This window comes from Schistocerca serialis, chromosome 7 (assembly GCF_023864345.2).
Source record: "Schistocerca serialis cubense isolate TAMUIC-IGC-003099 chromosome 7, iqSchSeri2.2, whole genome shotgun sequence".
Taxonomy (NCBI): Eukaryota; Metazoa; Arthropoda; class Insecta; order Orthoptera; family Acrididae; genus Schistocerca; species Schistocerca serialis.
In genome coordinates, this window is record NC_064644.1 from 73,492,112 (window position 1) to 73,636,290 (window position 144,179).

Here is a 144,179-nt window from a genome sequence, read left to right on the forward strand (position 1 = left end):
CGGCCATGCTGCCAGATATGCCGACCATTACTTTCCCGTCGTACTTAGATCCACACACTAGCCGTTAGATGTAACACAGCTAGGAATAGCAGCACTGTACTGTACGTCTTACTTCGTGCACGGCGTCACTGCTACTACTGCCCGTTGGCGCGCTTCCGCGCCCACCGGCACGACAAAACAATCTCTCTGACTTCAACGTTAACTAAATATGCCCTGACTTGCCAGTGTTAAATATTAAATAATTTAAACATAGTATTTTCAATACATATTTACACTAGCCAATACATCGTATACAAACAGTTTCATATGTTAAGTAAGCGAAAAAATTCGTAGCAAGGACTTGCGTTGTAGCGTCACACTTAGTGAATTCATCTCTTGGTCTCCCTCTACGATTTTTACCCTCCAATACTAAATTGGTGATCCATTGATGCCTCAGAACATGTCCTATCAACCGATCCCTTCTTCTGGTCAAGCTGTGCCACAAATTTCTCTTCTCCCCAATTCTATTCAGTACTTCCTCATTAGTTATGTGATCTACCTTCTACTCTTCAGCAGTCTTCTGTAGCACCACATATCGAAATCTTCTATTCTCTTCTAGTCTAAACTATTTATCGTCCACGTTTCACTTCCATACATGGCTACACTCCATACAAATGCTTTCAGAAACGACTTCCTGACACTTAAACCTATGCTCGATGTTAACAAATTTCTCTTCTTGAGAAACGCTTTCCTTGCCATTGCCAGTCTACATTTTATATCCTCTCTACTTCGACCATCATTAGTTATTTTGCTCCCCAAATAGCAAAACTCATTTACTACTTTAAGTGTCTCATTTCCTAATCTAATTCCATCAGCATCACCCGAGTTAACTCGCCTACATCCCATTACCCTAGTTTTGCTTTTGTTGATGTTCATCTTATATCCTCCATTCAAGGCACTGTCCATTCCATTTAGCTGCTCTTCCAAGTCCTTTGCTGTCTCTGTCAGGATTACAGTGTCATCGGCGAACCTCAAAGTTTTTATTTCTTCTCCATTGATTTTAATTCCTACTCCGAATTTGTCTTTTGTTTCCTTTACTGCTTGCTCAGTATACACATTGAATGACATCGAGGATAGGCTATAACCCTATCTCTCTCCCTTCCCAATCACTGCTTCCTTTTGATGCCCCTCGACTCTCATAACTGCCATCTGGTTTCTGTACAAATTGTAAAAAGCCTTTCGCTCCATGTATTTGATCCTGCCACCTTCAGAATTTGAAAGAGAGTATTCCCGTCAGTATTATCAAAAGCTTTCTCTAAGTCTACAAATGCTAGAAATGTAGGTTTGCCTTTCCTTAGTCTATCTTCTAAGATAAGTCGTAGGGTCAGTATTGCCTCAGGTGTTCCCAACATTTCTACGGAATCCAAAATGATCTTCCTGGAATACTTACAGTCTGGAACCGCGCGACCGCTACGGTCGTAGGTTCGAATCCTGCCTCGGGCATGGATGTGTGTGATGTCCTTAGATTAGTTAGGTTTAAGTAGTTTTAAGTTCTAGGGGGCTGATGATCTCAGAAGTTAAGTCCCATAGTGCTCAGAGCCATTTTGAATACCTACAGAAAATAAATGAGGACGTAGCGTGCAATTGCTACTCGGAAATGAGGAAGTTGTCGCAGGAGAAGAATTCGTGGCGGTCTGCAGTAAACCAGCCAGAGGACAAATAACTCAAAAATAAGTGGTTGGAGTGTAGCAAGTTTTACTTTGGAACGACTCAGTTTCACCTGCTACAACAACGTGTAATGCAGAGTGGGAGAGATTGAGGCTGAAGAGAGTCAGATGGTAGTGGTTGCAGCCCATCCTACTGACTGAGGCAGAGAGTTTTTTGTGTGACGTTTGAGATCCCAGCATAATAGGGACGAGGAGTGACAGCTGTCTATGTAGAACTCACACTTACGTCAATAATTTTTGCTTCGACCATGAAGATGTTACAATTTTGAATCTGACTCAGCAACATAATTAAAATGTTTTGCTTCGGCCATGGAGACGTTAAGGTTTTCAATCTGACTCAGCAACATAATTAAAATGAGGTCCGATAGCCAAAATATTGTTGCAGCCTGAAGGAAAAGGCAATTTTTTTGGCCACTAACTCTTGGTGCATTTTAGGGTTACAGACATTCCAAGCTTAGCAACCGTTATAGGTCGAGTGATCGCAACTAATCTCGGATTCAATAGAGTTATACCACAACATCTAAGACGATTGTGTATTGTTTTCTAGAGTAGCGCGCAAGAGACAATGTGTCAGACAGTTGTCTTTTTATGAAACACAAGAAGTATACAGAATTGAATCTCACACGCAGAGATCAGTCAAGACCTTGTACAGCTTGAAATACAAATTTTTTATCATCGATTCTGTATTTCGAAACACTCAACCGACTTTTTCAATTTGGATCTACAGGTTTGAAACATCGTTTATAGAAGAGACTATACTTTCGGAAACAAAGTAAAAATGTTAGCAAAGCGAAACAGAAAATGGCAGTTGAACGTCACAGGCTCCGAATTCCGCTGCCTCGGTACATTGAGGATATGTCTTTGCCGCAGACGAAGTTACAACCCACAACATACAGGTGACATACGGGACAGATTAAAACTGTGTGGCGGACTGAAAATCTAATGATACAGAAAATTACAGGTATATTATTGTTGATGTAGTCCTCATTATGCGTAATTCACGCGATGTTCACTTCCGCATCGATTCTGACATTCTCGCCTCCCAGTAGTCTGAGCACATAAATGCCACTCTGGAAGAGGCATGATGAGTTAGACGGGCGTCTGATATATTCAAAATTCATATACTATGAGGACGAGCATTGTCGTGTTGTAACGAAGTACCTGCGGTACGAAGATCTCGTTCTTTACCCCTGATCGCAGTGGGAAGGTGATTTCGCAGCAAATTTGAGTACGAATTACTAGTCACTTTTAATTACCTTTCCAGGTAATGCTTCAAAATTAAGCTCTTTACGTCCCATAAGAGAGAACGTGTTTCATACTAACGATAGATGAGTGCAAATTTTTTTCCGTTTTGGCGAAGACCTATGGCACTATTCTCTCCACCATCTGTTCGTTTCGGGTAGGTGACAGAGCACTCATTTTTGATCTCTTGTAAAAATTCTGCCGAAAAACCACTTGCCTTTGACCTGGTAACAACACAAAAGTTCTTCACAGGCTTTGATACAACGATTTCTCAAATCAGCAGTCACCTTTCGTGACACCCATCTTCCGCACACTTCATTGATGTAGCACATCGTGGACACTACTGTGTGATGATCTAACACCAACATCCGAAATAGTGGCTATATCGATTACAGAATCTGCTCGTTTTCCTTCTCAAGCTTTGCCACTGCGGCGATGTTATCATTCGTCTACACGCAGTGTGCGTGACCCGGTGTGAAGCGTCTTCCGTAGAGCACTCGACTCTTTTAAACTTTATTTCTCATCCACCCACACACCACACACTTGATCCAGGAACCCACATGATAACGTACTTTCATTCTGCGATGTATTTCCAAAAGTTAACACCTTTACTACTCAAAAAACGTATTACAGATCGCTGCTCCAACTTCGCACAAGTCGATAATTTCCTTTCCGTGTTGCAAACAAAAGGCTTAGAACCCTTGGTCCTTTATCTTCACACAAGTAGAACTCTTGTCAGGTGCCAAATCGATAGGACGAATTTCAGAATTTTTATTACAATTTAAGGTTTTCATTCGAAGCACGCTTGTAGTTATTCTCAGGCGAGGATCTTCAAAGTGAAGCTGTAAGACCTTCGGTACACACACCATCAGATTATTTGACTTGTCGCTCTAACGAAATAGGCGAGTGTCAGCAATATGTCTCGTGGTCTTATCGTGGCGTGTTTATCTTCTGCCGTGAGGTCAGACGATAGAAATGCCACTTGCACGATTAGAGTAGCAGGTTGACGGTGACCAACTTTAAACAGAACTTGATTAATTTTCACACACATTTATTAAAACAATAACAAGCATAAAAATAACTTAACTTGGTTCTGGATGCTATTTACAATGAACAATCTGAAGTTCCTTTGGTCTTGGTACGTTAATCTTATTCTCACATATCTCTGATACTTGACAAAGTGTCTATACATTTCTCTTCATGGCTATGTACAGGAATATGGTAATCTTATTAGGCGCAGACTGAAACTTGACTGTAGACTGGTACAGACTAATGTAGACTGATACAGACAGGTGCAGACAAATGCAGACTAATGCAGACTGACTAACCGGAGGTCTGTACACTCGTTATAACACCTCGCGCGTTCAGGTATCACCGCGCGAGTGTCATCCGCGAGGAGAAAAGGTTCTACGTTAGCAGCAATCTCATTGGCTGCGTGACATATTAATACGCGGATCGGCGGAAGCAGAATTTGGTCCGTCTCTAAGACAGCGCCGTCTCGTAGTGCGGAGACGGACGAGCGCTGCGCCTGCGCTGTTGTGCTTAGCCGGGCGCTCTCTATTGGGAAAGTTGTGTACGCGCTGACTACGCGGAACTATGTACACAACAGAAGCATTCGTGTCCGAATCTCGAATCAGATCAGAGCCTCGTTTGTGACATGAGTCTCAAACAGATGATCACTGCAGGCGAAAGGTGAGAGTGCATGTTTAGCAGCATTGTCACACAAAGTTCAAATTTGTCGTCACAGTCCGTACTGGAATTTATCAAAACCCGCTAGAATGACTGAATCATCTGATAAGAGTTTGACCTGGTGGTAAACCGCATGCTTGGAAATCGATCGGTCGCTGGAACGAATCCCGGTCAAATCACGTATTTTAACTCTGCTTTTAACTTTGTCTTCACCTCTAAATGAGGTGAAGACTTACCAATAATGACAGATGGCTCAGATTCCACGTTAAACGGGAGATCCACTTTCACCGTTGGAATTACTAGGGATCATTAGAGACACACTATCCGCCGAAACGGCCTTTTATGAAAGACGCATCAAGCGGTTAAAAACACAGTATTATTATCGGCATTTCATGTGATGAGAGGCGTAGTCTTAAAGCTATTTTCGTATTACGGTATTTCTGCTGCTACTGCTGCTGTTACGGCTACGTTGCTACTTGCCGTCATTCGATGACAACTAATCAGATGGGACTGTCAGTTAACGTGCGATACGGGGCTTTGGTTCGATAACTGGCTAAACACAGGCAATTTGTCGACAGAATGAATTTTCGCTCTGCAATGGAGCATGCGTTGATATGAAAGTTTCTAGTCGATTAAAACTGTGTGCCGGACAGGGACTCGAAACGAACCTGGCATCTTAGCCCTTCATCGGCAAGTGCTCCACCGACAGAGTTCTCTCACATTTTTGCTTTCTCCAGTATCTCATCTCCCGCCTTCCATACTTCACAAAAGGTCTCCTGCATACCTTAAGGGACCCGAAAAGCGAAGGTCCCAGGTACGTATCGCGATCCGACACACAGTTTCAAACTGCCAAGAAGTTTCAATTTAAGAAGAGTGTAACATCTTGAAACGCTCAATGGATTAGGTAGTGCCCATTAGAAGCAGACACATATGTTGTTGTGGTCTTCAGTCCAGAGACTGGTTTGATGCAGCTCTCCATGCTGCTCTATCCTGTGCAAGCTTCTTCATCTCCCAGTACCTGCTGCAACCTACATCCTTCTGAATCTGTTTAGTGTACTCATCCCTTGGTCTCCCTCTACGATTTTTACCCTCCACGCTGTCATCCAATACTACATTGGTGATCCCTTGATGCCTCAGAATATTCCCTACCAACCAATCCCTTCTTCTACTCAAGTTGTGCCACAAATTTCTCTTCTCTCCAATTCTATTCAATACCTCCTCATTAGTTATGTGATCTACGCATCTAATCTTCAGCATTCTTCTGTAGCACCAGATTTCGAAATCTTATATCCTCTTCTTGTCTAAACTATTTATCGTCCATGTTTCACTTCCATGCATGGCTACACTCAACACAAATACACTCCTGGAAATGGAAAAAAGAACACATTGACACCGTTGTGTCAGACCCACCATACTTGCTCCGGACACTGCGAGAGGGCTGTACAAGCAATAATCACACGCACGGCACAGCGGACACACCAGGAACCGCGGTGTTGGCCGTCGAATGGCGCTAGCTGCGCAGCATTTGTGCACCGCCGCCGTCAGTCTCAGCCAGTTTGCCGTGGCATACGGAGCTCCATCGCAGTCTTTAACACTGGTAGCATGCCGCGACAGCGTGGACGTGAACCGTATGTGCAGTTGACGGACTTTGAGCGAGGGCGTATAGTGGGCATGCGGGAGGCCGGGTGGACGTACCGCCGAATTGCTCAACACGTGGGGCGTGAGGTCTCCACAGTACATCGATGTTGTCGCCAGTGGTCGGCGGAAGGTGCACGTGCCCGTCGACCTGGGACCGGACTGCAGCGACGCACGGATGCACGCCAAGACCGTAGGATCCTACGCAGTGCCGTAGGGGACCGCACCGCCACTTCCCAGCAAATTAGGGACACTGTTGCTCCTGGGGTATCGGCGAGGACCATTCGCAACCGTCTCCATGAAGCTGGGCTACGGTCCCGCACACCGTTAGGCCGTCTTCCGCTCACGCCCCAACATCGTGCAGCCCGCCTCCAGTGGTGTCGCGACAGGCGTGAATGGAGGGACGAATGGAGACGTGTCGTCTTCAGCGATGAGAGTCGCTTCTGCCTTGGTGCCAATGATGGTCGTATGCGTGTTTGGCGCCGTGCAGGTGAGCGCCACAATCAGGACTGCATACGACCGAGGCACACAGGGCCAACACCCGGCATCATGATGTGGGGAGCGATCTCCTACACTGGCCGTACACCACTGGTGATCGTCGAGGAGACACTGAATAGTGCACGGTACATCCAAGCCGTCATCGAACCCATCGTTCTACCATTCCTAGACCGGCAAGGGAACTTGCTGTTCCAACAGGACAATGCACGTCCGCATGTATCCCGTGCCACCCAACGTGCTCTAGAAGGTGTAAGTCAACTACCCTGGCCAGCAAGATCTCCGGATCTGTCCCCCATTGAGCATGTTTGGGACTGGATGAAGCGTCTTCTCACGCGGTCTGCACGTCCAGCACGAACGCTGGTCCAACTGAGGCGCCAGGTGGAAATGGCATGGCAAGCCGTTCCACAGGACTACATCCAGCATCTCTACGATCGTCTCCATGGGAGAATAGCAGCCTGCATTGCTGCGAAAGGTGAATATACACTGTACTAGTGCCGACATTGTGCATGCTCTGTTGCCTGTGTCTATGTGCCTGTGGTTCTGTCAGTGTGATCATGCGATGTATCTGACCCCAGGAATGTGTCAATAAAGTTTCCCCTTCTTGGGACAATGAATTCACGGTGTTCTTATTTCAATTTCCAGGAGTGTACTTTCAGAAACGACTTCCTGACACTTAAATCTAAACTCGATGTTAAGAAATTTGTCTTCTTCAGAAACGCTTTCCTTGCCATTGCCAGTCTACATTTCATATCCTGTCTACTTCGACCATCATCAGTTATTTTGCTTCCCAAATAGCAAAACTCCATTACTACTTTAAGTGTCTCATTTCCTAATCTAATCCCGGCAGCATCACCCGATTTAATTTGACTACATTCCATTATCCTCGTTTCCCTTTTGTTGATGTTCATCTTATGTCCTTCTTTCAAGACATTGTTCATTCCGTTCAACTGCTCTTCCAGGTCCTTTGCTGTCTCTGACAGAATTACAATGTCATCGGTGAACCTCAAAGTTTTTATTTCTTCTCCATGGATTTTAATACCTACTCCGTATTTTTCTTTTGTTTCCTTTACTGCTTGCTCAATATACAGATTGAATAACATTGGGGATAGGCTACAACCCTGTCTCACACCCTTCCCAACCACTCCTTCCCTTTCATGCCCTTCGATTCTTACAACTGCCATCTGGTTTATCTACAAATTGTAAAAAGCCTTTCGCTCCCTGTATTTTACCCCTGCCACCTTCAGAATTTGAAAGAAAGTATTCCACTCAACATTGTCAAAAGCTTTCTCCAAGTCTACAAATGCTAGAAAGGTAAGTTTGCCTTTCCTTAATCTATTTTGTAAGATAAATCGTAGGGTGTGTATTGCTTTACGTGTTCCAACATTTCTGCGGTATCCAAACTGATCTTCCCCGAGGTCGGCTTCTACCAGTTTTTCCATTCGTCTATGAAGAATTCGTGTTAGTATTTTGCAGCCGTGGCTTATTAAACTGATAATTAGGTAATTTTCACATCTGCTTTCTTTGGGATTGGAATTATTATATTCTTCTTGAAGTCTGAGGGTATTTCGCCTGTTTCACTATATGGTAAAGTTTTGATAGGCCTGGCTCTCCCAAGGCTGTCATTAGTTCTAATGGGATGTTGTCTACTCCCGGGGCCTTGTTTCGACTTAGATCTTTCAGTGCCAGACACATATAACATATAACAGTTGCAACGGTAACGGCCCCTTCCTATAGCCCCACAGTTACGTTATTACACGTTATGAAAGCTGTCTGCGTTGCTTGTATGTACGGCAGTAGCTACTTATCCATCCCCTTAACCTTCATCAGACTCTTAGTAGATCGCACGCTTTCAGTAGGTTAAGTATATGTTCAGCCAATCCCAGATACGATCGATATTCGTGAAGCAGGAAATTCTTTTGGCGTCAGACGCGTGCGATTCTTGGGTCGTCTTGGGCTTGGTTTGGGATGTGACAAAAACTGTATGTTGCGCGTAAACGCAGATGTAACTCACTGTTCGAGCGCACACTTTCCTGGTGACCGCGGGAGAGAGGGAGCTACTCCAGACGGACGGCGTTGATTTGTGTTAGCAGTCAAAATTAAAAGCGCGTTCATCGTGCGTTATGATGGCAGAATTTCTATTAGCCGGTTTTCATGAGCGTGAAGCTACATAACGACCAATCGGTAATAGGAATTTTGTGTTCTGGGGTACATGAACGTTCTTGTTTCGCAAATTCTTTTACTTTTATTCTTATGCCTTTCCCCAGCGTGTTTTCCAACTTTCCTTTACATTTATAGCCAGGAATACCCCCCTCTTTCTCTCTCTCACTCTCTCTCTAATACACACACACACACACACACACACACACAGAAAGAGAGAGAGAGAGTTCATTACAGAATCGAACATCCATGTACAAAACACCTTCAGATTTCTGATTAAGTGTTAAATTCTTTACATTAAACACTTAAATCCTTTAAGGTTCAAGACGCAAAACCCTAATTTTGTTGCATTAATTAGTTTCGGATTATTCGCCCACCTACTTATGAAAATTTAGCTGCTTAGAAAGGTTTAAGAGAAGCTGGGTTTTCACGCCTCTGAATTTTCATGACACCATATTTTCTGAACATTGTCGTACAACGGTATGATTCCACAGGAACCTTCAGTAGTATACACAAATACCGTCTGCGAAGAATGTCGCGAATAGAGTTAGTAGTGAAGGAATAATAAATTGAAAAGGTATGCCTGATGCTGAAGGTTTACTACATGAGCAATGAAAATGTAAAGGCGATGATTTTTTTTCGTTTCGAAATAGTTTGAAATAATGTATAAAGTTTGTTGGAAGTCGATAAGTGATATCATTCGCGAATACTAGACGAATATAATGTGCGTCATTTTCACGCCTTGAGTTAAAACAAACTATACTGAGGGAACCAACGTTTTGGCCACTGTTATAGTGGCCTTTTTTTAACTATTATGACGCTGTACGACACTAGGAAAAGTTTTATGTCAACTGACTCTGGCCACGCAAGCCTACGCAATTATGCTGAAGATAAAAATTTTGTGGCTCCTGGGAATCACTGGATGGCAACTGCATATACTATTGAGTGATCGTTTTAGCCATGAAATAATATAGATTATTGGTTCAAATGGCTCTGAGCACTATGGGACTTAACATCTATGGTCATCAGTTCCCTAGAACTTAGAACTACTTGAACCTAACTAACCTAAAGACATCACACAACACCCAGCCATCACGAAGCAGAGAAAATCCCTGACCCCGCCGGGAATCGAACCCGGGAACCCGGGCGTAGGAAGCGAGAACGCTACCGCACGACCACGAGCTGCGGGCGTAGATTATTGAAACAGTTTCCCAGGCTTGCATCTTTGGTAACACGTGGTCGTGCTTTGTGTGCCTTTAATATTTGGCCTCGAGTATGCTTAACTTTGTGATTGGAATTCTCGTAGCTGTCGCTGATTTCGACTCAGTATATACCGGGTGATGAAAAAGTCAGTACAAATTTGAAAACTTAATAAACCACGGAATAATGTAGATAGAGAGGTACAAATTGACACACATGCTTGGAATGACATTGGGTTTTATTAGAACAAAAAAAAAAGTAAAGTTCACAAAATGTCCGACAGATGGCGCTGGACAGCTAAACTGCTACCGTGACAGGCGAGAGGTACGCCGATATGTTACAGAATCGCATCATCCCCAGCCTGGCTGATAAACACCTGCTGGAACGTACGATGTTTACGCACGATGGTGCTCCACCCCATATTGCTAGACGCGTGAAAGATCTCTTGCGCGCGTTGTTTGGTGATGATCGTGTGCTCAGCCGCCACTTTCGTCCTGCTTGGCCTCCCACGTCCCCAGACATCAGTCCGTGCGATTATTGGCTTTGGGGTTACCTGAGGTCGCAAGTGTATCGCGATCGACCGACATCTCTAGGGATGCTGAAAGACAACATCCGACGCCAATGCCTCACCATAACTCCGGACATGCTTTACAGTGCTGTTGACAATATTATTTTTCGACTACACCTGTTGTTGAGGAATGATGGTGCACATATTGAGCATTTCCTGTAAAGAACCTCATCTTTGCTTTGTCTTACTTTGCTATGCTAATTATTGCTATTCCGATCAGATGAAGTGCCATCTGTCGGACATTTTTTGAACTTTTGTATTTTTTTGGTTCTAATAAAACCCCATGTCATTCCAAGCATGTGTGTCAATTTGTACCTCTCTATCTACATTATTCCGTGATTTATTCAGTTTTCAAATTTATACTGACTTTTTGGTCACCCGGTATATAATCGAAATCATTGGTTACATTTTACGCACCCTCTGCATAATCTGCCGTAATCCCCAGCCTCTTTTTCCGAAGGACACAGTTCCGCCTTAGTCTAACGGTTAAGGTGTGTACATTGCAAACGAGTACTTACATGTTTTCTTTCAGCGCATCAGATAAGTCTGTCGCTGCATGAGAGAAGGAGATGTGGGACAGGTTCATAGAGATTCTGTTGCGAAAATTGTTACAGACTGATGGTGTTGTTCATTTGAGGTGTACGATCAGTAACAAGGAATCTTCAAGCACATTAATTATGGGTCTCACTTACTAATAACAGGTATTGTATGTTTTCAATAAGACGAGCTGCAGATTGTCAGTTACAAAATAAGCTCAAAACACCAACCATCCACACCGTATCGCCAAAGGTGAGCGGCGGTGTCTGCCCTAGGTGAGCTCCCTCGGCTGGACAGGAGGCGGATTTGTCGTTTGCCCGGGTGCCGCGCCAGCTGCGGTCCGGGAGAAACAATTACGGTGTGCGGTGCCGCAGCAGCCCGCGCGATGTCATTAGGCGGCGGCGGGCACCTGCCCCGTGGCCTGCTCTCGCTCTCTGCTCCTTAACAAATGACGGCGGCAGCGGCAAAAAGCGGCAGGTCGCGTAGTGTGTGCTTAGGCGATGGCAGCCATTCAGCCGGCCTGCACGCTTCTGCCACACCTGTCGCCCGCCCACCACTTTACGCCGGCGTCCCCGCTCTGGTTTCCTGTGCCCGACATCCTGCTGGAAAGTAACGTACTGCCTTGAAAGCTTGGTCGAAATGGAAAAGAAAACATACTCTGTTAGACGAAGATAAGTTTTTCTTTCAGACAGGTATGGGGACCAGAGACGCAGTGCTGACGTTGCGAATGATAATGGCAGCAAGGCTTTAATAAAATCAGTACACCGTCGCAGGATGTGTCGACCTATAAAGAGCATTCGACAATGTAAAATAGTGCAAGATGTTCAAAATCCTGAGGAAAATAGTAAGCCTTAGGGAGAGAAAAGTAATCTCGAATGCATACAGGAACGAAGAGGGAACAACAGTGGGATACAGCGGGGCTACTCCGCTCACGAGGCTAATCCGCCTGGAATAAGAAATATTGCGACAGTGCACTAGTTTCTCACAAAGTCAAGATCGTTTTGCGCTCAGTGTGTGCCAGTATCTCTGTGTCGAGGCACGCGATTGTAGTAAGGGTGTTTGCTACTACATTACTGACAGGACAGAAGAAAACAACCAACTCTATAGGCAAGCCTACTGTGATTATTGCCGTAGTTATAGAATACAAACTAACAAAGTAATGTGTTACACATACAATAACGTGAAATTTTAAACTCTCACTGTTACTTGTATAAGAACGCAGGTTATAGAGTGTGTGGATCAACAAATATTGCTTTCTTTTTCCACAATGGTCTGTTTTGCTACGTCTTTCCGAATGTCTGCACATGAGTCTATCTCGCCCCGAACACTTCGAGCTATTTCCGCTGACTCAGATTATTAGTTTAATTGGTGTTATAATGCGAAATTCTAGAGAATACATTTTCTGGTTCCTTTCGCAAGCTCCGTAGATACAAAATTTTAAAAAAACGAAATGCTTCATTGTCCAAGGAAGATTTGAAACAAGCAGGAACAAGTGTTATAGGCAGCTTCTCTGGATAAGAGTGTAGTACTTGGTTTCAGGAAGTGTGCGTGGATGCAAAAGGACGAAAATGTTTACTTGTGGTAAATGCTTCTAATTTTGACAGTGAAACACACTGGGCAGAATAGCCTTGTTACTGCTTGGAATAGTCCCACCATTTTTATGTATTGTGATTTCCGCCTTATCTCAGATGTTTGTTTAACACTTTGATCGTCTAAAGGAATTTCGAGCTTTTATATGCTGGAAAGTATTCTCGATTAACATATCATAATTTCATCACATTGACAGATTTTTAAAGTTTTTCATATAGAGGCGGAGCCCCTCCACGCCCACACTGGCATGATGGCCAACACGAAAGGTTTACTGCCATCTCTGCATAAGGGTTAGTATTCACTAAAGTGAGGTGTCTCAGGATGTGGGTACTGCGATGTTTGCGTACGTCTGGATAAGGTTAATCATTAATACGCGCTCATCTGGAGATAGATTGGGTCGAAATCGAACGAAGGGTAGCGGTTTGAAGGGCAGAGGAAAAAACGTGCCAAGGCAAGAGCCAAGGGAAAAAAACCTCTGCGATAGTTAGGTCGGGTGGTAAAAGCAGTAGCGAATGTCTTGCTGCCTGCGATAGGTCATGCAAGGATAGGCTTTGTTAGTAGTAGGTATCACGCATGTCGATACCCTGACGTTGTGCGGTTGTGTTGCTCGGAGGCTGACGCTGGATGCTGGTGTAGAGTCCTCGTTCAGCCTCAGCAGCCTGCAACATTTAGGTTTATTATCGTTTTTGTGTCCGATAGGTTATATATCGGAAGCATAGTGTAAGGTAATGTTGGCGGTTTGTTTGTGCGTCAGTGAGCGAGCTCGTCGGTGTCCCTGCTGTGGCCTGTTGGTCGGCTCTAATAGCAGCTGGTAATTACCAGTCAGTGTTGCTGATATGCAGAGGCTTGCCGACGTTTGTCGCTTGTTTGCGTATGTTAGTTTACCATAGGTGGCTATGCCCTAGCCAGCTTTTAAAAAAATTTCTTCTCCTATTATATTACGCTTACAGCTGAAATAGGCGGAATATCCCTGTTGTACCCTCTTGGGAGGCCAACCTATACATCGGAGAAGCAATGACGGAAATAAAGGAAAGCTTGAGAGTCTTAGTCTTGGGTTTTGCTTTCGAATACGTAAGTAGGCAACGAGAACAGTTAATTAAATGATGAGTGCAATAACAGAATACCTTATCTAAAGAAATAAACACACTTATTTCTCGCTCTCCACGGTTGCAGCGAACACAGGTGGAATTACGTGTGTGTTTCGTTGTCTTGTGGTCCAAATACAAGAAGCAGCCAATGATTCTGAGCTGTGTGAAATCATAAATCTGTAGAAAACCAACTTCGAACGTTTACTTTAGTTGCTATAAACGCATGTCCATTGAGGCCGCTAACATTCGGTGCATTAGAGGCTGCCAGTTGCATGGCGGCGTGATGGTACGACGACTGTCAACTGGAGGCGGAGTAGGTCTTCAACCCGTGACGGTGGTCAAAACACAACTTCCGCTGGCGTCCCACGCAGCCGTAATCAAGACCGCGGCGCCTCGCTACCCTCGTAAAATGAAATGTCGTGTGGCTAAGGCCCCCGTCGGGTAGACCGTTCGCCTGGTGCAGGTCTTTCGAGTTGGCGCCACTTCGGCGACCTGCGCGTCGATGGGGATGAAATGATGATGATTAGGACAACACAACACCCGGTCCCTGAGCGGAGAAAATCTCCGACCCAGGCGGGAATCGAACCCGGGCCCTTAGGATTGACAGTCTGTCACGCTGACCACTCAGGTACCGGGGGCGGACTACCCTCGTGTGGCGTCCCGATTTCCTCTTCGTGACTGAGCGCTGCGATGCTGCGTGGACATGGTCGACAGCTGATGTCTCGTTATCGATTGTCGACGACACGGCACTTATTAAAATACAGGATGAAAGCATGTTTCTAACCTCAGTGAAGGGTTAAATGGAATGAACAGCCTAATTACCGCGAAGAGAGTTATGAGAAGTAGCAGTAATGAGAGTAACTGCAAACTGAACAAGAAAATGAGGAAGCGCTAAGTAGGCAAAACTAAGTAATTCCGCTCACTTGGAAGCAAAATAACACATGACTGACAAAGTAAGTAGAACTTAAGAAATAGAGTAGCGCAGACAAGGACGGCATTCCCAGCCAAGGAAAGTCGCCTCGTGTCAAACTTCGGCTGTAGTTTGAGGAAGTAATTTCTGAGAATGTACTTCTGGAGCACATCATCATATGGTAGCGAATTGTGGACTGCGGGAAAACCGGAACAAAACAGAGATATGGTGCTACAAAAATACGCTGAAAATTAGGTGGACTGATAAGATAAGAAATAAGGAAGTAGTAGAACATAGTATGCTATACCCCACTCTCCATTGATGCCAGATTTATTCAAGATGGAGGATCCAAGATGGTGGCAACAGATACAGCAAAGTCGCAATGAAATCATGTCGGGAAGTTAAAATTCCGGCGGTAAGATAGGTTAATTTGGCTACCTCCACTAACCTAACCCCCTCCCCTCCCCCCTCCCCTGCCCTTAATATGGTGGGAAGTTCAAATTCCAGCAGGACCATGCAATACACCACGGTTACCTCCACTAACCTAAGAAAATGGCGGGAAAGAGGTCACTTCGGATACCTCCACTAACCTAAGTCATCCAACTGCCACCTCTTTCTAGAAATTGGCGGGAAAAGGATGCAACCTGTGCTGGATAGGATGGATGTAAGTCTTTATTTTGCAGGCAGTCTTTATTTAAACAAATTAGAGGGTGTACCTCCATCCAGTGTGTTCACCACGAGGTCTGGGGTCCAACTGACCTAGTACACATTACCACCACCAGAGAGCTCTGTCGCCCCTCCCCTGACATAATCCCAGATGGCGGTCTGGAGTAGAGAGAAACGGTGGCAAAAGGACTCAGCCTGTTCTGGGCTTCTGGAAAGAGGAAGGAATGTATTTGTTTTGGAACAATTTATTTAGGGACGGATTTGACGTAGTATGTTTATTAAAATTATACAAAACATTCACCATGACATGTTTGAGGTCACAGTAAATAGTCTACAGATCTGCAAACTACTCGTAAATAATGCAGTACACTGATGTACAAACTCATGAACAACTCGGAAATTACCGAAATAATACAGTACACAGCATACAGAAGTGCAAACTACATGTAGATCACCGAAATGCATGTGTATTGGTATGCAAACACATGCACAACACATAAACACGCGAAAATAATGGATGTACACAAACAATCGGTGCACGTAAAAAATGCGACTTCTATGCGAACTCTTCCAATGTGCGCAAGTGCATGGCAGGGCCAGCAGGATGCAAGCCAGCGCTGGAACGCGAGCCATCACTGTCATGCCGCTGCCGAGGGCACGTGAAAGCCGCATCTACCGTTAAAGTTCTTTAAGTGGTATACTGACGTCACATGTCTATGAAAATAAGCGACAAGTCACCCTCTGGGTCACGCAAGCATGTTTACCACTGCTGGCGCGAAATCTCTCTACCTATGGATATTGACATCATAGGTCACGCTATAGAAATCTGTTCCAGAATAACATCGACTGCTTTCTCCCTCACAATACTAGCAGGACACATGAGATGCCTCCAGCCACATACGTGCTTACCCAGCCACCATGTGTACCTGCCAGTCCAGCACAGGCCTAATTAAGAAGCGAGACATGTCTCCATAGCGACTCACCAGCACAAGCGCAGTTAAATGTTCTCAGTGTTATACTGATGTCTCATGTCTATCTAAATAACAGCCAAACCCCCCTCTGGATGCACTATAGAAATCTTCAGCAATTCTTTCAGAAACTGTTAACGAAAATAGTCGAGAATAACACCGAATTCATTCTTCCTGATGGTCCTAATGGCAGAGCCCATCCATCATATATCAGCGACTCACAGAAATCGTAACATGTCCCACATACAGTTAACAGTCGCTTTTGTAGGAGCTTTCGAAATGTCTCAACTTACCTTCATGCAAATTCTTGCCCTAACACGAGCTGTTTACGAAAATAGCCCAGAATAACGCCGAATGCATTCCTCCTGATGGTTCTAACGTGCCCCCCCCCCCCCCCCCCTCATAAATCACGTTTTACCCTTCCTAGAAATCGTTAAGTCCTGCTTTCAACATACTTCTCCAAAATGCAAACGTTTTCACCGCTATGTAGATGCTCCTATGTCGAGGCACAAAGATTTTCTTGTGAATGAATGGAGCATTTTCATTGGCTCTTAATGAATTTAGCCGCCAAATTACGGATTTATGATTATGGAAGCAATCTCCGCCTTTTTCTTTCTGCAGACGAGACTTTCAGCAGAAAAACCTATTTTGTACAGATCGCAATATTGCACTGACAGTTAAACCCTGCAAGGTGGCCTACAGATCGTCATATGTATCCCACGTACTCACTGTGCCACAGTGCAGTGCCGACAGAGGAAATTACCACCACAAATGCGGCCCATGACGACACTACAGAAGCGCGTGTCAGCCAGAGAGAGGCCAGCTGGCCGTGGATGATCCCTTACCCAGGAAGATCTGAGTAGTAGGTGTTCGAACTCTGTCAATACTCCCAGAGCAAACACTCATCGTATTGAATCTTCTCAAATTTCCGCAGAGTATACTAGCGACACATGCTGTCCCGAAGGCAACTCACAAGGGGAGGCCGCCAATTGTGAAATTCAGATTCGATTCATACTGCGCATAATAAAAGCTCATGGCCAGAGGTGTAATGTGGCAAAGAACCAAGATGCACTTCTCAGCCGTTGTCGAGAAAATCGACAGTTATAAAAGAAACCGTTGCGGTGAAATACTCTCTATGATTGATAATTTTCTACAACGTCGTGGCGCAGCGGTAAGCGCTCGGGTTCGTAATCCGAAAGTCGCCGGATCGAATCTCGCGCCATGCAAAATTTTTTTGTTTTTTTTTTTTGTTTTTTTGTAATTCATATATATATATATATATATATATATATATATATATATATATATATATATATATATATATATAATTCCCGGCTATCAGTTTCAACAATTAGGCATATAATAAGTTGTTGAAAGTCGTTTGTCGTGGAAAAACTGGCGACTTCGAACATCATTATGTTTTCCGCAAACAAAGTTGTATTTCACAAATGTTGTTAATTGTCTTCATAATGTTAACCACGTATAGTTAACGGAAGACGTAGAAACGATATTCCGAAACGAATACATATAGCGTAAGTCAAACGTTCGAATTAGAATAGAGACCCCACGAACACATATTTGCTGCGGCAGGTATGAAATACGAACTCCGTTACTCGCTCGTTACACTTGAAGGACAGATGTTGAATGGGCCGAAACGAGCCACCGCATAACAGCGTAGTTGCCTGCTAACTTCGGAAGAAGGTAGATGCGGTCCCTAGCGCAACTTATAACATCGTCGAAAATCAGTGCGGACGGGAGAGCTTTGGTACACCCTGTTAAAAAAACGGAAAAATGGAGGCGGTACAATTGGAGAGCGATCAGCCTTCCCCAACATGCATAAGCAATTCGTTAATAGTTTATATATATATATATATATATATATATATATATATATATATATATGAATTACAAAAACTAATAACAAAAAAGAATTGCATGGCGCGAGATTCGATCCGGCGACCTTCGGATTACGAACCCGAGTGCTTACCGCTGCGCCACGACGCTGTAGAAAATTATCAGTCGTAGAGAGTATTTCACCGCAACGGTTTCTTTTAACTGTCGATTTTCTCGACAACGGCTGAGAAGTGCATCTTGGTTCTTTGCCACATTACACCTCTGGCCATGAGCTTTTATTATGCGCAGTATGAATCGAATCTGAATTTCACAGTTGGCGGCCTCCCCTTGTCAGTGCAAACTGGGTTTTAGTTCACTATTTACCTGTCCAGGGGGAGCCACGAGCCAAATCATCATAAGTCAAAAGCTTTCTTGGACTCTCTGAATTGGTGTACAAGAATGGCATGCTTGCTTGCTGCTACACTTTCTACGGCCATCTCCAGACTCACAAGAATATTGGGAACCAGACATGTATTTATCAGTGTAACTATAATTAAATGTTAGGATTGCTGCCACAGTCTGACACCGAGCAATGTCCTGGATATGTTTCCTCTTTACGACCGTGGTTCTGGAACCAAGCTCAGTGTCTATAGAGCACATAATCTTCCATGTAATTTTTTTCAGTCTTCTTATGCCTATCAATGTGCTGAATCTATACCTTCCTCACGATAGGACACATAGTAGCCCGCATCTCGTGGTCGTGCGGTAGCGTTCTCGCTTCCCACGCCCGGGTTCCCGGGTGCGATTCCCGGCGGGGTCAGGGATTTTCTCTGCCTCGTGATGGCTGGGTGTTGTGTGCTGTCCTTAGGTTAGTTAGGTTTAGGTAGTTCTAAGTTCTAGGGGACTTATGACCACAGCAGTTGAGTCCCATAGTGCTCAGAGCCATTTGAACCATTTTTTTTGACACATAGTAGCAACCACCAGACACTCACACATATACCACGAAGACTGTTGTACAAGGGCTGGGTCGGTTCCCCTCACTGTTTCTGACCCCAGCCTATTTTCTTGCTTGCTTTCTACACACATCTCCAGACTCTGGGAGTATAAGGACACATGCATTTTTACATGGTTTGTCAGAATATGATACCATTTAATAAAATTGTTCACAACAATCAGCTGTGATGCTTATTATTGGAGTACATCAATGGTGTCTTTTCCACCCCATCTACCCACAGGTACATTGATGGTTACCACATAATGATTGACTGACGTCTCATGTTTCAGATGGAGAAAGATTTTTGGTGGAGGGGCAACACCTTCTGGGGATGACTAGCACTGAACACAGTAATCGCATACGTGACAGCAGTAAGAGGAATCACTCAAAATGGAATTCAGAGCCATCAGCTATTCAGTCACTGTGACAGACTATTTTAAATGTAGAGATCATCAACTACCTTTGGGCTACAGTTTCGAAATCCTCCACAACACTACCAAACTCTTCCAGTTTCTGTATGTTGTAAGTGACTTTTATTTAAAATCATCCAGCGTGTGTGTGGTGTGTTATGGTAGCAGCAGTAACAACATGATTTACACTGTGTAGCATCTAGTTTTCTGCGAGAGGCAATCGATCAGAACATGTTAATGTCATTTTAGAACCTGACACAGGCATCAAACTCATGGTGGAGAAACAAAATGTATGGCAGTGTACAAAGCATGTTATAGCAGAAAAAACAATGTTTTAAACAATGACACAGGGTCACAGGGAGCGTCTCTTGCGACTTACAGTATAGTCTGTGGGGTACGGTCATCGTCATACAGTGCAGGTGATGCAACTTTAAACTGGTCTGTGCCGTGGATCAGTACCTGTATATCTAATAGGATCGTCACATGTGCTCAATGCTTGCACACATGCGGTATTTTTTTTTATATATGGGAGGAGAGAGATGTGGAAAAAATCTTATTGAGTTCTCTACTGGATGAAGTTAGTGGAGCTTTTATAGTTCGTAATTTTTCTCACTTGGATGGTACAGAATAACGATGATAGAATGTTGGGGTGATAGGCGTGAATGGGCCCTGAGGGACTTGGATCTGTAGTACCTTTTTGTAGTTTGGAGAAACACCACAATGCAGTTGCAGAATCCAATTCCCGTTCCTGTACTCTCTTTTGTACTACCTCACGTTGCAGGAGCATGCTTCGCTTGGCGCTGACCTTACATATCATGCATAGTTGACAGTGCTGCGACAACATGTTCCCATTTCGATCGAAATGTCAAAACACAGTCCTGTCGCAGTAACTCAGCTTAACCTGTTTCTACACTGGTTGCAGAAGGTGGAAGGTATAGCTATCTCCTACTTCTACTCAGTTCTGACTTACACTGGAACAATCACACGTGCAAAGCTGCAGGGATGATAGTGCTGAATCTGAGAGGTGGTGCCGGAGGCGGTGGCCGTGCGGTTCTAGGCGCTGCAGTCCGGAACTGCGGGACTGCTACGGTCGCAGGGCATGGTTGTGTGTGATGTCCTTAGGCTAGTTAGGTTTAAGTAGTTCTAAGTTCTAGGGGAATGATGACCTAAGGTGTTAAGTCCGATAGTGCTCAGAGCCATTTGAACCATTTGAGAGGCGGTTGCAAGATGCATAGGGACTACCTAAAACGACGTTGGAATTTTATTGTAGCAGATAGGTTCGAGGAAGGTGACGTTTCGAGATATGAGAGTGCCAGAAATATGATTCACCAGTGGCTGTAATAATTAAAGCACTTCTCCCTCTGATACAACACAGGTACGTGGTTGAATGGAAAGACTTGATTCCAAATCACAGACATCATTTCTGTGGATAGTGTAACACTAGAGATCTCAAAAGCCAATGTACATTTCTTACAGCCTCAATCAGCATACCATCTACTACAGTTTGTGATCCTTATAAACCGTCACCAGTGACCCAGTCGATATATCAGCGAACCTCTGACATGGCATTGAGACAGAATGCGTTACAAATACTGGAGAAACATCTAGTGGTGGCATGAAGGAGTTGCAAATACCGGTTTCATACCACGTTTCTTAGCCAGATCACTTTCTAAATTCGATTAGTTTACTATGAGGTTGCATCACGGCCTACGTGTAACCACACTGTTGGTCTGATAATATACACTCCGGGGATCACTGTCTATACTCAGTATCGCAGTATTTGTCTGGAAAAACTAATTCATTTTTAGGTAATGCCATAAGTCGATTTATAAAGCGGGCATAGCTTTTAAAATGGATACTTGTATGCATCTGTAGAATCAAGACCGATTGTGATAGTAATGTGGTCGGGTTTTTTAACATCTGGCGGTTTGTAAGACGATTACGCCTCTCTTTCTAGGACACAGTGGTAGCACTTCCAAGAAAAACTGAAGATACATCTCCACCCATTGCTTATTTTCTCTCAGTATTATTTCGTTATTGGCGAAGTATTGTATTAAGCAGCTGGGGATGCATCGTACGTTTGCCTTGAGCATCAGGCTAATAAAGTATGTGTCTGTGTTCTGACATGTGCAAATGGAAGGACTATGTCCAGTCGTGAGGATGGTATGGATTTGACGTGGAATACTGTGACAGAAAAGGGAAAAGTATGTCAAGTCATAAGAATGGTACAGGTATTTCTATTTCCAGGGCTGCAACTGACAACAGGGTGTATTTCCGATACTTCGCTCATTGTTGAATGTCGTTCAGCTGATACTGCAGTCGTAACATTTGATAGTAAGTATAGTGATCAAATATGTTTGTGGCCGATTTCCTAGGACGATTCTGTCTAGGTGTGCGTGGCGCGCCGGCGGTGGCCTGTGGCGGGAATGATTCACGTTTCCAGACAATGGTAGGAGCTTTCTGAATGGAGAGGCCTTTTGTGATGCAGGAATGTAGCTGACTTAACCGTGTCGTCCTCCAGATGGCCGAATAGCGAAGTAAAACTTTGTATTTGTTGGACAGCTTTCGAGATCGGGCGGTAATTTGAGAAGATTCAATATGGACATGTGTTTGCGCTGGACCATTATTCCCTCGCATGTAAATTGTATGGTTGACTGCGTCTGCACATTTCGCACCGTTATTTAGTTGAGGGAACGTCAAGTGTGGTGTGTGCATCTAGCAGGTGAGAGACGGGTTGACGACACGTTTGCTGGTTCGCTAGACATGAGAAACAACTTAGTTGACTGTAAATAATAGGGATGATTTCGAGTCTGTTATATCACTGACATCGGTTTTCGCGAGTGGAAATACCAGTTTCCTCTTTTTTTTTTTTTTTCACATAAAGGTCTTCGCAGACAGAATAAGTTTCTAGTTACTCAACAGTTCACAGCCCACTCCACCACGCTAAGTTTCGGGTTTCTAGAGAAATAATTTCTAGTCAATATCTTCAAAATGTGTTCAAATGTGTGTGAAATCTTATGGGACTTAACTGCTAAGGTCATCAGTCCCTAAGCTTACACACCATTTAACATAAATTATGCTAAGGACAAACACACACACCCATGCCCGAGGGAGGACTCGAACCTCCGCCGGGACCAGCAGCACAGTCCATGACTTCAGCGCCTTAGACCGCTCGGCTAATCCCGCACGGCAGTCAATATCTTCGGAATTATATTGCGCGAGCGATACTGCTAAGCAAGCGGTATTGCTATGTGCTTGATATCGAGAAGAATCGCGCAAATGGTATAATATTCTGACAAACCATGTCCAAATACAGGTTTTCTTATACTGCCAGAGTCTGGAGATGTGTGTAGAAAGCAAGCAAGCAAATAGGTCGGGGTCAGAAACAGTGACGGGAACACACCCAGCCTTTGTACTACAGTCTTCGTGAAATATGTGCGAGTGTCTGGTGGTCGCTATTGCGTGTCCTATCGTGAGGGAGGTATAGATTCAGCACATCTGCGGCAATTTGAGAAGATTCAATATGATGTGTGTTTGCATTGGGAATATTGACAGCATTCGAACTCCTACTACTCAGATCCTCTTGGGGTAAGGTATCGTCCACGGCCGGCTGCCCTCTCACTGGCTGGCACATGCTTCAGCAGCTTTGGTCATGGGCTGCGTTTAGAGTGCCAATGTGGTACGTGGGATGTATTTGACGACCTGTAGGCCACTTTGGGGGTTCAACTGTCAGTGCAATATGGCGATCAGCACAAAACAGTTTGGCCACTGAAAGCCTCATCTGCAGAAAGAAAAAGGTGGGCAGTGTCTCCGCACAGGCAGCATCACTAATTTGGTGGGTAAATTCACTGAGAGCCAATCAAAATGCTCCATTCGTTCACAAGACAATCTTTGTGCCTGGATGTAGGAGCCTCTACATTATAGTGAGAACGTTTGCATTTTGGAGATGTATGTTGAAAGCAGGACTTAACGATTTCTATGAAGGGTAACACGTGATGGAGACGGGGGGGGGGGGGGGGGGACTCATTAGGACCATCAGGAGGAAGGCATTCGGCGTTATTGTGGGCTAATTTCGTAAACAGCTCGTGTTACGGCAAGAATTTTCTTGAAGGTAAGTTGAGTCATCTCGGAAGCTCCTACAAAAGCGACTGTTAAGTATTTGTGGGACACTTTACGATTTCTGTGCGGTTCTGATATGTGTGATGGATGGAGTCCGTCGTGAACAGCATCAGGAAGAATGCATTTGGTTTTAGTCTCTTAGTTTCTGAAAGCTTTGCAGAAGATTTCTGTAGTGCATCCTGAGGGGAGCCTGCCTGTTATTTAGATAGACATGAGACAGAAGTATAACACTGAAACATTGACAACATTTAATTGCACCTGTGTGGGTGAATCACTATGCTGATATCCCTTGCTTGGCAATTAGGCCTGTGCTGAACTGGCAGGTACGTTTTGTGGCTGGGTAATAACTTACGTGGCCATAGGCATTTCACATGTCATGTTAAGATCACAAGGGAGAAAGTAGTCGACGTTATTCTGGAACAGATTTCTATAGTGCGACCTGTGACGTGCGACACGCTCGCAGCAGCATCGACGCGTGCGTTTGTTGGAACAGTTCACTGATACTTTGCGACTGATGATAGTTTGAAAGCATTTTTACGTGCACCGAGTGTTTGTGCACTGCATTAATTTTGGCTGTTTAAGCATTGTGAGCGTGTTTGTGTAGCATTACACATGCATTATTTTGGTGATCTATGAGTAGTTTTCACTTCCGTATGCTGTGTACTGTACTATTTTGGTAATTTACGAGTTGTTTGGGTGTCTTTACATCAGTGTACTGCATTATTTACAAGTAGTTTGCAGGTCTGTAGACTATTTACTGTGGCCTCAAGCACATCAGGGTGTTTTGTATCAGTGTAATAAATATACTATTTCAAATCCATCCCTAAATAAATTGTTCCACAGTAAATAAAGTATACTCCCTCCTCTCTCCAGCAGCCCAGAACAGGCTAGGTCCTTTTCTCGTCATTGTCACCCACCCTAGACCACCATCTGGGCTACATCTGGGGAGGAGCGACAATGTCCTCTGGTGGCACTACTGTGTACTATGTCAGTTGGTCTCCGGACTTCGTGGTGAACACATTGGATGGACATACTCCCTCTAATTTGTTTAAATAAAGACTGCCTGCAAAATAAAAACTTACATCCATCCTATCCAGCACAATCTGAGTCCTTTTCCCGCCAATTCCTAGGAAGAGGTGGCAATCGGATGACTCAAGTAAGTGGAGGTAGCCAAAGTGACCTTTTTCCCGCCCTTTTCTTAGGTTAGTGGAGGAAACTGTTGTGTTGAATTCTCCTCCTGGAATTTGAACTTCCCACCATTTCCTGGGGGAGTGGAGGGAGGACGGGAGATGGTTTGGTTAGTGAAGGTAGCCCAATTGACTTATCTTCCGGCCAAAAGTTGAACTTCCTGCCAAGATTTCATTGCTTCGTTGACATATCTATCGCTACCATTTGGGATCCGCCACCTTGAATAAATTTGGCAGAAGTGGAGAGTGGTGTAGAACATACTTTGCACTACTTCTTAAGGAGACTCTCTGGAGAGTTGGTGAAGAAGTGGATGTGTGTGTGCGTGTGTGTGTGTGTGTGTGTGTGTGTGTGTGTGTGTGTGTGTGTGTGTGTGCGTGTGTATGTACACATTCCTCATACTAAGTACTAACTTTCAACACTCTCCTAGTACATCATCAGCCTTCATCAGACGATATATCTGCTGTAGCAAAGATAGCATATGAGTATCACTATCATTAAGAAGGAAACTATTTGAGCATGACACAGAAGCGTTACTTTGTTTCCTTAAGTGGGTCTAGGAAAATGAAGATAACTCGCAATTGGGCGGAAAGGAAGGTATAAATTTTCGTGTGAACCGTCATTTCCTGGTGAACGAGAGGCAGAGATGGACTATTCCGAATGTACTGCTGTACTGCGCTGCGAGATATGGATAATGAAACCTCCATTTTTCTTATAGTCTACATGTTTCGGCTTTCATCTTAGCTATTATTTATGTCATCAATCAAAATTAAATCCAAATTCTGGGCTTCAGAATTTCGATTAGTTGGTTTTCCGACAATATTAACATGCATAAAAACCAATCGGCAGTTCGGTACTTATTGACAGAACGCATTTCAGCACATTTGTGTAACAAAATGGCTCTGAGCACTATGGGACTCAACATCTTAGGTCATAAGTCTTTGTGTAACAGTAATTAATGTAAGAGTTCGCGAGGCTTCATCTTCCGGTAACACGTGGGCACATAATGTTTGCCTTTAGTATTTGGCCACGTGTATGCTAACACTTTGACTTGAGCTCCCACTATTTATGCTATTTCCGACTTAATATACTCTCATCATCGGCCTCTCTTTCTCATGTTCACAATTTCTTCTTTTTTGCAAGAACTGAGCTATGACCATAAGGTTTTCTTTCAGTGAATGAAATAAGTTGTTTCTACACGAACCTATGAAATGCGGGATACGGCACCGCGTAAAAGAATTTTTGCTTTGAGAGACAGTTTGTATGTGTTTCCAAATATCTGTCTCCTCTGTGTTACCACAGATAACATTTCACCGTACCCATTTGTACCGAGAAGGCAGTACATGCGTGCTACCTAATTGCCTTTACTAACATCAGGGAAATTCACGGGGTTTCTGATAACATTCACAAATAGGTAGTCTTTTACAGATGTCTCCTGCGAAGAAAACAGAACACACATTGTAGATCCATTGTCTTGAGACTGTAATGAACTGTTAGCGAGAAACAGATACTACTTATATGATTAATTCTTTCACTTTTTAGGGATGCTACTAGTATTTATTCTAGCAGAACACGAGAAACTACGAATTACAGCCTTTATCCACCGTCTTTTTAACAATTCACACGTCATTAGTAATCTCAGAAGTTCTATCTCTAAACAACGATGATGGACAGATTTCCTTATTCTTTTGACTACTCTAGACTTAACATTTCTTTATTGAATTAAAATATAAACGACTGTACCAGACAACGCGTCTGTACCTCAAGACTTCGTTCAGGAGTGATTCGGCAGCGTAAATCACTTTTTTGGGTGCCCAGTTTAAATGCAACGGGAAGATTCCAGAAGTGCTTCGTCTTCCTTTTCGTTTAACATTTGTTCTTGACTGATGCTTATTATTATGTCTTGTGAAATAAGTGAACGATAGCCTGTAATTTAGAGATCCCTATACTTGAATGTCAAGAAATTTGATGCATTGTTTCTATAATATTAACGACAGAAAATTAGCGTCTTGAGGCGATGCGTCCGAACAGATCAGCCAGTCACAGAAATGTATTTGTAGTTGCCAATATGGAAAACCATCAGCTGTGTAATGAATGACGACAGTGTGCTGGACCGTGACTCGAACCCAGATCTCCCGTTTTACAAGAGTGGGCGCCTTACCACTTGGCTATCTGAGAAAGCTTCACGGCCAGACCCAAGTTTCCATACGTCGTCAACCATGTGTCAACTATGTATCCCAAGTATGGGAATATACATAATAGACGTGCGAGTGCAGGTTGTGGACACATGGTTGATGACATATGCAAGTTTGGGTCTGGCCGTGTAGTGTGCTCATGCTAAGCCTAAGACGCCTGCACGCGACAAGGAGGGAAATCCGAATCCGAGTCCCAACCCAGCACTGTTGTCATTCCATTATACAACTGATAGTTGTCAATATTCGCAACTGCTGTAGATAGCCTGTTTATGTGTTTGTATGTTGGCAGCGCTATAGACTGCATTAATACCACTGACAGCGCTGTGCGTTCTATGTAAGACACCCTGTGACTGGAAGGAGTTGCAGTTAGAAGTTAATAGTTAGCAGTGTCGGTGGCCAGCAGTGTTAGCACGAGCGGACGCTTTGGACGTGTGTCCTTCGTGGAGATTTAGTATTGGTTGGAAATGGATTCTAAAATGATGGTTGATGTATTTGCTAATGTTTGGGAAATGGAATTATTGATGTTTATACACTCCTGGAAATGGAAAAAAGAACACATTGACACCGGTGTGTCAGACCCACCATACTTGCTACGGACACTGCGAGAGGGCTGTACAAGCAATGATCACACGCACGGCACAGCGGACACACCAGGAACCGCGGTGTTGGCCGTCGAATGGCGCTAGCTGCGCAGCATTTGTGCACCGCCGCCGTCAGTGTCAGCCAGTTTGCCGTGGCATACGGAGCTCCATCGCAGTCTTTAACACTGGTAGCATGCCGCGACAGCGTGGACGTGAACCGTATGTGCAGTTGACGGACTTTGAGCGAGGGCGTATAGTGGGCATGCGGGAGGCCGGGTGGACGTACCGCCGAATTGCTCAACACGTGGGGCGTGAGGTCTCCACAGTACATCGATGTTGTCGCCAGTGGTCGGCGGAAGGTGCACGTGCCCGTCGACCTGGGACCGGACCGCAGCGACGCACGGATGCACGCCAAGACCGTAGGATCCTACGCAGTGCCGTAGGGGACCGCACCGCCACTTCCCAGCAAACTAGGGACACTGTTGCTCCTGGGGTATCGGCGAGGACCATTCGCAACCGTATCCATGAAGGTGGGCTACGGTCCCGCACACCGTTAGGCCGTCTTCCGCTCACGCCCCAACATCGTGCAGCCCGCCTCCAGTGGTGTCGCGACAGGCGTGAATGGAGGGACGAATGGAGACGTGTCGTCTTCAGCGATGAGAGTCGCTTCTGCCTTGGTGCCAATGATGGTCGTATGCGTGTTTGGCGCCGTGCAGGTGAGCGCCACGACCGAGGCACACAGGGCCAATACCCGGCATCATGGTGTGGGGAGCGATCTCCTACACTGGCCGTACACCACTGGTGATCGTCGAGGGGACACTGAATAGTGCACGGTACATCCAAACCGTCATCGAACCCATCGTTCTACCATTCCTAGACCGGCAAGGGAACTTGCTGTTCCAACAGGACAATGCACGTCCGCATGTATCCCGTGCCACCCAACGTGCTCTAGAAGGTGTAAGTCAACTACCCTGGCCAGCAAGATCTCCGGATCTGTGCCCCATTGAGCATGTTTGGGACTGGATGAAGCGTCGTCTCACGCGGTCTGCACGTCCAGCACCAACGCTGGTCCAACTGAGGCGCCAGGTGGAAATGGCATGGCAAGCCGTTCCACAGGACTACATCCAGCATCTCTACGATCGTCTCCATGGGAGAATAGCAGCCTGCATTGCTGCGACAGGTGGATATACACTGTACTAGTGCCGACATTGTGCATGCTCTGTTGCCTGTGTCTATGTGCCTGTGGTTCTGTCAGTGTGATCATGTGATGTATCTGACCCCAGGAATGTGTCAATAAAGTTTCCCCTTCCTGGGACAATGATTTCACGGTGTTCTTATTTCAATTTCCAGGAGTGTATCTGGGCGTAACGTTGTGAGGTATACAGAATGGAACGAGCACGTGAGCATTTTGGTACGGAAGGCTAATGGTCACGTTTGGTCGGCTTATTGGGAGAATTCTAGGAAAGCGTGGTGCACCTGCAAAGGAGACAGCACAAAGGACGCTAGCGCGACATATTCTGTCTACTTACTGCTCGAGTGTTTAGGATCCCCACTAGGTCGGTTTAAAGGAAGACATCGAAGCAGTTCAGAGGCGTGCTGCTAGCTTTTTTGCGGTAGGTTCGATCAACACGCGAGTATTGCCGAGATACTTTGGGAGTTCAAATGGGAATCCATCGAGGGAAAATTACGTTCTTTTCGGGCAACTACTGAGAAAGATTAGAGAACCGACATTTAAAGCTAACTGCAGAACGCTTCTGCTGTCTCTAACACACATTTCGCGTAAAGGCCGTCATGATAAGATACGGGAAATTAGGTCTCACAGGGAGACGTACAGACAGTCGTTCTTTCTTCGCTATATTTGCGAGTGGAATAGGAAGTGTACGGTGGTTTGCGGAGTATTATGCTCTCGTAAATGTAGATTAGATGTAGATTATGGAAGGATAGTAATTTTTACTGAATGCTGCACTTCATTCCAAAGTGACGCAGATATACGACACTATTTTTCAGCATAGTCACCAAGTCTCCTTGAACAAAGGTCGGAAAGTTCTGCGAATTATTCAAAACCTCGACGACGAAAATCTACTCATTTGTCACGAATGAATTAGAGATCCATTGTGTGAATGTTCTCATTGATGGAAAATCTATTTCCCCCTAGATGTTCTTGCAGCCTGCCGAAAAGATCACATGATACAACATCTTTACCCCTTCCTCATCGCCTGCCGCTGTGGCCGAGCTGTTCTAGGCGATTCAGTCCCGAACCGCACTGCTGCTACGGTCGTAGGTTCGAATCCTACCTCCGGCATTGGTGTGTGTGATGTCCTTAGGTTAGTTAGGTTCAAATGGTTTAAGGGCTCTGAGCAGTTGGGATTTAACAACCGAGGTCATCAGTACCCTAGAACTTAGAAGTACTTAAACATAATTAACCTAAGGTCATCACACACATCCATGCCCGAGGCAGGATTCGAACCTGCGACTGTAGCCATCGCGCGGTTCCAGACTGAAGCGCCTAGAACCGCTCGGCCACAGCGGCCGGCGGTTAGTTAGGTTTAAGTAGTTCTGAGTCTAGGGGACTGATGACCTGAGATGTTAAGTCCCATAGTGCTTAGAGCCATTTAAGCCCTCCTCATCAGCATCAGAAAGTCTGTGAGGCTTTGGTCAAATGCCTGGCACCATTTCACTACGGCTGCACGTGTCGTTGTATGTAGCCCATATACGCCGGAATTTCACGGTATATCTATGTGCAGTTAACAGGTTTTGTTCAGAAAAATCGTACTGTCCTCCGTGGTTCAACGTTGGAGTACGTTTGCATTTGCAGAAGCATTCCAGTTGCACTCTGTGAGAAACCTGGTACCTTTACCGTGGCAGAACTGTGTGTGCTTGAAACCCAGAACACGCAACAATCTTGTCGCGCAATGGTCTTAGCGTGCAATAATATGTGCACCTTGCTTTCTGAAGCCCCTGCGTAAGGAAAGTGCTGTCGTTATCACTCAACTGATTAAAAACAGATAAACTCCAAAGAAAATAGCGCTTGCTGAAGAAGTAAATTCTGCTCTTATATCTACTACAGACGTAAGGAACTACTCCCTAACTATACAGCGTGGTCGCAAACAGTCTGAAAAGCTTGTAAGGGTATTGCAGGGTAGTTTGTGCCCAAAAATAACAGCTACGAGAAAAATTCGATGCACGGCGCCGTTTCAGAGTTAATTAGGATTGATTAGGATTGAAGGCAGCCAGTCCGGCGGTTCCACGCGCAAATTCAAGCGGCCCGCCCGCCAGATGCAGTGTCAGTTGTTCACGTAGAAGCGTATATGATAGAAAACTAGACTGTTCAACCTTTGGCTTGGCTTCCAAACTTACTGCCGTCCCATGTCCACTTTTCGTGTCGGTCTCTTGTTCGGTTTTAGGAATCCAAACGAAGTATACATTTGACGACACTATCTCTGGTGGGCCGCTTGAATTTACGCGCGTAACACCTTGATTGTCTAAATTAAATGGTAATTAGTTCGGATACGGCGCAACGTACCGAATTTTTTTTCGTAACGCTTATTTCTCTGTACAACCTACCCCGCAACATCCTTACAGGCTTTCCAGACTTCTTCTAACCACTCTGAAAAAGTCTGTCCACTTCATTTCTATGGCACAAAATACACAATTTCAGTTTTCACACATTTATCAAGGAAACAAGTAGAGATGGTTATCAAAATTAAGAAAACAAGTGTGATCTGAAACAACATGTATCTGTTATACACTGAAGCGGCAATGAAACTGGTCTAGGCAAGCGTACTCAAATACAGAGATATGTAAACAGGCAGAATACGGACTACGGTCTGCAACTCCTACATAAGACAGAAAGTGTCTGGCTCAGTTGTTAGATTGGTTACTGCTGCTACAATGGCAGGTTATCAAGTATTAAGTGGGTTTGAACGTGGTGTTATGGTCTGTGCACGAGCGGTGGAACACAGCATCTCCGAGATAGCGATGATGTGGAGATTTTCCCGTACGACCATATTACGAGTATACCGTGAATATCAGGAATCTGGTAAAACATTGAATCTCCGACATCACTGCGGCCGGAAAAACATCTTGAAAGAACGGGACCAACGACGGCTAAAGGGAATCATTCAACGTGACAGAAGTGCAACCCTTAAGCAAATTGCTGCAGATTTCACTGCTGGACCATCAACAAGTGTCAGCGTGCGAACCATTCAACGAAACATAATCGATGTGGGCTTTCGGAGCCGAAGGCCCTCTCCTGTACCCTTGATGACTGCATGACACAAAGCTTTACGCCTCACCTGAGCCCACGAATGCCGACATTGGGCTGTTGATGACTGACATTGGGGTGTTGATGACTGAAAACATGTTGTGTAATCGGACGAGTCTCGTTTCAAATTATATCGAGCGGATGGACGTGTATGGGTACGGAATCAAGTTCACGAATCCAAGGATCCTGCGTAACAGCCGCAGATTTTTCAAGCTGGTGGAGGCTCTGTAATGGTGGGTGGCGTATACAGTGGGAGTGATATGGGACTCCTGATACGTCTCCATTCGTGTCCATTGTGCATTCCGTCGGAGTTCGGCAATTGCGTGCTCGAGGGGGGGCCTACACTATGTTAAGCAGATGTACCAGTTTCTTTTTCTCTTCAATGGTTGATGGCACCGATAATTAATGCACAGCGTTTGTTATTTATTATTACGGTAAACAAAAGTTACAGCACCCTAAATAATGTATTATGTAGTCAACCGCACGTTCGATTATAACCGCTGATCTTACTTACTGGGCAGGATAGCAAAATGTGGTTAAATCGGGCAACTTCATCAAAGTCGTCAGTATTTTAAGAGTACAGAGGGAAAGTGTCTAAATTAACTCGTGTTGAGAAGGGAGTGAGACATTGTTGTCGTTATTCAATTTGAACATTAAGCAACCAGTAAAGGAAAGCAAAGAAAAGATTGTAATAGGTATTAAAGTTCAGGGAGAAGTAATAGAAACTTTGAGGTTATCCGATGACATCGTAATCCTGTCAGAGGCAGAAAAGGACTTGGAGGAGCAGCTGAACGGAATGGACACTTTCTTGAAAGTAGTATATAAGATGAACATCAATAAACGCATGACACGGATTAGGGAATGTAGTTGAATTAAATCAGGTGGTGCTGAGGGAATTAGATTAGGAAATAAGACACATAAAGTAGTGGATGAGTTTTGCTATTCGATCAGTAAAATAAGTGATGATGGCCGAAACAGAGAGGATATAAAATGTAGAATGGCAAAGCAATAAAGGCGTTTCTGAGGAAGACAAATTTGTTAACATCGAATATAAACTTAAGTTTTATGAAGTCTTTTCTGAAGTTATGTGTGTAGAGTGTAGCCATGTATGGAAGTGAAACATGGATGATAAACAGGTTAGACAATAAGAGAATAGACCTTTCTGAAATCTGGTGCTACAGAAGAATGCTGAAAATTAGATGGATAGATCACGTAACTAACGATGATGTAATGAAAAGAATCGGGGTCAAAAGAAATTTAAGGCACAACTTGACCAAAATAAAGGATTGGTTGCTAGGTCACTTTCTCAGACATCAGGGTATCACCAGTTTAGTACTGGAGGGAAGTGTGTGTGTGTGTGTGTGTGTGGGAGGGGGGGGGGCGGAGTAAAAATCGTAGGGGGGACCAAGAGATTACTATAGTGAGGATATTCAGAAGGATATAGATGAAGAGGCTTTCACAGGACAGAATAGCATGGACAGCTGCAGCAAAGCAGTCTTTGGACTGATGACCACAACAACAAACTCAAGACAGGACATGAGTAATGAAGAGTGGTACCGTACAGGGTGAACCCAAAACCTATCTAAAATAATTCAAATATTTTTCGGACCTATTTTCTGAGGTTTTGGTATATAGGACCCGTGGTCTATGGTGACTTGCTGCAGGTCTATTGCATTCTGATTGATTTCTGACACTCATTTGTGTTTGCATCTGTATTACTCTGAAAATGTCTACACACAAATGGGCAAATGTGCACGTAATACTCTGTGTGACTTGTTTGAAAACAAACTTGTTCCATTCGCTCGCGTTACTACTCGATCACTATATTACTCCACTTGGTCTGTCATGGCCGTTATCGGAAACATTCGGTGACGTTATAGTAAACAAGTTCAGTGGTGATTCAGGGAAATGCATCACACTGTGAATGCATTCAGGACACTTGTGCATATACTATTAAGTGGTTCAGCGTTTACTAGCGAAATATCACGCTAAAAACTCACCATAAGCCCCCCGAAAGCCCTCACTTCCAGGTGTAATAAAATTGTGGTCGACTAACACATGTTGCTGTCAACAGTAATGTCCAGTTTACTTGTGGCCCCTAAGCTGGCATTCACTACTGCTCTGCTCTGTGTCGGGTTGGTTTTTCTGAAGTATCAGTTGCACGTTAACAGTGATACACGGTGGTATGGATAGGTCTTTTGGTTTTTGGTTTTGTTATGTTTTAGGGCGCAAAAACAACTGGGGTCATACACGCCCAAGTCAGAATTATAGAACACGAAGACAGAGAAGATAAAAAACGACTATATGTCAGTCCCAATAGACGTAATAGAAGACAGCTAAAACAGGTGAAGAGTTGGTCGATATTCACCTCGTATGTGGGTTCACTGAATGCAATGGAAGAGCGGCTCAGCAGCGCTACGCTGAGCTGTTCCCGTAACGAAGGCAACCGCAGCACGCTATTTCTGCACCTTTATTTTACGTTGTACGTTTTGGTGATTGCGTATTACAGGGATTTTCACTGTTGTGTAGGTATTTTCACAGAATCAAAAGTAATTACAGTAACAAACGGAGTAAATCGTAACTATGTTATTCTTCCGTAAAAGCCACGGCTCCCTGTATCCTGAACATACTCCGAAATTTTATCGGTGGCGTTCTGGTTCAGCTTGCATAGAATCAGTATCCCGGATCATTAGAACTTCCACCCTGAGGCTGTTAAATTTGATGATTTGGTTTTGTAAGCTGCAGTGTCCAGTGTAGCCCTGGACATATTACAAAAACTATGTTCAAATTTTTAAGTGCATGTTTTGCTACAGGTTTCACAAGAACACTGATGGTGATTCACCCGGTAACCTGAATAATACAGAGAATTCATGTCAGGTTCTTCTTCCTGCAATTGCAGAGGCCCTCCAACTCTACTGTAATAGTACCTCAGCATAGGATGAAATGGGGCAGCCAGCCTGAAACCCAGGCATACGTGCTTTGATGAAACGAAACTATATGTTCCCTGACACCTTTTCTACTTTCAATCATCTGTGATGTATCTACTCATGTATATACGCATTTTACTCGATGCTAAGGTGCTATTCCAACACAGACGGAGAGCCTCTGCATTGTTAACTGAGTTTAGGGGAATACCAAGTGGGCTGAGGCGTGAATGGGAAATTGGATTGAGAGGGGGCAAGCTAGGGTAATCCATACAGTTGTGCAAAGCAATTGTGTCTGGGTGGCGTCGTGGTTAGCTTGTTTGCTTGGTGGGCAGGAGACCCAAGTTTGAATCCCGGTCTTGGTAAAAATTTTTATTTGTCGCTTCAGTCTGTATACATAAATTACACGCGTTTGAGACTTTAAAATCTCTCAGGAACCATTTAGTTTCATTTTATTAAAATTATGGATCTATATAAACGTGACCATGAATATCTCTACATGGCGTATTCCTGATGTACACTGATATTCATTCTTTATGGTTGACCAGTATTTTACAAAAGATTGTCGAATTTATGATACTGAAGTTAAAAAACTGATCATCGTGGTTATACGTCATGGGAGAGCTAACGAGTCGTTCGTAGTACGTCGCAAGTATGTGGTGCACATCTAGTAACGTCAATGTCCTCTTCTGATTTTTACAAATGTGTTTACAATGAAACAGAAGTCCAGTCTCTCAGTCTCCATTTTTAAACTGATAACATTTTTGACTGACAAAACTGCACGTCAAAATATCTTAACTATAACATGAGGAGTGGACGGGACAACGGTCATGTTTTGGACACAAATCATAGGCGCCATTTGGTACCATGAACAGTAGAGAAGGGTAGTCCTTCCTCATCCTTCAGTTACACAGCCGACAAGACGTACAGAGATTTCACTGGCTGCTGTCACCAGTATTCTACCAGACCAGATGGTAACGTTTTCAGCGCACTCTTTGCGAAGGAGCTCAAAAACTGAATTTCCAGTCGTCGTTATTGATAAGACTAAGCGAGGATACAAATGCGCTCACCTAAGAAAAACATAGTTCGTCAAAGATATTAAAGCTTATATAGTTAAATTCCAGTGCACCACAGTACTGTGAACGCTGATAATCTTGCGAGACCAACAGATTTAGTCCATGCAGTGCCGCAGAAACAATTTCATCACACTCGACAGTCACCTGCGCGAGCTATTGGAAAAGGAGTGTGTGCCAGCCGAATATGTATACAGAGTGCATCGTAAATAATGGTGTAAACACATACAGTTGACAGTAAACAATACTAGAAGAAAGAAGTCTGTGAACATGGGCTCCAAAATACATACCTTAAGAGCTATTAGCACTTCATCATCTTCGACATTGAGAAACAAATATTTTTTACAGTAATCTCTTTGCTTTTGCTGTGGACCATAACAGGGAAAAAACGTTCAATAAACACGGTCTTTAAAGTGTATGCCTTACGATCTGTGAGCCCTTCTTCATCTTCAGTACTGTGAAACACATCTCATGCACTTTAGAACACACATTTACTGGGAATTTTTCCTTGTTTTAGTCCGTACTCCCTCCTCGCAAAATATGGAAAGAGGTGGCAGTAGAAGAAATTTGTGTCACAGTATCGAAGATGAAGAGGTGCTCATAACTCTTAAAGTATGCACTTTAGAGCCCATGTTTACTCAGAGATTTTGCTTCTACTGTCGTGTACTCTCAACTGTAATCGTTTACGCCACTAATTATGATAAACGCTGTATGCAGTGTGTGTGTGTGTGTATGTGTGTATGTGTGGGTGTGTGTGTGTGTGTGTGTGTGTGTGTGTGTGTGTGTGTGTGTCAAAAGAGAGCGAGCATATAAGTTAATGAATTTCGGCTCGTTTTAGAACTGCCGTCAAACCCTAAACCAGTTCTGTAGGAGCATCCGTGGGATAAACAGACTTTAACTGCCTGTATAAAAATGTTCAGTAGCAGGGTGAATGCAGCTTGTATGTAAGCGTTAGTTGTTTCATTAAAATATCGTGAAGCTTGACATCAGTCGCGAGAAGCATGTGGACACAACTACGTTTTCAATAGCAATATTGTGGAGCATATCTAGAATGTTACAATAAAGTCCACGAAAGAAACGATCCATACCTTAGCAATAACACCAACTCCGATTGATCTGGAATATGTGGATAGTTGTTGGTGTAGGGTTGTCGGGAAATGCTGGACACTGCTACCTCTATAACCTTAGGAAAACTGTTTGACCGTATCTAGGCAACGAACTAGCTGTCGTTACGTCATTTGATTCATTGTTGACATGTAATACGTTACAAAACTAATCGGTATACGGAATAAAGAGAACGTCCACATCCTAAACATGTCTGACTTATTAAGTGTACAGCTGTATTCGGGATACGGCCGTATTCTTTTAAATCGAGCCATCCTGGCATTAGCGTTTAACGATTTAGCGAAACCGCATAAGACCTACAGTACCTCTGGGTGATTAGGGAAATCGTAGAAGACCTACCGCTGGATAACTGAGCGAAGATTTAAACGTTGCTTCTTGCAAATGAAATTTAAGGATATTGAGAGAGTTAAACAGTGTGTTGCGTCTCTGGACAATCGCTCATTAGTCTTACAACGCTCGTAAAAGGCAGCACGTCCTGTAATGTTCACTTCAGACAGCTCAACATCTCATAGGCCACAGATGTGTATTTACTGGCGGTTCAGAAGGTTAAACATAAAAACACACCATAAAGCATATGCCACCTCCATGCCACTAACACAACCAGCTAAAACCGCCACCAAATATGTATCTATTCACTTGCTAGTTACTCTGTCCTATAGGACAAAAGTGCAAACATGAAAATAAGTTTCCTTACAAACAATAACCTGCAACATCAAGCTGTTCGTAATATACTGACGTGCACTCAGTCTAGTATATACAGGGTGGTCCATTGATAATGACCGGGCCAAATATCTCACGAAATAAGCATCAAACGAAAAAACTACAAAGAACGAAACTCGTCTAGCTTGAAGAGGGAAACCAGATGGCGCTATGGTTGGCCCGCTAGATGGCACTGCCATAGATCAAACGAATATCAACTGGGTTTCTTAAAATAGAAACCCCCATTTCTATTACATATTCGTGTAAAGAAATATGAATGTTTTAGTTGGACCACTTTTTTCGCTTTGTGATAGATGGCGCTGTAATAGTCACAGACGTATAAGTACATGGTGTCACGTAACATTCCGCCAGTGCGGAGAGTATTTGCTTCGTGATACATTACCCTTGTTAAAATGGACCGTTTACCAACTGCGGAAAAAGTCGATATCGTGTTGATGTATGGCTATTGTGATCAAAATGCCCAACGGGTGTGTACTATGTATGGTGCTCGGTATCCTGGACGATATAATCCAAGTTTCCGGACCGTTCGCCGGATAGTTACGTTACTTAAAGAAACAGGAAGTGTTCAGCCACGTGTGCAACGTCAACCACGACCTGCAACAAATGATGATGCCCAAGTAGGCATTTAAGCTGCTGTCGCGACTAATCCGCATATCAGTATCATACAAATTGCGTGAGAATCGGGAATCTCAAAAACGTCGGTGTTGAGAATGCTACATCAACATCGATTGAACCCGTACCATATTTCTATGCACCAGGAATTGCATGGCGGCGACTTTGAACGTCGTGTAAAGTTCTGCCACTGGGCACAAGAGAAATTACGGGACGATGAAAAATTTTTTGCACGCGTTCTATTTAGAGACGAAGCGTCATTCACCAACAACGGTAACGTAAACCGGCATAATATGCACTATTCGGCAATGGAAAATCCACGATGGCTGCGACAAGTGGAACATCAGCGACCTTGGCGGGTTAATGTATGGTGCGGCATTATGGGAGGAAGGATAATTGGCCCCCATTTTATCGATGGAAATCTAAATGGTGCAATGTATGCTAATTTCCTACGTAATGTTCTACCGATGTTTCTACAAGATGTTTCACTGCGTGACAGAATCTCGATGTATTTCCAACCTGATGTATGTCCGGCACATAGCTCGCTTGCGGTTGAAGCGGTATTGAACAGCATATTTCATGACAGGTGGATTGGTCGTCGAAGCACCGTACCATGGCCCGCACGTTCACCGGATCTGACGTCCCTGGATTTCTTTCTGTGAGGAATGTTGAAGGATATTAGCTATCGTGATCCACCGACAACGACTGACAACAGGCGTCAGCGCATTGTCAATGCATGTGGGAACATTACGGAAGGCGAACTACTCGCTGTTGAGAGGAATGTCGTTACACGTATTGTCATTTGCATTGAGATTCACGGACATCATGTTGTACATTGATTGAATTAATGTGGTATTTACAGGTAATCACGCTGTAACAGCATGAATTCTCAGAAATGACAAGTTCACAAAGGTACATGTATCACATTGGAACAACCGAAATAAAATGCTCAAACGTACCTACGGTCTGTATTATAATTTAAAAAACCTACCTGTTACCAACTGTTCGTCTAAAATTGTGAGCCATATGTTTGCGACTATGACAGCGCCATCTGTCACAAAGCCAAAAACGTGGTCCAACTAAAACATTCATATATCTTACCGTACTACACGACTGTATAAAAAAATGGGAATTCCTGTTTTAAAAACGCAGTTAATATCCTTTTGACCTATGGCAGCCCCATCTAGCTGGCCAACCATAGCGCCATCTGGTTTCCCCCTTCCACCTACGTGAGTTCGTTCTTTGTAGTTTTTTCGTTTGATACTTATTTCGTGAGATATTTGGCCGGGTCACTATCAATAGACCACCCTGAACAAACTAGAATGTGAATCTTCTCCAAATTACTACACTGACCATACAGGTGGAACATTCGAGATAGGATTTAAGAATCAACTAAGTGCAATTCGGTTAAACAATTTAAGCAAATCCATCTCCGCTGATCACATCGCTGATGAGAAACTTTCTGCGCAAAACACTGAAAGCCTTTATTATGTGGATAGGGTAAAATTATGAATATCGCAGAAGAAATGGGAATATTTACAAATAAAATCACATTAGCACACATTCTAGATGAACAGCCCGAATTAGCTAACAATGATTTTCTAAAAAGGTTCCAAAGTGAAGCACTCAACAAAAATATAAATATCAGAGCTTTCTAGCACAAATATATGTCGGTTGATTCTAGTATAATTTATGTGAACGTCGCTACGGAGAGACTTATTAATCAAAGTAAAAATATAATTCACAATTACTTTTAAACATGGTTCAAATGGCTCTGAGCACTATGGGACTTAACTTCTAAGGTCATCAGTCAGGTTGAACTTAGAACTACTAAAACCTAACTAACCTGAGGAAATCACACACATCCATGCCCGAGGCGGGATTCGAACCTGCGACCGTAGCGGTCGCGCGGTTCCAGAATGTAGCCCCTAGAACCGCCCGGACACCGCGGCCGGCTTTTAAATATTCACTACTTTTAATAATTTGTAATACCTAAAACAAATCAAAAGCAACAAGAAGAATTAAGGACACACATTTCGGAATTGGACATATGGAGTAGAAACTTCAAAGCAATTCTGGTTGGAAAGATGGAAGATTAACGTGTTAGTTATAGCTTATCTCAGAAATTACAGTTAATATCGTACTGGCACCTCTCAATTAAGTTTAATTAATTTTTTGCTGTGCATCCATAATTAGAATAACGCGCATCATGTTGATAGGTTTATCAAAACAATATTTCGTGCTACACGAAAAAAAACCTTGAAACTTTCAAATCAAGTAGGACCGCAATTATCATTATACGATTACCAACTTGTTCTCTCATCGCTTTTCATTGCTTTTTCGAATACTTGTCAGCCTGAGATGTTTTTACTGTACGACACCATGGTATTCAAAGCATTCAACAGCTAATTAATAGATCTTCCTGTAAGTACAATGCTGTCATAAGGTGCTGAAAGAATTTTCGAAAGCGGAAATGGCAAGAAACAACACAATGTTTTAGAGAATAAAGTCATCAAGTTACCAGTTGGTAGCATTTTTAATACATTATAATACGGCCAACGGAACCCTCCTAATCTCATATGCTAATAACATAGCTGGGAACAAATTTCATTTACTTTTTATCATTGAGGTTTAAGACTTTACTGCCGCGTAGATTGTGCCATGAAGTTTCTCGCGAACTGCCAGATATCGCTAATTCCGTACCATGCAATTTGGGTTTCGATGCAGGATTTTCTGGCCATCTTCAGATGTATACATCTTTAGATGGCCGGGAAGCTCTGTGCCGAAATTTCGTAGCAGGAAGTTACCGACATCTGGCACTTCTTCCGAAATTTCATGGAATAATGTCCACCAATACCCCAGTGAAAATTTAGTTTTGTGCAATCGTGTGTGGGTACGGAAGCTTGACATATTTGACACACTAGCTCGGAGGTAGCAGCAGCAGTCGGTGTAGTCGTACTCGTCTATGAATGCCTATTGCAAGGATATTGCAAAAGTCATGATACTACACCTCCAGAAATAAAAAATGTTTCGCACGTGTCACTTGTCAAGGGAAACTGCCGTGGACTACAACGTGTTGCTGATAGGAATCGCTCGTCAGTTATAGCGTGTTGTAACAGCAGGCAGACAGGCCAACCTACAGCAGTTTATTCGTCAATTCAGTACTGCAGAACAACAACCACCGCGCGGGATTAGCCGAGCGGTCTAAGACGCTCGGCTACAGTCATGGACTGTGCGGCTGGTCCCGGCGGAGGTTCGAGTCCTCCCTCGGGCATGGGTGTGTGTGCGTTTATCCTTATGATAATTTGGGTTAAGTAGTGTGTAAGCTTAGGGACTGATGACCTTAGCAGTTAAGTCCCATAAGATTTCACACACACAGAACAACAACCAGTGGGCAGTCATACCAATAAGAACCATCCCCCTCACTATGCGGTATGTAAGCCACCGCCACATACGCTCCCTGCACGTCGCGATATATTTCTATTGAAGTAACTACGCTATTAATCTATGATAGGAGTGCAAGGACTTGACGTACATCTGATGGAATGCTTCAGACGGAACGCTCTTTGTTCACAATAATCAAAATTTTCACATAATTTAAGTTGTTTCCGATGTAACATAAGGCACAATTATTTGAAATCGTCAGTTTCTTTCCACACCAACATTTTTACTTATAAGTTATTTAGTCTGTCAGATCTCATTGTGCGGTTCAAGTTTTCGCTTTTTTTATCCTTTTGAGAAATTATGCCCAACATTTCTAACATTTATTGGAAATCAGAACAAACTCTCACTCACCGTGACATAATAAGTTATGCTAATTGCACCAGAGCACTGCTCAACCAATTTCCTGACACTTTCTTTAAAAAGCCTTTTGAAGGAACTGAGGAGCCTGAGTGAAAGCAAGAGATGGATAGCATCGCATCCTAAGTAACGTCACCGAAATTGCAGTGCCTTAAATAGTATTTATTAATTAAAACGTCAATAAAAGTCCATCGACAAGTTTCAAAATACATCTGTGTTGATAAAATCAGATTACGTTTGTTGCTACATTATGTGATCAAAAAAATGTTCAAATGTGTGTGAAATCTTATGAGACTTAACTGCTAAGGTCACCAGTCCCTAAGCTTACACACTACTTAACCTAAATTATCCTAAGGACAAACACGCACACCCATGCCCGAGGAAGGACTCGAACCTCTGCCGGGACCAGCCGCACAGTCCATGACTGCAGCGCCCCTAGACCGTTCGGCTAATCCCGCGCGGCATATGTGATCAAAAGTACCCGGACAATTGGCTGAAAATGACTTACAAGTTCGCAGTGGCCTCCATCGGTAGTGCTGGAATTCAATATGGGTTGGCTCACCCTACTGAGGTCGCTGACATGGAGTACCTGGCAGTAGGTGGCAGCGCAGTGCACCGAATATGAAAAACGTATGGTTTGGGGGTGTCCGGATACTTTTAATCACATAGAGAATGTTCGTTGAAATACATCTTACTTGATTATAAAATGTTGATCACGCCATGTGATTTCCCACTAAAGTGTTTTAATGTGTTACGTATGCTGCCACTGTGACAGAATCCAGATATGGGTTGTGATTTTATGTACAGACTGCACACCTGTGATAATTGTGCCCGAATCTAATGCAGTTGTGTGAAGCTCTTACGGTGAACGCCATCGCATGTTGCTTCGTCCCCATACTAATCTGAGAGACATAACATGAATGAAACGTAACAGTATTTATTGACACGTTCAGCCATTGGACAAAACTATGGAAACACCCAAAATAACAATTTCCTATGCCTCATATGATATAAGAAACCTGTTGGCATTCAGAAAAGCTTCCATACGTCTCGGAATGTATAAATACGGATCCCGTATGGCTTCCACTGGTATCTTATACCATTCTTCCTGTAAAACAGTGGAAAGTTCAGGCAACGACGGCGGAGGTGGATAGGGATCACGCTCCCTTCCCTCGAAAGTAGACTACAAAGGCTCAGCAATATTGAGATCCGGTGACAGCTGGCCAATGGAGGTGCAACAATTCGTCCTAATGATCGCAAGACCAGTCCTTGACGATGTGAGCTCCATGTACTGGAGCGCTGTCCTCTTGGAACACAGCATCACCACTGGGGAGAAAACACTTTGCCATGGGATGGACCTGATCAGCCAGAATAGTCACATAATCCTTGGCAGTGATGCTGCCTTGCAAAGTAACCATGGGGCACATGGAACACCACGATATAGCTGTCCTAATCAACACCGAACTCCCGCCATGTTTAATTGTTGGGATCTAAGCCCTGCCAGAAGTTTCAAATGTTTTAAATAATGCGAAGCAAGACTCATCCTACCAGATGACTTTCTTTCATTGATCCATAGTCCAGGCTTCATACCTTGGCGAGGACGTTTTCCTGTTACGGGCATTTGCATGAGTGGCTCTGGAATTCCAAATGGTTCAAATAGCTCTGAACACTATGGGACTTAACATCTGAGGTCATCAGTCCCCTATAACTTAGAACTACTTAAACGTAACTAACGTAAAGAAATCACACACATCCATGCCCAAATCAGGATTCGAACCTCCAACCGTAGCGGTCGCGCGGTTCCAGACTGTAGTGCCTAGAACCGCCCGGCCACCCCGGCCGGCTCTGGAATTCCGGCCCACTTTGGAATTCCCAGCTTACGGAGCTCCCTTGGTGCCGTTCTGGCGCTGACAGGATTCGCGTTTGCGACATTCATTTCTCCAGTGCCTTCTGTAGCTGTCGTCCTCTTATTTTTCGTCACAGTCCTTTTGGATAACCGTCTGTCACGATCTCCTAACACACTCTTTCGTCCGCGTTTTCACTTAGCGGATCATGTTTTTCCGCTTTCTCTGTATATGGTAAATCTCTTCGATGCGTTACTTCTTGAAACACCCAACACCTCGGTTACCTTCTTTACGGTGGCAACTCCCATACGTGCGTCAACAATATTCCCACGTTCTAATTCATTTCGCTCTGGCATAATGCACTCACACTATGCTGAACAGTGTTCTGACCACGGATAACAGTTGTAACGTATTGAGAACATTCCACAGGTACAGTTCGTGGACACACACAACAGAGGAACCTGTATTTCTGATCATGCATGCTTTTGTTGCAATGTTTCCACATTTTGCTCCAAAATCAGTGTTTTGACAATGCTCAACATGGCAAAAATCGCTAATTACCTAAACAGCTAATGTACAGCTCTCAAGTTTCTATCCGAGTAAATTCGATGTCATTTTCTGACAAAGTGTCGAGACAGCGCCTTGATTAAGCTACTATAGGCGCCGCAGAGACTTGCATAGAAAATGTTGGCGGTGTCTCTCATCGAAACGTTGTACCCTTTCGACGAACTCACTCGAGAGTAAATCGGAGAGGATAAATAATTTCAACGCACGTAGAAATATAACGAAATCATAGGTAATAAGTTTTGTATTTCGAAATAAAACGATAGTCAACGCAGGAAAATGACTTCCTTTGAAAAAATCTTAGTAGTCGGTGCTGGATACAGAGCCTCACGTGTATACGACAAGTAGTACGGCACGCTAAAGGCTTAGAAACAGAACACCAGCTAACTACTGTAGTTGTTTTTTAGTGTTTCGATTAGGTCACAAATGCCCGGCCTTGTACCTTAACAAGAAATAATTCCATTCATGTTGACCATCATCCCTCAGAGTTTGTCAATGACAGTCTGGAAGAGCCTGTATCGTCCTTAAGAAGACGCGGCTCTGTACTGCGCTGAGGCGACCGCCAAGTGCCGGCTGTTTCGCTGTGTGTCGCGGGTCGCTCTCCCTGATAACACGTGCCCTCAGTCTAGACACGCCTTGTAAGGAAGTCTGTCGACGACGGAATTTCCTCACTGAGCCCACCGAGTCATCTGGAAGATAACCAGGCAACGACAGCCGCTGCTCTGACGCTCACAATCTCTCCAGTTCAAGTTCACCGTGAGTTCGTTTTACCAATTTATGGAGATTTAGGACACTGGTTTTTACAACATTGGCCATACCCTTATTACTTTGTGCTCTTGATGACAGTAAATTACCTCCATTTTGCACAGGCTATAAGCACAACGATGAGGTACGAATCAGTGCACTCTTACCTTCAGGTGCTTTCTGCCAAGTTAGCATGTACTTTACGTTCCCATTTCAGTTACCCCATCGCTCCCATCTTAATGTTGCTGTATGTGATGGCTCTGTATAGATATAGTAGATGTCAGTGAAGTGAAATAGAAAGAAGACAAGGATTTCTGGTCAGATAAGTTTGGAGTAATATCAACAGCAACAGAAAATGGTATGACGGGAAAGGGATTCTTCATGAGTAGGAAGACAGGGCAGAGAGTGAGTAACTGTGAACAGTTCAGTGATACGATTGTTCTCATCGGAACTGACGACAATACTTCAGGTATACATGCTGACGTCGGGGGCACGCAGAAGAAGAAGAGATAGAGAAACCATATGAGACACTGAACCGGTAATCCGTTACGTTAAGGGAGATGAAAAACTAAAAGTCATGAGGAACTAGAATGGGGTTAAAGGGGAAGGAGTAGAAGAAAGTGTTACAGCAGAGTATGGGCTTGGTAGAACGAATAAGAGAGGAGAAAGACTAATTGAGTTCTACAATAAATTTTAGCTACTAATAGCGAATACTCTGTTCAAGAATCAGAAAAGGTGAATGTATACTTGGAAAAAGCCGGGGGATATGAAAGGATTGTAAGGAGTACCCAGAAGCAGACAGAAGCAGATATAGACTCAGATCACAATCTAGTAGTGATGAAGAGTAGGCTGAAATTTAAGAGCCTAGTCAGAATGAAACAGTGCGCAAAGAAGAGGGACACGGAAACACTAAGGAATGAGAAGATACACTTGAAGTTCTTTATGGCTATAGATACTGTGATATGGAATAGCTCAGTAGGTATTCAGCTGAAGAGTCATGGATATCCCTAAAATAGGCAATCACTTAAGTTGGAGAGAGAAACGTAGGTACGAATAAGACAACGGCGAAGAAATCACGGGTAAAAGAAAAAATACTTCAGTTGATCGATGACAAAACGAAGTATAAAAACGTTCATGGAAATTCAGGAGCACAAAAATACAAGTCACTTCGAAATGAAAAATGGCTCTGAGCACTATGGGACTCAACTGGTGAGGTCATAAGTCCCCTAGAACTTAGAACTACTTAAACCTAACTAACCTAAGGACAACACACACATCCATGCCCGAGGCAGGATTCGAACCTGCGACCGTAGCGGTCGCGCGGTTCCAGACTGTAGCGCCAGAACCGCTCGGCCACCAGCGGCCGGCTCGATATGAAACAAAACCGAAGCGCAAGCAAGCTAAACCGAAACAGCTGCATGAAAAATGTGAAGAAACTGAAAAAGAAATGATTGTCGGAAGGACTGACTCAGCATATAGAAAAGTCAAATCAGCCTTCGGTGAAATTAACAGCAAAGGTAATAACATTAAGAGTGCAATGGGCATCCACTTTTAAATGTAAAGGAGAGAGCAAATGGAAAGAGTACATTAAACATCTCTATGAAGTGGGAGGCTTGTCTGATGATGCGATAGAAGAAAAAACAGGAGTCGAATTAGAAGAAATGGGGGCTCTAGTATTAGAATCAGAATTTAAAAGAGCTTTGGAAGACTTAAAAGGCAGAAGGGATTGATAAATTTCCATCGGACTTTCTAAAATCACTTGGAGAATTGACAACAAAACGACCACGTTGGAGTGTAGAATGTATGAGGTTGGCGAAATACCTTCAGACTTTCGGAAAAACGTCATCCACACAGTTCTGAAGACAGCAAGAGCCGATAAATGAGAATTTTATCGGAGAGTCAGCTTGACACCTCATGCATCCAAGTTGCTGACAAGAATAATATACAGAAGAATGGAAAAGAAAATTGAGGACTTGTGTCTGACAATCAGTTTGGTTTTAGGAAAGCTGAAAGCACCAGGGAGGCAGTTCTGACGTTGCGGTTGATGATGGAAGCAAGACTAAAGAAAAATCAACACATGTTCATAGGATTTGTTAACATGGAATAAGCGTTCGACAATGCGAAATGGTGCAACACGTTGAAATTCTGAGAAAAGAAGGGGTAAGCTATAGAGGAAGACGGGTAATATGCAATAGTACAAGAATGAAAAGGTGGCAATAAGAGTGGCAGACGATGAAGGAAGTGCTCGGATTAAAAAGAGTGTAAGGCAGAGATGTAGTCTTCAACCCATACAATTCAGTCTTTACATCGAACAAGAAATGACGGAAATAAAAGAAAGGTTCACGAGTGGAATTAAAATCCAAGGTGAAGGAATATCAGTGTGAAGGTTTGTTGATGACATTTCTATCCCCAACGGAAGTAAAAAAGAATTATAGGATCCTATGAATAGGATGGACAGTGTAATGAGTATACGATATGGACTGGGAGTAAATCGAAGAAAGACGAAAGTAATGAAATGTAGCAGAAACGAGAACAGCGAGAAATTTAACAACAGGATTAGTGGTGAAAAAGTAGATGAAGTTAAGGAATTTTGTTACCCAAGCAACAAAAAAGGCCATGACAGACGGAGCAAGTAGGACATGAAAAGCAGACTAGTACTGGCAAAAAGAGCGTTCCTGGCCAAGAGAAGTCAACTAATATCAAACATAGGCCTTAATTTCAGGCAGAGATTTCTGAGAATGTATGTCTGAAGCACAAACTTGTATGGTAGTGAACATGGGCTGTGGGAAAACCAGAACAAAAGAGAGTGAAAGAATTTGAGAATGCCGAAAATTTGGAAGACCGATAAGGTATGCAATGAGGAGTTTCTTCGCAAAATCGGTGAAGAGAGGAATAAATGGAAAACATTGACAAGAAGAAGGAACAGGATGGTAGGACATTTATTGAGTCATCACGGAATAACTTTCGTGGTACTAGACAGAGCCGTAGACACTAAAAACTGTCAAGGATGATAAAGTTTGGAACAAAATCTGCAAATAATTAAGGAAGTAGGTTGGAAACAAATGTAATAGCTTCCGGCTCAAGATCCAGCCTCTAAAATCTTATCCTCTCCTTCCACACACCGTTCTAAGACTTGAACATTTTTTTAGGCGAAAATCAATAGCGTGTACAAACTTAAAAAAAATGTACGAAATATTGTTGTAGACAACACAGTGTCATGCATTTTTTGAAGTTCCTAACTGCTGCTGATTTTCGCCTAAGCAAAATGTTCAATTTACTGCCAAGCACAGCAAAACACATGATTTGGGCTTCTAAATATTATTATACGCAGCACAGTATCATTAATTTTTTGAACCTGCTAAGCCTATTTCACAGCCCCCTTCCCTCATTTCTGAAAACAAATGCTATCCAGCAGTTTTCTTTCTATTTCAGTACACTGTGACTGTCTCTGCTATCCCTTTCTTCTCAGCACCACCTCATTTTGCACCCAATACACTGAAACCGTTTCTTCAAACTTCCATGTCCATAACTCAGACGCCTTCGGTCGTGCTCTGTCTTGCTTCCTCATCGCTCATATTTCAGTACCACGCAACAGGACACTCTATTCGAAACCCTTTGTCAGCGCCTTACAAAACAAACAAAATTAAATTTTGGTTTTTGCTAAGCCAGTTGCATTACTAACAGGGGTCCGAAATTTTTGTGGCAAATTACAAATTTTTGTTCCAAAATTAGTTTTAAAGGCGAATACTGACAGAAGTTTTGTCTTTCGTTGTTCCTAATGCGGATATTATGATCCTTTAAATTGCAATAGATTATTTACAATCATTATCATACACGAGTATGTCTATTATCTAGCTGAAGTTACATTTAATTGTTTGAAGATAAGTGTCTAAGAAAGTTATAACCCATTCCCCAACTATATTATAATGTAATGAAAGTTTCTATCTACACGATGTTGCTGTACAGAATGTTGCAAGGCATCACAGATATGCTCAATAATGTTCATCTCTGGGGAGTTTGGAGGCCAGTGGAAGTGTTTAAGCTCATAAGAGTGTTCCTGGAGCCACTCTGTACAATTCTGGACGTGTGGGGTGTCATACTGTCCTGCTGGAATTACCCAAATCTGTAGGAATGCGCAATAGACATGAATGAATGCAGGTGATCAGACCGGATGCTTACGTACGTGTCACCTGTCAGAGTCGTATCTAGACGTATCTGTGGTCCCATATTACTCCAACTGCACACGCCCTACACCATTACAAGGTATCAACCAGCTTGAGACCCTGCTGACATGGAATGTCCATGGATTCATGAGTATGGCTCCATACTAGTACACGGTCATCCGTTTGATACAATTTGAAACAAGACTCGTCCGACTAGTCATCAACAGTCCAATGTCGGTGTTGACGGGCCCAGGCGAGGAGTAAAGATTTGTGTCGTGCAGTCACCAAGGGTACAGGAGTGCGCCTTCGACTCCGAAAGCCTATATCAATGATGTTCCGTTGAATGGATCACACGCTGACACTTGTAGGTGGCCAGCATTGAAATCTGCAGCAATTTGCGGAAGGGTTGCACTTCTGTCACGTTGAACGATCCTCTTCAGTCGTTGTTGGTCCCGTGCTTGTAGCATGATCTGCCGGCAGTAGGTATGCTGGAGATTTGTTTTTTTACCGGATGCCTTATGCTCACGGTACATTCGTCAAATGGTTGTACGCGGAAATCTCCACTTCATCGCTTCCACGGAGATGCTGTGTCCCATCTTTCGTGCGCCGACTATATCACCACGTTGAAACTCACTTAAATCCTGATTGCCTGCCATTGTAGCAGCAGTAACAGTTCTAACAAGTGCGTCAGACACTTGTTGTCTTACATAGGCGTTGCCGACTGCAGCGCCGTAATCTGCCTGCTTACATATCACCGTATTTGAATACGTATGCGTATACCAATTTCTTTGGCTTTTCAGCGTAGTTGCTTTCACCACCCTGAGTGAAATGCATAGAATTCTGTGACACTCGTATTTATGTAAACAGAAGACGATAAACTGCAAATTACAAACTTTATGCCATGTCTTTTGAACAAGTCATTCGTTATTAATATATTTGCAAACTTTATTTTGCGATAACAATAATTGATTGTATGTTACGGATTCTTAAAATGTTCTGTCTACCTCGTCATGACTGATTCTTCTGAACTGTTCAGATGTGTATGAATTCAGAAGGGACCAAATTGCTGAGCTCATCGGTCCCTAGACTTACACACTATTTAAACTAACTTATGCTAAGAACAAGGCACACACACGCACACCTATGCCCGAGGGAGGACTCGAATCTCCAGGGGAAGGTGGCACGCAATCCGTGACATGGCACCTCTAACCGCCCGTCTAATGAACTGACTGACACGTTACTGAATTTATCAACTCGTAAAAAATGTAACACAACTGCTCGCGCCAGACGCACGTGTGTCCACCATAACTGCCCCTTTCGGTCTAATTAGCACTTAACTGAATTTACTTAAAAATTGTAACATAACCGCCTCGCTGAGCGGGGTAGCAGTGCGGTCTGAGGCTCATTGTCACAGTTCGCACACAGTACAGCTCTGGCGGCCTTTGTAAAGAGAAAGGTACCATCTGCTACTGGTACCTCACACCACTGATTACGCCATATTCATAACGCAGCAACATCTACTGCTCTGAGGAAAGAATCTTGAAGCTGGATATGATGGCTGCTAAAACCAAAAATATGACAGACGGCGTAACAGATCGCGCGCCAGTACCCGTAATATATCCGTCCGGAATTTGAGAATGACAGCACTTAAGGAAAAGCCAGAAACATTAGACATAATTTCAAACCGTTAACCTTGCGAGGTGGTGCAGTGGTTGGCACACTGGACTGGCGTTCGGGAGGACGACGATTCAAACCTTCATCCGGCCATCCAGATTTAGGTTTTCCGTGACTTCCCTAAATCGGTCTAGGAAATTGCCAGGATGTCTTCATTCCAAGAGCACGGCCTTCCACATCCTTGACACCCGTCTCTTATGACATCGATGTCGATAGAACGTTGAACTCAAACTTTTTTTCCTTCAAACCTTTACGAAACTTTTTGTCGTTGACCCCCTCCCCCTCCACAAAATGATGAAAGAAAAAGGTTTATCGTTAACTACATTTTCGCTCTTCATGCAGTAAGATTTCAGGACCAGGCATTACTACTTTATTACTTATTCTGTTCGCGATACACTTTGCAAACGTGTAAATCACTGAATGTAGCTGCAATATTATATCATTTTATAAATCATTCTTCAGGAGTCATTAACACTGAGGTGAGTGAGAAAGTAGCTTTCACTTAAAACGGAGCGCAAATTATCCTAATTATTTTCATCAATTGTTCTGTAATGAGAGCTTTTGTTGACTTCCAACCAATTTTATATATAATTTAAAGTCTTTTGAAAACTTTTTCTTGCTTACACGTTCGACGTCGAATATTTAACAAGTTTGCTCCTCTGCAAAGTAATCAAACGTTTGAAGCCGTTATATAAATGGTAGTTCGATTCCCTGAAGGGTGGGTTACTGATTCCATTAGATTAGACAGCGAAACTCCACTCTGTGCAAATACTATAAGTCAAAAAGACTTCATTTTCGCGACCGAGGGCTGAAATTATTTTAATTTTACCCTGTAAGGGTCGCTGCCCCCCATGAACCATGGACCTTGCCGTTGGTGGGGAGGCTTGCGTGCCTCAGCGATACAGATGGCCGTACCGTAGGTGCAACCACAACGGAGGGGTATCTGTTGAGAGGCCAGACAAACATGTGGTTCCTGAAGAGGGGCAGCAGCCTTTTCAGTAGTTGCAGGGGCAACAGTCCAGATGATTGACTGATCTGGTCTTGTAACATTAACCAAAACGGCCTTGCTGTGCTGGTACTGCGATCGGCTGAAAGCAAGGGGAAACTACAGCGGTAATTTTTCTCGAGGGCATGCAGATTTACTGTATGGTTAAATGATGATGGCGTCCGCTTGGGTAAAATATTCCGGAGGTAAAATAGTCCCCCATTCGGATCTCCGGGCGGGGACTACTCAAGAGAACGTCATTACCAGCAGAAAGAAATCTGGCATTCTACGGATCGGAGCGTGGAATGTCAGATCCCTTAATCGGGCAGGCAGGTTAGAAAATTTAAAAAGGGAAATGGATAGGTTAAAGTTAGATATAGTGGGAATTAGTGAAGTTCGGTGGCAGGAGGAACAAGACTTTTGGTCAGGTGAATACAGGGTTATAAATACGAAATCAAATAGGGGTACTGCAGGAGTAGGTTTAATAATGAATAAAAATATAGGAGTGCGGGTTAGCTACTACAAACAGCATAGTGAACGCATTATTGTGGCCAAGATAGACACAAAGCCTATGCCTACTACAGTAGTACAAGTTTATATGCCAACTAGCTCTGCAGATGACGAAGAAATTGAAGAAATGTATGACGAGATAAAAGAAATTATTCAGGTAGTGAAGGGAGACGAAAATTTAATAGTCATGGGTGACTGGAATTCGTCAGTAGGAAAAGGGAGAGAAGGAAACATAGTAGGTGAATATGGATTTGGGGGAAGGAATGAGAGAGGAAGCCGCCTTGTAGAATTTTGCACAGAGCATAACTTAATCATAGCTAACACTTGGTTCAAGAATCACTAAAGAAGGTTGTATACGTGGAAGAATCCTGGGGATACTAAAAGGTATCAGATAGATTATATAATGGTAAGACAGAGATTTAGGAATCAGGTTTTAAATTGTAAGACATTTCCTGGGGCAGATGTGGATTCTGACCACAATCTATTGGTTATGAACTGCAGATTGAAACTGAATAAACCGCAAAACGGTGGGAATTTAAGGAGATGGGACCTGGATAAACTGAAAGAACCAGAGGTTGTAGAGAGTTTCAGGGAGAGCATAAGGGAACAACTGACAGGAATGGGGGAAAGAAATACAGTAGAAGAAGAATGGGTAGCTCTGAGGGATGAAGTAGTGAAGGCAGCAGACGATCAAGTAGGTAAAAAGACAAGGGCTAATAGAAATCCTTGGGTAACAGAAGAAATATTGAATTTAATTGATGAAAGGAGAAAATATAAATATGCAGTAAATGAAGCAGGCAAAAAGGAATACTAACGTCTCAAAAATGATATCGACAGGAAGTGCAAAATGGCTAAGCAGGGATGGCTAGAGGACAAATGTAAGGATGTAGAGGCTTGTCTCACTAGGGGTAAGATAGATACTGCCTACAGAAAAACTAAAAAGACCTTTGGAGAGAAGAGAACCACTTGTATGAATATCAAGAGCTCAGATGGCAACCCAGTACTAAGCAAAGAAGGGAAGGCAGAAAGGTGGAAGGAGTATATAGAGGGTTTATACAAGGGCGATGTACTTGAGGACAATATTATGGAAATGGAAGAGGATGTAGATGAAGTCGAAATGGGAGATAAGATACTGCGTGAAGAGTTTGACAGAGCACTGAAAGACCTGAGTCGAAACAAGGCCCCGGGAGTAGACAACATTCCATTAGAACTACTGATGGCCTCGGGAGAGCCAGTCATGACAAAACTACCATCTGGTGAGCACGATGTATGAGACAGGCGAAATACCCTCAGACTTCAAGAAGAATATAATGATTCCAATCCCAAAAAAAGCAGGTGTTGACAGATATGAAAATTACCGAACTATCACTTTAATAAGTCATAGCTGCAAAATACTAACGCGAATTCTTTACAGACGAATGGAAAAACTGGTAGAAGCCGACCTCGGGGAAGATCAGTTTGGATTCCGTAGAAATGTTGGAACACGTGAGGCAATACTGACTCTACGACTTATCTTAGAAGAAAGACTAAGAAAAAGCAAACATACGTTTCTAGCATTTGTAGACTTAGAGAAAGCTTTTGACAATGTTAACTGGAATACTCTCTTTCAAATTCTGAAGGTGGCAGGGGTAAAATACAGGGAGCGAAAGGCTATTTACAATTTGTACAGAAACCAGATGGCAGTTATAAGAGTCGAGGGGCATGAAAGGGAAGCAGTGGTTGGGAAAGGAGTGAGACAGGGTTGTAGCCTGTCCCCGATGTGATTCAATCTGTATATTGAGCAAGCAGTAAAGGAAACAAAAGAAAAATTCGGAGTAGGTATTAAAATTCATGGAGAAGAAGTAAAAACTTTGAGGTTCGCCGATGACATTGTAATTCTGTCAGAGACAGCAAAGGACTTGGAAGAGCAGTTGAACGGAATGGACAATGTCTTGAAAGGAGGATATAAGATGAACATCAACAAAAGCAAAACGAGGATAATTGAATGTAGTCAAATTAAGTCAGGTGATGCTGAGGGAATTAGATTAGGAAATGAGACACTTAAAGTAGTAAAGGAGTTTTGCTATTTAGGGAGTAAAATAACCGATGATGGTCGAAGTAGAGAGGATATAAAATGTAGACTGGCAATGGCAAGGAAAGCGTTTCTCAAGAAGAGAAATTTGCTAACATCGAGTATAGATTTAAGTGTCAGGAAGGCGTTTCTGAAAGTATTTGTATGGAGTGTAGCCGTGTATGGAAGTGAAACATGGACGATAACTAGTTTGGACAAGAAGAGAATAGAAGCTTTCGAAATGTGGTGCTACAGAAGAATGCTGAAGATGAGGAGGTATTGAATAGGATGGGGGAGAAGAGAAGTTTGTGGCACAACTTGACTAGAAGAAGGGATCGGTTGGTAGGACATGTTTTGAGGCATCGAGGGATCACAAATTTAGCATTGGAGGGCACCGTGGAGGGTAAAAATCGTAGAGGGAGACCAAGAGATGAATACAGTAAGCAGATTCAGAAGGATGTAGGTTGCAGTAGGTACTGGGAGATGAAGAAGCTTGCACAGGATAGAGTAGCATGGAGAGCTGCAACAAACCAGTCTCAGGACAGAAGACCACAACAACAGCAACAAGGGTCGCTGACAACGCAGCCACGTTTAAAGCTTCTCTAAATCAGTTACTCAGGAATTCTATATATGGGGTACTTCAGCGGTTCAGTTACGTGTGATCGTGTGATGAACTAATATAAACTAATTGGAAAACGATCAGTGGTTCTGATTTCGCATGTAACGGAGTGGTTAGCACTGTGCACTCGCAATCGGAGGACTACGGTTCAAACTCACTTTGGGCCACTGTAATATCTCTTTATATTCTACTAATTATCCCTGCACAATTCTATGAGTGACTAACGTTTCCTACTTGACCATCTATATACTCGCAGAATCGGTGCACAGAGTAGTACAGTATTATTACTATCCCATGAGCGCATAATTACTGTTTGTAATATTCTCTCTGGTGTGTTGAGAGGACTTCTAGGATCTTCTCTGTGCCGAATAGCCGCATTGAATAATTGTAATTTTGCTATCGAGATTACTGGAAGAAAGAGATTGAAAATATATATTGTATGCTACTCAAGAAAATATATACTGAGCATTTACATCAAAGTTGTGTGAGGAATTTCATTATTTATGTATTTTCTAATTGGAAATTTGCACGGAGGTGTCGTTTCGTTGGTAATCAGAAGGGAACTTACGATGAATTGGAAACGAACCTGCAATTATTAGATGCAAGAACTCCACTTTTTCATCGGATAATTAAACTCCATCAAAGCAAACTTTCAGCTCGATCTGAGGTTTCCCGACTGACTACTCAACACAAGAAAAACCAAGACATTTTATTTACACAGGACCGCAGATCGCTTCTAATCATCGAGAATGTGGACAAAGAGAGTCATCGTACGATTCTGATTAAACAAGTAAAGCTTAATCATAACTTACTTGAGCGACTGTGATGACTGTGATATGGCTGCTTATGAATGAAATCATTAATAAAATACTAATAACTAACTTTCCTCCTCACCAGCAACCAGTTTAAACATAATAATAATTAAAATTATACTGGCGACCGTGACAGGACCCTCTTGGATTATATTTTCTGTTTCATGATAAACTACGAGAACGAGCTGGAACTAAGCTGCAGAGATATCCTGTGCTGACAGTAAAGGTTGCTGACAGGAAAGGTTTCACCTACTAGACAAGAATTGCACTGCAGATAAAGGCCAGAACTAACCAATTTTTAATTTTGTAGTTAAAATAGAATTTGAAGTATCTTGGAAAGAAGTTTTTCGGAGAGTAGTTAGCTTGTAGAATTTTAATGTTGTGCGATTATTATTTCGTGTGTGAACACTGAACTTGACTACCTCAGTGAATTAATCTGAGCGTTAAACTTGGTTGAGACATTAATTCTGAAACAATATTCCATTATCATTTAGGTTTTCCTTAATTTCCCTAAATCGCTTAAGGCAAATTCTGGGATGGTTCCTTCGAAAGCAAGTGGCCGATTTGCTTCCCCATTGCCGGCCGGAGTGGCCGAGCGGTTAAAGGCGCTACAGTCTGGAACCGCACGACCGCTACGGTCGCAGGTTCGAATCCTGCCTCGGGCATGGATGTGTGTGATGTCCTTAGGTTAGTTAGGTTTAAGTAGTTCTAAGTTCTAGGGGACTTATGACAACAGCAGTTGAGTCCCATAGTGCTCAGAGCCGTTTGAACCATTTGAACCTTCCCCATTGCGAACTTGTGCTCCGTCTCCAACGTCCTCGTCGTAGGCGGGACGTTAAACAATAATCTCCTCCTCTTCTCCCTCCTCATTTTGCACGTACTGATAAAATGTGTAAGTTACATTACGCATTCGTATCAATAAAGAAATGTTGCAGATATAATCATGGCTATAACGACTTTCGGGAGGAGTACCTGTTAGTGGCGTACGATGTACAGAAATAATAAGATGGCATTAAAACAACAGTAATATTTATCGTATAATGTTCGATGTTTTGTGCCGCGCAGCTGCCCGCTGCGTCATTGTGAGGAGCACTGTACGAGGAAGCGGCGCTCCTCTCTCCGCCCCCCCCCCTCCCCTTCCGACTACAAGAATGCTGGGAGCAGCCGTCGTATCGGACATCTCGGCGTCGACGCCCGCCGCGGCTGTGCCTCGCCAGAGATGGACAAGATAGGCGCGCGAGGCGCTGCTATGCAAATACTGTGGCGGCGGCGGCGGCGGCGGCGGCACGGGCCGCTTTGTTTGTTTTACCAGTCTTTGCGGGATAAAACTCAATTTAAAATAACGACGCGGCCCTAATGTATACTGCGTCGCTTTAAAACAATTTATGCGCCGGCGGCGCGCGCTCGCCCACCGGCCGTCACAAATCACAACAGCCCGGGCTGCCGCCTCCTCCTCCCCCTCCTCTCCCTCTTTCCCGGGCTCTCTTATTAAAACGCCATCAGACGCGGCCGGACACCGGCCGTCCATTTACGTGCGGAGACCGCTGGCCGCTGGGGCCCTCTATGACAGCCAACTGTCAGTCCGTGGAAGGCCCTGAAGACCTGGAATACTCGATGCGTGTCCCTACACGGATCTCTTAAGCCACCTGCTTGAAATAACCACTCCCATCCCCGAGGAGGCATCACCTTCATACCGGTGCACAGACGCACTAACCTAAAAGTCTGTATCTCTATCGTCGGTCAGCTGTAGAACTTTGGATCGTGCTGTTTTGTTCGCGCTTCGCGACGTTTCTGGAGACTGAAAATCTGTGTAGGAATCAACGTGGGTACCGACACCAACGATAATGTGAAACCACAGCTCACATCGTTCGTCCACGAGACCCAGAAGGCTGCAGACACCCGCGCCCAGGTGGATTCCGTGTTCCTTGACTTCCGGAAGGCATTCGGTAAGCTCCGCGCTCAGTCCTAATGAACAAAGTATGAGTGCACGGAATATCAGACCAACTGCGTGACTGGACTAAGATTTTGTAGTAAAGAGACAACAGCATTTCATTCGCAATGGAGAGAAATCTTCTGCCGTAAAAGAGACCTCGCGCGTCCCCCAGGGGTGTGTCATAGGTCCATTACTTGACACATTTTATGTGGGGACGATCATTAGTTCGCTCTCGAAAGCCGTGCAGTGCAGACTCGGTATGCCAACCAGGCAAAATCGTTGTAGGCAATAAGGCAATCATCCCAACGATACACCAACTTGAAGATACCCCCTTGGTAAAACACCGTGTCCTGTTGCATGAAAAAGTCCGTAACTGCCTGCTGCACATCTTGGTCCGACAGGAATCGCGACCCTTTAACGCTTTTTCTAAGACCGAAGGCGTGATAGTCGCATGAGGAGAGATCATAACTATAGGGTGGTTGCTCGAATGTATTCCACTTGAACTGATACAATTTATGTGTTACGACATTTGCGATATGGAGACGTGCGTTATCAAGCAGCAGCTGCCCCTGCCAGTAGGTTTTATGCAACAGGCAATGCCTTCAAAAACCACATGATATGTCTTCATAATCTCTCGCTCGCTACACTGGTTTTCGACAGACATGCTGCCCCATACATATTCTCCATTCTGTGGTGGATGTCTACCATTGTTTGTCCTTCGTCGGTGAAGAAAAGATCAACAGCACGTTGGTCCTCTTTTGATCATATTTGGTAATAGCTTCGCCATAGCTCATATTTCAGCATTTACCACATGCATGTTGGAGAGACACGAATGCCACAATAATCCCTTGCCTACATGTTGGCATTCGGGAGGACTACGGTTCAATCCCGCGTCCGGCCATCCTGATTTAGGTTTTCCGTGATTTCCCTAAATCGCTCCAGGCAAATGCCGGGATGGTTCCTGTGGTGTCACCGCCAGACACCACACTTGCTAGGTGGTAGCCTTTAAATCGGCCGCGGTCCGTTAGTATACGTCGGACCCGCGTGTCGCCACTATCAGTGATTGCAGACCGAGCGCCGCCCCACGGCAGGTCTAGAGAGACTTCCTAGCACTCGCCCCAGTTGTACAGCCGACTTTGCTAGCGATGGTTCACTGACAAATTACGCTCTCATTTGCCGAGACGATAGTTAGCATAGCCTTCAGCTATGTCATTTGCTACGACCTAGCAAGGTGCCATTATCATGTGCTATTAATCTTGTGATGCATGTACCGGCAGACCGATGTTCACCAATTATGAATTAAAGTTAAGTATTCCAGTAGTTACTTACATTCTTTGCTACTATAAATTCCCTTACCTGTTCCAGACCTCACGCCAGCCTGCGTGAGCTTAAACGCGTGCCTTTCGGCTTCCTCTCATAGTGACTTGGCTGTCTTGCCAAGTCACAACACTTTGGCGACGAGATAAATCGCGTTTGTACCAAAACTGTTGCCCTGATTTACTTGTGTAATGGCTTCGCCACCATCTCCAGATGTACTGTCCGAATTTTATCGCTTACAGAACCAGCAGACGCAGGCCTTATTGGGTGCACTTGGACAGCTCGTCCAGGGTCAACGTGCAATGCAAAACGATACGGCAGCCGCCGCTTCGCCGCTCATGCAGCCACAACACGCAGTTGCACCACCTTTTCGTCCTTTTGATGCTGCACTGGAAAGCTGGATGGAGTGGTCACGCCAATTTGGATTCCATCTCGCCGCCTACAGAATTCAAGGTAACGAGCGGCAGCCTTTTTTGTTAGCATCCGTCGGCGTCCAGACGAACCGTGTGATAGTGAAATTATTTCCCCGACGCGACGTAGCAACTCTGTCCTACGACGAAATTTTGTCTGCATTAGATGCATATTTCAAAGAATCAGTCAATGTAGTTGCAAAAAGGTATACCTTCTTTCGTACAAAACGTACGGCAGGTCAGACTAATCGAGAGTGGGTTGCAACCTTGCAAGACCTTACTAGGGATTCTGCTTTTGAGTGTGAATGTGGACTCTCTTATTCAGATACTATGGTATGTGATGCTATTGCACAGAACGTATGATGTTCGTATACAGGAACAGATTTTGAAACTAGTCAATCCCTCCCTTCAACAAGTGATGGACATATCGGATCAGCAGGACACACTTGACTTTGCTCAGGAATCATTTGAAACTTCGCCACCCGTGTTTCACGTTAACCAGCCCGCCGGGCGAGCTGCACGGAACAGTAAACAGCCCTCGCACCCGTCCGCGCAGCTGACACCAGGCTCTCCGCCACGTGTGCCACGCAAGCAAGCAAATGCAGTGCTAAAATCATGCCCGTGGTGTGCTACTAGACATTCGCGTGAGAATTGCCCATCACGCCAGGCTATTTGCTTTTTCTGTAATAAAAAAGGACATGTTCAAAGTGTTTGCCAGAAAAAGCTCAGAACGGACACTCACAACCATTCCAGGCCCTTTGCTTCACGCTGGAATCGGAATCGAACCAAGGATACTCCGGCTCGTGAACCGTCGCCCATGGAAATTCATGTAGTTCATTCCACTCCGCCCAGTGCCACTCTCTCTAGCAGTGACTGTGTTTGTCCCACGAATAGTGTGCATCGACATTGCCGGAAATCACGTCAAGTCGCAAGTGATTCTGTACCAGTGTCAGTTCACGTTGCTCAAGACAGTCGCTCTTGTCGTCAGCAGGACAATAAACTTTTTGTAGATTTGGAAATTAATGGCAACGTGATACCATTCCAGCTCGATACCGGAGCTGTAGTTTCCTTGATCAATCACGCCACGTACAAACAGCTGGGCACACCTCCGTTGCGTGCCGCAAATGTTAAGTAGTTATTCCGGACAAGCTATCCCTGTGTTAGGACAGTGCAGTCTACCTGCAACATACAAGGGACAAACAAAACTTGTGTCATTTTACGTCCTTCGTTCTTCTTCTGCAGTGAACTTGTTTGGTTTAGATTTATTTCAGTTGTTTAACTTGTCTATAGTCAATCAGGTCCTATCAGTGAACCAGACTGTGCCTTCAGCCAGTGTTTCTCGTCTCTGTGACGACTTTGCACACATTTTTGCACTGGGCCTTGGTTGCGCTAAGAACTATAAAGCACATTTGTAACTGAAAGTAAACGCACAACCGAAATTTTTCAGAGCGCACAATGTTCCCCACGCATTGCATGATGAGGTCGCAAGAACATTAAACGATTTGGAATCACAAGGTGTAATTGAACATGTGCAGGCTTCTCTCTAGGCATCACCCTTAGTAATTTTGCAAAGGCCTTCCGGAAAATTGAGACTTTGTGTGGACTTAAAGGCAACAGTGAATCCGCAACTAGTGACTGCAACTTTTCCCTTACCCTGCCTGGAAGATCTTTTTGACAAACTGTGCCCGAGTAAATATTTTTCGAAGTTGGACCTCGCAGTTGCGTACTTGCAAATACTGGTGGACGAAGAATCCCAGTGCGTCTTGGTGGTTAACACGCATCTTGGTTTGTATCGATTCAAACGACTGCCATTCGGGTGTGCATCCGCCCCTGCATTGTTTTAGCAATATCTGCAAACAGTTTGTGCGTCGGTCCCTACTGCAGCAAACTATCTGGACGATATTGTGATCTCCGGAAAGACAGAAGAAGAACATTTAGCCCATCTCAGAACATTATTTCAGGTCTTGCGACAAAATGGTCTTCGCTTGCGGAAGGACAAATGTGTGTTTTTTGCTCGGGACTTACCCTATCTGGGACATGTACTCAATGCCCAAGGCATACATCCCAGTCCAGAGCACCTCCGTGCCATAGAAGACTTGCCTTCGCCGCAGAATTTGAAGCAGCTACAGAGTGTGCTGAGAAAAATCAATTACTACCAGAAATATGTGCGCCACGCCTCTTCCATTTCAGCTCCGCTTCATCGCTTACGCCGTAAACTTGTTCCGTTCGTCTGGACGACGGAATGCAAACGCGCCTTTCGCCAGTTGAAATCGGCGTTGCTTTCCAATACTTGCCTTACGCCATTCGATCCCCAGAAACCCCTTTTGTTGATGGTGGATGCATCGGATTTCGGGATCGGTGCTGTGCTTGCGCTCAAATATGGATCGCACGATCGCCCTATTGCCTTTGCATCCAAATTGCTATCGTCTGCCCAAATAAATTATTCACAGATCGAGAAAGAAGCATTGGGTCTCGTATTTGGTGTTACAAAGTTTCATGATTTCTTGTATGGTCGTCACTTTACCATCATCACAGACCACAAACCTTTGACATCGCTTTTTCATCCGAACAAGCCTGTACCTCCACGTACAGTGCAGAAATTCATTCGCTGGTCTATTTTCCTCTCGCAGTACCGCTACGATATCTTGTATCGGTCCACTGCTAAGCACGGATACGCCGATGCGTTGTCCCGTTTGCCTGTTGCTGAGTACAGAGCATTCGATTCTTCCGAACTTGCTTGCATGTTCATTGATGCGGAAACCGATGACGTGGTCGAATCGTTTCCGATTGATTTTCGTCGTGTAGCTACAGCCACAGCTGCGGACCCTGTCCTTGCTACCGTTCTGCGTTTTGTTGCTACGCAATGGCCCTTGTCAAAGTCACGGATCGAGGATCCGTTGGTTCGCCGATTTTTTGCTCACAAGGAGAGACTTTTTGTTCGACGTGGTGTTTTGCTGTTGCGTTCTGATAATGATCAGTCCAGGGTCGCGGTCCCACGTTCGTTACAGTCCTCTGTCTTACGGCTTCTCCACCAAGGACATTGGGGTATAGTGCGAACCAAACAACTTGCTCGTCAGCACTGTACTTGGTTCGGAATCGATGCTGCGATTACGAATATGTGCTCTTCTTGCATGGCGTGTGCCGAACAACAATCCACACCACCACGCAAATTCTTTGCATGGCCGAAAGGCACTTCCCCTTGGCCACACTTACACATCGATTTTGCTGGTCCCTTCTGGAATGCTCGATGGTTGGTTCTGGTCGATTCATTCAGTAATTTTCCTTTTGTTGTCCGGATGTCTTCCACGACGTCTTCTGCCGCCATCCAAGCGTTATCCGCTATCTTTTGCATTGAAGGTCTTCCACAGACTATTGTTTCCGACAATGGGCCACAATTCATGTCCGCAGAATTTCAGTCATTCTGCAAGGCCAATGGTATTCAACATCTGACGTCTGCGCCGTTTTCGCCACAGTCAAACGGTGCCACTGAACGTTTGGTCAGGACTTTCAAGTCACAGATGTTGAAGTTGAAAGAGTCGCATTCTCGGGAGGACGCGTTATTGCTCTTTTTGTCCTCGTATCGCTCTCAGCCCCGCGATGGTCGCTCGCCAGCTGAGTTGCTTCACGGTCGCCCTCATCCAACCTTGATGTCTTTGCTCCATCCGCCGCATCAGGTTTCTGTGCAGCGGCAGACACCTGCTTTTGCCCCAGGCGACGTTGTCTACTATCGTAACTATCGAGGTTCACGGCGTTGGCTCGAAGGGCGCATTCTTCGCTGCCTCGGCCGCGCTATGTATCTGGTTTTGGGGGCCTCTGGTGAGGTGCGTCGGCATCTCAATCAGCTGCGCCTCTGTGGTCGCACGGGTTCTGCCGCTCGCCGTCTGCTTTCAGCGACGGTGCCGTCCGGTCAGCGCCCTGGGGACCCATCTACTGGCTCGACTCAGCCCCAGGTGTTACCGACGATGCCTTCCCTTTTGCCCCATGGCGACGCGCCGCCACCGCCGCCGCCGCCGCCTGTTCTCCCGCCGGCGACGCCCGCAGTGGACGCTTCGCTGGAGCCGCCGGGCGCCTCCCTGGGTCACACGCCGCCGATCGCTTCCCGTGACCAGTTGTCCTCCGACATGGACCTCTTGCCCGCTCCGGACCACATGGCGTCTTCGCCCGTCGGGTGCCCCGAGCTGATGGAGGTCGACCCTTCGGCCCCTCCTGTCACGTTACCGGCGCTTACACCGCATGTAGACGTGTACCCTGGACTAGGTTTTCAGGCGTTTCCTAGCTCCCCTCGGACCGAATGGCAGGGTGCGGGTGGCACAGCCTCGCCTGTTGTTAGGCTCCCCACCTCGTCGCATACGTCAACCTGGGGTCCTCCCCACGGCGGGCGGAAGCCTTCTAACACAACCGTACGCCGATTTTCGGGGGAGGAATGTGGTGTCACCGCCAGACACCACACTTCCTAGGTGGTAGCCTTTAAATCGGCCGCGATCCGCTAGAATATGTCGGACCCGCGTGTCGCCACCATCAGTGATTGCAGACCGAGCGCGGCCACACGGCAGGTCTGGAGAGACTTCCTAGCACTCGCCCCAGTTGTACAGCCGACTTTGCTAGCGATGGTTCACTGACAAATTACGCTCTCATTTGCCGAGACGATAGTTAGCATAGCCTTCAGCTACGTCATTTGCTACGACCTAGCGAGGCGCCATTATCAATTGCTATTTATCTTGTGATGCATGTACCGCCAGACCGATGTTCTCCAATTATGGATTAAAGTTAAGTATTCCAGAAGCTACGTACTATTTTTGCTACTATAAAGACCTTTTCCTGTTCCAGACCTCACGCCATCCTGTGTGAGCTTAAACGCGTGCATTTCGGCTACCTGTCATAGTGGATTGGCTGTCTTGCCAGTTCACAAGAAAAATCGTTATAATTTCTGAACGGTTTGCGTTAGGACGTTCAAACTGCACGGTTGGTCGCGGGGCATGATGTGATTCAGTATCTGCATGTACGGCTTGGTTTAGCGATGAAGCCCACTTTCATTTGGAAGGGTTCGACAATAAGAAAAATTGGGGACTGAGAATCCGCATTTCGCGATCGAGGAGTCTCTTCACCCTCAACGAGTGACTGTTGTTGTTGTTGTGGTCTTCAGTCCTGAGACTGGTTTGATGCAGCTCTCCATGCTACCCTATCCTGTGCAAGCTTCTTCATCTCCCAGTACCTACTGCAACCGACATCCTTCTGAATCTGCTTAGTGTATTCATCTCTTGGTCTCCCTCTACGATTTTTACCCTCCACGCTGCCCTCCAACACTAAATTGGTGATCCCTTGATGCCTCACAATATGTCCTACCAACCGATCCCTTCTTCTGGTCAAGTTGTGCCACAAACTTCTCTCCTCCCCAATCCTATTCAATACTTCCTCATTAGTTATGTGATCTACCCATCTAATCTTCAGCATTCTTCTGTAGCACCACATTTCGAAAGCTTCTATTCTCTTCTTGTCCAAACTATTTATCGTCCATGTTTCACTTCCATACATGGCTACACTCCATACGAATACTTTCAGAAATGACTTCCTGACACTTAAATCAATACTGGATGTTAACAAATTTCTCTTCTTCAGAAACGCTATCCTTGCCATTGCCAGCCTACATTTTATATCCTCTCTACTTCGACCATCATCAGTTATTTTGCTCCCCAAATAGCAAAACTCCTTTACTACTTTAAGTGCCTCATTTCCTAATCTAATTCCCTCCGCATCACCCGACTTAATTAGACTACATTCCATTATCCTTGTTTTGCTTTTGTTGATGTTCATCTTATATCCTCCTTTCAAGACACTGTCCATTCCATTCAACTGCTCTTCCAAGTCCTTTGCTGTCTCTGACAGAATTACAATGTCATCGGCGAACCTCAAAGTTTTTATTTCTTCTCCATGAATTTTAATACCTACTCCGAATTTTTCTTTTGTTTCCTTTACGAGTGACTATGTGGGCTGTAATGTCCGGTCACGGTATAATCGGCGCGATATTGCTTGATGGCACGGTGACCACCGAACGGTAGAGGAAAGGTGCCTATTATGCGATAGTTCCCTAATATGAGACACCCCAACTGTGCTCATGTTAGGGGTTGCACTCTGGTGGAGACTTTCTTAAACACGTCTAATGTGTGCCAGACGACGACACAGCGAGTAGGAAGCCATAGTTGAGTCGGTCACAGAACGTAGAGGTTGATACAAAATTTCTTGTGTTTGGAGTTTTTGCGACTTCGCTGTTGAGACAATATTTCAGCTTAGAGGTGAGTGGATATTACTGCACTCTTTCATTGATGTTATTTGTAACGGTATTACCTATAATTATTGACAATTAGGTTCATTTTCCAACGAACGTTGTTAGCAAGTACGTGATTCTTTGTGTAAGATGGCGAAATTCCTAATATGCGAGAGTATGGGGATCCAAATACGCGACAGTGTCGCATATTACGATACCTATCGCATATTGGGGGAACTCGGTCTCTCACGATTTTTTATATGTAATTTACGCAATACTATCATGAGATTACAATATTTCATCATTTATTGTAGTAAAATTTTGGCAACTGCGTTTATTTCAATTCGATTAAATTATGATAAACAGGGATTACTTTGACTAGTCTTATGATCAGAAATTGGAATGTTTTCTGGAACTTGATGGACGGTGCACCTGCAGGATCAATATCAGCTTTTCATCCAAGTGGCTGGATACAAACTCACATTTTCACTCAGTGTTTTGATCATTTTGTGAGTCATGTAAAGCCATCTTCAAATGACCCTGTCATTTTGATTCTTGATGGGCACTATTCCCACACAAAGAATCTCGATGTACACACCTGGAAATTGAAATAAGAACACCGTGAATTCATTGTCCCAGGAAGGGGAAACTTTATTGACACATTCCTGGGGTCAGATACATCACATGATCACACTGACAGAACCACAGGCACATAGACACAGCCAACAGAGCATGCACAATGTCGGCACTAGTACAGTGTATATCCACCTTTCGCAGCAATGCAGGCTGCTATTCTCCCATGGAGACGATCGTAGAGATGCTGGATGTAGTCCTGTGGAACGGCTTGCCATGCCATTTCCACCTGGCGCCTCAGTTGGACCAGCGTTCGTGCTGGACGTGCAGACCGCGTGAGACGACGCTTCATCCAGTCCCAAACATGCTCAATGGGGGACAGATCCGGAGATCTTGCTGGCCAGGGTAGTTGACTTACACCTTCTAGAGCACGTTGGGTGACACGGGATACATGCGGACGTGCATTGTCCTGTTGGAACAGCAAGTTCCCTTGCCGGTCTAGGAATGGTAGAACGATGGGTTCGATGACGGTTTGGATGTACCGTGTACTATTCAGTGTCCCCTCGACGATCACCAGTGGTGTACGGCCAGTGTAGGAGATCGCTCCCCACACCATGATGCCGGGTGTTGGCCCTGTGTGCCTCGGTCGTATGCAGTCCTGATTGTGGCGCTCACCTGCACGGCGCCAAACACGCATACGACCATCATTGGCACCAAGGCAGAAGCGACTCTCATTGCTGAAGACGACACGTCTCCAATCGTCCCTCCATTCACGCCTGTCGCGACACCACTGGAGGCGGGCTGCACGATGTTGGGGCGTGAGCGGAAGACGGCCTAACGGTGTTCGGGACCGTAGCCCAGCTTCATGGAGACGGTTGCGAATGGTCCTCGCCGATACCCCAGGAGCAACAGTGTCCCTAATTTGCTGGGAAGTGGCGGTGCGGTCCCCTACGGCACTGCGTAGGATCCTACGGTCTTGGCGTGCATCCGTGCGTCGCTGCGGTCCGGTCCCAGGTCGACGGGCACGTGCACCTTCCGCCGACCACTGGCGACAACATCGATGTACTGTGGAGACCTCACGCCCCACGTGTTGAGCAATTCGGCGGTACGTCCACCCGGCCTCCCGCATGCCCACTATACGCCCTCGCTCAAAGTCCGTCAACTGCACATACGGTTCACGTCCACGCTGTCGCGGCATGCTACCAGTGTTAAAGACTGCGATGGAGCTCCGTATGCCACGGCAAACTGGCTGACACTGACGGCGGCGGTGCACAAATGCTGCGCAGCTAGCGCCATTCGACGGCCAACACCGCGGTTCCTGGTGTGTCCGCTGTGCCGTGCGTGTGATCATTGCTTGTACAGCCCTCTCGCAGTGTCCGGAGCAAGTATGGTGGGTCTGACACACCGGTGTCAATGTGTTCTTTTTTCCATTTCCAGGAGTGTATTAAATAAAGCACTTGAAAACAATGTCCATGTTGTATGTTTTCCACCTCACTCAACGCATAAAATGCAGCCACTTGACGTCGAATTTATGGGGCCTTTTAAAACCTACGATGCCCAAGAGATAGAAACGTGGTTGGCAAGTAACCCAGGTCGTGTTATCACCCCATTATTAATAGCCAAGTTATTTGGGGCAGCTTGCAACCGAGCAGCAACAATGGAAGCATCTGTGAATGCCTTCAGAAAAACAGGTCTCATCCCATGCAACAGAAACATCTTTAGGGAACATGAATTTTCAATTCATCGTCATGCTTACGCTCTTCAAGAAAGAGGTGCCAAAAACGACAATGAAATTACTGATGGTGGTCAAGCTGTCAGCCCGGCAGACATCAGACCTCTCCCACACATCGCAAAACCACCTGGAGTTAGTCAAATAGATCAAACATAGCGTTCGTGCTCTGCTGCATTACAAACTTCAACTCCTTATGTGAAGCAATTGCAAGAATCTAAACAGAAGAAATCAGAGGCTGAAGCTAAGAAAGCAGCGAGAAAGTTATTTGGGGGGAAGAGTGGAAAATCTTCGAATCGTAGACCTAAAGCAGAAGAATCGTGTAGTGACTCGGTATCCGATGTCCATCTTGATGGCAGTGGGGATTCAGACAGCAGTGATGACGATGACGCAGAGTGTCTGTTCTGTACTGGGCGCTTTTCTGAAGGCAAACACGGGGAGAAATGGGCGCAGTGCACGAAATGTTATCGCCGGGGTCATGAAGATTGCGGTGTTGCAGAAGACAATTTTGTTCGTCCCGGATGCCGTAACTATAAATCTAAGTAGTGTGAAATGAGTGAAGGATAACAGAAATGAATGAACACGTAAAAATTTTATTTTCATATGTCATTATTATGAATTAAAATAATTACAGCAAAATATTATTACTGTCTCATATTAGGAAACCTTGATCTCATTTCTACGAAATGACTTGTTTGTGAAGATTTAATAACTACTCTGGAAGATTGTTTATTATTGCAAATACGATAATTGTATGATAAAATTAAATAATGCAAGATCTTATTACCATGATAAAAAATACAATTGCATTTACTTTTAAGTCCTTCAAATGGGTTTACAAAAGTGTGTCTCATGTTAGGCACCTTTCCTCTACGTGAAGGTTTTGGAAGATGATTTCATCCTCATTGTCCAAAGTGGCCCTGATTTCGACAATATGTGGTTTATGCAAGATGGAGATCGACCTCATCGACGCAGGAGAGTGTTTGGTGTCCTGGAAGAGCACTTTGGAGCCCGCATTCTGGTCTCGATTGGCCCCCATATTGTCCGGATCTGAACATATACGACTCCTTTTCGTGGGGCTGTATTAAAAACAAGGTGTGCACCAATAACCCCATAAACCACTGCCGAGTTGTAAACAGTCATTTAGTTGGTCATCGACAACATCGATGTTCCGACGCTTCAGCGGGTCATGCCGAATTTCGCTATTCGTCTGCGCCACATCATCACCAATGGTGGCAGGAATATCGAACACGTCACAAGCTAAATCCGAATATCTGTAGTGACGATTACATGTTGAACAATGTGTGTGCACGCCGTAGTTTGTAACTAATTTACGTCTCCTTTCATACAGTTCAATAATTGTTGCCCTGTAGTTTGCATGTAGCGAGCGAGAGAATATGATTGATTATATTGCGTGTGATATTTGAGGGCATTGTGGGTTGCACAAAATCAACCTTGTAGCTAGCCACACAAAGCCGTTAGTTCAAATTTTAATATAATTAGCGTAGAGGAGAGCTGTATGGCTGTCACTAGTCTTGGCCCATTTTCCTTTTCGGGGAACGAAAAGAACAATAAAGGCAGAAGATCAACCGTACATCTACAAAGACACGCCGAAGAAAGTTTAGTAAAACCTAACAGCTAACTCTTTGAATTTGCTTTGTATTTGGAGCAGCTGAAGCTACAGTCTGGTAGGAAAGCAAATTTATTAGACAGACAAATAAAAATAGCCTGCAGCGCTTTCGGTAAACTAGCAGTATCCAAAACTAAGATCTCAATTTTTCCGGAACGAAAAGGATACAATCAATGTGAATTACCAGTTTATGTTATGGGAGGAATATGTGGATGTTTCCTGCGCAAACCATCAAATAGCTTAGGGTTGCTTAACGAACAATGTTGAGATGCATACAGAAAAATGAATAGAAAACATAGGAAAAGCAACAAATGGTTCACCGAACAGACTTCACTGGAGGGCATACTTCTGGCTGTAATGAAAAGGAAATGTTGGTGACAAGAGCATGTTGCCAGAGAAAACGATGACAGATGGAGAAAGGAACTTCTGTCCAGATCAAAAGAAATAAGAAAGTCCAAAATAGCACTGTAGAGGATGGTGGGTAGATGACGTTATGAAGTACGGAGGAGCAACGCCGGTGCGTGTAACAGAAGGCTGCAATGTACGCTGAACTCTAAAGGAGTCATTTATCCTTCAGTCGATGTGATATGGTGGATGACGACGGCGATAAGTAGTTCCACAGCAGTGACATGTTCGCTACAAAAAATGGGTGAAATGCAGGGGAAGTATTTTCTTATTTAATGCCCCGATGGTAGGCATAGAATATGTCGCCTCAACTACAACTTATGTCGATACAGAATGATTTGAAAGGGTTCCTTGTTTGAGAGTAAGGATCCTGTTAATTATCTTTCCCCAACAAGTTTAGAAAGTTCTCTAATCATTACGATGAGGCCCCTTTTGCCCTCATAAGGTTTTATTGATCAAATTTAATACCTGAAGACGTCATGGGCGGAATGTATTATTCTAAAAATCTGGCCTTTATATATAATGATTGAGGGACATTTACCTTGCATCAAATAGTTGTTTTGTTTAAGTTATCTACATGCATAAGATCCCTCCTCAGCTAAAACACCTTTACACTAAAGCCAAAAGTTCAGCGAAGCTGGTTACCGGAAAGGTAACTTCTCTTTCGTTTTGGTGTTACACCGATAACTGTTGCCTCAGAGTCTTTGGCGAGGTCTAAGATTCATCTGATCTGTGTTGCTTCAATACATCTTCAGGATTATTATAAGGAAGATCAACTGACGTTTCAGATCTTGCGAGTAACCCGTCTTCTCCTGTTTAAACCGCAGCTTCAGATGTCACGCAGTCCTTGAGTGTCAGCGACGTGAATGCAATCTTATTGACTATTGATATAACCACTCAGTAAGTCCCCGATGCTTCGGATGTTCCAGTGGGAGGAAGTAGTTTCGTAGTGAACTTCTGGCCTCGGTTTCACTGTGTAGACGTTGATCTAGAAATTTACGTTTCGACTGCTTCTATTCTCCTTTATCTTAACACCAGATTAGGCTTTGTAGAAACCGCCTGTACGTCGTAGCCTGTGTAACGGGGCTGTCACATTTTTTCCGACTAAACGTCGATTCAAAGTATGTCAAAAGAACGGAATAACGCCGTCAAATGGCATTCAAGTCCCATTAGACGCTACTTCGTTTAACTCCGTACTGCACGGTGAAAGTGAGATTACGAAATCCGTCTGCGATAAAAAAAGTACAGTATCATAATTTAAGGAGACAGCAACAACACATTTTATTAGGGGCCAGAGCACAATTTGTATTGGATGTCCCTGACGAAGATAGTGTGATAAACTTTCCACACGATTGGGAGCTGAAAGAGCAGGAAACATTTCAGTTCATCAGAATTTGTTTAACTGAGAAAATAAATATGTACAAGCACAACAGTCAATATTTAGAAGTAAAGCATAACACCTATTTTAACAGAATTTTCCGTCGCTGCTTGGCAGAACATGATAACTATATTAAATAGACAGAACAAGATCACTAAATTAAATAGTAAACTCTTTTTAATTTTCTGCAAAACTCTATACATTTGGTCACGAACCGGCTTTCAGCTTGTTAGGCCATTGTCAAGTGACAACTAGATGTCAGGAACACACATAAATTGACGTGAACCGATCTTAGAGCACTGGTAGGGAAAATACGTAATATACAAAAATGGTGACGAGTAGAGTTTTTACACAGGAAAATATTACATTTTTACGTCACCCAGAAACAGTTAAATTAACCAAGGAAACACGAGTTTTTCCGTGGAAGATACGTTTAACATGTGATCAAAAATAATTTTGAGTTTACAGTTTTAATCTACAATTTATACCTTAAACTTGACATAACAGAGAGGGAAAAGGAAACTGAGTTTGGTCATTTAGTGCTAAATTAGTACTGTGTGTTATGTGTGTTCAGTCCAGTATTTCCAGCAGGGCCCCACGTGTGCTTTTGTTAGCACAATGCAGAACTCAACACGTCGCTCTTAACGGAACTAAATCGATAGATGCAAAGGCAATATACGGAGTACCACGGGGAAATGTAATAGGACCGTTGCTGTTCACAATATATATAAATGATCTAGTAGAAAGCTTCGGGTGCTCTTTAAAGCTATTCGCAGATGATGCAGTTGTTTATACCAAAGTAGCAACACCAGAAGATATTAAGAATTTGCAGAACGAACTGCACAAAACTGATGAATGGTGCAGTCTCTGGCAGTTGACCCTGAACGTAATAAATGTAACGTATTGCGCATACATAGGAAAAGAAATCCACTACTGTACCGCTACACTACTGATGACAAACAGCTGGAGACAGCGTCTGCCGTAAAATATCTAGGCGTAACTATCCGGAGCGATCTTAAGTGAAATGACCACATAAAACAGATAGTGGGAAAAGCAGACACCAGACTCAGATTCATCGGAAGAATCTTAAGAAAATGGAATTCATCTACGAAAGAAGTGGCTTATCAGGCGCTTGTTCGCCCGATTCTTGAGTGCTGTTCATCTAATTGGGATCCCTATCAGGTAGGCCTGATAGAGGAGGTAGAGAAGATCCTACGAAGAGCGGCGTGTTTTGTCACGGGATCGTTCAGCTGGCGAGAGAGCGTTACTGACGTGCTAAACAAACTCCACTGGAAGACGTCACAAGAGAGACGTTGAGTATCACGGAGAGATTTACTACTGAAAATTCGGGACAGCACTTTTCAGTAGGAGTCAAACAACATATTACTTCCCCCCATATACATCTCGCGTATTGACCACGAGGAGAAAATTCGAGAAATTAGAGCCAATACAGAGGCTTACCGACAATAATTCTTCCCACGCACTATTCGCGAGTGGAACAGAGTTGGAGGGATCAGATAGTGGTACCGGAACTATCCTCCGCCACACGCCATTAGGTGACTTGCGGAGTATGATGTACATGTAGATTCCATAATCTACATCGTGTGGGAGGTTGTCCGTTAGAAGATGTTCGGCAAAGGTTGAATGTTGCTGTCTTAATCTCCAGCTACTGTCAAGTTCAGATAATGTAATTGACTCTACTCTGCACGACCAACAAATGTGTATTTTTACAATGTGTTAGCAGGAAACTAGTCATGTGATGCAGAATAATGTTCACATTCTATATTAGGGCCGGCCACGGCGTGCCAGACTCGCACGAGTGCATCGTGTGCAGGCCGCGCCCAGACCGAGCCCCGACCTCTCACTCGGGTTTGTTCGGTCCTTCTCGGAAGTACCCGGGACAGCGCGACATTTGATTTAGCACTGCGGTGCGCCAGTCTCCGGTCGACACGACTCTCTGAGTTCGACAGAATCGTGCTGTTAGCACTGTTTAACGCTCGCTAATTGTTCGCGGTATGAAGGAGGTTCACAAGTCCAGTGGCTGTTTGCGCAAAAAGAGGCAGTCTACCGATCTATCGACGCAATCCTTTACAATGAGCGGAAATGACATAAGAGAGGGAGGAGAATTTTCAATGCGCTAAAGCACATTTGCTCTGAAACAATAGAATACCACGCAGAAAGAATTTAAAGATTTCATTGACGATGAGGGAGCAAAACATTACAACGATCGCCTTGGACGAAGCTCTTGTACAGGCTGGCAACACACAAAAGGGGGCTCTCTGGGCACTTGTGGAGGAACGGGCCGCGTGCGTTCCAAAAGGGTTCTCCCGGCAGTGCTCCGGGGGATGCGAGGCGGGCCACACCGGCTAAGCGTGAGTGCGCCTATTCGTAGTTAATTAATTATTTTTGTAATTAAATTAACGTCTTGCTCTCAATGTTCATTGCTCGTTGAGCGGCATACGGAATTTTTCTGATTAATTTCGGAACACTATAACCAATTGCACTTGGCCACACATGCAAGCCATTGTTCACCTCTACCTCTGTTCAAAATGGGGACTCGAGATGTATCTTCTCAGTTCAGATTGATTTAGTTCGAAGGTGGTCTCACACGGGTATAAAGCACTTTATGCTAAATTTTCAGGCGTGCAGCGCGTGAAAAAATTGGTGGTACGGATAGCAAAATTTCTGAAGTCGCAGGCATTGTTCCATTGTCAGTTGCAACAGTTTTCAATGGGACCGAACGAAGAACACGGAGAATTCGTACATTACTGTAAAGTACCCTGGCTAAATCAAGAGTCATGAGTGAAACGATTACGGCGGAAAAAGGAGTGCAGGAACGAAAATTAGAAAATCCGGAGAGGAGTACGAACTTCGCATTTTAAATGCACTTGACTGCACACTGCCCACAGTAGGACATTGCTACGTATACTTCTTTATTAGAAAACTACTCATAGGGATGTGGAGTGTTAATCCTCGACACTGCTATTCCGTTCCGTCAGACAGCCAGCTCCGCATACTGACCGCGATGGACCGATCGGTACTAACAGGCCGCTGTCACCAACATCTGCCATATGACGTCACTAAGGTACGGTACGTGGCCCACGATAAATACGGGCCTAAACGCACGGTTGTGACGTCAGCAATGTAGTGTTCGTGACCAACGATAAATACTTACCAAAGCCCTCATATATATATTTATATTTATATATATATATATATATATATATATGTGTGTGTGTGTGTGTGTGTGTGTGTGTGTGTGTGTGTGTCAAAGCCTATAGATCACTTCTTTGACAGTGTAGAAGCGATACTTTTAGCAAATATCTTTGATAAAAGTTAGAATGAGGCCACTGTTTACATCTTGCTTCGCTTGCTTTAGTGAATTTTATAAAATGACAAATTACATTTGGAGCGCGCCTTCACCACAGTGATCGTTCCAAAGTTCGAAAAACACGAAATTCTTCATACCACAAAGCACGCTGACTACAAAAACGGTAATAAGCGGTTGCAACCTAACAAAGAAATAGCTGCAGCAATTAGCTGCATTCGAATTTGCTGCACTGTGGATGATGTTAAGCTGACGTAAGAAAGAAATGACGTGAAAGGAGATGGAGGTAAGAAAAGCCAAGTTTGTTCAAAGCGTACATAAATGAAATAAACGTGTTTAGTTGTACTCCAAATAATCGAACATAGCATTCATAAATGCCTCATTGTGGGATTCGAGCAAAATATCGAAAGCTGGAGGAACATCTTTTGCCTGTTGCTAAATACCTCAAGTTTACTATTAGACCATCTTCAGCAGAAATAACATTCATGATCTAAAGAACGAAACTTGGCACCAGTTATGTATTTTTTCACGATTTGCACAACGCTTTGCGAGAATTTATTCTCATGATCAATTACAAATACACGACTGGCCATTAAAATTGCTAGACCACGAAGATGACGTCCTACAGACGCGAAATTTAACCAACAGAAAGATGAAGCTGTGATATGCAAATGATCAGCTATTCAGAGCATTCACACAAGGTTGGCGCCGGTGGCGACACCTACAACGTGCTGACATGAGGAAAGTTTCCAACCGATTTCTCATACACAAACAGCAGTTGACCGGCGTTCCCTGGTGAAACGTTATTGTGATGCCTCCTGTAAGGAGGAGAAATACGTACCATCACGTTTCCGACTTCGATAAAAGTCGGATTGTAGCCTATCGCGATTGCGGTTTATCGTATCGCGACATTGCTGCTCGCGTTGGTCGAGATCCAATGAGTGTTAGCAGAACATGGAATCGGTGGGTTCAGGAGGGTAATGCGGAACGCCGTGCTGGATCCTAACGGCCTCGTATCACTAGCAGTCGAGATGACAGGCATCTTATCCGCATGGCTGTAACGAATCGTCAGCCACGTCTCGAACCCTGAGTCAACAGATGGGGACGTTTGCAAGACAACAACCATCTGCACGAACAGTTCGACGACGTTTGCAGCAGCATGGACTATCGGCTCGGAGACCATGGCTACGGTTACCCTTGACGCTGCATCACAGACAGGAGCGTCTGCGATGGTGTACTCAACGACGAACCTGGGTGCACGAATGTCAAAACGTCATTTTTTCGGATGAATTCAGGTTCTGTTTACAGCATCATGATGGTCGCATCCGTGTTTGGCGACATCTCGGTGAACGTACACTGGAATCGTGTATTCGTCATCGCCATACTGGTGTATCACCTGGCGTGTTGGTATGGGGTGCCACTGATTACACGTCTCCGTCACGTCTTGTTCGCATTGACGGCACTTTGAACAGTGGACGTTACATTTCAGATGTGTTACGACCCGTGGCTCTACCCTTCATTCGGTCCCTGCGAAATACTACATTTCAGCAGGATAATGCACGACAGCATGTTTCAGGTCCTGTACGGGCCTTTCTAGCTACAGAAAATGTTCGACTGCTGCCCTGGCCAGCACATTCTCCAGATCTCTCACCAATTGAAAACGTCTGGTCACTGGTGGCCGAGCAACTGGCTCGTCACAGTACGCCAGTCACTACTCTTGAGGAACTGTGGTATCGTGTGGAAGCTGCATGGGTAGCTGTACCTGTACACACCATCCAAGCTCTGTTTGACTCAATGCCCAGGAGTATCAACGCCGTTATTACGTCCAGAGGTGGTTATTCTGGGTACTGATTTCTCAAGATCTATGCACCCAAATTGCGTAAAAATGTAATCACATGTCAGTTCTAGTATAATATATTTGTCCAATGAATACCCGTTTATCATCTGCATTTCTTCTTCGTGTAGCAATTTTAATGGCCAGTAGTGTATTACAAAGGAATTCTATGTGACGTTTCGGAAAATCGCTCAAAAGAAATTTGCTCGACTGTAGTTGACCATAACAATATAGTTGCGGTGTAAGACAGTTAGAACAACACACGTACAAACACCAAGTGAAATACCTACTTGAATAGTGGGAATAAATTCTCAAAAAGCGTCATATTAAGCATGAAAAAACATGTAATTAGTGCAGAGTTTCATTATTTAAATCGTGAATGATACAGTTGTAGGTTTTCGATGAATGAAATTAAGAAATGGCATTTCTTACAAGAGTAGCGTGTGTGCAAGTATGAGGGACCAGTCTCACAAGGGCAGACTGAAACGTCTGTTGGTCTACTCTCACACAGTTTTCATCATTCTTCATGTCCTCCCAATGTAGCTCACGTGGCTAATTCTGGTGAACACTTGGAGCATCTTCTCTCGCTATCCACGGCTTCACCCGCTATCGTTTCCATTTCTCTTTCTTTTTGAGAAGTGCACTCGCCACCAACATATGCATTATTAACTGTTTGGCATCCGTTCCTAAGTAATTATGACGAAAAATTTTGCAGTCGCGTAATAGCTCCAGTGAAGCAGTTTGGTCAGAAAAGTTTGACGAAATCTTTGACAAAGCAAGAGTTTGTGTCGGCCAATGAGGTTAAAATAAGGGAAGATGGCGTTACCTGTGCTAACCGCAAGGGAGACTCGAACCTCCTTGGTGTCGGCCGACAGTTAACACTACATTTATGACGTCACACATACGTGCGCTTATTGTTGGCCACGTCCTCTGCCATATGAGGTCGCTCAGAGAGAGTCCGGAGAGGCTTGGAGCCACCACAGCGCTCTCGCAGCCTCTGTCGCCTTTCCAGACCTTGGAGTCGCTGGACCCACAACTAGTCACTCAAGTAGTTCCTCAAGTGGCATCAGGTGGCTGAGTGCACTCCGTTCCAGTCCTCACACGAAGGAGAAACCCCTGGCAGTACCGGGAACTGAGCCGTGGTTTTCCTCATGGCAGTGACACTCGACGACTACTTAGCTACGGAGGCGCACACTGCACTACACTGCTCAGATAATTTTGTCTTCTTATTAAGTACCTTCTTCAATTTTCTTGAGTACCTTACTTATCCAATGATCTAATGGTGGAATCTTGTTTTAAGTGCTCACCGAAATATCGATCGTCATTTCTTCCTCGACATTATACTGCACTGGCACACGAAATTGTCACCTCGCAAGTCGGCATACATGACAGAATGTTGTAGAATACCGACCAGCGGCTCCTATTACGTTGTTGATACTTAACTACTCATTCTAACTGTTGATCCTGTAGGATCTTCCCCCTGTCCAATTTAGTTGCTATAATGACATTGAGGGCACTTTCGACACTCCTCACACTATTAATCTTTATTTCGTCTACTATTATGATTATTTCCTCCACTTATAATCTGCTTCCTTCTTCCATCAATTGTCCACATTAAACAATGCCCAGTCCGAGTAATTAATAGGCAAAGTCTTTTATGAAGATTTCAGGGGAGCGAAGATTACAGTAAAATTTCAAGTTTACTTAGCTTGTCGTGTTGAGATGGCTCCAGTTCTTCTTGTCTAGTGGTCTGCATTTTGAAGCTGAAAATCTAACATCAGGCTCTCAAGGCTGATTTGAACTGAATAAATTGGAAGATTGTTGTTGTAGAATTTTTTTATTAAATATATTTTCCACTGATTTTCTCACATGTCAATATATCATGCAGTATTTTGATTTTTCACATTAACAACGCCGAAATTACATTGCTCGCACATATTACACGAAAATACATCCGATCGCATCAGAGGCAACATAACGACTCTCACACTCTGAGGAAATAATATTTCAAAGGGTTTACAATTTTTCTTAACAAATGAATGCCTACTAGTTTTCGTTACATTATTAATTTCGATTATTACTTCATAAATCAGTCCATAAATAAACACACTAAACAGTATAGGCTTGCGTAATTAACAACAGAGATTTTGAGTGTGCAGATGACTCATAATTTCAAACGTTTCTAAAAAAAACTTTAAATTTAGATCTAGTAATTATCGATTACAACATCGATATTTTTGATAAATTCTAGCTGCAAATATAACATCTTGCGTATTAAATTATATGAAAGTTTTCAGAAAAGCTACGGAGATAATACTGACCTGTCCAAAATTCTAAAAATAATACTGGTATCGACAACTACTGTTGAGGAAAAGTAATGCTAGAGGAGGATATGCTGTTACACACTGCTTTTAGAGATATCATGATAAATATAAGAAATCCCAAAATGAAATGCTCAGAATAACAAACAAAACTTTCTCAATATAATTATGAGTACCCTCTGCGCCCTCTCTCGCAGAGGAATATTAACAAAATGATGAAATGGTGACAAGCAGTAGGCGAAGTTCTGAAGAGAGGGCTTTTTCCCGAGGTTCAGTACAGTCTTCAATCCAGAATGATATTTTCACTCTGCAAGGAAGTTTCACAGTCTTCAATGTTCAATACTTAACCACAACACCCCGTTAAAGGAGCATGTAGTATATTTGAACCATCTTTCCTGTCATTCAGTTTGGCGTGGACCAAAATAAAGCAGCCGTTAGGACAGAGATGTTTGGCTCCCACTTAGGATGTTCTTAATTGCTTCTTCTGTCGCTGTGCTAACTCGACTATGCTTAGTTTACATTTGCTTCCTAATGGAGACAGAGAGAGCAGTCGGTTCTGCTCAGAATAATTCCATTCACAACAGAGAGCTAGAGAGGGCATTTTCGGTTATGAGTATGCGGCTTGACACGTTCATCCAGTCCCCGTAGGGGCTACTACAATGGCGATTTCATGCCTCTGATTCCTATTGCAAATATGTTAATCTGAAATTTCTCTCTGGAACTTGTATTAACCTACTTTCCTTAGCAAACAGGTGTCAAGCGAGAGCTCATTGGAGGGCGGTATGGAGGTCTGTTGTGTTTTCTGATGAAAACTTGTTCTGCCTCGGTGCCAGCGATGACCGTGCGTTGCTTAGAAAGATGACAGATGAGCAAACATGCGGGACCTCATCGCACGACACCTCACATTCACAAACGGCATTAACCGTCAGTGTTTTGACCGACCAAGTGCCACAGGCATGGAACTCCATCTCATACGCTAACATCCAGCACCTGCGTTACACAATGAACGCATGTTTGGATGCTTGCGTTCCACATTCTGTTGCCTGCACCCGTTATTAATGTACCAGCACTTCACATTAGGCATGGCTTATCTCGCGCTACATTGACCTGTGATGCTGCAATGCTAATCACTTAAATATGGTACCGAGACAAATGTATTCCCGAAATTTCATTACTCTGCATTAATTGTTTTCTGTGCTGTAATTTCTTTCCGACAGTGTAGGTGAATGACCTTCCACTTCCACTTATTTCTTAATGAAATTTGTCATTAAAAATATATCACTTTTTCAAACCAACAGCTCAATTCATGGAATCAATACTAGAAATAAGAAAAATCTTCACAAGGATTTAAAGTCACTTAGTCTTGTACAAAAAGGTGTGCATTATTCAGGAACACACATTTTCAATAACTTGCCAGCAGCCATAAATAGCTTAACAACCAATGAAATTCAGTTTAAGAGAAGCCTAAAGGATTTACTGCTGGCCAACTCCTTCTACTCCATTGATGAATTTTTCAGTAAAACCAACTAATTTATCTGCGCAATTTCAGTGCAGTAATGTGTTCATTGTAAATGTGTGTGTGTGTGTGTGTGTGTGTGTGTGTGTGTGTGTGTGTGTGTGTGTGTAAGTACAATCTAACTTCTGCACCATTTCAGTGCAGTAATGTGTTCATTGTAAATAAGTATTATAGTAGTTGTATTACATGTTTATTACCTTATAAATAAATAAAAACTTTTTTATTTTAAATTCCGTGCATTAGTATTTGTAAAATGACTTTCATATAGTGTTCATTAAAAAATGACGATCATTCAACTTGGGACCTGTGGAATGGTACATTAGCTTATTTGTTTTAGTTGTAAATATTTGTCATGTATTGTTGTTTTTCTGACATGTTCCACATCCTGGAGGACCTCCTCACTACGGATCAATTGGAATGGAAGTAAATCTAATATAATGTAACCTAAAACATTCGACAAGCAGGATTGGTACTTTTTGAAGACGATACTGGCGTTATAATAAACCCCACTAAAGAGAACGCAGCAGAACAGACAGTAAATGATGTTTCCCGAAGAAGTATTAAGTCGTTGTCAGAATTTGTAAGTTTACATATTGATGAAAACTTGAACTGGCACAAGGATGTTGCAGAGCTTACCGAACAATTAAATCAGCTACTTTTGCTCTTCGTATAACTCCTAGACTTGGAAGCACATGAATAACAGTACTAACATATTTTGCGTATCTCCACTCAGTAATGTCTTATGGATTTCTGGGGTAACTCGCCACTTGGAAAGAAAGTCTTGGTTGCATGAAAGGGAACAATAAGAATAATATCTGGTGTTCGGTCAAGCATGTTATGCAGGTACGCCAACAAGGAGCTGAGCATTTTAACTCCGTCGTTGCGATACATTTATTCATCATTTCATCACAACTTCAAAACAGCAGTGAGGTCCATGCCTACACAACTAGAGGGGAAAATGACCTCTGTTACCCATTATTAAAGCTGTCAGAGGCTCATAAAAGGGTTCAATATGCAGCGACAAAAATGTTTGATCACTTGAATAATAAGAGAAAAGTCTAAGAGATAGCAAAGGAAATTTTAAATCTAAACTAAAATATACTCCATCTGTTGTATGGACGAATTTCTATTTAAAAACTGGTTGTCCGTATAGAAAAAGTTGTTTTTAAGTGTAGCTGAATGAGTGGGACAAAAAAAATTAAAAAAACGTGTTCATTAATGTTAACACAGTTCACATAAGCCGGCCGCTGTGGTCGAGCGGTTCTAGACGCTTCAGTCCGGAACAGCGCTGCTGCCACGGTCACAGGTTCGAATCCTGCCTCGGGCATGGATGTGTGTGATGTCCTTAGGTTTAAGTAGTTCTAACAAGGGGAAGGCCTCAGAAACGGCCAACCGATTCGGCGCAAATTTGGCAGGTCGCTTGTGTGCAACCTAAAACGAAGGAATCTAAGATATTTTGGGTCAACACCCCCGCGTTTTTGAGAAAATTGCCCCTAGAGGTTATGACGAGCAATCGACTCAAAATTGCCGGGTTCGATAGATAACTGAAAATAGAGCATTTTTCATCATCAGGTATGGGGTCCGAAAACACATACGTTTCCAGAAATCGTGGTAAGAAACTTTTCCAACTGCCGCTCGTATCTATCTGGAACGCCGAGAAACAGAACTGCCTGTCTCCGGTAGTGCATTGACAATGCATCTGTCTCGCAACACTTTTACAAACCAAAACACAGCGTCGGTAACTTCCCGCTTGCCATGGTCTGTGACAGGCTCCCAACTATATATTACAGTGCTAGTCGAAGGGTGTACATCCTCCATTATTCAGATTGTGCACCTGAAAGATATGACACAACAAACAGCAACTAGTCACTACGTCATAAACAGACGAGCTAATTACTACAAACTACATACAGTACTCGTCATATGTTAGTTACGGAAGAACACTGTATTCATTCACAAAACGTATTTCATTCGGTGCATTAACGATGGAAAAATCACTACATGTATCCGCGAGGTTCGCGGCAGCCTAATGACGGGCAACAACTCTTTCCGACTGATTTCTATAAGGCTCGTACTGGACACCACTCTTCCAGGTTCACAACTATGATATGACGAAGATGCAACCGGGACAACATAACTCTCCCCGTGTGCGTTCTGTCCCGTGCCTCGCTGTAAACAAGCGTCGCGCGGTTGGCTATCTGTGATCCCTCGTGAGGAATTCGCAGCACTCTTACTCGGAGTTGTTTTCATGTGACAAGGCTTAAAAGTTTAATACTTTAGTAACTCACGGCATTTGGGAAATTAGTTTGCCTACCTTATTATTATAATTAGCTATTCATCTACTTACCTTATTAACCCTCCTATACCTATCAATTGAGATACGGAAAAAAACAAACGAAAAGAATAACATCAGGTGGGTTTCTTCGAGATTCGAACCCCGGTTCTCCGATTCCCAGCCAGTTACCTTGGCCGTTGCTCTATCGATGATGGCGGCGAGGTTTGTTTACCATGTGGGTACAAAAGCGGCAGTTGTAAAAGTTTCTTATCTCGATTTCGGGAAGAGTTTGCGTTTGCGAACCCCTTACCTGATGATGAAAAATGCTCTATTTACAATTATCTATCGATCCCTCCAATTTTGAGTGGATTGCTCGTCACAACCTTTAGGGATGATTTTCTCAAAATATCGGGGGTGTTGACCCAAAATATCTTAGAGTCCTTCGTTTTAGGTTGTACACAAGCGACCTGCCAAATTTGAGCCGAATCGGTTGGCCGTGTCTGGGGCCTTCCCCTTGTAAGTCTAGGGGACTGATGACCTCAGATGTTAAGTCCCACAGTGCTCAGAGCTATTTGAACTGTTCACGTATACACATTCTGTAAGCGTTCACAAGATGTATGGAACATGTAACGAACTAAATGAATAACTAGCTAGGCCCACTGATATCTACTTCTGATATCAATAAGTCACTTTTATTGGTCTGGAGTTGCATAATACGAGTTTTTGTACGATTAAGGGCTACGCTGCTGTCTGCGAACATCTCGCAGGCCTGTTTCGCACTAGCTCCTGTGCCTGCAGAAGTCTCTCAGCCTGAATACGGTGAGTTCCCGCCACTCGGAAACGCGACCGCTCGCTCGCCTGTTCCGGTTACCCGGTGACGCGGCCCGCGTGTGTCGCTCGCTCTCCCTGCGCGCGCCGCTGCTGTCGCCAGGGTGTGAACACGCGCGTGGGAAGCTGATGAGTCAATAGGCGCGTTCGCACCACTCTGTTAAGATGAGCCACAAATGCTCTCTCCGTTAGGGCTGCGAAGGACAGCTACTGGGACCGTGCCACAAATTAGAGGCTCTCCGTTCGCCAGCACAAGCGCTCGCCACTGTTCCACAACTTGACGCGCCGCTTCCTCCACCCCTTCCTCTTACTTCACGGTTTATTTACGTATTTTTTTTTCCGTACTACAGCGACTGCCGTGTTTCTTTTCAGTGGGACACTGTTTACCTCGGAAGCTGGAACTGCTAATTGTGCTGGTCCTGGACCGGTAGATGGCTGATTCGAATCCCGACAGCACAAATGATTTCGTCATCAGAGCTCCTCTAGCAATAGGAGAAAACATTCATATCTTAGGTTTCCCCGCCTTAATTGATTAATAGTGTATTCTATCGTATTATCTAAGATGAAGATTCTATTTTTCTGCACGATGTTTCGATTGTCGACCCAGTCGCCTTCTTCACACCGTGCGAGCTGTGCCATTATGCACACTCGCCGTCAGACCTCGAACCAGACCGTAACGAACTGTCGACTTCACATCACTGTTATTAGTCTGGTTCGCATCGGTGCCCACCAATGCCTTTGATGCTCTCTTTTTTTCTAATTTCGCACTCTTTTCCTGTGAAACGAGCATTCTCTCAGCGTCTAGCTCTAACAGATGAGATGAGGGACGAGATCGTAATAAACTGAGTGCCAAATCCCAAACTCTGCTTAAGTTTAAAAGGCGTCCAACGTATTTCGCTTCCATCTGCAAAGATAAAGTCTTTTTTGTAACGTTAAAGACAATATACAGGGTGTTTAAAAAATGACCGGTATATTTGAAACGGCAATAAAAACTAAACGAGCGGCGATAGAAATACACCGTTTGTTGCAATATGCTTGGGACAACAGTACATTTTCAGGCGGACAAACTTTCGAAATTACAGTAGTTACAATTTTCAACAACAGATGGCGCTGCAAGTGATGTGAAAGATATAGAAGACAACGCAGTCTGTGGGTGCGCCATTCTGTACGTCGTCTTTCTGCTGTAAGCGTGTGCTGTCCACAATGTGCAAGGGTGCTGTAGACAACATGGTTTATTCCTTAGAACAGAGGATTTTTCTGGTGTTGGAATTCCACCGCCTAGAACACAGTGTTGTTGCAACAAGACGAAGTTTTCAACGGAGGTTTAATGTAACCAAAGGACCGAAAAGCGATGCAATAAAGGATCTGTTTGAAAAATTTCAACGGACTGGGAACGTGACGGATGAACGTGCTGGAAAGGTAGGGCGACCGCGTACGGCAACCACAGAGGGCAACGCGCAGCTAGTGCAGCAGGTGATCCAACAGCGGCCTCGGGTTTCCGTTCGCCGTGTTGCAGCTGTGGTCCAAATGACGCCAAAGTCCACGTATCGTCTCATGCGCCAGAGTTTACACCTCTATCCATACCAAATTCAAACGCGGCAACCCCTCAGCGCCGCTACCATTGCTGCACGAGAGACATTCGCTAACGATATAGTGCACAGGATTGATGACGGCGATATGCATGTGGGCAGCATTTGGTTTACTGACGATGCTTATTTCTACCTGGACGGCTTCGTCAATAAACAGAATTGGCGCATATGGGGAACCGAAAAGCCCCATGTTGCAGTCCCATCGTCCCTGCATCCTCAAAAAGTACTGGTCTGGGCCGCCATTTCTTCCAAAGGAATCATTGGCCCATTTTTCAGATCCGAAACGATTACTGCATCACGCTACCTGGACATTCTTCATGAATTTGTGGCGGCACAAACTGCCTTAGACGACACTGCGAACAGCTCGTGGTTTATGCAAGATGGTGCCCGGCCACATCGCACGGCCGACGTCTTTAATTTCCTGAATGAATATTTCGATGATCATGTGATTGCTTTGGGCTATCCGAAACATACAGGAGGCGGCGTGGATTGGCCTCCCTATTCGCCAGACATGAACCGCTGTGACTTCTTTCTGTGGGGACACTTGAAAGACCAGGTGTACCGCCAGAATCCAGAAACAATTGAACAGCTGAAGCAGTACATCTCATCTGCATGTGAAGCCATTCCGCCAGACACGTTGTCAAAGGTTTCGGGTAATTTCATTCAGAGACTACGCCATATTATTGCTACGCATGGTGGAGATGTGGAAAATATCGTACTATAGAGTTTCCCAGACCGCAGCGCCATCTGTTGTTGAAAATTGTAACTACTGTAATTTCGAAAGTTTGTCTGCCTGAAAATGTACTGTTGTCCCAAGCGTATTGCAACAAAGGGTGTATTTCTATCGCTTCTCGTTTAGTTTTTATTGCCGTTTCAAATATACCGGTCATTTTTGAAACACCCTGTAGCTCTTCTAAAGACCAGTGTGTATCGCATTACGTGCTAACGCGGCGTATCTTACGTTGACAGATTATTGGAATAAGTTAGTCGTAGAGAAGTCAAGAAACATCCCGACTAAAACGACCAAGTAGATCAGCTCTCATCGGGCACTGCCTCGAAAATAACCATAAAGTGGAACACGACGAAACCAGTAACGTGGTGCAAACGCCAAGCCTCCGGGACAGCCTAATTAAGGAGTCAGTGGTAATAAAGATGTCGAAAAACCTAATAAATCGGGACGGAGGTTCAGTTCAGCAAGATTTGGAAGACATCACTAATTTTAAAATTTCGTATTTTTGGGGATCCACACACTCCAGATGCTTAACAAACATAAACATGGTCCATAGTAGGCTGTAATGCGATGTTTAGTTAATCGTGCGATTATCCAATTTCGACTAAGCGGCATTATCAAGCTCTTTTGTAACACCAGTATTTCGTGTCATTTTGAAATCACTCATAATTACAAGTACATATAGCAGTGTTCATAATACGATCTTAAAAGGTGTCAGTGTAGTGTCTGACCTTTCGTAAAATGACGGAATACGGCTACTTTTAAGTTGTAATTAAGAGTGATTTGGAGATGACGTGAATTACAAATGTGCTTGACAATGGTGCTTAATCGAAATTAGAAAATCGCACGATTAAATAAACTTCCCATTACAGCCTACTACGGACCATGTTTACGTTTATTAAGCGCTCATTTTGTTACAATTCAGAATCCTGAAAATAATTCAGCAACAAATGAGCACCAAAGGCCTTAGCGGGTGCCACGAGTCTGCAGTTCAGTACCGAGTACTCACAGCAATGCAGCTCGTAGCGCTTGAAGAAGACCACTGCAACCGCCGTCGAAACATCCAGCATAAAAATGGAGTCGGCGAATCGTCTAAACACATGAGCACGATTGTGGAACTTCCTGATCTCCCGACTCGGGGTCACATTTCGGATTTCTCTATGACATACAAAATGCAACACTGATCGGAAACCGTACACTGTGTGCGGACGTTAAGCCCAGAAGCTATTTTTGCACCTTGCAAAAAACCTGACTAAACGTCGAATCTGGAGTTCACCGTCTGCCTAACCCACCTCCATTATCAGCACCGTCGTCACTTACTAAATGTCGACACTGAGATCCGACATGCTGCAGCGTGATTCAAAAGTTGCAGAGTTTACTGGTTACACGAAGTCCAAACTCAACCTCAGCAGACTTTGCTTCGAAGGTAGCTGAACAGTGACTAGTGATTCACAGCTGACCGTGTAATTCTTATTCTCAAAAGGCTCATATTATCCTTTTTCGCGCAAGAAATAAAGACCTGCTAGCAGGAGAAGTAGATGTTATTGGTTGGCTCTGAGCACTATGGGACTCGACTGCTGTGGTCATAAGTCCCCTAGAACTTAGAACTACTTAAACCTAACTAACCCAAGGACATCACACACATCCATGCCCGAGGCAGGATTCGAACCTGCGACCGTAGCGGTCGTGCGGTACCAGACTGTAGCGCCTTTAACCGCTCGGCCACTCCGGCCGGTCAGTAGATGTTATTGGTCACACAGTAAATGAAACGTACTGCGTAAAATTCCTGGGGCACAGTTGAATAATAAGCTAAAATGGAATAAACACAATATAAACTAATCATAAATTCAGTTCAGCGTATTTTTCTCTTAGAAACAACTCTCACTGGAATGATCTAAAGATAAAAGTAAAACAATTTTATTTTTACTGTCGGTCTCGATTACATTAATTTTTTTAAATTGGCAAGTTTTGGATCAACGTGAACCATCCTCAGATCTGACAGTTGCGGTAAGAAGAGTAATCTGTCAAACTATCAGCAAAACCTTCGTGCGACCTGGCAGGATAAACCAGTGGCTTGGTTGAATCAAACCTAACCGCTATATTATCCTGTGACATAGCAAGTATATTTTAGTGATTAATGGACGGGTTATTCTTGTAACTGATACAGTAAAATCTGAGGATGGTCCATGTTGAACCGATACCTGTCATTCTACAAAACATACGAACAATATAGACATCTGTGTTACAGCCAGTGACTGCAGGATTTCTCCAGGCATATAATGTCAGATATTGCAAAGATATACGTGCTAGGTTAGTTAGTATCTTTTCACTCTCTGATATTTTATGCAATTATCTTAAGGTGCAGTTCCGATAAAGTAAATACTGTGCCTAATGGGGTAACCTAGTTTGAAAATTTAAAGAATATGATTTTTTGCTTGAAATATTCTTAGGGATCTCTATTATAGTGTTTGTCCCAAGTTCAACAGAAAGTCTATTATCGAGTTGGAAGTCGATATGTTAAAAAGTGACTCCAAAAACCATTCACAGCGGAAAAAATAGTTGATATGGCGGCGGATGTGGAACCATGTAATTTCCTAATGCCTAACAGGCATTAGGGAAATTATTAATATGCTCGAACTTGAGATCGTACCAGCATGTTACAGATTCCGCACAAAATCGGACGAGAGCAGTTTATGACAGAAGCTTCCAAAGAGAACCGCCATGGTCATGAAGACAATGGAGGAGGACCTCCTTTTGGATCTGAAGGGACCACTGTATGGTCCAGGGATCGCTGACTAGAGGTATCTTTAACTTAACAAAAAAAGTAACCCAATATTCTAAACTCGTTTTTCAGAAGCGAACACTGAGTAAGCAGGTAGCCATGCGCAATGCAGAAGCCTTGAAAGAATCTTAATTTTATACTTCCTTCACAGTACATTAATTCTTTGTCAGTTTTTGTAGCTGATAATGAAGTTGAGTTTCATCTGAACTGTGGTCTGGACAATCACAGAACCATGCACAAAAATTATGTTCGTGATGACTTTACCTTCTGGCCTAGGGTTCAGGAGGGAGTTTATGTACTACGGTGGGATGATATTCATCAAAGTTGCTGCTGACATGAAACAAGGAACTGGGAATTCCTACCGGTACAAAACAAAATTAAGAACTTACTTTATTGGCCAATCTTTCCATACATTATTTGAATATCTGGATTCCAGAATTGAAAAGTTTAGTCCGCGGCATGGCAGGTGGTGTTCATTGTAAAGCTACATGGCTGGTAGCAATGTACAGTAAACGGGACACAGTGTTAACAGATGAAGTAGCTCCCTCGTATAACAGAAGAGGTAGCAGTTCTTATATTTAAGTAGCTGCTTTCTTTCGGATTTACTTGGTTAAATTTAGCTGGTGTAAGCAATACAATGTTAGTATTAATACACATGCAGATTCGGTTTCTATTATTTCCTTTTCTTTTGCTTATGTATGCATTTTTACTCTTTCCATATCACTGACAAACTGTTTTATAATCCGGCAATCGCAGCTGCTCAAAATCATGGTGTCAGACAGAACTCCACTTACAACTGGTAAAATTGTTATTTATTAAAACACGACCGGCTTCGTGGCTTCAAGCCGCATCATCAGATGAACAAAGGCATTGAACAAAGGCATTGACTAGGAGTGACGGATGTGCCTATGATCTTTTAAAGTTGTTCACCTGATAATGTGGCTTGAAGAGGCAGAACCGGTCGAGTTTTAATAAACAACAATTTTACCAGCTGTAAGCGGAATTCTTTCTAACATCAGATGAACGAATGAATGATTAAATACCCAGACTTGCATAAAATTTTCTAACATATCTGACTTAAAGAAGTTTTTTATTTTTCAGGTACTTTGGCTGAATAATGTATCTTACAGGCAACGACTTCATTGTGCTAAAGAATCATTCATGTTGGGCTGTTCATATTCGTCTGCATTAACGTTCAAAAACTTTGTATGAGTGTTATCAAAGAATTTGGAGGCAGACTCGTTATAGCATATCGTTTCAGAATAAGTTTCACTTTTTTTAAATCGTTTCGGTTGAAATGACCACAATTTCAAAAGTAAATGTGTTCTCATAAATTATTGTACTTCTTGTATGGCAGAAAGATTAAAGAAACACACTGATGATTTTAAAATGCAACCGAAACATATATGTGTGAGGGAAGAAGTAGTTGTGTTTTGCTGAGGCCATAATCTTTTGAAGAGATATTTATTATTGAAGTAAATATCGATACAAAAGTGAGCTTTCGTGAAGATTGGTTGGTTTTGGGGAAGGAGACCAGACAGCGTGGTCATCGGTCTCATCGGATTAGGGAAGGATGGGGAAGGAAGTCGGCCGTGCCCTTTCAGAGGAACCATCCCGGCATATGCCTGAAGTGATTTAGGGAAATCACGGAAAACCTAAATCAGGATGGCCGGACGCGGGATTGAACCGTCGTCCTCCCGAATGCGAGTCCAGTGTCTAACCACTGCGCCACCCCGCTCGGTGTGTTTCGTGAAGAAAACTGCACATCAAGATAAATACACTTTCAAGCAACAGTTAAGCGTCCTAGCGAGACGCCGTTGGCACAACTGTATCTTTCACAATCTCACGAATAACCGAACGTTCATACTTCGTATTGTTTTGCAGCTGTTATTATTTGAGTGAAAAATGACAAAGTTTTTGTACCTGTATTTAAAATATCTCATTTATGGTAACAACGCTGAAATGTGAAGTTCTAATAGACACACACACACACACACACACACACACACACACACACACACACATTCACACACACACTCACACTGCTCCGATTTGACTTAGATCGCTGGTGGAGGCTCTCGTGAGCTCCTCCATCCAGTTCTACACCATCAAAAGCCCTCCTAGGCGATTAGCTGCACTCTTTTAGGGGGGAGGGGGAGACTAAACTTTGTCCGTTGCGCTTAAGCTATTCCTGTACAGAGACACCATGTGAGGATGGGCCTGCTGTAGCTTTAAAGCTAGATAATGGAAGAGTGAACGTTTAAACACAAATCATTATAGAGAGACTGGTCTCAGCATCTTCACAAAACATGCAGTAATGTACTGATAGTTTTGTCACCCGACGATTTCCAGTGCTACACGGAAACGGAGGATTTTTCAGGATGGCTGCAAACGCACTGTGTTGTGAACCGATATTGTTATGTTGGAATACCCTCTGCGATAAAAACAATCACACCACTTAAGAACTACCCGAATGGAACGCAAATTGGTAGATGTGATGTACATGTACAGACGAACAAATGAGTACAATTTCAGAAAAACTGAATGATTAAGTCAAGAGAGAGAGCTTTACGAACTGACCAAGTCAGTAATGGTTTGGTCCACCTCTGGCCCTTATGCAACCAGTTATTCGGCTCGTCATTGATATATACAGTTGTCAGATGCCCTCCTGAGGCATATTGTGCCAAAGTCTGTCCAATTGACACGTCAGATCGCCAACATCCCGAACTGGTTGGAAGGGCCTACCCATAATGCTCCAGAAATTCTCAGTATGGAAGAGGTGACACTGCTGGCAAGGTAGGGTTTGCCGAGCACGAAGTCCAGCATTAGAAACCCTCCCCGTGTGCACATGAGCATTATCTTGCTGTAATGGAAGGCCATGATGGATTGCCGTGAAAGGCAGAAAAACGGGGCGTAGAATATCGGCGGCGTACCGCTGTGGCGCAAGTGTGCAGTGGATGACAACCAAAGGGGTCTTCTAACGAAAAGATATGGCCTCCTGGACCAATACTCCTGGTTGTCGGACTGTATGGAAGGTCACAATCAAGCAGGCATCTTACCACTGTCCGCGGCGTCCCCAGACACGTCTTCGGCCTGGAATATCGTTGACTGGAGTAGAACAGTCTTCAGTCTCGCTTCGAATTCAGCCCCGATGACCAGCAAAGGCGTGTCTGGTGACACCTTGGACAGTGGTGGTAGGATACCAACCTGCCATGCGGCAGACAACCAGGAGTGATGGTCTGGATGACACTTCTTTTCAAGGCAGGACCCCTGTGGTTGCCCTCCGCGGCGTCTTTACAGCACACGGTGCGTCGACGATACCCTGCGCCCTGTTTTGTTGCCCTTTATGGGGCTTGCCTTCGTGCTTGCCTAGCCCTTCCTTGCTTAGCAACGTCGCCGAATCTCTCCTCTACTAAGAACATTTAGAGCGTTAAGAGCATTTCCCTGCAACCATCTCAGGATTTTCACGATCGAATTATCCAGTTGGACAGAATTTGGCACGATATCCCTCAGTTGGACATCCAACAACTGTGTCAATCAATGCCAAGCGGAGTAACTGCTTGTATAGGAGCCAGAGATGGACCAATGCGTTACTAACATTCGTGAAGCTCTTTCTCCTGATGAATCGTCCATTTTTTCTAAAACTGTATTCATTTGTTTGTCTGTAAATGTACATCATATATACCAATTACCGTCCCTTTCGGATAATTCCTTCGCGGTGTGTCGTTTCCCTTGTCTAAGAGCGTATTTTACTGCGTTGCGTACACATGCACGTGGTGCATTATCGAACGAAATGTGCGTGGTGAAGCTGTACGTTCGTTAACCTCCGACCAGAGTACGACACTTTACAACAGGCACTCGCCTTTCGACGGAACGTTGATTTCAGTGACGATCCACAATGCACTGGTCGTACCTCAAAGTGTTAACTTAGTAGGTAGCATCCAACAAGCACTGAAACACACTCACGTTCATTCTGAAAACCCTCAATCAAAGCCAATTGCGTCTTACATTCGTTGCAATTGGTTTGAAAACGCCTATTCACACTGGAGCGGACTGTCAAGAGGGAAGTGACCATGAGAATGTATCATTCTACGAGTTGGATACTGGAATGTCAAAAGCTGGAGCGTGGTAGGGAAATTATAGTATCTGAAGAGGGAAGTGAATAGGCTAAATTTAGTCAGTGAAGTGAAATCGAAAGCAGGTAAGGATTTCGTCTCACACGAATATGGGGTAACATCAGCAGCAGCAGAAAACGGTGCAATGAAAGTAGAATTCCTCGTAAATTGGGAGGTAGAGCAGTGAGTGTGTTACTCTCAAAATTTCAGTGACAAGAGCAGTCTTAACAGAATCTACAGCTAACCGAAGCCAATGACCGTAGTTCAGGTGTACATTGTCGACGTCACAAACACAAGAAGAAGAGATAGAGAAAGAATATGGAGGACGCTGTATGTAAAAGCAGAATGTAATAATCAGGTCAATTGAAACGCGGTTGTAGTGGAGATAACTGAAGACACAAATAAGGGAGAATGTGGACTTGGGCGTAGGAATGAGTGAGAAGAAAAGCTAATTGAGTTCTTCAATAAGTTTCAACTATTAATAGCGAATATACCGTTCAAAAGTCACGATTGGAGGAGGTGTACCTAAAAACAGACTGAAGACATGGGAGGATTCCAGATGGGTGACATTATGCTCAAAGAAATCGAAATAAGATACTGGACGGCAAGGCGTACCATGATGCAGATATAGACTCAGATCACTACTTAGTAATGTCGGAGAGGAAGCTGAAGTTTAAAATAACCGTCCAAAAAAAACAACATGGGGAGAAGAGATATACAGCTTTTCCGAGAAAAGATGAAATGCATTTGAAGTTCTCTAAGACTGTAGATACTGCTATAACGTATACCAAAGCTAAAGAAAGATTATCTCTAAAAAGGGCAATCAGAAGAACTAAAGATACAAAGAAGGTAACTGCGAAGAAACCTTGGGAAGGGGGAGAAATACTTAAGCTGATCGACGAAAGAAGGAAGTACAAAAACGAACTTGAAAGACAGGAATACAGCAATATAACTCCCTTAGGAATGAAATAAATAGGAAGTGTCGGTAACCTGAGCGAAATGGCTACAGGAGATCGAAAAAGAAATGTCGTAGCACGGACAGATTTAGAGCACAAACAAATTAAAACAACATTGGATCAGCTTAAAAGCAAAAAGATCAACATTAAGAATGCAGGAGGAATGCCACTGTTAAGCGTAGAAGAGAGAGCGGATAAGTGGAAAGAGTACATTCAAGGCGTTTATGTGGGCTACGAAGTATCTGATGACGTGGCAGAAGAAGAAATGTGAGTCGATATTGATGACATAGACGATTCAGTATTAGGGTCAGAATTTCACAGAGATTTAGAAGACTTGAGATCAAATAAGACGGAAGGCATAGAGCATACAGAGGGGTCAGAAAAATGTAGGGACTCATTGATAGTCAATCTCAATGTAACAAAATGACATATCGTTACAATTACTGCTCGGGAGTAAAAGCTATTTTATGTGGTCAAAGTGACCCCGTTAGCAGCCAAACAACATCAATGCCGTTGAACTGTTGTCGGAAACACAGGTGTCAGCGTTGCCGGTGTGACAGCCGCACAGGACGCCACGATCGTTTCCCGTAGCTCTTTCAGTGCAGCTTATTTCAAAAGCCCCCATAGGTAGAAGTTATGAGCTGTAAGGTCTGGAGGTCGTGACGGGTACTATCCATCTGTCCATCGTCCTGATACATTTTCATCCAAGAGGTAGTGAGGCAGATGGCATCCTTATTCTAGATAAAACATATCATTTACAAAGACCTCTAGTATGGCAGGTAAAATATACGTTTGCAGCATATGAAGATACGCCTTATCAGTGACGGTACCTTCAAAGTAGAATGGGCCAATCAAATCCCGCGCTGGAAGACCTCCCCACACATTATGACCCGGTAGGTTAACATGTTTGTCCGCGTGAAACGAGGATTTTCAGAAGCCCAGTGTATGCAATTGTGGCGATTTACACTACCGTTCATCCTCGTGAAGTTTGCCTGCAAACCACTCTCAGTACTCCACCTTTCGATTCGCGTCGTCCTCGTTGATAACGTGCAGCGATCTTGGAACGTACACTTTCCCCTCTGCAGCCTTCAGAATTTGTCGTATGCTTGATCGGCTCACCCCGCTTTCATGGGCGCCCTGCTTCACAGATACTTCAGGTGACCCAGCAAAATGTTGCAATACAGCAGCGCTGGAAGCTGTATTTGTTGATCTATTTGGTCAGTTAGACCATTCCTTATGCACATCCTGAACAGTACAGTCAGCTTCAAATTTATCCCAAATACGATAAATTGTTGTACATGATGGTGGCTGAGTTCCGTACACATCTGTAGGTGCTATTTACCTTTCCCCTGGTAAATATGCTTCTGTGTTCTTACATTTGTCCTCTGTCCATTCTTGCTTAGTCGTTTTCCACTACCTGACAATCTCATCTTTTAGGCGTTTGTATTTCCTTGCACCAGCTTCTAGTGCCGCATTTTTATATTTTCTCCTATCATCAATTAAGGGGAGGTTTACTATCTTTTGGTTCAAGAAATAGATTTTAAAAAAATGCATTTTTGGATTCATAAAAGTGCTTAGAATCCACCACTGAAACGGGTTTTCCAAATACGGAACAGAAATGTTTGTTAATCGCGGTTTAACAAAAAAGTGCACCTGCCTGAAATCGGCCTTTTTTAAGCACCAGTTTTTTTCTTTCGGAGGAGTAGTTACTGTACCGGTGCTTGGGAGGCAACACACAAAATTAAAATGAAAGTTTGAATGCGTGTGTTTGGGAGTTAGCTCGCAAGCATTTGCATTCTGGTGAGAAGACTGTGGAGATCACGACTTTCCTGGCAGTGAGCAGCTTCAACGAAGGGTATTCAGCAATTCTGAAGACCATGACAACGATGGACGTCACGCTGGGACTCTGTTCGACGCAGTTCGCCAAGCATTCGGACAACCACCGGATTCAGGCGGCCGAAAACCGCTTGTAACCGGCCGAACGAGCGGTTCTGTAGCAGCGCAGGATGGCCCAGATCGAGCAGAAGGCCCTCTATGACGGAGAGGAAGAGCTAGTTTATGGACCAGGAATAGCAGATTGAACGGTATGGTAGCTTCAAATCTACTGAACTGATTGGCCTGATGCTTTGTTTCCGACGAAGCTACCTAAATTGTCTAGGAAGTGTACCACTCTTATTCCGATCCATCAACTATAAATATTTTTACTTGGCCGACGAAGTCGAAAAATCGATGTCCCTTCGTTGGTCCTACGTACATTATCTGTATAGCTGAGGCACGCAAGCCACCTAAAAACGGCCTGGTCCATGGTTCATTGGAAATATTTTTTCAAATGGCCGCCTTTTTGTTTCCTATGGTCCAAATAACTTATGCGAGGTACAACTTCTAAGGAATCTTATATACTTCGCTAACGTCAACTAAATTTTGATTTCAGAGGAGCTGGCTAACATGTGACATACCACGCGTGGAGGTCTACATCGAAATTTTGTTTCGTTCCACCAGCACTTCCGCCTTTTCTCATAGACATTTCCTGCCAAAAAAATTCCAGTTTGTAGACGAAATATCAATAAACATTTTGACCAAATTTGAAATTGATATCTATAACACATCTCGATAAAAAAATTCTCATAGAACATGCTTTTTTCGGGCCAAAGATAGTAAACCTCCCCTTACATTCAATATCCTCTGTTATTTAAGGATTTGTACTAGGTCTCGTCTTTTTGTCTACTTGATCCTCTGGTGTATTCACTATGTCATCTCTTAAAGTTAGCCATTCGTCTTCTACTTTCCTAATGCTCCCTCTGAAACTCTCAACAACCAGTCGTTCTTTTAACTTGTCCAGATCCCATCTCCTTAACTTCCCACTTACTTGCAATTTATTCAGTTTTAATTAACAGTGTATAATCAATAAACTGTGGTTAGAGTCCCCATCTGCACCTGGAAATGTATACAATTTAAAATATGGTTCAGGAATCTCTGTCTTACCATCATATAATCAATCATAAACTCCAGATCACTCCCACGTATATAACCTGATATTCATGATATTTACCAAGTGTTTCTCCTTTCCCTACAATAGATTTAAGTCCCCATCACAATTAAATTTTCGTCTCCCTTATCATCTGAATAATTTCTTTATCTCTTCATACATCTTTTCAATCTCCTCATCACTGACGAATCTAGTTGGCATATAAAGCTACACTATTGTGGTGGGTGTGGGTTCCGTGTGTATCTTGGCTACGATAATAGTTAACTGTAACGTTCTCAGTATCTTACCCGCATTCCTATTTTATTATTCATTATTAAACCTACTCCTGCATTACCCCTATTTGACTTTGTATATATAACCATGTATTCACCTGACCATACGTCCTGTTACTCCGGTCACCAAACTTCGGCCGAAGTGGCCGTGCGGTTAAAGGCGCTGCAGTCTGGAACCGCAAGACCGCTACGGTCGCAGGTTCGAATCCTGCCTCGGGCATGGATGTTTGTGATGTCCTTAGGTTAGCTAGGTTTAACTAGTTCTAAGTTCTAGGGGACTAATGACCTCAGCAGTTGAGTCCCATAGTGCTCAGAGCCAGCCATCACCAAACTTCTCTAATTCCCACTATACCTAATTTCAATCCATCCGTTTCCCTTTCTAACTACCCGATTAAAGGATCTAACATTCCACCTCCGATCCGTAGAATGGCAGTTTTATTTATTCTGATGACGACGTCCTCCCGCGTAGTCCTCGCTCGGGGATCCGAACGGCGGGCTATGTTATCTCCGAAATATTTTATGCAAGAGGACGCCATCGTCATTTAACCACACAGCAGAGCTGTATGCCCACGGGAGGAATTACGGCTGTAGTTTCCCTTGCTTTCAGCTGTTCGCAGTACCAGCACAGCAAGGCCGTTTTGGTTGACGTTAGAAGACGGGATCAGCCAGTCATCCAGACTGTTGTCCCTCCAATTGCTGAAAAGGCTGCTGCCCATCCTTAGGAACCCCACTTTTGTATGGCATCTTAACAGATGTCCCTTCGTTGGTCCTACATACATTATCTGTATAGCTGAGGCACGAAAGCCACCTAAACAACGGCAAGGACCGTGGTTCATTGGAAATATTTTAGGGATGTGTACATCTTCTATAAAGAAGACTGCGTACAGTACACTTATATGTCCCATTCTTGAACATTGCTTGTGTGTTTGGGATACATACCAGATTGGATTAAAGGAATTCGTTGAGTAATTCCGTGGCGTGCTGCTAGGATTGTTTTCAGTAGGTTCGATCAACACACGAGTATTACGGAAATGTTCCATAAATTCAAATACCTAGAGGGAGGGAGCCGTTCTTTTCTCGCGAACCAGTAGTTCCAGCAGTCTGCACAAGGACTGTTTTGCTACCACATCTACATGTACGTGACTATGCCGCAATTTACACTTAAGTGCCTAGCAGACAGTTCTTCGAACCTCATTCAGACTATTTATCGAACGTTCCAATCTCTGTTAACGCATGGGATAAAATGAAAACTTAAATATTTGCGTACGAGCTTTCTCTTACATTATTTGGTTCAAATGGCTCTGAGCGCTATGGGACTTAACTTCGGAGGTCATCAGTCCCCAAGTACTACTTAAACCTAAGTAGCCTAAGGACATGACACACATCCATGCCCGAGGCAGGATTCGAACCTGCGACCGTAGCGGTCGCGCGGTTCCAGACTGTAGCGCCTAGAACCGCTCGGCCACCCCGGCCGGCTGTTAAATTATTACGACGATCATTTGTCCCTGTGTAGGTTAGTCACAATGAAATATTTTCGCATTCAGAGGAGAAATCTGGTGTTCGAATTTCGAGAAAAGATGTCACCGCAGCGAAGAACGCCTTTCTTTTAATGACTTCGTACGCGGAATGGTACTCGTAATTGGAACTAGACGCTTGGAACATTCCATTTCGGAAATCAATAGGGAATTAAATATTCGGAGACCCACAGTGTCCACAGTGTGTCGAGAATATCAAGGTTTCAGGCGTTACCTCTCACCACGAACAACGCAGTAGGAGACGGCCTTCTCCTAACTACCGAGAGCAGTGGCGTTTGCGTAAAGTTCTTAGTGCGAACAGGCAAGCAGAACTGCGTGAAATATCCGCAAAACTGTATGTGGGACGAACGACGAACGCATCTGTTAGGATAGTGCGGTGAAATGTGGCGTTAATGGGCTACGGCAGCAGACGACCGATGCGAGTGCCTTTTCTAACAGGACGACACCGCCTGCAGCGCCTCTCTTGGGCTGGTGACCATGTCGGTTGGACCCTGTCTCATGGGAAAACCGTTCCGTGCTCAGACCAGTGGTAGAGTGCGGGTGTGTGTGAGACCTCACGATGCCATGGACTCAAGTTGTCAACAAGGCACTGTGCAAGCTGGTACGCGGTGGTCTAGCGGTTCTAGGCGCTCAGTCCGGAGCCGTGCGACTGCTACGCTCGCAGGTTCGAATCCTGCCTCGGGCATGGATGTGTGTGATGTCCTTAGGTTAGTTAGGTTTAAGTAGTTCTAAGTTCTAGGGGACTGATGACCATAGATGTTAAGTCCCGTAGTGCTCAGAGCCATTTGAACCATTTCGCAAGCTGGTGGCAGCTCCAGAAAAGTGTGGACTGTGTTTAGATGGAGTGGAATGGATTGTCTGGTCTAACTGAGCCGATCAATTTGCCACCATTCATGGACTTCATGCTAACAAACAACGATGGTTTTTTTTCATGAAAATGTGCGATGTGACTGGGCCACAGTTGTTCGCGACTGGTCTGAAGAACATTCCGGACAGTTCGAGCGAATGCTTTGGCCACATAGATCGCCCGACATGGGACAGAATGGAGAGGTCAGTTCGTGCACAAAATCCTGCACTGGCAACACTTTCGCAGTTATGAACGTGTACAGAGGCGGCATGGCTCAGATTTCTGCAGGGTCCTTTCATCTTGTGGAGTCCACGCCACGTTGAGCTTCTGAACTACGCCAGGCAAAAGCAGGTCCGACTCGATATATAGAGGTGTTCCATGATTTCTGTCACCTCACTGTAGCACGCCCTTGGGGAACAAATAAGCATACCGTTCTAGGACCGTGAATGTTAGATAAGAGAATTCAGGACTCTTAGGGGACATGAAGACAGTCTTTTATCCCTCGCTCCATTTGCGAGGGGAACGGGAGAGGGTATAACTGGTACTGGTACAAGGCACCCTCCGCCATGTACTGTGTGCTGGCTTGCGGAGTATATACGCATACGTGGACGTGGTTCTGACAGTAGTGCCTCCCTGCACAACAATCGGTGCCGCCTCGCCCACGCCAGTGGCGACAGCCGTCACCTGGCAACCGGCGCCGCCACCTGCCGTCCACATGGCAGAGCGGCCCGTGTCTCGCCTTTCTGATGCTAATCCCCCGCCAGATGAGGCGCGGCGCTCTGCGGTTTGGCTGGCCTGCCGGCCACGCGTGCCGGGTCCCCCGGCGACCACACTGCGGGTGCCGACGGCTGCCACTGTCACCGCTAGCTACATTGTATGCCGCCGAGGGCGGCAGATGTGGGACAAGCCACTGCGGCGAGGCCTTCGTGAAACGATATCTGCGTCCGCCCCTGGTTGTAACGCAGCGGACTTTCCAATGACTGCTTTGGTTGCTCTATTCATGCACAGTCTCTAACTTCTACATCTCCTTATCTGACTGGGACAAGACGTACACTACACGACCAAAAGTGTCTGGACACCTGTTGGTGGACATTAATTAGAGATGTGTCCATCCCTCGCCTTTATGACAGCTTGAACTCTGCTAGGGCCACTTTCAGTGAAGTGCCTCAGTGTCTGTGCAGGAATGACAAGCGATTTTTCCTCAAGAGGCGAAACTAGAGAAGGTGGTTAGTCGGTCCGTACATGACACCTGCACGGTACCCATATGTTTCAAAAATCCGCGTTGGAAAAGGCGATTTTTAGTGGGTTTTTGTAAACACTCCTCGGCAATTTTGTAAAGGCCTAGTCGCTACTGCTTGACAGGCCGAGTTGTCACTGTTGTTACGGTAGGCCGAGTTTGTGAGTTCGTGAAACGGCTACTGGGGCAGTACGCCACTCAGACAATTTCTCCCTGCCATTATTACACAGCTACCATTTCCGAAGTCCCAGGAATTTATCCTGTGGTTCAGGAAAATCTTCGGATGTAGGAGACTGAGAAAACTTATGTTAGAGCACACTGGCTTGAGTGACGTCAACTTGAATTATGTCAGCTACTGATATTTTTTCTTTTTGTGGGTCTCTTTTCCTCTTTAAAGTGGTGGCTCGGTTTTGCCCCACTTGGTGTAACTGGCGCTGGAGGACGTTCCAAGATTTGTTACTCGACGCTCCAAGTTAGTAAATTGGAAGCCTGGGAAGCTTCGCAAAAGTAATGGAAGGATACCCTTCAAAATAAAATGATGAGGAAACTTGTGAGTATAAATGAGACACTAATTACATTTACTTCAATTATTCCAATATTCAAAATATGGGTTTGGAAAATTAGCATTCACGTTACGTTCATCATGCAAGTACTGAAATATACTGCAAAATGTGCTTAATAGAATTAGTTATTTACTTAGTTCTTATCACATAATGTTTCATTTTAAGACACCGATGAAATTTTCAGCAAAAACATTAAAAGTTCTAGAAGCAAAAGAAACAGGCTTCCACTGATGACAATTATCTCCAACTCCAGAAATGGCGACTGCTAGTTGTTCTGATCGTTACTACACCAACGTCAGCACCAGAGACCGAGATCTTGAGGTACTCAGTTTGACCCGTGCACTCAGTTTTACCTAACATCCTCTGCACAAGGTCGGACTGATCATTTAGCTGCTGCAGCTCCTTCACGTTTGCATTTCACGATTAAATCACCAACAATCGACCGGTGAATCTTTAGAAGGATTGAAATGTCCCTGATGGCTGTGTTACGTAGGGGTTGCCTGACACATTTCATCAGAGAGTATATATCCTATGCATTTTTATAATGTATTTATTTGTTGAAATTGTTTATTTGTTGAAATCCACATACACTCATGTTCAGAAAAAAAACAGGACATCTTGAATGACTAGAGATAGGACGTTCATATTTACAGGACATGTACATTAGTATGTTGTGCAGAAATGATTAGCACTTCCTACACCTCGGTTCAGCATGTGTCGTGTTGCCTATTATGCACAGGGTACGCCATGGACCCTGGTAACTTGTTCCATGCGTGAGGGCATTGAAGACTATAAGGCGAGATTGGCGTCCTTTGGCGTAGCCATCCATGCTGCATTCACCTGCTTCCTAAGTTCATCCGTTGTCGTTGGCAGCCGGCCGGAGTGGCCGGGCGGTTCTAGGAGCTACAGTCTGGAACCGCGCGACCGCTACAGTCGCAGGTTCGAAACCAGCCTCGGGCATGGATGTGTGTGATGGTTAGTTAGGTTTAAGTAGTTCTAAGTTCTAGGGGACTGATGACCTCAGATCCCGTAGTGCTCAGAGCCATTTGAACCATTTTTGTCGTTGGCTTGCACCCCTCATTTCTCCGTAGCCCACACATTTTCGATTGGTGACAAGTCTGGTGATCTGGCGAGGCAAGGCAAAAAGCTGACATCCTGCGACACCATGAAGGCACGCGTTCGAGCAGAAACATGTGGTCGTGCATTGTATTACTGAAAAATGGCGTCTGAGATGTAGTGCAGAAAGCGTATGGCTACAGGTGACACTGGTCACAGTACCTGGACACGAACCAACTGTGATTTGTGCTTGTACCCAATAGCACCCCGAACCATAAGGCCTTGAGTTGCCGTGTATGTCCGGTGCGAATGCAGTCACTGTAATGCCAGTCCCACTGCCTGTCGCGAACCCGAATGCGGTCATCGTTTTCAAACAAACACTGTCTGATGCCATTCTTGTCCTCGGTGACGTCGTTCCACACACCACTACCGTCTAGCACGTTTCTACACATTCGTCAAAGGTAGGCGGAGAAGTGGACGACGTGCACGTAACCCATGCCGTAATAAACAGCGACGGACTGTCACCCCTTATAGTGTTCGATGTGTTACTCTGTTCCAGTGCTGCGCCAGAGCCGAGGAGGATGCAGATCTGTCCTGCAGTGCCATTCGGCTGAGGTTTCGATCGGGGTTGGGGGTGGCGGGGTGGGAGGGGGAGGGGGAGTCCGGGTGGTGCTACCTGACCCATCTCGTCGTATTCCACTGTCTTTCGTGAACTATTCTGCACACACCCGTTGCACTGCCGAAACACTTCGCCCCATCAGAGCAGCAATTTCCCAGGTGTATGCGTCACATTCTCTCATGCCAATGCTGCACCCCCTTTCAAACTCGCTGATCCGACGGTATGATTCGTGGATCCGTCTGCGAGGCATCCTGCACGTCTACTCAAGTCACGTTGATCGATTATCTTCGGTTTATAGCAACGAGAGCCGCAGCATGCACATTTTACCAGCAGGTGGTGTTGCGGCGGTATATCGATGTTTATATTGAATCCGGGGGGGGGGGGGGGGGGCTGACATGGCTTATATTCTACTCATTTCTACAGAACATACTAACTTACACGTTATGTCAATACGAACATCTATGACTAATCGTTCAGCTTCTCTTTTTCTAAACATAAATATATGTATATATTTACTATGTATTTACAGAAATTGCTTTATCGTTTTTATATAACAGCTGATCACCAGAGTTACTCTTGCTCTGAAGACCGAGCCATGCTATTGAGTGGCTGGCTACGAGCAGCAACATGTCCAAGGCCATAGCTCCTCAAAGAGGCGCTTGCTTATTGTCCCGGTAATCTCCGATCAGTGTCGGAGAATCAGAATAATTACAATCAAAATGAACCACTATAATATCTTGTTCTGTTGCATACGTTCATACATTTGGTACTGTTGAGATTCTGTCAGATTAATTTCGATGTGAAACAGGTACATGTTAAGGGAAGGTGGCAAAAATGCCATACTAAAATGTTGATTGTCTTTTACTGTTCAGACACGTCAGTTACAATTATGTAAGTGGAATTTTACTTTATACTGAGGTTTCTGGAGTAGCATATGCATGAAGATAATTTATGCCTACACTATCAACAACCCCCCCCCCCCCCCCATGAACCATGGGCCTTGCCGTTGGTGGGGAGGCTTTGCGTGCCTCAACGAGATGGCCGTACCGTAGGTGCAAACACAACGGTGGGGTATCTGTTGAGAGGCCAGACAAACGTGTCGTTCCTGAGGAGGGGCAGCAGCCTTTTCCGTAGTTGCAGGGGCCACAGTATGGATGATTGACTGTCTGGCCTTGTAAAACTAACCAAAACGGCCTTGCTGTGCTGGTACTGCGATCGTCTGAAAGCAAGGGGAAACTACAGCGGTAATTTTTCTCGAGGGCATGCAGATTTACTGTATGGTTAAATGATGATGGTGTCCGCTTGGGTAAAATATTCCGGAGGTAAAATAGTATCCCATTCGGATCTCTGGGCGGGGACTACTCAAGAGGACGTCGTCATCAGGAGAAAGAAAACTGGCGTTCTACGGATCGGAGAGTGGAATCTCAGATCCATTAATCGAGCAGGTAGGATAGAAAACTTAAAAAGGGAAATGGATAGGTTAAACTTAGATATAGTGGGAATTAGTGACGTTCGGTGGCAGGAGGGACAAGACTTTTGGTCAGGTGAATACAAGGTTATAAATACAAAATCAAATAGGGGTAATGCAGGAGTAGGTTTAATAATGAATAAAAACTAGGAGTGCGGGTAAGCTACTACAAACAGCATAGTGAACGCATTATTGTGGCCAAGATGGACACGAAGCCCATGCCTACTACAGTAGTACAAGTTTATATGCCAACTAGCTCTGCAGATGATGAAGAAATTGATGAAAAGTATGATGAGATAAAAGAAATTATTCAGATAGTGAAGGGAGACGAAAATTTAATGGTCATGGGTGACTGGAATTCGAGAGCAGGGAAAGGGAGAGAAGGAAACGTAGTAGGTGAATATGGATTGGGGGAGAGAAATGAAAGAGGAAGACGCCTGGTAGAATTTTGCACAGAGCATAACTTAATCATAGCTAACACTTGGTTTAAGAATCATGAAAGAAGGTTGTATACATGGAAGAACCCTGGAGATACTAAAAGGTATCAGATAGATTATATAATGGTAAGACATAGATTTAGGAACCAAGTTTTAAATTGTAAGATATTTCCATGGGCAAATGTGGATTCTGACCACAATCTATTCGTTATGAACTGTGGACTAAAACCGAAGAAACTGCAAAAAGGTGGGTATTTAAGGAGATGGGGGCCTGGATAAACTAACTAAACCAGAGGTTGTACAGAGTTTCAGGGAGAGCATAAGGGAACAATTGAGAGGAATGGGGGAAACAAATACAGTAGAAGAAGAACGGGTAGCTCTGACGGATGAAGTAGTGAAGGCAGCAGAGGATCAAGTAGGTAAAAAGACGAGGGCTAGTAGAAATCCTTGGGTAACAGAATAAACATTGGATTTAATTGATGAAAGAAGAAAATATATAAATACAGCAAATTAAGCAGGCAAAAAGGAATAAAAACGTCACAAAAATGATATCGACAGGACGTGCAAAATGGCTAAGCAGGGATGGCTAGAGGACAAATGTAAGGATGTAGAGGCGTATCTCACGAGGGGTAAAATAGATATTGCTTACGGGAAAATTAAAGAGACCTTTGGAGAAAAGAGAGCCACTTGTATGATTATCAAGAGCTCAGATGGAAACCCAGTTCTAAGCAAAGAAGGGAAAGCAGAAAGGTGGAAGGAGTATATAGAGGGTCTATACAAGGACGACGTACTTGAGGACAATAGTATGGAAATGGAAGAGGATGTAGATGAAGATGAAATGGGAGATACGATACTGCGTGAAGAGTTTGACAGAGCACTGAAAGTCCTGAGTCGAAACAAGACCCGGGAATGGACAACATTCCAATAGAACAACTGACGGCCTTGGGAGAGCCAGTCCTGCAAAACTCTACCATCTGGTTAGCAAGACGTATGAGGCAGTGGAGATACCCTCAGACTTTAAGAAGAATATACTAATTCCAATCCCAAAGAAAGCAGGTGTTGACAGATGTGAAAATTACCGAACTATCAGTTTAATAAATCACAGCTGCAAAATACTAACGCGAATTCCTTACAGACGAATGGAAAAATTGGTAGAAGCCGACCTCGGGGAAGATCAGTTTGGATTCCGTAGAAGTGTTGGAACACGTGAGGCAATACTGACTGTACGACTTATCTTAGAAGAAAGATTAAGGAAAGGCAAACCTACGTTTCTAGCATTTGTAGACTTAGAGAAAGCTTTTGAAAATGTTGACTGGAATTCTCTCTTTCAAATTCTAAAGGTGACAGGTGTAAAATACAAGAAGCGAAAGGCTATTTGCGAGGTGCCGGGGCTAGCAGTGTATTTAACACTAAATTCTTCTCGAATTTTCATATGGAAATGATGCTCTAAGCCCCCTATTTTCCAACTCCTACTTTTGCTGTTGCACATGGATTAAGAAAAAACGCGAACTGGCTGTAATAGACCCTGCAAGTGGAGAAGAAAAGAGTTTGGCACCTGCAATAATTTAATTCGATAGACATTAATTAAATAAAGGAAAGTTTCAATAACGTAGTGAGAAATGAAAGGGTTGCTCTACCGATTAACAGAATGAAAGTTCTGTCGAAAATAACAATTTGATTTATTATTACTAAACTCGAAATAATAAACAAAACATATGAAACATTTACAATACATCAAATTGGCTCAAACTGGATACTCAAATAAATGCTGTGAAGGTGAAGTTGTCCCTAAACTAGATTGGGACATTTATGACGAAGTGGTATGTGGAGCCAACTCCTTGCAACTCAAATCTTAAGAGAAACACACAGCCAACCCAACATTAATTGCTGCTACGGTAGTGAGAACTCAGACAATGAACATCCAAGACAGAACAAAGTTAGAAAAGACGAACAGGCTCGCTCTGCTGAGCTCTGATTATCACCAAGCAAAAATGCCTGCTTTGCCAGTGCTGTGGACGTACATTACCAAGGTGTCTTCTTAGCTGCAAGGACACGATCTGGCGTACTGGAAGCGATGGCTGGTTGCTTCGACGTCCCGTCGTGGTGATGATAATGTCGCAAATATAGCCCGAAACAAATTGTCCTGGTCTGGTTGTTCCAGACTAAAGACTTCCTATCGATACAAATGGGCCTCTGAGGGAGATGAAGAAGGCTCGCCACACAATCACTGACGGTACAGTGATTGATTTTCACAAGCGAAGTTACACAGTAACTCCGATACAGCCAACATTAGCCAAAACTACCCAAGACAGACAACATAGGCCGCTTGTACGCAGAATGCTCAATTGCCAACTGTACTCGGAAAGTTACGTTGAAGTCGAAACTTCAGCAACTTCGTTAAACAGTTACAATCAAAGAAAAGTATATTAGACAGCCAACAGAAGGTAGGCTGTCCAGAGCAGCGAGAGCTCAGTCTTGTAACCTACTCCGACCGAAAGTGGAGAGACGACTCCCCACAAGAGCACCCGTACAAACCGAACACAGAACATTCCCGCCCCCACGACAGTGGCCGTGATTAACCGTTACAATCAGCAACTCGAAAACTGGCGGAAAATTCCACTCTATTGCCGGAGCACTACCATTCCACCAATGGAGATTCTTGGCACCACTTTCTGCGCTGATTTTGCTACAGTACGGAGCTATGCCTTGAGCAAGCCAATCACAGCTACGATTTTGCAGAAAGCGCGGGAATTTCCCCGCCACAACTGCCTGGGTACACAAGTCATTCCCACGCCTCGCTGGTAGCCCGCCAGAAAGTGTTTTCGCTAAGTTTCTGTGAAGTAACGGAATCTCTAGCCCAGCCGCTACTTCAGGCCCCTGCGAGCGTGTCTCCGCCGCTATTCTACAAAGTCGGCGTCTGGAAAACATTCACCCGACTCCCTCACACCTGTCGGCTTACCCTTTCAAGATCAGCAGTGACCGCCCGTCACCGGACCACCCGGGTGACGAGAGACGCTGTGTGGGAAGTCCGTGTGTGAAGGAATAGCAACTTTTCACCGCATGCAATTAGAGAGGAAAATCGTAAGACAGAAATATGAGAGGGGGCTCATGCCACCTCTCATATTTACAATTTGTATAGAAACCAGATGGCAGTTATAAGAGTCGAGGGGTATGAAAGGGAAGCAGTGGTTGGGAAGGGAGTGGGACAGGGTTGTAGCCTCTCCCCAATGTTATTCAATCTGTATATTGAGCAAGCAGTAAAGGAAACAGAAGAAAAGTTCGGAGTAGGTATTAATATCCATAGAGAAGGAATAAAAACTTTGAGGTTCGCCGATGACATTGTAATTCTGTCAGAGACAGCAAAGGACTTGGAAGAGCAGTTGAACGGAATGAACAGTGTCTTGAAAGGAGGATATGAGATGAACATCAACAAAAGCAAAACAAGGATAATGGAATGTGGTCGAATTAAGTCGGGTGATGCTGAGGGAATTAGATTAGGAAATGAGACACTTAAAGGAATAAAGGAGTTTTGCTATCTGAGGAGCAAAATAACTGATGATGGTCGAAGTAGAGAAGATATAAAATGTAGATTGGAAATGGCAAGGAAAGCGTTTCTGAAGAAGAGAAATTTGTTAACATCGAGTATAGATTTAAGTGTCAGGAAGTCGTTTCTGAAAGTATTTGTATGGAGTGTAGCCATGTATGGAAGTGAAACATGGGCGAGAAATAGTTTGGACAAGAAGAGAATAGAAGCTTTCGTAATGTGGTGCTACAGAAGAATGCTGAAGATTAGATGGGTAGATCATGTAACTAATGAGGAGGTACTGAATAGGATTGGGGAGAATTGACGTTTGTGGCACACCTTGACAAGAAGAAGGGACTGGTTGGTAGGACATGTTCTGAGAAATGAAGGAATCACAAATTTAGCGTTGGAGGGCTGCGTGGAGGGTAAAAATCGTAGAGGGAGACGAAGAGATGAATACACTAAGCAGATTCAGAAGGATGTAGATTACAGTAAGTACTGGGAGATGAAGACGCTTGCACAGGACGGAGTAGCATGGAGAGCTGCATCAAACCAGTCTCAGGAGTGAAGACCACAACAACAACAACAACAAAAACAGTAAAAATAAGAGAAGAGTTGTGTGATTTTCCCCATCGGGTAGCCCAAAATGACACACTGGCCACAATTTTGAAACTGTGAATCCATATCGAAACCAATTATTTATTATTAATTGCGCTGTGAATTCAAACCGATTATATGATACTAAATGGTTTCGCTATGAATTCACAGTTTCAAAAATGTTGTCAGTGTGTCATTTTTGTGTAGCGAGTGGAGAAAATGGCACAACTTTTCTCTTAGCAGAGTTATTTGCTTATTTTCACCGTTGTCAGCGTAAGTGTAAATTATGGCATAAACATATATTATACCTTAATTAATTGCTGGAGTTTTAATCCTAACAAATTTAAAATTTACGTTAGTAAAATGTAAAAAATTATGGCAAGTTAGTTTCAGGGACTTGGAATCTTACAGATTAGTTATAAAAAGCAGCACCTATGTTCCCCAGAGCGTCGTGGAGCCGCCGCCAGCTTGTTTCCGTCCCCCAGGACAGGTATCTAGTATCTGTTCCCCTCGAAGACGACGGATTCGAGCCCTCCCACTGACATGATGCAGAAGGTATTGCGACTCATCAGAAAAAGAAACGTTCTGCCACTATTCCCACGTCCCGCGCCAATGGTCATGTGCCCATTTCAGTCGGAGTTGCCGATGTCGTGGCGTTAACATTGGCACGAGCACGGGTCGTCGGCTGCCGAGGCCCATCTTTAGAAGTGATCGGTGCACTGCGTGTTCACAAACAATTGTACTCTGCCCAGCATTACAGTCTCATGTTAGTCCTGTCACAGTCCCCCGCCTGCCCTGTCCAGCCTACGACATCCGACAACTACAGTGAGTGTTGGCCGCCCAATTGTACGACGTCTGGACGTTGGTTTCGCCACGTGTCGAATACACTCACCACAGCACTCCTCGAACACCCGACAAGCTCCGCACTTTTCGAAACTCTGGTGCCGAGTCTCCGTGCCATCACAGTCTGCCCTCAGTCTAATTCTAATGGATCGCGGGTCTTTCCCATTATCCACACGGACAATACATTCACCGTGCGTGTGTCTGACTAGCAGCAACAACGACTCAAAGGAAGGCTTCGGCACTTGTTCGTGACGTCACGTCAGCTAGGCACGGCCAACGCCAGGTCTGTTGCAGGCATACTCATAATGGTGGTGTCTCCCTCTCTGACACAGGAAAATGTGAAACTATTGGCGGTAGTTGACCAACACACATTGTTCTGAGAGATTTCTGTAATCAATAATTCATTACACTTCTTAACAAATAGCGTACTCCTGAACTTAAATTTCCACCTGTTTTAAGGATTGACATACAAAAACAACATCATGGTCCCGCAGCAACAGAATTCGTGCTTCTTTACCCTATTTGTAAATATGAGGTAGTTAAGTTTGTACTGGGTTGCTTTTACAAGAAACTGTGAACATATTCGTGCTCTTCTTTAGGTTTCTTGGTTGACTGTGGGGTGAGGAGCACTGAATGTTAATGAAATATCTTGCGATTGTACACGTTTGGGGATGGGGTGGGGGACAGAAGAAGAGGCAAAAGAGAGATACTTGTTAAATCAAATAAAAGTTTTTATGTTATAAAGTTTCTCCTTTCAGTTGCAAGAGGGGAATAGTTATCTTTTCTAATGTGCGTGTTTAAAAAAGTTTAAGCTCAGCAGTATTTTCAATGTATGAAGCTATTTTGTTTCCTGTTTAGAATTCCTTTCGTTGAAAACGACTGTAATCTAATGACTGGCAACAGCTGGACACTTACACATGTAAATTACTTCACATTTCCAGTGACGATGTCAAACGAAAATAAATAAATAAATAAAAGAATCGAGTTCATTGTAAGGGGCTTGGGATGAGTTTCGATAGCAAAATGGATCAAGTAAATATAGTTACTTGAATGTAAAATTTCCGAAGCTTGCAATGGGGCAAAGCATCTTGTCATATTGATCTACGTTTGTTTCGACAGGATTCAGTAATACAGAAATATGATCATTTGTAGCTTTACGATAGTAAGAAAATCTTTCATCTGAATAAAACTGCAGAATCCAAAACAATACCGAACATTTTGTCCAAAAATAAGAGATTTATAGGGATAAGCACGCCCAGGCGTTTCTGCCTGCAACAGACCTGGCGTTCGCAGTGCCTAGCTGACGTGACGTCACCAACAAGCGCCGAGGCCTTCCTTTGAGTCGGTGTTGCTAGCAGCCACTCCTCGACAGGTGAAGCTGCTGTCGCCTGAACGGGTTTATATCGATACTAGGTCGGCAGTCATAGTGTTCTGGCTGAAAAGTGTAATTTGGTTACGTAATCCGCCGTGATTGTTCGTCCAGCATGTGATTCACGTCCCTGTCTCGCAACCTAGAGAGTGGCGCGTTATGCTACACGAGCAGCCCACTAACAACGTATCGAGACAAGTGTCTGAAGTTATTTTCCCGTTTGATGTACTGACGATCGTGAAACCGCTTTCCTCTGCCACGTTTCCGTCAAATCAGGCTTCTCGCGGCGTTGCTACACTCGACATTGAAAGCGTGCTGTCGGGCGGGCCGAGAATAGTCGCGGCGCGGCGGAACAAACAGGCGCTGGTTTACGGCTCTGGACGGGCCGTCAGTCGCACGGGGCGCCGGCCGCCGCCACAATGATTTCTGCTGCTCGAGAGGACGTCAGATACCGCGGCGGGGCGCTGCTTCTGCTCAGCGTCCGTAAATAAACCGACGTCTCGAGAGCCATCCCCGGTCGCTGAAGGAGGCCACTATTATAGTGCCACCTTCGGCCGCCAGCCGCTGCGCTGCCGGCGCACGAGGGTTCTCGGAAGGCTTAAGGCGTCAGAGAGCGTGGCCTCTGTTCTCCGGGAAACGGTGACAGAATTCAACGCCTTAGCAACGTGATGCAGAATCTATCCTGACCAATGACTTGCTCACGAACTACGCTGTAATACTGGTCTATAATGTCGGATGCGAGTAATCGGAAACACACTTCTGCACGGAGAACAAACTTACAGCTCTATAAAAAACGTATTCGCAGCTGCCAATATGGAAAGCCATTATCTGTACAATAGAATGAGGAAAATGTATATTTGCGGTGTACCGGGACTCGAACCCGGAGTTCCCGCTTACCGCGGGCGGTCGCCTTACCATTAGGCTATCCCAGCCCCGACCCAAACTTGCATATGTCGTCAGCCACGTGCCTACAACGTGCAGTCGTACATTCATTATGTATAATCCCGTACAAGAGAGACATTTGAATTAAAAGTCGCTTACTTGGTGTCGGCGGACAAATACGATATTGCAGTGCACATGGATGCATTTCCAAAGCAACATTGCGTCAATATAGGCATTGCAATATCGTACACGCTTATCTGGGTTGAAGAAATAACCTCATGGATCATGAAAAAAACGCTCCCGTCTGACTATACAGGTCTACTCTTATCTACTCTTAAAACATCAATCGCTTCACGTGGCTCATGACCGCTACAAAACGAAACTGAATACAATTGCTCATATTAATTTCAAGTAAACGTAACAGCTGACTCTCAAGTCCCTATAGATACGATATAATACGGTGGTTACGGTCGAGTAAACACAGGAGTAGTGCAACACTGGTAAATATTTCAGGTTTACGTGTTTATTTTTACCTACATGCAATATTTTGTATTTGTGGGGATCCACAGACTCTAGATGTTTAATAAAAGTAAACATGGTCCGTAGTAGGGTTTAATGCGATTTTTATTTAATCGGGCGACTAGCTAATTTCGACTGCTTGTCACTGTCAAGATAAAACATGTTTCATCTTAACGTGAGGTGTCTAAAGCGTTATTTACAGATGGCGATGTATGCACACAATGTAGTGCTTTTCCATTTTGGTTTTACAGATGCTTGACAATGACAAGTAGTCGAAATTAGCTTATCACTCGATTAAATAAATATCGCACTACATCCTACTACGGACCATGTTTACGTTCATTATACATGCAGTATTACCCAGAAGAATGTTGCGTACGAATGCATAAATAGTTACATTAACTAGCGTATTTGTTTACTTGCGTGATGAATGAATGCCTAATCCATACTGCTCTGTGGTTCCCTGTAGTGTCGTGATGTCCACAGTGTACTTCAAGAAGTGGTGGAGTATATGCTACATGGTTATCACACTTCAGTTCCTTAGTGACAGTTGACAGTGTGCACATCGTTATTATGGCAGCAAGAGTGGAGATACCCATAGATAAACGTGTTGCAATTGTAGCGTTCAGACAAGCATATATATCTATGCTCCAAATTACGAAACAACGTCGCTTGTAACTAGTAAGAATACGGAGCTACCACGACCAGGACGAACTCGTTAAGCAACTAAAAGTTATGACAAATTCATTAACACTAGTAGTACGAGAAATCAGTGAAACTGCAGCAAAAATTTGCGCTTGGTAGAAATGAACAAGAGAAATTTACACCATGTAATCAAAAGTATCCGGACCCCTGGCTGAAAAATGACTTACAAGTTCGCGGTGCCGTCCATCGGCAATGCTGGAATTCAGTATGGTGTTGACCCATCCTTAGCCTTGATAATAGCTTCCACTCTCGTACGCATACGTTCAATCAGGTGCTGGAAGGTTTCTTGGGAATGGCAGCCCATTCTTCACGGAGTGCTTCACTGAGGAGAGGTAACGATGTAGGTCGGCGAGGCCTGGCACGAAGTCGGCGTTCCAAAACACCCCAAAAGTGTTCTAAAGGATTCAGGTCAGGACTCTGTGCAGGACGGTCCATTACAGGGATGTTATTTTCGTGTAACCACTCCACGACAGGCCATATGTTATGAACGGTTGCTCGATCGTGTTGAAAGACGCAATCGTCCTCCCCGCATTGCTCTTCAACAGTGGGAAGCAAGAAGCTGCTTAAAACATCAATGTAGACCTGTGCTGTGATAGTGCCACGCAAAACAACAAGGGGTGCAAGCCCCTCCACGAAAAAATACGGCCATAGCATAACACCACGGTCTCCGAATTTTACTGTTGGCACTACACACGCTGGTAGATGACGTTCACCGGGCATTCGCCATACCCACACCCTGCCATGGGATGGCCACATTGTGAACCGTGATTCGTCACTCCACACAACGTTTTTCCACTGTTCAATCGTCCAATGATTAAGCTCCTTACACAAAGCGAGGGGTCGTTTGACATTTACCGGCGTGATGTGTGCCTTATGAGCAGCCGCTCGACCATGAAATACACGATTTTTCACCTCCAGCCTAACTGTCATAGTCTTGCAGTGGATCCTGATGTAGTTTGGAATTACTGTGTGATGGTATGGACAGATGTCTGTCTATTACACATTACGACCCTCTTCAACTGTCGGCGGTCTCTGTTAGTCAACAGACGGGGTCGGTCTGTATGCTTTTCTGCAGTACGTGTCTCTTCTCGTTTCCACTTCACTATCACCTCGGAAACGGTGGACCTAGGGATGTTTAGGATTGTGGAAACCTCGCGTACAGATGTATGACACAAGTGACACCCAATCAACTGACCACTTTCGAAGTCCGTGAATTTCGTGGAGCGCCCCATTCTGCTCTCTCATGGCGTCTAATGACTACTGAGATCGCTGATGTGGAGTTCCTGGCAGTAGGTGGCAGCACAATGCACATAATATGGAAAACGTATGTTTTGGGGGGTGTCCTAATGCTTTTGATCACATAGTTGGAAAGAAAAGAGGGGACTGATTGATGCCGGCTTCAAAGGACGCGTAGCAGCAGGAAACCGCTTCTGATGCCCGTACGTAGAAGAGGTAGCAAATACAGTAAGTGGACACATGAAATTTGGAAGAAAGTGTTACTCACAAATGAATCGAGGTCCAAGACTTTTGGTTCCTGAAGGAGGATATTTGTTAGTTGATTTTAAGGCGAAATGGTTGTCCTCCAGTGCATTCTAACAACAGTTCAACACAGAGGAGGTTCTGTTCTGGTTTGAGGGTGTTTCGCGGGAGATGAAGATAACACATTTTATGCACAGGATGAACCGCATACGATACCATGTAAACTGCGCTTAGTACGGAAAGACTTCCGTCCATGTACCTCCCGTTCCAAAAACTTTGAATGACCTCTGACCGCGCACAACAAATTTACGAGTTCTTGTGGTAATTTCAGACGTGCTCACGAAAATATGGGACGAGTTTGACTATCATCCATATGTTTGTCTTGCTTCTAGTGGAGCGTGAATTGAAAATTTGTGAAACGTAAACAAAAAATTTGACTATAAACGCAGTTGTGACAAGTAAAACAAAATTCTGGGTGCACGCATATAAAACACATCCCACTGTAAAATGCAATGGTTCTTTCCAAAATAAGAACTTGTTAGTCATATGCATATGTGAAAATTAATCCCAAGTTTCCATCTTCATTTACGTAGACATGTAGTTTTGTCTAATGTGATAAAATACACTGATGAACTATGAGATTATGAGCATCTGTTTAATAGCGTATGAGCCTGCGGTTCTGCGTGATATGTATTCGACAAGTCTTTGGTGCACGATCGTTCCCAAGCGCTAGTCCATAGCAACTTGCCCTTTTCCTAAGTTGCTTACGTCAGTGGAGTTTCCTTTACTTCACCACTGCATGTAAAAGGTGAAAGTTTACTTCACTTTGGAGGAGGGTTTTCAGAGCCACAGGGATCCGTAAGCCTACCTATGAGAATTCTGTTCTAAAATTATTTTATGCCATGTGAGATATTGACTTAGGAACTTTGCTACGGACGTGACTTCTTTGCATCTGTGAGTTTCAGCTCTCTAAAGGGTCCCTTGACTATGTACATTTGTTGATCGCGTCTGGTTTCGTATCTCTGACAAGCAGATGCGAGAGTCGTGGTGTGAGTCTGTGGTCCATGTAATACATTTAGTTTAGACTATTTGCATGTTCTTCATGGGTTTCAGTCGTGCTGTCATCGAGTAACTTTCATAACACCGTACTCTTGTGTAGTCTAAGTTTAGTAGAGACTTTAACACACTATTTAGGAAAAAGGTGAGGTTCTTGGGTATCCTAGCGTTTTATTCATATTTCTTCCACGCGTTTCTAGTTTTACCATCACGTACCAGACAGCAAGGCTCTATGAGATGTTCCTGTTTTGTAATCTAACGGCTCACGTGATGCGGGTCTCCTCTGGCTAAAGTAGACAGCAGTTGTCTTCTCTATCTTCAGTCCGACTTTGTTCTTTCGGCACGATTCATCAATAAGATTTAATTGACGCTGGAATCGACGAATGTTTACATGGATGTGAAAGAGCAAGCATCACACATTCATTTAACTGATTCGCCTCGATGGACAATGAATCTACAGCCTTCACTGCGGATGCACATTTCGTTCGCTCTCCAGCGGAGATGAAAGATTAACAAGGGTGGAGGACGTGGAAGTGGAGTGCGGACAGTGGCGCTAGGTGGGAATGTGAATCGGCCGGGTATGGTGTCGAGGCAGTCCGCGCGTTTGCTATAAGCGCTGCGTCCGGACAGCGCAATGGATAACGCAACTGCATAGGCAGCACGAGATCCCAGGTTCGAGTCCCGATCCGGCACACTCTTTCGCTCGTCGCTGCTGATTCCGCACAAAGTCCCGACGCAACTGATATCATTAGTTCCTTCTCATTGCTTCTTCTTTCTTCATCTCCACCTTCTGTTACATAATACGACGAATCTTCCTCTCGTGTCTCCATCTGGCCGTGAAAAACGCTTTATCAAAGGCGAGTTGGGCAGATCATTCCCAGTTCGTCTCTGCTTCGTTTATATACTTTCCTTGCCAGCAGCGGCACCAGGCAGTATTCAGTTTCGCGGTGGGCAGGGGTCACGGTTATACGAGTATACACATCGTAGAGTCACATTAACGTGACCTCCTGCCAAAACGGCTTTTGTAGCGAGACGTACAGGAGGAAAGTCACTGACGTTCTGGAAGGTAACGTCACGGATGTGGAGCCATGTCGATTCTCGTGCTGTGCCCAGCTGTGCTTGGTTTCTCTTTCGAGGATGCATGGCGGGATCAGCCCGATCGCGGTGGTCCCACAGATTTTCGGTTCGCTTAAGATCCGGGGAGTTTGGTAGCCAGGTGATTATGGTAAACTCATTCTGGTGCTCTTCGAACCACGTTCTATAATGTGAACGCGAATATTTTTTGTAGCTACTGTACGGAACAGTGCTAGAGACCTATGAATTAACGAGAGTTTTTCTAGAAATGACTTTTAACTGAGAAAATACTTATTTTTATATTGTAAATTATTATTATATTGTGAAATAACGACAATATTTTTTATTGTTTTATAACCAGTTTCCTACAAAGAATAACCACATAAGAAAGGTAATACCACTAAAAGTGTGTATTGGCTTTTTATTGTCTGTGGAATTCTTCCTTCTTATGTTCTACTTCTCTATGTTGTATGAATCGGATGAGATCGAAGATAAGCTGAGGTCTGTTCTTTTAAATATTGTAAAATGTAGAATTCTAGTGTACGGACTATGAATGTTTTAAGTTTTGTGTCCGCAGCAGCCCACACTGTGCTTTGTTTGCCGCCATTACGTGAGCGTATGGAGCGTCAATTTTAAACTGCAGAAGTAATCAGACACTAATTCTTTCGATCGATATAACAATATTAGAACTCCGAGGACAAGAATCCACAGGAATTTATTATTTTTATATTGTAAAAGTGAAGATAACATGCAGTTGAACAAGCTTAGACTTAACGTAATGAAATAATTTTATGGCTGGTGTGTAAGATTAATTTTTCCAAAACTAATTCATCAGTGACTTTAAATAGAAATATTTACGACAGCAGTGTTGTTATGGGTAGAGGTGGTGTGATATATTAGTTATTTGGTGCATACATTTCAATGTCAAGTATAGAATTATTGAAACTCGTTATAGTCGGACTCAGCAGCTCATAAATAAGAATTATCAGATTTTTATTTATTTCTTTCAAATAATACTGTTATTCCTGCTGCTAAATTTTCATATGTTTTACAATAACACTTACACGCCACAACAACAACATTAAATAGAACTCCAAATTACCCACTACAGTTTGTACACTAAGAGGTGTGTGAGAAGTTGCGTTGTCCTACTGGTAGATGGCATCGTGCCGAAGGAAAACAAACCGCATGTAAGGGTGGACATGGTCCCCAAGGATAGATGTATAGTTGTGTTGACTCACTGTGCTTTCCTGAATGACGACATCACCCATGGAACGCCCACAGACCTGGACCCTTCCGACATCTGTTACCGGGTGTTTACCTTCAGCCGTTTCACTTTGTCCGCTGGAGCATAAATCGTGATTCGTCTGAAAACGCCAACTGATGCCATTTAGTAGACGTCAAGACTGCCGTGTAGATTCCAGTATCCGTCGCCTAAGAACAGCAGTCAGCGTGAGTGCATCAACCAGGCACCTACTGTTTAGGCCCATATGCAGTACCTCTCGCTGTGCGGTTCTTGAGGAGACACTGTTGGTACCCACTTAATGCGTCTGGGTGGTCAACTGCTCAACACGTGCACGTCTATTCGCCCGTACACATTTCCGCAGCTGTCGTTAACGCCCGTGCTCTGTGGCCCGTTGTCCACCACAACCGCATCTGGGCCGGTTTTGGATGGCGCCATTTTTCCGTGCAAGGTGTACTTAACCACGACGGAGCGTGAACAATTTACAAACTTAGGCATTTCTGGAATGCTTGACCCCTTGGCCCGCTATCCAACGATCATGTTATTTTGGACGTCAGGTCCGCATTATAACAACTACACGATTTTCCGCGTCCCTCCGACACGCTTTATATATACTGAAAAAAAAAAAGTTCAAATGGCTCTGAGCACTATGGGACTTAAAAACTGTAAGTAGGCTGTTTAGGTTTTCTTATTGGTAACGCCACCTCTGTATGAAAATCACTGGCTGTGCTGTGTGCAGTCTGTGGCTGCTTTGCATTGTTGTAATACTCGCCATTGTAGTGTTAGGCAGCTGGCTGTGAACAGCGCGCAGCATTGCGCAGTTGGAGGTGAGCCGCCAGCAGTGGTGGATGTGGGGAGAGAGATGGCGGAGTTTTGAAATTTGTCATGAACTGCTATATTTATATATGATGATATCAAGGTAAATACATTGTTCGTTCTCTATTAATATCTTTCATTTTCTAACTATCCCTATCAGTAGTTAGTGCCTTCAGTAGTTTGAATCTTTCATTTAGCTGGCAGTAGTGGCGCTCGCTGTATTGCAGTAGCTTGAGCAGCGAAGATTTTTGTGAGGTAAGTGATTTGTGAAAGGTATAGTTTAATGTTAGTCAGGGCCATTCTTTTGTAGAGATTTTTGAAAGTCAGATTGCGTTGCGCTAAAAAAAATATTGTGTGTCAGTTTAAGCACAGTCATGTATAATCGCTGAAAGGGGACGTTTCATATGGCGACCCTTAGCCGAGGATACCTCACTGGAATCTTCTGATTTTTTTCTTGTACTTTGTGTAATTAGTGTAGATTTTGTTTATTGGTAGCGCGTAATTGTAGAGAGAATCTCCTTTGTAGTTGCAGTCTTTCATTGTTGTACAGTAAAACAGTTGTGGCATGCATGTAGATTTGCACCAAGTATTTCGCTGCTGCGCTTGCAATTAACTAGATATTATTTTCAGTGCTATGTTAATGTGTTCTCTTATTTTTGCTCTTCAGATTGTGTATTTCTGTGTTGTGTGAAATATTGTGACAATAATGGCGTGTGAAAAACGTAATACTAGGCTCCAAAGTAAACTGAGAAATGACAGTGAAACTGAAAGCAGTGTGTTAGCGCCACCGAGTAATGAATTAACTGATGTTCAAAGTAGTAATTTGGTAATTGTGCATAGGGAAATGGAGCGGGCGGCAAACAATGGCGTGGACAGTGAAACAATTAGTGAAGAGGGGAGCATTATCGATCGATCGGTCAGCAACAGCTCGCCTCAGGAATCCGAAATGACAGGACACAATTTTGCAAATACTGTAGATTCAGGTTTTGCGTCCTCACCGTTTTCTCAAATGAGTCAAGACACATTTTCCGCTTGTCAAAATGTGAATGTTGCCGGTGCAAATTCACTGCCGAAAAGCACTGAGGAACATGTTTCAGACACCAGTGCATTGTTATTAAAATTAATGCAACAAATGGGACAAAAGCTTGAAAAGTTAGACACAATGGAACAAAATCAGAGACAAACACAGCAAAAGTTAGACACAGTGGAACAAAATCTTCAAAAGTTAGACACAATGGAACAACACCAGAGACAAACACAGCAACAGTTAGACGCAATGGGACAAAATCTTCAAAAGTTAGACACCACACTTGAACAAACACGTGAAGATTTAACTAGTGAGTTACATAACATTGAATCGAAATGTCAAAAAGTCTGTAATGACGTAAAAACACAAATTTGTGAGCATTTTCAACCCATTTTTTCGCGGCATGAAAATGCATTACAGAATCACGAAGCAGCCATAAAAGAACTGCAAATCATTGTTCATGAAAATCACGACACCTTGCAAGCTAAAATTGACTCAGTTGCATCTACCGATTCGGTTACGCAACTTGCAAAAACTCAGGAAAACTTAAAGGACACAGTAGATACTCTGAAACTTGGTTCAGAAAAACATACAGAGGAAATAATTTCACTATCGGATAAAGTAGCCGAACTTTCAGATGAGTTCACTAACCTATCTACAAAGGTAGAGGATGATCTGAATGACACAACACCTGTAGGCTTCACTGACACTGAAGAGTATGTAGAAATTAGAAAATTCAAACAAAATCAAAATCAAATCAATACACAGTACAAAAGAGAAATCCGGGAAGTGCAAGATCAGTTGGCACAAGTAGTACAAGAATTACGTATTTCAGAGGACACTCGCGCTCCAACACGGGAAGAGGGACTTAGAAATACGGAAAAGCCGCAAAATAATAACACAGGGCATTTCGGAAGTTATGAAAGAAATTGGCAAGGTGCACCGAATTTTGAAATGGAACCGCCGAAACGACGTAACAATGACCGATATGCGACTCGCCGACATGATGACTTTGACTATAAGCTGTTCATTACTACACGTAAATTCAAAACATTTAAGAATTCTGGCAACGACATTCATCCACAAGCGTGGCTCCATCAATTCTCTCATTGTTTTCCTCCCAACTGGTCATTAGAACACAGATTAGAATTTATGTGTGGCTACTTGGAGAATGAACCAGCTGTAAGAATGCGATCGGTCATTCACGATTGCCACAGTGAAGGAGAATTTTACCATGCCTTCCTCTCAGCATATTGGTCGCAAGCCACACAAGACCGAGTAAAACATAGCATCATGATGATGAAACTCTTTGAACAATCTGAATTTTCCAGTCTTGTCAAATATTTTGAAGACATGTTGCACAAGAATCATTATCTTTCAAACCCATACAGCCCTTCAGAACTCATCCGCATTTGCTTAATCAAATTACCTGAACATTTACGACATATTATTTTAGCAGGACGTTGCAAAGAAGACATTGAGGCTTTTCAGGGACTGTTACAAGAACTGGAAATTGACACTGACAATCGGGGAACGCGGGAACAGGAGCACAACAATTACAGGTCACATCTGTCACAATTCCGCGATGACAGAAATAATACACGACAAGGCTATTCTCATAACGTAAATCGTGACCAAAACAGACACCATCCATATGACAACCACTGGCAGAAAGATCGTATTTCCGTAGTAAAGAATATGACAGAGATTACCTTAGAAACAGACAATATGGGAACCAAAACAATTATTATCAAGGGAGACAGAATAACTTTAGACGCAACGGTCCAGCGCGCAGTTACGACTCAGGGCGAAATTCTCCACCACATGACCGACAAACAAGAAACTATGTAAACTACCGACAAAACGACAGACGTGAATTTCATCAGAACTGGCGGGATTCTAACAGAGTTGGGCCCTCTCGGCAAGGCGAATTTGTAGAAGTTAGGTCTCCTAATCCCAATAACAACGCGCGCCAACAAAGAGACAGACAATGACTCGCGCCGCAGGCACCCACGTGCGCCGGCTGGCTCAGAGAAAAATAACATAGACGCTAACCTTGTGAAAAATTCCAGTATTCTTTACCGACGTATACTGCATGATAATTGCGTTCAAGCTGAAACTCTGCGTACTAGGAAGAGTAAAGGTTTACACCACATTTCACATGTAAAACCGTTTATTGAAAGATAATCTGCTTTTTAACTTTGTCTTTGCCATAAAACTTTTCACTTTACATTACTAGTATGCTGTGTCAGACTTAAGAAACTGTTAACATACAACAATGTTTGAAGTTAAATATCCAGTCTAGAACCTAGGGAACATTTTTAAACAGAAATTACGAATGCATTGTTATTGTGAACAGACGATACAGTGTTATTGTGTGTGTTCATTCTTGCTTGTTAGTTGCACGTTTACGTAACGACTATCAGGCTTACATACTTAGGACACCTACTGGTACTGCTAATGAGATTTTAATGCAACATTTCGGTTTACTTGCAAATACATTGTGGATTCAAGGTGCTTCCTGAGAGATACCAGGTGACACAGTGGTTAGTTTATTTGACAGCTACACGATTTTCTCACGACGCTACTAATGAGTGACAATTTACAATGTTGCTTTTGTAGTGTTTCTGTTTTATTTCTGCACAGTTTTTCTGTTTTATTCTGCAAAGTAAAACATGTTTTAGTAGTAACTTTTGTGGTATAGCTACAATGAGACTGCCTTTTCCGTAGCACAACAATATGTTACAGCACAGTAATTTCTTCATCATGGCAATAAGCGTAATAACTAAGATATCTATACGCAAAGCATTTCACTTTTGTTTATCATGAGGTAAGTACATTGACTTCTGCAGAACTTAGCTTTCGGAGGACAATAACTACGACACTTTCACAGAGATTATCTTACAGCAAGACGCACATTTAGCGCTACAGGACATGTGTTTGAGTGATTAATTTTGTACTTAAAACATTTATTTTTAAAGATATTTGAAGTACAATGATACAAAGGTTTTCAGTGATACATTTCATTTCATTGCTGTAATCTGTAACACCTGAGGGTATAATTACATTAATCCTCAGGGGGGTACACACTTACTTTGTGTACCATGTGTTTGGCAACCACAAGGAACCCTAGCTAATATGGTATTTGCTTATACAACTTTACACATCGGTACCATATTTCTCTAACACACAAATTACCCAGCTATCTGATCATTTAACTGAGAGATAAACATTTTTTTTACTACATCAGTGACACATGTTTACGCAATACACAGTTGGGTAACTTCACACTTATGAAACTGTATTTTGTCTGTACTTTGTAAACTGTTCATATTTTTTCGGAATCATTGTGATACTATGAGAGCTTTGAATGATGTATTTGGTAAGGGAGCATGATTTTAAAGTACGTTTGAGGCTGATGACACTATTGAAATGAGCAGAGAATATTTTTTATGGTTTGAAATTATTGCAGAAAGCTACGACGTTTTTGAGATTTGACTGAGGTGTTATGATGATATTTTTACGACGACGATGTGTATTATGCTCTTGAGGTATGTTTATGTCAATAAGATGATGCTATCATATATGAGGAATGTGATTACGCGTTTATATGTATATGAATAATGAATAGAAGTTAGGGATTCTTGACTTGTGAAACAGGATGTTGGAAACCAACTCTTTAAGAGTTATGAAATGTGTGTAAATGCGTGAATGTATCACAATGCCGGCGAAAATTTTTTTTGGACACTGTTATATTCATAGGATTTTGTTTCTACACGTTTGCAACGTAAATTCTCGACCTGTGAAATTTTTATATGAGACTGTCACTGTAGCGGAAACTGCTGTCGTAAATATTTCCGTAAGAAAGTTAAGTGACCACCTGCACGTAATGCGTCGCGGGCACCCACCTGGGCGATGGCCGCCCGAAAAAAAAAGCCATTAGCCTTTCAGAGGTGCAGGTGGAAAAAAAAAAAAAGGAGAGACCATTAACCTCGCTATTGACATTCCTTTGTGGAAAGCATCGCAAATAAGACACGCTCATTACTTGGAAACATATGATTATATTGTGGAGCGCCTACTTTCTGCTACTTACTGAAATGCTTATAAACTGATGGGAAATATTCTTACATCTGCAAACCTGATAATGACAAGTGTCTTTCTACGAGAGTTGAGAGCTACTGACTTATGAAATGTCACATGACTATTGAATGATATTTGTATGCTTTGGTTTGCGTAATTGCTTATTTCATTTGATATCTGGTTTCCAGCTGTGTTACAGCATTGCTTTGATAAAATAAAATGCATTTGCTAATGTGAACACTTTCTGTCAACAGATCTATTAAATAATTATTTTATGATCCACATTCTTTAAAAAAGGAGCACTTGGAAAGGAAAGAACAATAAGAAGTAACTAGTAACAGTAACACATAATTTTCTTTTCAAGTACATGGTAATATTTTTTTTACAATAAGTTGTTGTGGTGCACCACTTTAATTACATAGACATTAAGATGTGAATATACATTTCCCTTATCTGCATTGTTATCTTTAGTGTACTATTTTTTCTGATTGAGCTATGTCATGTTTAGGTATAAGTTGCTGCTGTTTGCCAGGCATAGTGTTATTGAATTTAACTTTGTATTACTGTGTTAAGCTTTTCTTGTTGCTGCACATTGGCTCATATTAGTTGTAATTTTGCATTTTTTCTGTTAATTTAGATTTACTGCTGCTTGCTTTGCAAATTGGCATTTTTTGTCATTGCTGTTTGTGTTGATTTGTTGTATGCTGCTGCATTGCCTCGTCCCTTGGTATATATATCTGAGCTCAGTAGATTTAAGTTAGCTTAAGAAGGGGTAGACTATATAAGAAACTAACTATGATGAATTGGAAGAAATGCATTAAGAAGCTATAAGAAAATAGTTTGGCCAAAAAAAGTAGTGCACAGTGGAGAAAAATTTTTTTTTTGAAAGAGGATGTGAACAGAGTACAGAAAGCATACTTGGATAGGATTTTTTTGGTGGAAACAAATGTTGAAATAAGACGAAAGATCTATCGAATGAAGTTGTGGGGTGGACTGTTGTACCAAATGTTACACTGAAAACAAACCCTGTCCTTTCCTTTTGTGTTATCCCACTATGTGTTTGTGTACCCTTGTGTAGTTGTTTTCTTCCTGTCTCTGTGTAGTTTCATAGAATTTTTTCTTCTTTTAATATTAAGCTACATTCACTATGATGAGGAATACTGTTATCCTCAAATATAATTGGCATTAATAATATGTTATTTACTTTGTAAAGATGTTAGACATTATTTATTCTGTTTTAATGCTCATGTGTGAAGTTGATGTTTCGCAAGTTATTCTGATCTTTTATGTATTTACTTATGTCATAATTCCTGTAACACTGATGTATATATTTATTTCTATTGTTTTGTAGAGCCTACATTACTACAAATGTTATCTGTATTGTTATGTTTTTAATGATGTATTTTGTACCTTTGTAATTGTATTCTTACGTCATAAAATTGTAATTGACACCAGTTCATCAAATTAAGTAACTTGTAAGTTACATTTCACTGCACACGTTTCTGTTGGTCATAGTATATGGACAATATGTGAGAAGTTGGGACTGTTAGTGTTTGCACGTGTGTTAATAATTCAGCAAGGGACTGGATAACAGCATTGCTCAGATGGCTGCTGGCCATCTCTACAAGGACTACAGTGGGTCTGCATCTTTGATGGCCCACCAATTGCTACAAGGACTGCAGTGGATCTGCACCTCTGGTGGCCCACCAGTACCGTAATTTCTACCAGGACTGCAGTGGGTCTGCACCTCTGGTGGCCCACCGGTACCGTAATTTCTACCAGGACTACAGTGGGTCTCCTCTGTGATGACCTAACTACCAATATTCTTCAAAACTTCGAATGACTCTGCTGTGGGTTTGCTCCATTGTGGCCTATTACCTGTCAGCATGTCAAGAGTCAGCACTGTCTTTCCGTTGGAAGGACAACACTACTTCTTCAAGACGGCATGGAAATCCACTACTTCCGTGTGCATTGTCTTCTACTGCTTGGACTTTGAGAAAAACACTGCTATTTTACTGTGATGAATGATCAGGACTGTCTTTATGGACTGTGAGAAAATTTTAGCTTTTGACCAACATTGTATCAATAAGTGTGTGCCTTTGATTTCTTTGTTATTGTAATTGTGAAAAAAATTTTAACAAATATGTATTGGCCAGTGCCCAAAAAAAAATTTGTAAAATTTTTTGTGGGGAGCATGGGGGCTATGTAAGTAGGCTGTTTAGGTTTTTTTATTGGTAACGCCACCTCTGTATGAAAATCACTGGCTGTGCTGTGTGCAGTCTGTGGCTGCTTTGCACTGTTGTAATACTCGCCATTGTAGTGTTAGGCAGCTGGCTCTGAACAGCGCGCAGCATTGCGCAGTTGGAGGTGAGCCGCCAGCAGTGGTGGATGTGGGGAGAGAGATGGCGGAGTTTTGAAATTTGTCATGAACTGCTATATTTATATATGATGATATCAAGGTAAATACATTGTTCGTTCTCTATTAATATCTTTCATTTGCTAACTATCCCTATCAGTAGTTAGTGCCTTCAGTAGTTTGAATCTTTCATTTAGCTGGCAGTAGTGGCGCTCGCTGTATTGCAGTAGCTTGAGCAGCAAGGTAAGTGATTTGTGAAAGGTATAGTTTAATGTTAGTCAGGGCCATTCTTTTGTAGGGATTTTTGAAAGTCAGATTGCGTTGCGCTAAAAAAAATATTGTGTGTCAGTTTAAGCACAGTCATGTATAATTGTTCAAAGGGGACGTTTCAAAACATCTGAGATCATCAGTCCCTTAGAGCTACAACTACTTAAACCTAACTAACCTAAGGGCATCACACACATCCATGCAAGAGGCAGGATTCGAACCTGCGACCGTAGCAGCAGCGCGGTTCCGGACTAAATCACCTAGAACCGCTCGGCCACAACGGCCGGCTGTACTCTGCAATAAAATGTTCAATATGTTTGAATTCCTAAGGAACCAAACTACTGAGGTCATCGGTCCCTAGACTGCTTAAACCAACTGATGCTAAGAACAACACATACACCCATGCCCGAGGGAGGACTCGAACCTCCGGCGGGAGGGGCCGCGCAGTCCGTGACATGGCGCCTCAAACAGCGCGGCCACTCCGCGCGGCTATATATTCAGCACTGCTGCCTGTGAGTGGTTATTTCACGCTGACGTCTAAGCTAAGCGGTGGTCACATTAACGTGACCGAAGCGTATAATAGCTTTGCTTCATTGAGTATTTGTAAAGAATATTAAACGATTAAAGTAAAAAAAGAGGCTGAATATTAAAGTGAGACACCATAGCTAAGAGAAGGGCTTGGGAGGGGGGGGGGGGGGAAAGGGGGGGAGCTAAACTCACGGTGTAACACGCCTCTGACGGCAAGAATGTGCCCTAACGCGAGGGTAGAGGCGTTACGGTTGAGGGTTTACGGGTGTTTTAACGCGCCACCGGATCACCTGCTGAAAGAAGGGGTCGCCCGTTACAAGATAGCGCGGCGACAGGCACTTCGTCACCCCGGCAGCCGGGCCGACTTCCGCGGGCCGAGATGCTATCTGCGCGCCTCCCGCGGCGGACAGCGCTAACCTCCCTCGCAGCCATCACTCCGGCGCCGCCGCGGACGCTATCTGCTATCTGATGGCCCGCGCTGCGTTGTGTTGCGTGCCCGGAGCCTCGCCGCGCCCCACTATATTCACAGCGGGGCCTCCCCGCGGAGGGCTGTGGGAAACAGCGACGCCGCGCTGTCCTATAAACTGCGACCAGCGAAATTTGTGCCCAGAAAGATCGAGCAAAGTTCCACTTAATCCCCCTGTCCGAGCCCAGCGACTTTCCGAAGTATTACAAGAGCCGAAGAACCTGACATAGTGTCTTATTTACGTTAATTACTGATCGAACTGGAAATGCTCGAACAAGAACTGTAATGCCAACATTTTTACAATCGGCAGCGATCATAATTTATTTTATTTTATGTCTCGCAAGCAATAACAGAATTTTTATTTACGACAGGATGTTCAAGAATTACGATGAAAATGTAAAAACCAAATTAAAAACAAGACGAAGTACACATTAAAATAAATATAAAATAAAATATGGTTCATCTATCTCTTTTACTTGACAAAGCATACATTACAGTAAATATGAAATAAAATATGGTCTATTCCTATGGATCAGCATATGGCAGGTAAGATGTATTAGTCATACTAACAAAAAGGCCAGTATTAAACATGTGTACGCATTGTCGAGTTACATTAATGTGGCCGCCCGTCAGAGGCCTGAATAATCTTTGATTTCGTCCATACTGGATGAGAGGTCGTGGTTGTGAATGTCAATGTTAAAAAGTATATCGGCTCAACCACTTGTTTATAGTGTAAAACACTAAGATTGAAAGCGTTTCGGAAGTCAAGCATCAGAATAATAAATAGTAAAGGAACCTGTCAAAACTCGCTAAAATGGGACATGCACCAGGCACAATAAAATTGATAGTAAAATTAAAACATCGTGGCTACTTCCCTCGTTGCAGCCGTGTCTTCCAAGGTGCATCTCCACATAGTCGTCAAAACATAAAAAACTCTAAAACGGTTTCGCCTATGGTGTTCAACATCTAACCACATGGCTCTCTCCTCTATCGTCGTAAACCGCCTGTGCGTCTTCGTTGATACCAGACACCACGTAGCCAAACACGACACTGAAACGCGAGTAAGCTCACGCGCAAGTAAACAAGGAAGTCACAGAGATGTCTATACAAACAGATAACGTATACATGTTCCAAGGACCTCATGAAATGATGGTATCCTACCAATTGCTAAAAATGTGGTTGCTAAAAGAAACCAGTGAAATGTTTGAAAAAGTTATTTGTATCACCAGTTTGCAGTTCATTCAGTGTGTTCTGAATATCCACGCTAATTTCCAGCTGTTCTAGTAGATCCAGCTTTTTGCCTTTGTCCTGTCTACCTAAAATAATGAGATCCTGATCTATTCCCAACATGGGGTGTCCCGTTTCCCAAATATGCGTGGCTACGGCTGACTTTTCGAAATTATTAAGCCGGAAAGCATCACTATTTTCTTTGTAACGTACTTTAAAGGACCTACCAGTTTGGCGTACATAGCTTGCCTTGCACGTGTTACACTGAATTTTGTAGACCCCACACTCTCTTATTTATCGCTTTCCTGCTGCAAATTATTTCTTAGTTTAAACCGCAGCGTATTATTGGTCTGAAAAGCGGTATCAACTTTAAAAGGTTTGAAAATGTTAGCCACTTTTTGCCAAATATCACCGAAGTATGGTATTGTGACTTACTTTATATTATTCTGATTCTTGGTGTTGTGGATTGGCAGGAGCCAACCCACGGAGTTTGGAGGAAGCCGAAAGGCACGCGTTTAAGCTCACGCGGGCTTGCGTGAGGTCTGGAACAGGACAAGGAATTCAGACTTCAGAAAAAAGGTGGTACTTGGTGGAATACTTAACTTTAATCCATTAATGGTGAACGTCGGTCTGACGGTACATGTTTTACAGCATCAATAGTAACTGGTAATGGCGCCTTGCTAGGTCGTAGCAAATGACGTAGCTGAAGGCTATGCTAACTATCGTCTCGGCAAATGAGAGCGTATTTTGTCAGTGAACCATCGCTAGCAAAGTCGGCTGTACAACTGGGGCGAGTGCTAGGAAGTCTCTCTAGACCTGCCGTGTGGCGGCGCTCGGTCTGCAATCACTGATAGTGGCGACACGCGGGTCCGACGTATACTAACGGACCGCGGCCGATTTAAAGGCTACAACCTAGCAAGTGTGGTGTCTGGCGGTGACACCACACTTGGCTTCCGAAACGCGTCAATCTTAGTGTTTTACACTATAAACAAGTTGTTGAGGCGATATATTTTTTAACATTGCCTGAACAATCGCTTTTTACAAAGCAAGACGCGCAGGAAGGAAGTCGATGACATTCCGGAGGGCGGCCACGGGGATGTGGGGACACGCCGACTCCAGTCCCGTGGCCTACTGCGCTAGGCTCCTTGGCTGGGGATCCATGGCGCGAACAAGCTCATCGTCGTGATGTCAAAGGTTCTCTGTTTGCTTTAAAGTCGCAGAGACTCGTCACCAGAGGAATACGGTAAACTCATCCTGCTGCCCTTCGAACCACGCGCGTATACTGAAAGTCGCGAGCTCCATCTTCTTATCTCGTGTTTTCTACTGAAAATCTCGTGCTTGTACTCTTGTTAACTTTACAATTACAGAGATCGGCTAAACTTCATTTTTTTTTAAATTGATCCTGTGCGCAACAAATAACTTACTTGGTGTTTCTGCTGCCACTGCTTGATTCCATTATTTAACAAAACCATAAAAAACCTATTATTCATGCTGACTGCAATGCATGTTGTGTATGGCGGCTCCTGCTGTTGCTTGCGGCTGCTGCTGCTTACTACAACTACATATAATTCAAGAGAAAGGGTTTGGTCAAATCTAAACTCGATAAATGATAACCCAAACAAGTAATTCCTTTATTCAAAAACTACATTCTGAAAGCGATTCTCTCTCATTCAATTAACAAAACGCTAGAAGCTCTTTGAACAATCGCTTCGTATGTAAATCTGCCTTCAGTGGCATTAAAGCAATATTACAAATTAATCAAACTCTTGAGACAGACTGAAATACTTCTCAATTAAATACATAGTGGAACAATTCCCTGACAATTACAAAAGAAATCAATGACAAATATCAATACTTAATCTATTCGCCTAACAATGGTTTCCCCTAAGAATTCAACTTCTATCATTATCAAAATTACCGTCTGCTGCTACGCACATACACAAACCCTTTTCTTTAAATTAATAAGCGCGCTGCAAATTATAAAAAATATCAACTCAATACCAAATACTGTGTCGCTGCTGGCGGACACGGCAGTACGGCACCTCGGCGACGACCCCTCGCCGAACACACGTGCGCATCACAGCAGGCGGGCTCCTACACTGGCTTCAAAACTGCCACTGTGAAGTGCGACAACAATATCTTAGATTCCAGAGTTTGTGTATGCGCGCTGTAGCCAACCTTTAAATCCTAAGAGAGTATTGACAACTCTCAATACTGCGAGCTCTGTGATACGTTGCGCTGTCCTGCTGGGAGATGCCATCACGCCAAGGAAAAACCAACTGCATGTAGAGAAGGACATGGTCCCCAGGGAAGATGGATACTTGTGTTGATCGATTGTGCCTTCCAGAATGACGAGATCACCTGCGGAATACAACGACAACATTCCCCAGATCATAACGCTCCATCCTGGTTGCATGGCGTTTGCTTTGAGACGTTTCGCTTCGTATACAACTGCCATCTGTACGACGGGGCATGAAACGTGTCCACCTGGAATGCCACTTGTCGCCACTCAGTGGATACCCAGCTGCGCTACTGGAGTGCCAACCTCGCCATTCGTCGCCTATCAACAGCAGTCACCAGGGGTGCGTGCACCAGCTGCCTGCTGTGAAGGTCTACAGTCTACATCTACATCTAAATCTATACTCCGCAAGCCACCTGACGGCGTGTGGCGGAGGGTACCTTGAGTACCTCCATCGGTTCTCCCTTCCATTCCAGTCTCGTATTGTTCGTGGAAAGAAGGATTGTCGGTATGCCTCTGTGTGGGCCCTAATCTCTCTGATTTTCTCCTCATGGTCTCTTCGCGAGATATACGTAGGAAGGAGCAATATACTGCTTGACTCCTCGGTGAAGGTATGTTCTCGAAACTTCAACAAAAGCCCGTACCGAACTACCGAGCGTCTCTCCTGCAAATTCTTCCACTGGAGTTTATCTGTCATCTCCGTAACGCTTACGCGATTACTAAATGATCCTGTAACGAAGCGCGCTGCTCTCCTTTGGATCTTCTCTATCTCTTCTATCAACCCTATCTGGTACGGATCCCACACTGGTGAGCAATATTCAAGCAGTGGGCAAACAAATGTATAGTAACCTACTTCCTTTGTTTTCGGATTGGATTTCCTTAGGATTCTTCCACTGAATCTCAGTCTGGCATCTGCTTCACCGACGATCAATTATATATGATCATTCCATTTTAAGTCACTCCTAATGCCTACTCCCAGATAATTTATGGAATTAACTGCTTCCAGTTGATGACCTGCTATATTGTAGCTAAATGATAAGGGATCTTTCTCTCTATGTATTTGCAGCACATTACACTTGTCTACATTGAGATTCAGTTGCCATTCCCTGCACCATGCGTCAGTTTCTTGCAGATCATCCTGCATTCCAGTACAATTTTCCATTGTTACAATCTCTGGCTGTACTACAGCATCATCCGCAAAAAGCCTCAGTGAACTTCCGATGTTTTCCACAAGGTCATTTATATATATTGTGAATAGCAACAGTCCTACGACACTCCCCTGCGGCACACCTGAAATCACACTTACTTCCGAAGACTTCTCTCCATTGAGAATGACATGATGCGTTCTGTTACCTAGGAACTCTTCAATCCAATCACACAATTGTTCTGATAGTCCATATGCTCTTAATTTGTTCATTAAACGACTGTGGGGAACTGTGTTGAAAGCCTTGCGGAAGTCGAGAAACACGGCGTCTACCTGGGAATCCGTGTCTATGGCCCTCTGAGTCTCGTGAACGAATAGCGCGAGCAAAGTTCACTGAAGAGACGCTATTGGTAGCCCTCTTGGTCAATCTGGACGGTCAGTTGCTCAACAGCTGCACATCTATCCGTCCGTGCACATTTCCGCATCCAGCGTTCACCCGTCATCTATGGCACATGTTGCACCACAGTTGTCTTGGCGCTAGTTTTGGATAACACCCCTTGGCATGCACTGTATACTTTAACCACAGTGAAGCGTGAACAGCTTACAGACTTAGCCATTTCGTAAATGCTTCCCCTTCTTTGCCCAAAAGCCAATGATTATGCCCCTTTCGACGTCGTATAAATGCTCCGTTTCCGTATTGTGCAATGACTACACCTTAATCGACGTCCCTCAACACGCTTTACATACCCTCCGCTGCTAGTGCTGCCACCTGCCTTCTGTGAGTGGTTATTGCACGTTCACGTCGAACATAGGCCGTGATCAGATTAACGTGACTGGACAGCGTAGGTGACCTAACAGCATATAGGTTCTCCTCCCACTCCTAACGCTACGTCGCATGTCCTCTACACTGATAAACGAGAATTTTGTGGCCACCGACATACTGTCGAAACAAACCCGTCCAGGTGACGTATATTCGATGTTAACAAATTCCACTTCTTCATAAATGCTTTTCTTGCCATTTCCAGTCTACATTTTATATCCTCCCTACTTCGGTCATCATCAGTTACTTTGCTCCCCAAATAGCAAAAGTCATCTACTACGTTAAGTGTCTCGTTTCCTAATCTAATTCCCTCACAATCACTTGATTTTATTCAGATACATTCCATTATCCTTGTTTTGCTTATGTTGATGTTCATCTTATGTACACCTTTCAAGACACTGTCCATTCCGTGCAGCTGCTCTTCCAAGTCTTCTGATGTCTCTGACGGAATTACAGTGTAACAAACTCCAAGTTTTTATTTCTTCTACCGAACTTTAATTCCTACTCCATATTATTATTGTTCTTTGGTTCCTTGGCTGCTTGTTCAATGTACATATTGAATAACATCGGTGAGGGGGGGGGGGGTAGGTTATAACCCTGCCTCACTCCCTTCTCAACCACTGCTTCCCTTTGATGCCCTTCGACTCTTATAATTGCTGTCTGGTTTCCGTAAAAGTTATAAATAGCGTTTCGCTCCCTGTATTTTACCCTTGCTATTTTCAGAATTTCAAAGAAATTAGTCCAGTCAAGACTGTCAAATGCTATGATGAATGTAGGTCTGCCTGTCCTTAACCTGTCTTCTAAGATAAGTCGTAGGGTCAGTATTGCTCATGCGTTCCTTCATTTCTCCGGAATCCAAACTCATCTTCCCCGAGGTTTGCTTCTACCAGTTTTCCCATTCTTCTGTAAAGAATTCGTGTCAATACTTTGCAACCACGACTTATTAAAGTGATTGGTCGGTAATTTTCACACCAGTCAGCAAGTGCTTTCTTCGTAATTGGAATTATTACATTCTTCTTAAAGTCTGAGGGTATTCCACCCGTCTCATACATCTAGCGCACCAGATGGAAAAGTTTTGTCATGACTGGCTCTCCCATGACTGTCTATTCCCGGAGCCTTGTTCCGGCTTAGATCTTCCAAAGCTTTGTCAGACTCTTCTTGTAGTAACATATCTCCCATCTCATCTTCACCTACGTCAGCTTCTCTTTATATAATACTGCTTTAAGGTTCATCTCCCTTGTATATACCCTCTATATACTCCTTCCATCTTTCAGCTTTCCCTTCTTTGCTTTGGACTGGTACCAACGGACTGTAGTTTCCTATTTCTGCACAATCCGTGTGACTTACGTAATAACAAATAAAGTTTTAGGATGACAATAATGCATAACATGATTTTTCATATTAGATCAGTCTATGCAAGATAAAGGAAACGCAGGATTTTACCGTTAAAACAAGAAGAACCAATGGAATGTGCGTATGCAAGAGGGAATGTCGTAAAACGTCATGTCTACCGTTGATGGTGCTTATATGCCGGTAGCTGAATGATTCGTTGCTGGTCATTCGCAAGGCAGTGTCGATGCGGCTGGGACATGGCGGCTCAGTGCCTCAGTTTGGACATATGGAGAGCTTCCTGAGGACGAGGAAACTCGGGGTTGAGGATACCATGTTTCGAGAAACCCTGTGCTGAACTATGTCTCGATCATGCGGAATGAAGTAAAACGCTAACATTTGCACACGAATATCGTAAGTAATATAACCTTCTTGTTGTACCTATAATTCCTAAACATATTAAAATTTAGTTTAATTTTGTGTTTACACAGAAGTGAGAAAGAAAATATTCTCTTTTTTTGTTCTTATTTTTCATATATGGTATGCCATTTGAACACGAAAAGAATTTTAAATGAATGTTTACAGACAATATAACAAGTTCATTTCAAGATTCAAGAAAAATAGAGATAAAAATTTTACAAGAAAAGTCCAACAGTAACAAGATCATTGTGTCGTATTTTTGAAGGTATAATTTATGTTGCTCTTTGCTGCTTTCAGCAGTCCTTCACTGCCACCCATTTTTCTGAAAATTCAAGAATTCACCAAAATTTTCAGGGAAGTTTACATTTATTTGATTTCTCTTTCCAAATGGACATCCGATTACTTCCTTCTGACGTGTGGTTCTCCATCGTACTGGAGATTCTTTCAGCAAATGCGTTGCTGGTAGGAACTGAAAATGTGCATGAAATAAGTCACAGCAACTGTGAGTGGGAGATGACAGTTGTGGTCTGATGCTTAAAGAAAACTACCCAAACCTTCTGCATTACTTTTATCAAGTACTGCATATAAATTTTAAAAATCACAGAATCATATTATAACTGAACTTGACTCAGGCTGAGATTCCATTTGTCGGTAACCTTTAGAACATACTGCAGTTGCACACGAAAATCTTCTTTTTCTTTGACCGAAAAACCTGTAAGAATGAGCAATGTGAATGCTGTAAAGGTCTAGAGGAGGTCTACTGTCCAACACCACATGGCAGAGTGCTGCTGCAGTTATTTCTGCTGATGTTGATACATTTATTACGTCCTCAATAGTACACCAGCGATAATCCTGATGTGCAATGAACTGTGAACAAGTCTGGATCGAATTAAAATACCACATATGAAGAGTTATACTACATTTTAAAATGTAAATGAACCATTTCTTTTTCGTGGATGACTCGCCGCCACAGACTCATAGCCGTTGTATTTCTCTCCGATTCATGGAATCCCCATTTTGCCACTGCGTGGGGCCATAAGGAAACTAAATTTCTAGAGAGAACGAGTAGATATGAATGCTTGACATAATAATACACTAAAACGGGATTTCAGTTGCTGCTGACTTACGGCAGTCTTCACGAAAGTAAAATGACACTTCTCAATTATGCCTCTCTCTCTTTCCACACACACACGCATTCACACACACACACACACACACACACACACACACACACACACACACACACACATACACACACGGGTGTGTGTGTCGGTTATCTCACATCTGACCCAAAACAATGAGTTCCATCGTCGCTACCAACGGATACAGTAAGTACCAACGGCAAAGTATGACTGAACATCTGGCACTTAGGATCACGTGATGTGCGCGTTACTGTCAGCAACTGAGCTCGTTGTTGGACACGGTGATCGAGCAAGGTCGAATGACAGAAGACGGATGGAGCAGGGAGAAAAAAAAATGTTCTGTGGATAATGCAGGCGATGGCACAGAATTCTGTGTGTCAGCCGGTGGCAGTTTCTTATCTGCTTTGACGGACGAAATATTTCGTAAACTGTTGTTGACCACACATTGTATAATAGAGGCCGGTCGATAATTTTCATACAATTTGTTGGCTGTTTGGGGTCGCTCGTGTTATCGGTTCAGCGGTTGACATGTTGCAATGGCCTATATGTCACGTTTCGGGCACGCGATAGTGATTAATTTCTTGAAAGAGATACAAGAGTTCGGCAGACCGCTCTCAATAGTACGTAGTTCCGTTACTCGTCCTGCAACTAAAACGAAATCGAGGTACTCCTGTGCTTATTAATACATAATTGACAGATTGTATATCCGCGACCTGGAAGTAAATTATTTCTAAAATATCCTGAACTTAACTGCGATAATTTAAGGAAAAAAGACATGGTTCTCACAATTTACTGCAGGACATATTCTCACGAAACAGGAAAACAATACGCTTTCCGGCGCATGTGGAGAAAATTTGTGGCAATTTTACGTTGATTCAAAAAAATGGCTCTGAGCACTATGGGACTTAACTTCTCAGGTCATCAGTCCCCTAGAACTTAGAACTACTTAAACCTAACTAACCTAAAGACATCACACACATTCATGCCCGAGGCAGGATTCGAACCTGCGACCGTAGCGGTCGCTCGGCTCCAGACTGTAGCGCCTAGAACCGCACGGCCACTCCGGCAGGCACGTTGATTCCATCTGGGAAGCATCGTTCGGAAGAAATTTTCCTCTGAACAGTGTAAGAACATAGCAGATAATATAGGTTTCGAAATTTAAGCTTTCGAAAAGATTGAAAGACTGTATTACAATTATACAGGGTGGCCAGAAACAGTCTGATAAGCGTGTAGACGTGTTGTGGGGTACGCTGCATTGGGAAATAATAATTAAGAAAAATATTTGTTGCCCAATTTACGAGTTAATTATCATTGAAGTTAGCCAATTGGGCCATTAAGCGCGTAAATTCAAGCAGCCCGCCAGAGACGGTGTCGCCAAACGTGTTCCTTGGGATTCCTAAAAACTAAAAAGGAAGCGGTACAAAAATTAGATATGGCGTGATAGTAACGATCGAATCCGACGTAGACTTCTCCAAACATACACAGTGGATACCGTACATACCCGCAAAGCTCTGCGCGTCTATCCTGTTTTTGGTTTACCTGTCTGGTCAGTGACAGCCTTCACGTACCGTACGTGTGGTGCTGGCTGCAGTTTGTGTTTGTCCTGCGTGTCTTCCATTGTCTTATCGGTTGCCATGGATTTTCTTAACCAATTTCGGGATTACAAGCACTGCTCACGAACGCTGATGAAATATTAAAGTCTAAGCGTTATGTTGTCGACACTACTTACATGTTGCACGCCAGTAGTTGACGAGTTGCTGAGTGAGTTTTTCTGCGCTGGGTGGCGGTTATGTGAAGAACGTCATTGACCGAATTCAAGAACATCTATGACAACGATACTATCCATGTTGTAGATTTAACACTTACATTGTCCATCAGCTCTTATGTAAGCATTTCTTGACTTCAACTTAAGTCCTGAAGTGCTTACACAATGAACACTTAGGGGACATAAAAGTACGTCCCAAATCTACATTCTGTACTAGTAAATAATTTAAATATTAAGATGACCTACGTGTGTCAAAAGAAAATATTTACAGGTAGCAAACAAATATCTCATTTTGCTCTTTATCGACGCCGTAAAATATCTTATAGAATCAGTGGAAACGTAGCTGATCACAAATTATGGTAATAAATTACACTACAGGACATTAAAATTGCTACACCACCAAGATGACGTGCTACAGACGCGATATTTAACCGACAGGAAGAAGATGCTGTGATATGCAAATAATTAGCTTTTCAGAGCATTCAGACAAGGTTGGCGCCGGAGGCGACACCTACAACGGGCTGACATGAGGAAAGTTTCCAACCGATTTCTCATACACAAACAGCAGTTGACCGGCGTTGCCTGGTGAAACGCTATTGTGATGCCTCGTGCAAGGAGGAGAAATGCGTACCATCACGTTTCCGACTTTGACAAAGGTCGGATTGTAGCCTATCGCGATTGTGGTTTATCGTATCGCGACATTGCTGCTCGCGTTGGTCGAGATCCAATGACTGTTAGCAGAATATGTAATCGATGGGTTCAGGAGGGTAATATGGAACGCCGTGCTGGATCCCAACAGCCTCGTATCACTAGCAGTAGAGATGACAGGCATCTTATCCTCATGTCTGGAACGGATTGTGCAGCCACGTCTCGATCTCAGAGTCAACAGATGGGGACGTTTGCAAGACAAGAGCAATCTGAACGAACAGTTCGACGACGTTTGCAGCAGCATAGACTATAATCTCGGAGACCATGGCAGCGGTCACCCTTGACGCTGCATCACACACAGCAGCGCCTGCGATGGTGTACTCAACAACGATCCTGGGTGCACTAATGGCAAAACGACATTTTTTTCGGATGAATCCAGGTTCTGTTTACAGCATCATGATGGTCGCATCCGTGTTTGGCGACATCGCGGTGAACGCACGTTGGAAGCGTCTATTCGTCATCACCATTTAGGCGTATCACCCGGCGTGATGGTATGGGGTGCCATTCGTTACACGTCTCGCTCACCTCTTGTACGCATTGACGGCACTTTGAAGAGTGAACGTTACATTTCAGATGTGTTACGACGCGTGGCTCTACCCTTCATTCGATCCCTGCTAAATCCTAAATTTCAGCAGGATAATGCACTACCGCATGTTGCAGGTCCTGTACGGGCCTTTCTGGATACAGAAAATGTTCGACTGCTGCCCTGGCCAGCACATTCTCCAGATCTCTTACCAGTTGAAAACGTTCGGTCAATGCTGGTCGAGCAACTGGCTCGTCACAATACGCCAGTCACTACTGTTGATGAACGTGGTATCGTGTTGAAGCTGCATGGGCAGCTGTACCTGTACACGCCATCCAAGCTCTGTTTGACTCAATTCCCAGGCGTATCAAGGCCGTTATTACGACCAGAGGTGGTTGTTCTGGGTAGTGATTTCTCAGGATCTATGCACCCAAATTGCGTAAAATGTAATCACATGCCAGTTCTAGTATAATATATTTGTCCAATAAATACCCATTTATCATCTGCATTTCTTCTTGGTGCAGCAATCTTAATGGCCAGTAGTGTAGTTGCAAAACATAGGTAATAGTTTTTCGTATTGAAACATCTCCGCCAGGTGTCTGGCAGATTCGCTTCATGAGGTGCTACTTGCCGACTCTCTAACGAAAATACTGAATCTAATAACTTCAAAAAGTAACAGAAATACACCAAGAGAAAAAACGAGGTACCCCGGCAGATGTCATGTGTGCAGACGAACAAATCATTACAGTTTCAGAAAAATTGGATGATTTATTCAAGACAAAGAGCTTCACAAATTGAGAAAGCAGGCAGGCGACAGTCAGTCTGGTGTACCACCGTTGGCAGGTGCGTCCCCAGACACGTCGCTGGCTTGGACTGTCATTGACTGGAGTAGAATTGCCTTCAGTAATGAATCCTGCTTCGAAATGATCCGCGACGCCAAGAGAAGACATGTCTGGAGACACCACTGATATCGGTGGGCCGGCCGTGGTGGCCGAGCGGTTCTAGACGCTTCAGTCTGGAACCGCGCGACCTCTGCGATCGCAGGTTCGAATCCTGCCTCGGACATGGATGTGTGTGATGTCCTTAGGTTAGTTAGGTTTAGGTAGTTCTTATTTCTAGGGGACTGATGACCTCAGATGTTAATTCCCATAGTGCTCAGAGCCATCTGAACCATTTTTTGACAGCGGTGGAGTACCAACCTAATTGTCGCCCGCCACAGGGATAGACTGCCAAGAGTGAAGGTCTGGGGTGCAATTTTCTTTACGCAACAGGAGCCCTTTGGTTGTCATCAGCGGTATCCTTGCACCACGGTATTCTACGCCCTGTTTTGTTGCCCTTCATGGCAAGCTATCCTGGGCTTACATGTAAATAATAAAGTGTCCGCCCGCGTAAGGTGAGAGTTTCTAATGCTTGTCTTTGCTCTTACCAATCCCCACCTTGGCCAGCCTGGTTGCCGGATCTCTCCCCAATTGAGAACGTTTGGATCATTATGTGCAGAGACCTCCAACGAGCTCGGGAGGCACTGCTTGTACACGCAATTGACGACCAATTTCGATTTTTAGTAAAGTGTGTAAGTTCCTGCTCGATGCCAATTTTTCTCACGAGAGGAATTCCTCAGAGCAGTCACCTCTCACGCCATGGATGGCTATGGCTTGGCACTCTGCTTAGCTGTTCCCACTTTGAGGAACACTCCTCTTGTTTGCGGGGGCGACTTGGTTACATTTGAAGTTTTATGGGCAAAGGGAATCGCGGATGTGCGGCGCCTCGCCTGTATAACAGAAAACCCGCCTTCCTCTTTATAGAGTCTTTGTCGATTATTTCGAGTTTTCTCTTAGGAGGGGCAAATGCAAAGGTGATCTCCTCACAAGTCAATGGATTACAACAGGCCACGGCCTTTGATGGTCCGATGTTAGCCTAGGAGCACTTTATTCATAGGGACACTAGGTTGCGTACTGACTTCAACTGAAAATGAAGAGGATGTAGTTTTGGTCAAGCATCATTTGATTTTAGGGCCCCCACTGTGTCTGTTATTTATTTCGTATCGCATTATCGATTGCCCTGTTGATTAGCGAGTGAACTTTATCTTCGTGAATCTTTGTGCAGATGCTTCCACTGCCTGCTGATTGCTCATTATAGCGTAGCGCCAAGTGTATGCCAGATATCAGTAATTCGTTTGGATGCCCGCCTCCCCCCCTCCCACCTCTTACAGCAGCCCTCTGTAGCTAAACAATCTTTGCCCCTATTATTGAACGATTTTGGAAGAGTGACTACAATTTTTCATTTACGGAGGGCGTTATCTTTCCCTTTAATCTGTTGCACGAACTTAAATTACGTATCAGAATAGATGGGGAGCTCTGTAAGTGTCGGAAAGTCCGTCTGGCATCAAGAAGTAAATTACCAGGATACGTCAGGCTCAAAACCAGCAGCATGCGCTATGTAGAAACCAATACGAACGTGCTACCGCTTCAGAATGGGGGACTGTCAGTCTCGACAAGTAAATTTCATGTCCTAAGGCAACGTCTTTACTATTTGCATTCGCGACAAAACAAAAAATTTCATTACATTCGTGAACTGCAATTCATTAGACACGAAATTTGTGTACAAATAAATATTTTCTAGTGCTTGATGTATGTTCTAAAGGTGCTTCGAAACAACAGATGTGCTGCAGCGTAGGTACTAAATAAGTATAATTTCAGGGACGAACTTCCATGGTAAACATCTTTTGTGGATCCACAGCTGCGAATAAATGGCTTTTACTTCGTTGCTTACTGTGTATGTCGAGCAGGTAATTCAGAAAAGTAAGAAAAGTAGATATAAAAACGCAGAAAGAACGAGTGACAATCGTAATGTACCCAAATGATAAATTCCGTGTGCCCGAAATGATGATGCAGCTAAAGGGTGTAATGAATGAACGAGAATTGCTGCCTACCGTAGAATTGTGGCTATACGTTCAGGAAAAAAAGTGCAAAATCTTATGAAGAGTAGGACATTAACAATAACCGTAGATGGCTTACACGAAAGTGAAAGAATGGTACTACTTGGAAGGAAGATAACGCAGCATGATCTCTCATAGCAAAATAATAGAAGAACTGAAAAGGGTTCTTCCAGTTGAAACGAAGAACAAAGTGTATGCATAACAAATCTTAGAAAGAGAGGTACTTTCATACGGCTGGTGCTGATCTATTTAAAGTTGGTTAATCTGACAGAGATGAAATACAGAAGATGCCAAAGAGTATAATATTGAACAGAAATTTTTGGGTAGTGTGTTAAGCAGACTGAAACAGAGTATGAAGACACTTATGAACATTGGCTACGCTAAGTGAAGAAGTATTAAGCGAAACAAGTGGTGTGCTTAGGTCTTGCACAGAGCGTGCACTGGCAACTTGACCTAGGACCCATGAAACGGTATGCTACTTTTAGTACTTTGGGGCATTCAGACTTACAACTACGAGTAATATGATATAATTTCAGGGTCGCCACTAGCCTAAGCCGACTCTTAAGACAAGATAACCGACCGAGCTGGTGATTGTTTATAAATTGGCTCAAATGGCTCTGAGCACTATGGGACTTAACTTCTGAGGTCATCAATCCCCTAGAACTTAGAACTACTTAAACCTAACTAACCTAAGGACATCACACACATCCATGCCGGAGGCAGGATTCGAACCTGCGACCGTAGCGGTGACGCGGTTCCAGGCTGAAGCGCCTAGAACCGCTCGGCCACTATGGCCGGTGTTTATAAATTGTTTTCCCCCTTTTTCTCTGATCATTTAATTAAGTTGTTCTGGTGACTTTCACCTTCTCATTACTGCCCTTATCCAATGACTCGTCAAAAGATGTAAAAATGAATAGAGCATTCATACTGATTTTACAGTTGAAACCGGGTATTAATCTAACGATCGTGAAATAATACGCAGGATTGATGGTGGACAACTTATCCCTGGTTTACTCAATTAACAGTGCTCAATAATGGAGGGAATCAATTACTTTATAAGAGGAAAACGGTTGGTTTATCCTGGAACAAAATAACCTGTTTCTCTTTAGTGAGAAGATTGTAACATTTGTGAAATTGAACGAAAGGGAAAGGACATTAAAAGAAATGACATGATATAATCAAGCACTGATGAGCTTTTGCAAAACACTTGGTTTTCTGGCAAGAAAAAAACATTTTTTGCCGTCAGTCCACCTAAGCCTTCTGGGGCGGTTCATACGCTCAGCCAGGGTTACACGGTGGACCACATAATTTATAATGGGAAGTTCTTATGGAACGGCTCTGTTGAGACGTTTCACCACAGTTATTTTAATAAATTCAGTCCTGCACAGAAAAAGATTACGAGGTCACCTATTTGTGATTATTATAAAAATAGATTTCCACAAGGAATTCAGATACTACTTTGACGCCGTTAAAAATAGTGTGATGTGAACAAGCGCCTCTTTACAATGAGATACAAATCCAGAAAACAAGCTGTTCATATTTGGATTACTGAGAAGTCTCCTAAGCAGCTTCACACGAAAATATTACACACGATCGGAACATGGCGGTTTTCTCAGTTGGATTTTAACAGAGTTACGGCTGTTTATAATTCGCGACTGTGTCGCTCTTTCTGGACAAGGCTAATTGCGACCATGAAGGAGTGCGGGAGGGCGACCGGAGTCTCCGAGCAGAAGAGGCGTCGCACTTTGTCCCTGGGAAAGGGCCCGCTGCCTAGTGCTTTACGCCCGCAGTAACCGTCGTATTATGTAGATTTTATTGAGCGCTGTTCGTAGTCGGGATATTTATACGCGGCACTTGTTGGGAGCGTAGTTAAATATTCAAACGAACTGGTCACGTTATAGATTGAGCGAC